General features: G+C 36.8%; 5 protein-coding genes and 1 long non-coding RNA gene across 9 annotated transcripts; 2 read left to right on the top strand and 4 right to left on the bottom strand.

Annotated features, from left to right (window-relative positions):
- Positions 1-7774: 7774 nt before the first annotated feature.
- LOC104120612 (uncharacterized) lies at positions 7775-11311 on the top strand. The gene is made up of 5 exons (XM_009632416.4): positions 7775-8197; positions 8291-8801; positions 8953-9154; positions 10128-10604; positions 10705-11311. The coding sequence occupies exons 1-5, from the start codon at positions 7852-7854 to the stop codon at positions 11137-11139; spliced, it is 1971 nt and encodes a 656-aa protein (XP_009630711.1). The 5' UTR covers positions 7775-7851; the 3' UTR covers positions 11140-11311.
- A 38264-nt stretch (positions 11312-49575) lies between these two features.
- On the top strand, positions 49576-61047 carry LOC104086208 (uncharacterized). Of its 2 annotated transcripts, none has more exons than XM_018767336.3 (6): positions 49576-49792; positions 50900-51162; positions 51260-51770; positions 57963-58164; positions 59807-60283; positions 60441-61047. In XM_018767336.3, exons 2-6 carry the CDS (start codon positions 50961-50963, stop codon positions 60867-60869), a joined length of 1821 nt encoding a protein of 606 aa, XP_018622852.1. In that variant the 5' UTR covers positions 49576-49792; positions 50900-50960; the 3' UTR covers positions 60870-61047. The 2 variants fall into 2 exon arrangements, with proteins under 2 accessions (XP_018622852.1, XP_033509295.1); XM_033653404.2 differs by having other exon boundaries at positions 50929-51162.
- A 172-nt stretch (positions 61048-61219) lies between these two features.
- LOC104086204 (O-fucosyltransferase 38) lies at positions 61220-76970 on the bottom strand. 3 transcript variants are annotated; one of them, XM_009590406.4, is made up of 11 exons: positions 76390-76900; positions 71157-71235; positions 70652-70719; positions 67958-68046; positions 67570-67747; positions 66551-66679; positions 65433-65569; positions 63721-63934; positions 63431-63615; positions 62876-62968; positions 61220-61697 (listed from the first exon to the last, which is right to left on the bottom strand). In XM_009590406.4, exons 1-11 carry the CDS (start codon positions 76564-76566, stop codon positions 61562-61564), a joined length of 1485 nt encoding a protein of 494 aa, XP_009588701.1. In that variant the 5' UTR covers positions 76567-76900; the 3' UTR covers positions 61220-61561. The 3 variants fall into 3 exon arrangements, with proteins under 3 accessions (XP_009588701.1, XP_009588702.1, XP_009588703.1); XM_009590407.4 differs by lacking the exons at positions 61220-61697; positions 62876-62968 and adding an exon at positions 62985-63266 and having other exon boundaries at positions 76390-76970; XM_009590408.4 differs by lacking the exons at positions 61220-61697; positions 62876-62968 and adding an exon at positions 63163-63256 and having other exon boundaries at positions 76390-76957.
- Positions 76971-79967: 2997 nt separating this feature from the next.
- LOC104086203 (NADH dehydrogenase [ubiquinone] iron-sulfur protein 5-B) lies at positions 79968-85451 on the bottom strand. The gene is made up of 2 exons (XM_009590405.4): positions 85233-85451; positions 79968-80309 (listed from the first exon to the last, which is right to left on the bottom strand). Exons 1-2 carry the CDS (start codon positions 85380-85382, stop codon positions 80208-80210), a joined length of 252 nt encoding a protein of 83 aa, XP_009588700.1. The 5' UTR covers positions 85383-85451; the 3' UTR covers positions 79968-80207.
- Positions 85452-106302: 20851 nt separating this feature from the next.
- On the bottom strand, positions 106303-107884 carry LOC138893040 (uncharacterized). The gene is made up of 2 exons (XM_070176808.1): positions 107659-107884; positions 106303-107426 (listed from the first exon to the last, which is right to left on the bottom strand). Exons 1-2 carry the CDS (start codon positions 107882-107884, stop codon positions 106303-106305), a joined length of 1350 nt encoding a protein of 449 aa, XP_070032909.1.
- Positions 107885-110674: 2790 nt separating this feature from the next.
- On the bottom strand, positions 110675-113564 carry LOC104086207 (uncharacterized). The gene is made up of 2 exons (XR_011408162.1): positions 113451-113564; positions 110675-111721 (listed from the first exon to the last, which is right to left on the bottom strand). It is a non-coding gene; the product is annotated as an uncharacterized lncRNA (long non-coding RNA).
- Between the last annotated feature and the right edge of the window lie 14698 nt (positions 113565-128262).

Below are 128262 nucleotides of genomic sequence, written 5' to 3' on the forward strand. Positions count from 1 at the left end.
TTTCTGTTGAATTAATTGTTCTAAAATATATATTTCACACTCAGTAATAATTTTCCATTGTGAGGATATTTATGGGATTGAGTTGCGCAATGCAACAGTCCATAATGGCTTTATACATTATTATTGTTTTGGATCGAGGCTGCCCGCCTGCAGCAGGCCTTACTGGTTTTATTATTAAATGGATGGGGGCTGCCCTCCTGCAGCAGGCCTTATTGACTTTATTATTTTACGGATCGGGACTGCCCACCTGCAGTAGGCCATATCGGCTTTATATAGCACTTGGGCTGAAGGAGCCCCTCCGAGAGTCCGCACACCCCCCCAGTAAGCGCTGTTGATTTATAGCAATTGGGTTGAATGAGCCCCTCCAGAGTCTGTACACATCCCTAGTGAGCGTCGATGATCATCGATATTCGGGATGGACTTCCCAGGGCATGAACTTGCCTTACTTACTTCTTATATATATATATTTGGGATGGATTTTCCCAGAGCATGGACTTGCCTTACTTATTTGTATTGTAATGAGTTTATCTGGACATGGATCTTGTCCATATCGGTTATATTTGGGGATAAAATTATCCTAGGGTTGGAATGGCCTTATACGGTACTTGGTGACTGACTGTCAGTCGATGTTTATTTATATACGGGTTGGAACACCCCTGGGTTGGATTGGCCATAAACAGTACCGAGTGACCGGATAATTTTTGACCAGTATTTACATGAGGTCTTTCTACTGAGATGTCATATTCTTCATATCATGCAGTATTGATCTATTTCACTTGTACTGTGTTTAACTGTTGAACTTGAAAGAATTCCTACATTTCTGTACCATTATTTTTACTGGACTGTACCTGCGGAGCTCATCATTTCTTTCAGCCCAGAGGTTAGTCTTGTTACTTATTGAGTTAGTTGTACTCAGACTATACTCTGCACCTCGTGTGCAGATGCTTTCAGATACGGAGACTGTTAGATTTCAGAGTACTATCAGTGGAGACTATCAAGGTAGCTGCTTGGCGTCTACTGACATTGTCTCTCTTTCCTGTTCAATTATTGTATTGTTCTATACTTTTGGACAGTGGTTTTTATCAGTCATATTAGATACTCATATACTCAATGACACCGGGTTTTGAGAGTGTGATATTTGAAATTGTTAGATTTCTTTCACTAAATTTAATTATTTTATTTTCAAATTTTAAAAAATATGGTGGTTTATTGAGATTTTCGGCTTGCCTAGTATTGAGATAGGCGTCATCACGACAGGTGAGATTTTGGGTCGTGACACCTTTCCCCGCGTTAACTGTTAGAGTAAGGAAAACGGAAGAAAATGAAGAAGAAAACTGAGAAAATCCTAGCCTCCATAGTTGGAGTGAGAGATACATCAATTCATAAATGCTTAAGAAGTTCATTTTTGGCCACTCAAACCATCAACATTAATATCCAACTACCTCATTCATACCATTACTTAGGGTTTTCCAATAGTCCAACAAATTCATAATTTTACTCATAAATATGCTCAATATACTTATTCAACCTCAATATACTATATGAAATGGAATTATGCAATTACATCGAGTGATTCACGCATAACAATGATTTTGCGAGTTCGAATACCTTTCCAATTTAATTTAATCATTTCATTAATTTGACCGTAGTAAATGGTTTACGGGTCTTTACAAGAGATCACTCATTATGGAAAGTACAACAACAACAACCCAGTATAATCTCATTAGTGGGGTCTGTGGAGGATAGTGTGTACGCATATCTTACCCCTATCCTGGAGTAGAGAGACTGTTTCCAATAGACCATCGGCTCCCTCCCTCCAAGAACTCCCCACCTAGCTCTTGGGGTGACTCGAACTCACAATCTCTTGATTGAAAATAGAGGGTGATCACTCATTATGCAGAGTCGTCATCATTAATCACATTCAAATAATTCCGAGCATATATGATAATCGTACTTAAGTTGGACAAACCATGTGTGTGTATATATATAAATCATTAATTGATGTATTAAACCAAAACACAAGTTCCTCTTTATATATCACTGATGTAAACACAAAGTTTTAATTTTCTGTTGATAGTCATGCCAAATAAAATGGTACAATAATTTCATACATGAGAAAAGAATATTAGTTCATTCTCATGAACTAGTCAATTCAGTTGGCATTCCATGTGTTTAGATTTATGTTCCAATTTGCCGAATTCTTTTTCACCTGACTTGCTAATGATCATACACATTATTGAACAAAAGCAGCCAGTGCAAATGTGAAATTTTACGTGAAATAGGTCTTAAACCAAAAGTCATATGAATAAGTATGTAAATTAGCAAAATTTTGAAATCGACTAGGGTAATTATTCTACGCAATGATTCGACGTACAAATAAATAAGGGCCTATTTTTTTTACTACGCGATCAGTAATACACTTATTTCTATGTTTATATGAACTTTGTTTTTTGTAACTTGTAATAATTTAATTAGTAAAATTTTGAAGTATCACTCATTTTCAAAGGACAAGTTAATCTAAGTCCTATTCTACCTAAGAAATAAACAAATAGATCATCGGTAAGTTATATAGGACTTAATTTAGAATTATGAAATTATATTTCATTCAATATGCTGATCAAAGCCGGCGGTAATAGAACTACCTCTGCTAAATAAAGTACTAACCATTTTAGGAATGTTTTTCGTTCCCAATTACGAAATTTTTTTAGGCAATGTAAACTAGGGGTTGACTGAAAATTTTCAGAAGTCGACAATATATTAGTTGGAGTTCCTAGTCATTGATCAATTTAAAGTTTATGAGTTGGAGATTCTTGTCAACTTAAATTACTGAAATTAATAATTTATACTTATTCATTAAATTTTCTAAGACAATTACAAGATTTGAACCAAAATTACTAAATCCGCACACTAACTCCGCCCCTGTTCCTAGCTACATTTCTAATGAACGTGAAACAAGCTTGAGTTGTGCGCAATTGTTGGGTGGAAATTGGAAATTCTTTGAGAAGAGAAAGAGTAAAAAAAAATAGAAAATGGTAACTGGTCAATACATATTTTGTTGGGAATTATACATAATTTCCCACTAGAGAAAAGATTTTATCTACATCCACTGTACTACTTCCTTAAAAAGAAAACAAATCTTCGGCCTATCTGATTGTATTTAATGGAGGTCTGAATTTTAATCATTCAAATCTTTCATATTAAGTGCGTTTATTTTTAAAATCTAAATCTTAATTATTCAGATCTTAATCATTAATTATATTTATTTTTTTTACTTTACAACCACTTGATGAGTCTTAATAGGTCTGTATGATTAAGATCTATAACAAAGACTTAATTTCATTAAGATGATATCATCCACATTCATTATTAATTGCCACCACCGCCTACCATTATCAACTATTACCATGCAACCCACCACCTCCTCCTCAATCATAGCCACCACCATTATCGACAACCACCACCCAGAATCCCCACTACCCCCACCACCATCATTATCAATCACAACCACAAGCTCATCCACCTCAACTACCACAACGAACCACCCCATCTCCATCAACAACCATAGACGACACCGCCCACCACTATAAACTACCACCATCTTCCTCAATCACAACCACAACCATCATCATCATCCACCATTATTAATTATTACCACATACCACAATCATTCTCAACCATAATTGTCATCACTACCAATTCAATTACCACTAGCTATAATTCAGAACCACCACCATCAACCAAAACCACCACCAAGCACTGACTCTAGTCGACATTCACAAGCACCATAGTTAGCCATCACCACCACTAACTACCATATTTAAAAAAAAATATATATATATATATATATATATATATATATATATATTATTGATAAAATATTAGATTAATTAGTATTTTATTTGAATTTTGTGTTTATTAATTTTTAAATAAAGATAAATTCTATACATTCAGATCATAAAAAACAAACAGTCTTAATTATTTAGTATTTAGATCTTAATACAAATCTTAATATTCATATGTGATTGAGATTCATATGTTTTAATCTTAATGCATATCTTGAATTCTTATATTCAGATGTGTATTCAGATTCAGACGTCTAAATCTTAAAAAAAAAAAAAAAAAGCCGGAATAATTTCTCAAATTGAAGAAATAGTAAATTTAACGTGGCCAATATGAACTTTCGTGCTAAATTTATTGAAGTGTCGGCATTGAATTGAAGTCGAATAAATTGAACCAAAAATCGTTCAATATGAATGATGATAACTCCTTCAACTTGTTCCGTTCCTTTTCCCAGTCAACAACGTCGTTAATTTTTCTGTAGACATGCTTTAGTTGGATTACGCGCAGAGGTAAAATTCTCTGAATTATACTTGTTAGTCAATGTTGACTTTGTTAGAAAATTTGATAGATATGCAAAATCCAAATATTAGCTTACGAGAGGATTGGCTTTAGGTTTTATTATTTTTGTCTGTTTGCTTAACGCTCAACCAATATTTGCTGTGTGCAAATAGAAGCGAATTTCCAACAGAAATAGAAGAGATTTGCAATACTAAATGTCTAAATCCCACAAGAAAATTAAATACTTTATTTGACTCTTCTGCCTTAATTAACATATGTTGAATTCCAACTTCTTAGCATGTTTACTATTTTTATCTATGCCTCCACCACTAAAAATCCCCACAAGAGCAAAATAGAAACATCATACAAGAAGATAATTTGCCCTATATGTGAGATCGAGTGGGAAAGAGAATACGGACCACATTTTTCACACAATATTTTACAACCAAAAGATTCTGGAAAGATCTACTTTCCCATGAAGAACTTGTTAAACTGGATCAATACAACTATGTTTAACAGAAATAACAATGTCTTCAATAAGAAAAATGATTACATTAATGTTAAACATGTACTTAATTCAAGCTATGGAGTTTCATACACTTGCAAATAAAAAGGCTATCATGAAAAAGAAAAGAAAAGAATGAAAAGAGCTTCAACACATCATGTATACGTAAAAAGTTTCAAGTACGAGCTATATATATATATATATATATATATATATATATATATATATCTTTCTTGGATGCAGTTAAGAAGCTTGACCTACATGAGTTTTCTATAAAGTAGTACTACATTTATTAGCAGAAACATCTACATTTAACCTATAAAAGCTTGCTCACGGTTGAGAATTTTGAAGAAAATGCTTCTAGAAGCATGATATTCTGAACTTAGGTATCATAGTCTATATTGTACGGACTCTTCAAAATATTATTATATCCGTATTAGATTCTTTAAATTAAAAATACACTATTTTTGAAGGATCTGACACATACCCCGTCGACATTTTCAGAAGATGCGACCAACATAGATCCTAGTACAGGTTTATAGTTAATGCTAGCATTTAGCGCGTGTGCACATCAGGTACGTGAGAAGAGGAGGACCTACTGAACAATAAAAGCCTTAATGGTGTTTTGAGCAGTTTGCTCAAATATTTTCACTTGCCTGTTGACCTGGATTTGATGTATAGTAATCAACTTAATTAGTTATGTTTAACATAAATCTATTAACATGTTTATGTCTTAAAAAATAATTTTTATTGTTTAAAAGGTGTAATATCTGTTCGTACTTGGTTCTTGCTTTTCTTTTGGTATCTTATATTTGTATAGTATTTTTCACCTTCAATTTTCATTATTGCAATTTTTAGAGGAATGTTTGAAAGAACTTATATAAGGTGTAGTGTGCACAAATTATGCCAATTTTAGAGGGAATGTCAGTGCAATTTAGTCAAAATGCATGCGAATTTAATTAATAAAACATGAATTATAAATATTTATAAAATATCTCTTTTTAAGAGAGAAAAGAAGTCTTCCAAGATATCTAAGAATGGGTAATAAGTAATAACCAAGAAAAGTTTGAGTGCTCAAGAAAGAAAATAGAAGCATGTAAAATGGGCATGATTGGTTCTATTGTTTCGCATTAATCAATGGTACAAATATGAAAATTAAGACCACTATCGAGCATATAATAAAATAATTAAACTTGTTTTTGAGTTAATTGATTTTTAATTTTATGTCTCTTTTTCACTAGAGATCTTTATATTTATACATGAGAGATTTATAAATAACATATAAAAAATCTGTGCAGAGTCATTTTTTTTTTCTATTCAAATACCATTTCTTCCATTAATCCTTGTACGCGGCATGATTCATGAACCAATCTAAGGAATCAGCAGCTAACAAATTAAAAACTACTTCCTCTATTTCAAAATACAATGTTTGACACTTTCCGTTTCATAAGGTTCAAATAAATTAAACTTTAGTTAATACTGAACATTTTCTTTTGGTCATATCAATATGAAAATATGATAAACACAATACTTTCGTGCAGTTTTTGTCCTTTCAAACTATCTTCTATTAGCTAGATTCCACTTGCTAATTGCTTACATGACTCTATTTTCTTTTTTCGGGTGGCTTCCTGTTTAATTTGTTTGCTTTTAAATCCCATTACAGGTTGCGGTTAATTTGAGGCGCCATCCATTTTGACCAAATCGTACATTGGAAAATGAAAAAGCAATTTCCTTCATCCCATAGATATACTCTCATTTAAATGTTTTTTAAACAGAACTGGATATACGATACAAACACAAGTGGTTAAAACTTATGAAACAAGATTACGTGTTTTCTTATTCTTATTTATTTTGAAACTTGTACGTAATATATTTGTATCATTCACTATATAAGCTTAATTTTTCTCAGAACCGATTTTTTATGTTATATTTTACTTCACTATAATAGTTTTCTACCTATAACAATAACAATCATCTTTATGACCGTACGCTCTTTGTAAAATTACCCCTCTATAACAGTCATATAGATTTACTAAGATTATTATTAATATTTATACATTTAGTTATGAATTTTTTTAATAATGTATTAGATTTCTTTAGCATTTAATTTGTGAAATATTCATATCTTTTGAGATTTTGAATTTAAATATTTTTTTACCTTTATATGTAATATTAAAAAAGAAAAAAAATTAATTTTTGGATAACTTTTGTCTATAACAGTCAAAATATATTCAAACATCAAATATTGTTATAGATGTATAACAGTCATTCACTATAAAAATCAAAAATTTCGTAATAAACGATTTTGTTATAGAAAGGTTTGACTGTACTCCATATATCCAATCTTGGATAAGTATTCGCTTGTGAAGGAGTAATTTGACCCATTCTTGAAGCTATATCGAACTATATTACTTTGTTTTTAATGAAAATTTTAGATATTCAAAATTACACAAAAATTAATATATAAGTTACTATTTTCCTTAAATGCAAATGGCTAAACAATATTTTCTTTGTGTCAACCAATTTGACCGGAAACTGAACATACGGTCTTAAACATGTAATGACATTCATGTGGCTGTTAAATTTCTAGATTTGTGATCTTAAGCATGTTATAACTGTGCTAAAATATGAAGGTTACATATAAATTGTTTCTACATATAAAAAGAGGTTACTCTTGGTCAAGTAAATTTAAAAAATGGAATAGACAGATATACGTTAAAATGTTGGTCAAATTCGTAGCTTCAATTTTTGAAAACGACAATTGGGAAATATTTGTAGACTGAGGTGGTATTAGTTATTACTCTACTTTAATACCAATTAAGTATTTCGGAAAATACAGTCACATCCCCTAGATTCATCATCATTAATTATCCTTCTAATTATTCTCTACTCGTTTCGCCTATAAATACCCCTTCTTTCCATCATCTCAAACACACTAAATTTTCTCATCACAACTCTAAAAATCTTCCTTTATTTTCTCTCCATTTTTATTCTCTTTGCTTTTCAACATGGATTACGAGCAACTCATGTTGAGAGAAACTCTAAGAGGGCAAAGCATAGAGCACAATAAGAAGAAGTATACTACTGTTTCTAGTACTGCTTCTTCTGTTGCTTCACATGAAGATTTGAGGAGCAGAATTGAGTCATTTCATATGCTAGAAAAGGGTAACATATCAAAGAGTGACTCTGCTGAAAAGAAACTTTCTTGGCTACGTTCTCAGATTATCGGTGAAGATGCCGATTTTGAGACTCCTTTTGGGAAACGTAGACTTACTTATGCTGATCACACTGCCTCTGGAAGATGCCTTCACTATATTGAAAATTATATCACTAATAGCGTCCTTCCTTTCTATGGTATATATGTTTCCTTTAGTTCAAGACATGAACCTCCTTAAGACCATGAAATAGGAACAGTTTAACATAAACTTTTGTTCTTTATTTTTACAGGCAACAGTCATACCAGTGACAGTTACGTGGGATACCAAACAACAAAAATAGTGCATGAAGCAGCAGCCTACGTGAAGAAATGCTTAGGGGGAGGAGAAGAAGATGCTATTATATTCTGTGGTTCTGGTTCTACTGCAGCCATTAAAAGGCTCCAAGAAGTTATGGGAATTACAGTCCCTTCAATTCTAAGAGAAAAAGTCCTCACAAAATGCTTCCGTAACGAAAGTAAAGAAAGATGGGTAATATTTGTTGGACCTTATGAGCATCACTCTAACATCCTTTCGTGGAGACAAAGTTTAGCAGAAGTTGTGGAGATTGGTTTGGACGAAAATGGACTTGTGGATATGGAAGCTTTGAGGGTTCAGCTTGAGTTCTACAAATCTACGAATAGACCATTGTTAGGTTCATTCTCAGCTTGTAGTAATGTCACTGGAACTTACTCTGATACAAGAGCCATCGCTCGTCTTCTTCACAAAAATGGAGCCTTTGCTTGCTTTGATTTCGCAGCAAGGTATGCTAGTTATTGAGTTTAACTTCTATATATACACCTAAAGTGTTTAAGACTATCATGTCACTTAGATTTAAACTAGAAAAATCTCTATAGTAGTGTCAGTACATATAACCTAAATCCTATATGTCATTATTTGTGTTTCATGGTGCAGTGCTCCATACGCAAAAATAGAGATGAGATCAGGAGAAATAGATGGGTACGATGCTGTTTTTCTTAGCCCTCATAAGTTTCTTGGAGGGCCAGGGACACCAGGAGTCCTTGTAATGAATAAAGCACTCTATCGATTGAGAACTTCACCTCCATCTACTTGTGGTGGTGGTACTGTTGATTTTGTCAACCCCTTTAATGAGAAGGCAAGTTTCTATCTTGTTCTTTTCTTTCTTTTTCATCTTAATGTCCTTTTCACCTTTGATTTCTTTGTGTCAATTATGAAATTTTGCATTATTTGTTTAATGTTTATTTGCTCAATTTATTCAAACAGCTTGATAGATGATTTTGACTGCTATTTGATGTGTAAACGGCACAATGGGGTTCTTGTCATTTTCCTTCTAAAAAAAATAGAAACTTGTGAAAGTTGATTTAGGTATTGAGCTTGACTAAATAAGTCAACAAAGAATTTCAGACGGCAATACTATTGCACTTTTAACAATTTTTATTGACTTGACTTAGATTTAGTGGTACCATGATATAAATTCCAATAACCAAAATCAAATTCTTATTAAATGCTCTCTTCTTCCATTACCAACCCACATATTTAAAGGATAAATCAGTTTCTCATCTATCTCCATCCCCTTACTATCTTAACTATTTGTTACTAGTTACTAGTTACTAGTAGTAGTTTGTATTTCTCTTCTACTTTATTCTAAAAAATTCATGTAAATATATTATCTCAGATTTAAGGTTAGTGATTTGTATTTATAGTGAATAAATAACTCTCTTGAATAGTATGCAACTGCGTCACTATTTCTCTTATTATGGTTTGCAGGAAATAATAATGAATCTTGCCTTGTGTTATTTCTTTTCTTTCAGTAACAAAAAATGGCAATATGCCTGAGGTAAAACCATTTGATCCTGACTAGTTAAAGGGAAAAATGAAACTATTTATAAAATTAAACTTCTTTGGTATTGTAAACTATTTGATACTACACATTTTTCTGGTCACTATAAGAAACCATTAAAGAAAGATATCATAAGACTTTAAGTTACAAATTTAACTGCTCCCTTTAAGTGTCTAACCTACTGTGTTTTAATTTTCTTTCCTTTTCTGCTTGGCTCTAACGATAATTCTGCGCTAAAACCACTCCTGATATAATATACAATTACCAGGACACACTCTACGTGGAGAACATCGAAGAAAGGGAGGATGCAGGAACACCACCAATCATACAGAAAGTGAGAACAGCTCTATCATTTTGGGTAAAAGAGTTCATAAGTCACAAAGTAATTGAAAGAATGGAGCACGGCTACATTGAGCTTGCACTAGAAAGGCTTCTTCCAAATCCTAACATATGGGTTTTGGGAAATGTAACAGCCAAGAGACAAGCTGTGCTTTCTTTTCTCATTTATACCACCACTTACTCCACATCAGGTGACATCAATGGCGAAGACAACGAGCTTTACCTATGGAGAGAGACAGGGAACAAGAAAGATAAGCCACTTCATGGCCCTTTTGTCGCTAAGCTACTTAACGACCTATTTGGTATTCAAGCTAGAGGAGGGTGTGCTTGTGCAGGACCCTACGGACATATCTTGCTCAAGGTTGACGAACCTCACTCTCTTGCCTTCAAAGAAGCAATTCAAATGGTGAGTCTTTCACATATTCACTAATTATGTTGTCTACATTATATTCCATCACTATAAGGATGCCATATTTCATATCTTATGAGTTTCTCTGTCTTAACAGGGCTATAGTGGAGTGAAGCCTGGCTGGACAAGGGTCAGTTTTCCCTACTACATGTCGAAGGAAGAATTTGAGTTCATTCTAGCAGCACTAGAATTCATATCTGTTTATGGACAAAGGTTCCTCCCTTTGTACCATTTCAATTGGAGGAGTGGTGCTTGGACTTTCAAGAAAAAGGCTTTCAAGGAAGCTCTCATAGGGAGAGACCACAATTGCAACTTTTGTGGCTCACAAATGATACACGGGTTGAACCTAGGTTGCCATGATACTAAAGAAAACAACCACAGAGGAGGAAGCTCTAGCAAAGAAGGTCTTATTTACAATTATGTAAAGTACCTTGAGACAGCTAAGCGTATTGCCAGTCTCCTTCCCAAGTTCCCACATCAACGGTCGATGCCTGAAGAAATCGACCCTAACCTTGTACCCTTTAGAGTCTGAAGATAAAAAAATCACATTGCTGTGAACTTATGCTATTGGAAAGAGAATGCTCGTTCTCATTCTACTAAATGATCGTGCAGTTGTCTAATCTTTGGTTGGGCAATACAAGGGTTATTATATGTAATAAATTAGAGGAATAAGATGACATGAATAAACAATATTTTTAAATATTCTCCTTTTTCTTGTGATTTTTATGAAATTTGTGTTTAATCAATTGGAAACACGTATGTTCATTCTCATTGTTAGGATTGATCATGCCATTGTCTAACATTTAGTTGGACAAATAAAAATAAGGAGAATATGTATTAAACTAGGATGAAGAGATGATTTTGAAGATTTAGGTACCCCAGAGGCAATATTGACAATTACGAACCCCTTTAGAAGCTCTTGTACAATCGATGTGAGAGGTTAAATGTCTCCAACATAGAACTAATTTTGCACCCAAATAACAGAAACAGAGAGAAAAAGCTTTCAACAGAAACAATTACATGAACAAGTGCGTAATGTGAGTATCCATTGCATATGTATAACATGTGTTCTTTTGCAAACTCCTGACAAGATGTGAAAATGCTGCTTCTTCAAGCTGACCAGCTTGCAGCTTATCAAATATTTCAACTAAGCCTTTCCTACATAATTTAGCAGATAATTACGTTTGCTTTTAATATGTAGATGAAGAGGCCAAGGCCACAAAACTTGATCCAACTTGCGCAATTTCAATGTTTTAAGGACTTCTATATGAGACTTCCCTGTAAGAATACTAATATTGATTGGTTTGTGTCCTAAGTGAGGGCAATGGTAACACCTCAATAAAGAAAAATGCCAGGCTTAGCAGTGGCAAAAGGCAAATTGAAAAATCACCCTTCTAAAATTGGTAAAATCAAGCCAAAAATTTTACTTACAAACCACACGCAGTGAAACTCTATACCAACCAGAAGCAACTGCGAAATTTTCATTAATTACTTGAGTACCTGTCAGGAGTGATTGTTTTTTGGTGTCCTAAGAATCTGCGGTGCCTCTCAACTGCTCTTACCATATTACCTGTGTGTGACGGAATAAAAACATCACTTTCGACAGAGATGAGATAATCGAGTGCTGCAGTTTGTCAGGCATTGTTAAAGTTGTACAACATCAGTTTTATTTAGTGTTGACCAAGTCTGTAGTATAACTAGTTTTTAGCTTTAAGTTGTTATTTTGTTATTGTTAGTTGCAGATATTTTTCCTAGTTTTTAGAGTTGCATATATCTTTTCCTAAAGTTTAGGAGAGTTTGTTTATTGGGATAACAAGTTCAAGCTAATTTGTAAGTCTATATAAGGCCATCAGTGAATTGAATAAACCATCCAACTATTTTCTTCCACAAAAATTTCAATTTTACTTCCAGTTATTCTTTCTAATATTGAGCTTGCAATTCTATTTTGATTCTTCATTTGGTATCAAGAGCCAGCACAATGACTGATCTTCAAGTAGTTGGCGGAATCAAAAAGCTCAATAATCAGAATTACAATACATGGGCAACATGTATGATGTCTTATATGGAGGGCCAAGATCTTTGGGAAGTGGTCAACGGAAGTGAAGTTACACAACCAGAGGCGGAGGGATGGGAATGGAACCTTGCGGAAGTGGAGGATCAAAGCAGGCAAAGCAATGTTTGCTCTCAAAACAACAATGGAAGATGTGTTGGAGCATGTCCGTGATGCTAAAACGCCAAAAGAAGCATGGGACACACTTGCTGCACTTTTCTCAAAGAAGAATGTCGCAAGGCTGCAGCTTTTAGAGAATGAGCTTTTATCAACAGCTCAACATGATATGACGATTGCCCAGTACTTCCATAAAGTAAAGGCGATGTGCCGTCAAATTTCAGATTTAGATTCAACGGCTCCAATTGGGAAAACCTGGATAAAAAGAATAATTATCCATGGGTTGAGGCCTGAATATAGAGGTTTTGTTACTGCAGTACAAGGATGGCCAAATCAACCATCACTTGTGGAGTTCGAAAATTTGCTCGCTGGTCAAGAAGCCATGGCGAAGCAAATGGTATGAGCTTCGGTGAAGAGTGAAGAGTGAAGAAGAAGCTCTCTACACCAACAAAACCAAGAACTTTAAGCAACATACTGCTGGTAGTTCTAAAAAGAGCAATTTTCATGGAGATGGAAATTCACGCTCAAGGGGAGCTTTGAAAAATTACGGGAACAATAAAAGATTTGAAGGGAAGTGTCACAATTGTGGAAAGAAGTGTCATATGGCAAAAGACTGCTGGTCCAATAAGAAGTCTGTGGAGAGTAATGTTGTTACATCAAATTCAAATGAGAAAAGCGAAGATGATTGGGATGCTGAAGCATTTTTTGCTATAAAAGAGGAAGATTTAGCACTCACAATAACAATATCTGAATCAATTGATCATGAGAACGACTGGATCGTTGATTCAGGTTGTACAAATCATATGACAGGTGATAAGCAAAAGTTGCAGAACCTGACAGCATACAATGGAAGTCGTGTTGTGGTGACGGCCAACAATTCAAGGTTACTGATTGCTCACATTGGTAAGACGATAGCTTCTCCTCAACAGAGTTCCAGCCATATCTCACTTGATCATGTTTATCATGTTCCGGGTATGAAGAAAAACTTGCTTTCAGTATCATAATTAACATCATCTGGCAACTATGTTTTGTTCGGTCCTCATGATGTGATGGTATATCGTGATCTCAAGAACTTAGAAAATCCAATTATGAAGGGGTGTAAATCAGAGTGAGTTTATGTAATGTCTGCAAAGGCAGCATATGTAGAAAAGACTAGAAAAAACGAGACTGCATATTTGTGGCACATGCGATTAGGTCACGTGAGTTATTCCAAGCTAAGTGTGATGATGAAAAAATCAATGATCAGGGGTCTTCCTCAACTTGAAGTAAGAACAGACACCGTTTGTGCGGGTTGCCAATACGGTAAAGCGCATCAGTTGTCCTTTGAAGAGTCCAAATTTAATGCTGAGGAACCGCTAGCATTAATTCATTCTGATGTATTCGGACCTGTCAAGCAAGTGTCTGTTGGTGGGATAAAATATATGGTGACCTTCATTGATGATGTTTCCAGGTATGTGTGGATTTATTTCTTAAAGGAAAAATCTGATTTGTTTTATAAAAGTTCAAAGAGTTCAAAAAGGATGTTGAAGCAGAAGTTGGTAAGAAAATTCTTTGTTTGCGAACTGACAACGGCGGGGAATATACCTCAAACGAGTTTGCTGACTTCCTTTGAGAGTGTCGAATACGTCATCATTTCACATGTGCAAACACGCCGCAACAAAATGGTATAGCGAAAAGGAAGAACAGACACTTAACAGAAATCTGTCGGAGTATGCTTCATGCGAAAAATGTTCCAGGACAGTTTTGGGCAGAAGCAATGAAGACTGCAGCTTTTGTGATCAATAGACTTCCTCAACAAAGGTTAAATTTTCTTTCACCTTTTGACAAGTTGTGGAATATGAAAGCTAATGTCAGTTATTTGCGAGTGTTTGGATGTGTGTGCTATGTTTTCATAGCAGATCATCTACGTAGCAAAATGGACAAGAAATATGTCAGGTGTATTTTTGTGGGCTATGACAGTCAAAGAAAAGGGTGGCGATGTTGTGATCCAACAACAGGAAAGTGTTACACTTCTCGAAATGTAGTATTTGATGAAACTTTTTCATGGTGGTCTTCAGATAAGGAAGTGTTGCCCGACTCAGATGTTTTCAAGGATGTGTTGGACTCGTCCCAGATTCAGTTGAGTGTAGATGAAGCTGAAGGTGCAACTTTTGAAGGTATTGTTGAAGAAGACGTGACTCAAAGTCCTTGGCAATCTAGTGTATACCAACAACCAGGTGAAGAAGGCGAGCCTAGTAGCGTAGCTGCACCACCCACACTCAGAAGATCAATAAGGACCAGAGAACCAAACCCAAAGTATGCCAATGCTGCCACAGTAGAAGAAGCAGATGCGATAGAACCTAAGACATTTGAAGAAGCATTTGAAGATCCAAAGTGGACTAATGCTATGGAAGAGGAAATTGCAGCATTAGAACAAAATCAAACTTGGGAGCTTGTGCCAAAGCCAAAAGATGTGAAGCCTATATCTTGCAGATGGATTTATAAAATAAATCGTCGCACAGATGGGTCGATCGAGAGGCATAAAGCTCGTTTGGTAGCTCGAGGATTTATTCAAGAATATGGTTTGAACTACGATGAAACTTTCAGTCGAGTGGCAAAGTTTACAACTGTGCGAGTCTTACTTGCACTTGCTGCTAACAAAGATTGGAATTTGTGGCAGATGGATGTAAAGAACACGTTTCTACATGGAGAACTGGATCGGAAAATTTACATGATTCAACCAATGGGCTTCCAGAACCAAGAACATCCTGAATATATTTGTAAGCTAAGGAAGGCGCTCTATAGATTAAAGCAATCACCAAAGGCATGGTATGGTAAAATTGCTGAAATTTTAACTCAAAGTGATTATTTTATTACATCTACAGATTCAAGGTTGTTTGTCAAAGTCAATGGAGGAAAGCTAGCTATCGTGCTAGTATATGTCGACGACTTGATCGTAACTGGTAATAATGAAGATGAAATTCTCCAAACAAAGAAGAATTTATCTGTTCGGTTTCACATGAAAGAACTTGGACAGCTCAAGCATTTTCTTGGCCTGGAGATTGATCGTACTCAAGGAGGAATTTTTCTTCATCAATAAAAGTATTCCAGAGATGTATTGAAGAAATTCGGAATGCCGGGGTGCAAGCCAATTGCAACACCAATTGAACCAAATGCCAAGATGTGTGCGCACGAAGGGAAGGATTTAGAAGATGTGACGATATATCAACAATTGGTAGGGAGTCTGATTTATTTAACTCAAACTCGACCTGATCTTTCTTTTGAAATTGGTGTAATGAGTCGTTACATGCACAATCCAAAGAAGCATCATATGGAGGCTATTTGGCGAATGCTAAGATATGTAAAAAGTACAATTGATTATGGTCTTTTGTATGAGAAAGGTGACGATTGCAAGGTAGTTGGGTACTGTGACGCGGTGTCACGACCTAATTTCACCTGTAGGTTATGATAGCGCCCAACACTACAGCTAGGCAAGCCAACTAATAAATTAAGCATACATTAATAAAATTTAAAACCAAGAAAATATAAACACAAACTCTACCAATGTGTGTGCCAAGACCTGGTGTCACAAGTGAATGACCATCTAGTATATTATACAAAACTCCAAATACTGTCTGAAATGAAATAGACAGAATGTAAATATAAGAAGAGACACTGGTAGGTGTAGAACGGCTCAGAAAGGCAGCTCACCACTATGCCTCGTGATGACGTGGGTATGTGATGATAGGTCCTCCTCTAGTACCTGTCTCAGGTCCTGCACAAAAAGTGCAGCAAGTGTAGTATGAGTACGTAAACAACGTGTACCCAGTAAGTGTCAAGCCTAATCTCGAAGTGGTAGAGACGAGATGGCCGACTTTGACACTCACTATGGGTCAATAATAATAACTGAAATAAAACTAGGATTTTTAAATCAGCATGATTTACAGAATTTACAAAAAAAATTATTTAATCAGCGAAAATAATCAAATTCCTTCAAATGTACAATTCTCAATATATTAATTAAATTCCTTCAATTCAAATAAATTCCAATTTATCAATAAAATCTCATTTACAGGAGTAACAATTAATTCATAAACAAGCAAGAATAATAATTCATTAAATTCCAAGGATTTTTCAATTTATTAATTAGCTTCACAAGCTGAAATAAATTATTAAAGTATCGTGCAATTATTATTATTAAGCACGATTTCTACCGAGGACGTACGGCCCGATCTAGAGTGTCGTGTACACTGCCGAGGGGCGTGCTGCGCGATCCATAGATGCATCTATCCTGTTGAGGCGTTCGGCCCGCTCCACAAGAAAGGAGGACATTTTCTTATGTACCTCCGGAAGTAGAGTGTATTTATTATAAGATAAATTCGGGAGGAGAATAATTTCTTTTAACAATTAATTGATTTAAACAGAAAATCAAGCTTATGAGATTTCCATCCTTTAATATCTTTATCTAACCATTCACTATATATTCATATATATCAATTAATATTAATTAACCAAAGAATACAATTTACACAAGTAAGGCATGCTTTGAGTCCTAAACTACCCAGACTTTAGCATTAATAGTAGCTACGCACGGACTCTCGTCACCTCGTGCGTACGTAGCCCCCACAATTAGCAACAATTATTTGATTTTAATCACCTATGAGGTAATTTCCCCCTCACAAGATTAGACAAGAGACTTACCTCGTTTTGTTCCAATTTAATCCACTATAAGGCCTTTTCGACGATTATCCAATTCTGTCTCGCTCGAATCTATCCAAAATAATTCGATACAATAACTAAAAATTATAGGAATCAATTCTATAAAACAAATACTACATTTTTAATAAAAATCCGGAAATTAATTAAAAATTCGTCCGTGTGGTCCACGTCTCGGAATCTGGCAAAAGTTACGAACTCCGATAACCCATTCAATTACGAGTCCAACCATACCAGTTTCACTCAAATCCGACTTTGAATCGATACCGAAATCTCAAAAATTCGTTTCTATGAGATTTCTAAAAATTTCCCAAATTTAAATCTCAAAACACTAATTTATGGTGAAAACAATGATATACTTGTATATGTAGACCAAATCCGAGTTAGAATCACTTACCCCAATATTTTTTCCTAGAAAATCTGCCAAAAGTCGTTGCTCAAGCTCAAGTTCGTCAAAAATGGCAAATGGGACGAATGTCCTCTGTTTTGTTTTTGTAACTTACAGCTCTGTCCAGTTCGATCAAGGAGCTCGATTAGGGGAGCTCGATCTCAGGAGCTCGATCTTGGCCTCGATCAGGCCTCGAGCCTGGGACATGGTCATGGCCTCAATCAAGTTCGATCTTGGGTCTAGATCCTGGCCCTCGAGCCTTGCCTTCGATCATAGCCCTCGAGCCTTGCCTTCGATCGTGGCTTCAATACTGAGCCTCGTCCCTGGCTTCGACTCAGGCCTCGATCGTGGGCTCGATACCTGGGTTCGATCTGGGGCTCGATCACAGCCCAGAATATACAGCAGAAGGAAAAATTGCAGCAGCTTTTTAAGTCCAACTTTTGATCCGTTAACCATCCGAAACTCACCCGAGGCCCTCGGGACCTCAACCAAATATACCAACAAGTCCTAAAACATCATACGAACTTATTCGAACCTCTAAATCACATCAAACAATGCTAAAACCATGAATCATACCCCAATTCAAATTTAATGAAACTAAGAGTTTTCAACTTCTACATTCGATGTCGGAACCTATCAAATCAACTCCGATTGACCTCAAATTTTACACACAAGTCATAAATTACATAATGGAGCTATAAAAAATTTCGGAATTGGATTCCAACTCTGGTGTCAAAAAGTCAACTCATCGGTCAAACTTCCAAACTTAAATTCTTGCTTTTAGCCATTTCAAGCCTAATTTAACTACGGACTGCCAAATAAAATTCTGAACACGCTCCTAAGTCCAAAATCACCATACGGAGCTGTTGGAATCATCAAAATTCTATTCCGAGGTCGTTTTCTCAAAATGTTGACCGAAGTCAAACTTAGCACTTTAAGGCCAACTTAAGGATCCAAGTGTTCCGGTTTCACCCCAAACACTTCCAAATCCCGAACCAATCATCCCCGCAAGTCATAAATCATTACAAGCACCTAAGAAAAGTTTTATTTTAGGTAACGGGGTTCTAAAAGTTAAAATGACCGGTTGGGTCATTACACGCGGACTATGCAGGAGACCATGATACCCGTCGCTCAACTACTGGATTTGTGTTTAAGCTTGGAGCTGGAGCAATTTCTTGGTGCAGCAAAAGGAAACCAACCGTATCTTTGTCAACAACAGAAGAAGAATAGCGGGCAGCAGCAGTTGTAGCTCAAGAAAGTACATGGCTTATGCAGTTGATAAAAGATGTACAACAACCAGTAGGCCACGCGATTCCATTGTACTGTGACAATCAGTCAGCAATTCGCTTGGCTGAAAATCCAGTTTTCCACGCAAGGACTAAACATGTGGATACATTATCACTTTATCAGGGAAAAAGTGTTGAAAGGAGAAATTGTTTTGGAGCATGTTAAAACCGAACATCAAATAGCACACATGTTCACAAAAGGTTTAAGTGTCAACAAGGTTTAAAGTTTCTGCTATCAACTAGGCATGATTAAGATAATGAGAGCTGATGTCGAGAGGGGGTGTTAAAGTTGTACAACATCAGTTCTATTTAGTGTTGACCAAGTCTGTAGTATAGCTAGTTTTTAGCTTTAAGTTGTTATTTTGTTATTGTTAGTTGCAGATATTTTTCCTAATTTTTAGAGTTGCAGATATCTTTTCCTAAAGTTTAGGAAAGTTTGTTTAGTGGGATAACACGTTCAAGCTAATTTGTAAGCCTATATAAGGCCATCAGTGAATTGAATAAACCATCCAACTATTTTCTTCCACAAAAATTTCAATTCTACTTCCAGTTATTCTTTCTAATATTGAGCTTGCAATTCAAATTTGATTCTTCAGGCATGACTTACAAACCTTCTCAGTTCTTCTGGCATTGCCAGCATTTCCTTCCATCAATAAGACATTTGTGGTTTGGTAGGTTAAACACACTATTAGTGAAAGAAATCAACTTCGAGCTACCTGAACAGCCAGAACGATTAGGTGCCGGTACAAACCTTGAAAATAACATGTGGAAAGAAAGATGTGAGCTCTGAGAGGCGAGCGTTACCACCATAAATTTCTCCAGCAGAAATATAAATCAATGTCGACGGAGGATAACCAAGAGCCTGAAGAAATAATCCTTTGGAGTGAGAGGCAGAAGCTGCCAATTCTCTATTGAGTTGATAGCCTTAATTTTCTCCTTATTTATGGATGAGTAACATTAGATATTACTCAACATAGTCAGTGTTACTCTAAACATCATTGCTACAACAGAAGAAAAGGGAAAAGATCTAAGCATAGTCTTCCCTATTACAGGAAACCATGATATCAAATGAAATTGGGGCAGTTGCTTTGATGTTAAATAGAATACATAGATGACATTTTGACACGCATAATATAGTATGTGTTTCACAGGTCTTCTGTGTGTGACTGTGTGAGTACATTATACGGAAGAAGGGATTTAGAAGTTTTAGAACTCAATTTGAAGGCTCTAAATATCAGCCTGTGTATAACTACTTGGCCGAGCCTAACAAACTACACACCACGAATGAGACAAAATAATTCTCATTGAGCTTAGAACATTAAATAAATCAAAAAGAAATAGTGGCTTAGCCCTCCTTTATGCAGATAAGCATAATTTTGTTTATAATGATAGTGTCAAAGGCAGCTTACATCATAGCCGGATCCAGGATTTAAAGCTAATGGGTTCCTACAACGATCTCAACTTAATATACAATAGTTTATGGGTTTACAATATGATATTTATAGATATTTAATTAATTTCTTAGTACATATACAAGGTATAAATGTCTACCCGAAAAATCGGATAATGTTAAATTTATATATGGTTTTAAGGATACGTAATACCTTTTGATATAAAGATAACGGCACGAGTATTTTGATTATGAGAATGACAATGATGAACAGAAAGAATGAATAAGATCCAGTAAAACGAGTACAAGGAGATATCTTTGTATAGGAGAAAAGATCTTTTTGTTCCAATCTATTCCATGTGTTTTCTTATTTTCTCTGTAGATAGCTTACAAGGATTCCCCTTTTATAGTAGAGGGTCATTACAAAAAATAATAAAATAAAATATATAGTGGAAGACCCATGATGATTTGTCTCTTCCTCGATTCCCGCCAAGATTTTCTCTTGGTGCGGTTGCAACGACTCTTGTTTGTGAGCTCGATACTGGCTCGAACTCGTTACTGGGTCGGTCCCTTCGGTCTTGGCTAGAGTTTGACCTTCGGGATGGGCGTCGCGCATTTTCGACCTCGAAGCAGTTCCTTGCGGATCGATTCGATCATGGGCTCGATAAGGTTATCGAGCCGACTCCTCGAGCGACCTTCGGACTCGAGGCTCGTTAGTACTGACTTCGGAGCTCACTCCCAAAATCTCACTCCGACTTTTGAACACTTGAACTCGATCGAATGTAGGAAGGCTGAAATCTATTTCGACCGTATACAGATAGTTCCCTCATTTCGCACGAAGGATGCGGTGAGAATCGATGTGATTTTTGGCGGTTCGATCGAGTCATAAGCTGACGTTTTCACAGGGATCGATTATGACGTATGTGATAGTTGTCCCATCGATTTAGCCTTTCAAGGTATTTAATGCTTGTCAGATGGCGGTCGGCCACCTGTGATATTGAACCGTCATGATGCGAGCCTATAAATAACTCTTCCATCTATCATTTATCACTTTTACGCATTCACTCCCCCAAATTTTCTCATCTTTTCTTTGTCTTTCTTCTTCTCATATCAATGGCCAAGACTTCGAAAATTGTACCTCAGAAGGAGAAAGCTTCTTCTTCACGGCCGTCCGGCGACAAGGCGCCGGTGGAGCCGTCCACCTTTGACTACGTTCCCGGCCCGTGTACTCTGAAGATTGATTTTAAGGCTGAGAATCCTTCATCCGTCCCGGGTCGATGCGATCACGTGTCGATGTATATGTGCTCTATAACGGAGGGTCATCTCAAGGCCATTAGAATTGACTGCAACTGGGGTTCTGAGGTTGTGTTGCAAATTTCATCCCCCGAAGAGAGCGTCATCACTCATGTGGAGGGATTTTTAAGTGTTTACACTTATCCCTTCACATTGGGTCCAGTCGACCCGGTGATCATTGATTTTTGCAAGATATATCAGGTCACCCTCGGTCAAATTCATCCCTCTCTATGGCGTATAGTAATCCTACTTCGCTTCTTCTTCATCAAAGCCGGGGGGCTGGATTTTTTGAAGTGTTCTTTGTGCCCCATTCGTTACCGATTTCCTTTCATGCAGGTATAACCAAGGACGCCGCTTTGAGGCCTTCGAGCGGTGAAGAAGGAACCAAGTCCCCGGTCCCAAAACCGGGCAAAGACAAGAAGCGAAAAGCTGCCTCTCTGTCAGAGGGCCCCAAGCCCAAAACTCGAAGGGTGAGGAGGAAGGCAATTACCCATTCGATTGACTCGGTCCAACGACTGATAGAAGAAGAAGAAGAAGATGAAGAAGAATAAGATGAAGAAGGAGCTGCCTTAGCTTTGGTGACCCGATATGTGAGAGCTATCGAGGTCACCGAAGCTCCTGAGACGAAGGCGGCTGTACCGGTCGGGGTTGACCCCGGGATCCCGAGTCTTGATCAGAACGCCCCGAGTGATTCGCTTGGGACTATGACAGTGGGTTATTTGCCTTCTCTTCATACCTTTTCTGAGGAGGCGTTAAAGGAAGCTCTAGAATTTAAGACCCCCAATATGGGCGGAGGCTCTAGTGTAGGGGATCCCTTTCGGGATTGCTTTACTGGAGTCGATGATGCTTCCGATATTGGGGACGCTTCTCTTCTACTATAAGAGGCCCAACGTTTCATTACTCGGGTAATGATTTTACTATACTTGGTTTCTTTGTTCTTTTTCGAATTTGAATCGTGTTCTTTCCCTACTGTGTAGGCCATTAGTAGGTTTCGAGTCGACCTTAACCAGTGTGAGGTCGAGCTTCAGAAGGTCTCGGGGGAAAGAGACACCATGCGGCTTCTTTATAGCCAAAAGGATGAGGCTATAAACGAACTCCAAGCGGATTTGGCTAAGGCTCTTGAAGAAGAGGCCGAACTTGATAAGCAGGTGAGCCTCGTTCTGTTAAAGTATGGGTTTGACTCGACTGTGGAAGTTAACCCTTCGTTGTCTCAGCTGCAGCAAAAGGTTGAAAAGATCGGGTCACTTCGGGAAGAAGTCGATCAAATCAAAGCTGAATGTAATCGGTGGAAGGAGACTATCGACGCCTGGATGCGGAAAAAGAGACAATTTTGACCAACTTATTATCGGCCGATGTTCAGCTTCGAAACGTTAAGAAAAAGGGTTCGGCTCAAGCGAAGATGATCGAGGAGCCTGAAGCCCAGCTTGTTAAAGCCAAGGCAGAGGTTGTGTCATCGAAAATCTTGGCGGATAAGTCCATTGCCGTGCATCGGGCTGATGCCGAGGCTGTTAAAATTGAAGGCACGAGAGGCGGCGGACACTGCCGACACTCGAGCATATTGGATTGCCGAACTTTCTAAATGTAGGTCTCGGAGGGAGACCCTCGAGGAGATACATGCTCGAGGTTTCGACCTTACTGAAGAAATAAAAAAGGCTAAAGAGCTCGAAGCTGAAGCTGAAGCCTTGGCTTTTGATGGCGATGATGATGATGGTAGAAAGAGCGGATCTGAGGATGGGGGAGAGCCTGACAGAGAAGCAAACGCCCCTGAGGATGATCAGGAAGCTTAGTTCATAATTTTTTATGTTTGTAATCAATCATGTAGAAATTTTTGTATTGGCCAATTTGTGAAGACTTTATGTGTGCCTTACAAATGTTTTCACAAGGATATTAACAATTCAATCAAATTTTGACTTCGTAGTCTCTATGATTGATTGTTCGAAGTGACGTAGCCCTTGGGCTTACTAGTTGAGTTAATGATTCGAACTTAAAGAAATATAATTCGTAGGCGTAATAGTCAAGTGAGTGCTTGCTCGAACTTGAAATAAAAGTAGCCCGTAGGCTTTAGTCGTCGAGTGAATGATTCGAACTCGATGCAATGCAGCCCGTAGGCGTAATGGTCGAAGTAGCCTATAGGCTTAGTGGTCGAGTGAATGCTTATTCGAACTCGAAATAAAAAGTAGCATGTAGGCCTATCAGTCGAGTGAATGATTCGAACACGATGCAATGTAGCCCGTAGACATAACGGTCGAAGTAGCTCGTAGGCTTAGCAGTCGAGTGAAAGATTCAAACTCGATGCAATGTAGCTCGTAGGCGTAATGGTCGAAGTAGCCCATAGGCTTAGTAGTCGAGTGACTCGAAATAAAAAGTAGATCGTAGGCTTATCAGTCGAGTGAATGATTTGAACTCGATGCAATGTAGACCGTAAGCATAACGGTCGAAGTAGCCTGTAGGCTTAGTGGTCGAGTGAGTGCTTGCTCGAACTCGAAAGAAAAAGTAGCCCGTAGGATTATCAGGCGAGTGAATGATTCGAACTCGATGCAATATAGCCCGTAGGCATAATGGTCTAAGTAGCCCGTAGGCTTAGCAGTCGAGTGAATGATTTGAACTCGATGCAATGTAGACCGTAGGGGTAATGGTCGAAGTAGCCCGTAGGCTTAGCAGTCGAGTGAATGATTCGAACTCAATGCAATATAGCGCATAGGCATAATGGTCGAAGTAGCCCGTAGGCTTAGCAGTCGAGTGAATGATTCAAACTTGATGCAATGTAGCCCGTAGGCTTAATTGGTCGAATTTAACTTGATTCTGTTTGTATAATAAATCTCCAAATAGAGGAATTTTCCTTGGATATAAGATGTCGATAAAGAAGAGAACTTTCTTCGCACGTCATTACACATGTGTTCATGTTTCGCGCCTAGGTTCGGGCCAATCTACATTAGCATGATTCGTTTCGACCATTTGGCTCTTACAATTTTTCCTATTGGAACCCTGTTGTGAAATAACTCTCTCACATCTGAACTCGATGTATTTGAGGGCCTAATGCCCCCTCAGTATTCGGGGTCGATTGTAAAGAGGCCTCGGATATTGTTGTAAAAACCTTTCCGAAAAACCTATTTGGGATAAAACCGGTCTAAGGGAAAAGGAGTGCTACGCGTGCTTTTAAGCGAAAGATCCATCTTAGCCCTTGTTCGGACTTCTGCAGGGGTCAGTTTTGAAATGTAAACGAATATGGAAATGTCGTACCTTAGCAGTAGTACCGTTTCAGATGTGATATATTCCAGCTGCTTGATAGTTGTTTGCCGTTTATAATGCCAAGCCTGTATGATCCCCTTCTGATGTTCTCGAGCACCTGATATGGTCCTTCCCAATTCGGTCCTAGTTTTCCTTCATTCGGATTTCGGGTATTGATGGTGACTTTTCTTAACACTAAGTCTTCGGGCTTGAAATAGCGAAGCTTGGTTCTTCGATTATAATATCTTTCGATTCGCTGCTTTTGGGCGGCCAATTGGACGAGAGCAACTTCTCGTCTTTCGTCCGATAATTCGAGGCTGGTATTCATAGCCTCGTTATTTGATTCTTCCATCACGAATCAAAATTTGGTACTGGGTTCACCAACTTCGATTAGTATCAATGCTTCGGACCCATATACTAAGGAGAATGGGGTCGCCCTCGTACTGAATTTTGACGTCGTCCGATATGCCCAAAGGAATTCGGGCAGGATTTCTCTCCATTTTCCTTTAGCGCCGTTCAACCTCTTCTTTAGGTTTAGGATGACAGTTTTGTTCGTTGATTCGGCCTGTCCATTCCCACTAAGTGGTATGGCGTCGATAGTATCCTTCTTATTTTGTGATCTTCGAGGAATCTTGTTACTTTGCTGCCAACGAATTATTTTCCATTGTCACATACTATTTCGGAGGGTATCCCGAATCGGCATATGATATGATCCCAAATAAAGTCTATAACTTCTTTCTCTATTATTTTCTTGAACGCCTGCACTTCAACCCATTTAGAAAAATAGTCAATCATAAATAAAATGAATTTGGCTTTACCTGGGGTCGATGGCAGAAGGCCGACGATATCCATTCCCCATTTCATGAACGGCCATGGGGACAAGACTGAGTGAAGTTGCTCTCCGGGTTGATGGATCATTGGCGCAAACCATTGACATTTGTCACATTTACGAACAAATTCCTTCACATATTCTTTGCCCATATCAATCCAATAATACCCTGCTCTGATTATTTTTCGAACAAATGTATCAGCACCGGAGTGATTCCCGCAAGTGCGCTCGTGCACTTCCTGTAGGATGTAATCGGTATCTCCCAGACCCAAGAATACTGCCAACGGTCCATCGAATGTCCTTCGGTACAGCGTTCCGTCCGAAGCCAACGTGAATCGAGCAACTTTAGTCCGTAGGGTCCTAGAATCTTTAGGGTCCGATGGGAGCTTTCCGCTCTTTAAGTATTCAATATACTTATTTCTCCAATCCCAGGTTAAGTTTGTATAATTTATCTCGGTGTGACCTTCTTCGATTACTGATCTCGAAAGTTGAACAACATTCCCCGAGCCCAAGTTTACCTCGACCGACGATCCCAAATTCGCAAGCATATCGGCCTCATTATTCTGTTCTCGTGGAACATTCCGTAAAGTCCATTGTTTGAAATGGTGCAAAGTGACAAGCAGTTTGTCTAAATACTTTTGCATTCTACCTTATCGAACTTCGAAGGTTTTGTTTACTTGACTCACCACCAGCAAAGAGTCACAATTGGCTTCAATGACTTCTGCTCCTAAGTTTCTAGCTAGCTCGAGACCTACAATCGTGGCTTCATACTCGGCCTCGTTGTTAGTCAACCTGATAGTTTTAATAAATTGCCTAATAGTGTTACCCGTGGGTGGTTTCAAAACTATGCCTAGCCCGAACCCTTTCACGTTCGAAACCCTGTCCGTAAAAAGGATTCATACCCCCCGATGATGTACCTGATTTCAACAGAAGTTCTTTTTCGACTTCGGGTACGAGGGTTGGCGTGAAATCGGCCACGAAGTCTGCTAAATTTGAGACTTGATGGCCGTACGGGATTGATATTCGATATTGTACCCACTGAGTTCGACGGCCCATTTGACCAGTCGACCTGATAGCTCGGGTTTGTGCAAAATATTACGAAGCGTGTAAGTGGTTAATACGCATATGGGATGACATTGAAAGTACGGCTTTAACTTTCTAGAGGCGCTTATCAGTGCAAGTGCCAATTTTTCTAGGAGCGGATATCTAGTTTCCGCTTCTCCTAAGGTTTGACTCATATAATAAACGTGGAATTGCGTACCTTGCTCTTCTCGAACTAGGACACCGCTTACGGCGATTTTCGATACTGCCAAGTACAAGCAAATTTTTTTGTCTGTTTTTCGAGTGTGAAGTAGTGGTGGGTTTGATAGATATCGTTTTAGTTCCTCTAATGCTTGTTGGCTCTCCGGGGTCCAAGAAAAATTGTTCTTCTTTTTGAGTAGAGAGAAAAATTTATGACTTCGATCAGATGATCTCGAGATGAACCGGCCTAAGGCTGCAATCCGACCCGTTAGCCTTTGTACGGCTTTCACGTTGTCCACAACGACGATGTCTTCGATGGCCTTGATTTTATCGGGGTTAATCTCGATTCCCCGATTTGACACCATGAAGCCAAGGAACTTTCCCGAACCGACCCCGAAAGCATATTTTTCGGGGTTGACCTTCATGTTGTATTTTCTCAAAATTTTGAATGTTTCCTGCAAATGGGTCAAATGGTCCTCTGCGCGCAGGGATTTAACTAGCATGTCATCAATATAAACTTCCATTGATTTTCCTATTTGTTCTTCGAACATTTTATTTACTAGGCATTAGTAAGTAACCCCTGCATTTTTTAGCCCGAAGGGCATCACATTATAACAATACGTTCCATATTTGGTGACAAATGAAGTCTTTTTCAAGTCCTCCGTGTTCATCTGGATTTGATTATACCCGGAATAGGCGTCGAGAAAAGTGAGGATCTCATGGTCGGCCGTGGCATCGATCATGCAATCGATGTTGGGCAGCGGAAAGGAATCTTTGGGGCATGCTTTGTTCAAATCCTTATAGTCTACACATATTCTAAGTTTGTTCCCTTTTTTAAGCTCTACAACTACGTTGGCTAACCATTCGGGATATTTCACCTCCCGAATGGACCTTATCTTGAGAAGCTTAGTTACCTCGTCCTTTATGAATGCGTGCTTTCCCTCGGACTAGGGTCTTCTCTTTTGCTTCACCGGTCTGAACCTAGGGTCCAAGCTTAGCCGATGCTTCATTATGTCCGGTGATATCCCTGTTATATCTAAATGGGACGAGGCAAAACAATCGATGTTATCAATAAGAAATTGAACAAGTTTCTTCCTGAGTTCGGGGCTCAACCCCGTTCCCAAATATACCTTTCGCTCGGGCCAGTACTCGACTAGTGTGACTTGCTCTAGTTCCTTGATTGTTGATTTGGTGGTGTCGGAGTCATCGGGAATCATGAAAGATCGAGGGACCCTTTGATCATCATCTTCTTCGATCTTCTGGTTATCTGGCTGGGTCGAAGCCGATGTCTGTGATTGCTATTTGGTGTCCCGCTCTCCTTCTGAGCCCGATCCCTTTATCGGCAAAGGCGAGGACATTGGTTTTGCTTCCTAGACGACGAACATTTCCTTTGCGGGTGGTTGTTCTCCTACACCATTTTAACACCTCTTGATGTCGGGAATTTGAGGGCCTGGTGTAGGGTCGAAGGTACTGCTCTCATGTTGTGGATCCATGGCCTTCCGAAAAGGGCGTTGTATCTCATATCGCCTTCGATCACGTGAAACTTTGTTTTCTGTATGGTTCCGGCCACGTTTATTGGTAGGATTATCTCGCCTTTGGTGGTTTCATATGCCATATTGAACCCATTTAGAACCAGAGTTGCGGGTACGATCTGGTCCTACAGGCCGAGCTGTTCTACGACCTTCAATCTGATGATGTTGGTCGAGCTACCTGGATCGATTAACGCACGCTTAATTTTAGTTTTATTCATGAGTACGGATATTACCAGTGCATCGTTATGACGTTGGATGACCCTTTCTACATCTTCATCATCGAAGGAAAAAGTCCCCATGGGTGCGTAATCTTGAGTCCGAGATCGTTTTTCCCTCACAATCGATGTTTTAGTGCGTTTAAGCACTGGTCCCTGAGGGGTATCGATGTCGCCGATGATCATGTGAATGACGTGCTGCAGTTCTTCTTGCTCATTTTTCTTGCCGAAATCCCTATTTTTAAAATGGTTCTTCGCCCTATCACTTAGAAATTGCCGAATGTGCCCTTTGTTAAATAAGCGGGCTATTTCCTCTCTTAGTTGCCTGCAATCTTCCGTTCTGTGGCCATGGGTGTCATGATATTCGCAAATTTGATAGGAATTCCTTTAGACAAGATCGATCTTCATGGGTCGATCCATTTAGTGTCTTTGATGCGTCCGTTAGCCGACACGATAACGGATGCACCAACGCTGAAGTTATATTCTGATAATCGAGGTGCTTCTATAGGATTGGCATATTTATCAAAGCCGCTCTTGCTCATAACTCCCCAAGAATTTTGCCCTCGATCAATCCTTTGATTGTTCTGAACTGCATTACATGCTGAACCGGTGTTCACCCGATCTGCGACGTATGGTTGATATCGGTCTTTGTTTGACCTTTGTTCTCTGTCGATCTCCTTTTGGTTTTTAGTAGCTGTCATGTTCTGATGCACGGGTCCATACGGAGCTCCCAGCTGATCATCCTCGACCCTAATTTTCGATTGGTATCGGTTGTGTACATCTACCCAAGTTATTGCCGGATACTCGATCAAATTTTGTTTCAGCTGATGTGATGTTGTCGAACTTAGCTCGTTCAACCCTTGGGTGAAAGCTTGTACGGCCCAATCGTCTATGACCAGTGGCAATTCCGTGCGTTCTATTTGAAATCGGGATACGAATTTCCTCAACATTTCATTACCTCTTTGCTTTACTTTGAAGAGGTCTGATTTCCTTGTTGCAACCTTTATGGCACCAGCATGTGCCTTCACGAACGAATCTGCTAACATGGCAAAAGAATTGATGAAATTTGGTGATAAATTGTGATACCAGATCATCGCTCCCTTCGAGAGGGTCTCCCCAAACGTTTTCAACAACACGAATTCGATCCCATCGTCCTCCAAATCGTTACCTTTGATGGCACATGTATAAGAGGTGATATGTTTGTTAGGATCGGTCGTACTGTTATATTTGGGAATTTCGGGCATACGGAATTTTTTGGGGATTGGTTTTGGTGACGCACTCGAGGGAAAAGGCTTTTGTATGAATTATTTTGAATCAAGCCCTTTTATCATTGGTGGAGCCCCCGGGATTTGATCGACCCTGGCATTGTATGTTTCCACTTTCTTGTCGTTGGCTTCGACTCGTTTTGTGAGTTCCTCGAGTAATTTAGTAATTTCAGGAGTGGTCCCCGATTCTTGCTCGTTTGATTTCACTATGGCGGGCTCCGTTCCGGGGGTGATTTCTCGAAGTGGATTGGAGTCCGGCCTGCTTTGTACACGAGTTTGGCTCTGTAACTGAGCTATAGCTACTTGTTGGGCTTGTAGCATCTCGAAGATCATACGTAAGCTGGCCCCGATTTCCCCCGCGTTATGGGTATCTCGGGCTATGGATCGAGTACCGCCCTGAATGCTTCTTTCCGGTTCGGAACGCTGATTCGCCTCTAAAGCTATTTGTTAATTGATATCCAATGGTACTTCGGCTCAAATTTTGGGTACTTCGATTCGAGCCTCAGTGCCATCGTTAAGTGGCCTTCCGACCCCGGGTGCCAAGTTGTTGGTTTCATCTTGAAGGCCGGCTTCGTGGTCGATAGGTAAAGTCATTGCTTATTTGAAGTTGCAAGCTGGCGTGTACTGTAGATTTATATCAAACGATCACTATTATCCTTAGCCTAATGGTGGGCGCCAAACTGTTTACCCAAAAAATCGGATAATGTTAAATTTATATATAGTTTTAAGGATACGTAATACCTTTTAATATAAAGATAACGACATGAGTATTTTGATTATGAGAATGACAATGATGAACAGAAAGAATAAATAAGATCCAGTAAAACGAGCACAGGGAAATATCTTAGTATAGGAGAAAAGATCTTTTTGTTCCAATCTATTCCATGTGTTTTCTTTTTTTCTCTATAGAAAGCTTACAAGGATTCCCCCTTTTATAGTAGAGGATCATTACAAAAAATAATAAAATAGCATATAGTGGAAGACCCACGATGATTTGTCTCTTCCTCGATTCCCGCCAAGATTCTCTCTCTTGGTGCGGATGCAACGGCTCTTGTCTGTGAGCTCGATACTGGGTCGGGTCTTTCGGTCTTGGCTCGAGTTCGACCTTCGGGATGGGCGTCGCACATTTCCAACCTCGAAGCAGTTCCTTGTGGATCGATTCGATCACGGGCTCGATAAGGTTATCGAGCCGAATCCTCGAGCGACCTTCGGACTCGAGACTCATTAGTACTAACTTCGGAGCTCACTCCCAAAGTCTCACTCCGACTTTTTAACACTTGAACTCGATCGAACTTAGGAAGGCCGAAATCTATTTCGACCGTATACAATAAACAAAAGCTACTGGGTACTGGTGAACTCGGTCTTTGTACTCTGGATCCGCCCCTGGCTTACATGCACTTCGACTATTCTACCACGTACCTGCTACATTCCAATAACACAGGTACGGGAAATGAAAAGAAATTACCTACTTAGTATTTATTATCTCTGCTGCGATTTGAACCCTGGTCTCCAAGATTAGCATCCACATCCATTTCATTGACCACCACACCCTTGGGTACTAATTGAAGGCATATATATATATATATATATATATATATATATATATATATATATATATGGTAATATTTTAAAGGCTTTTGAACAAATGTCTTAGCCATTCTAGAAGGCTATATTAAGTGGCAAAAGAAGTGTAAAAAGTGGCATATTGTGATGACCCAAAATGTTATCTTTAAATTTAATAAATAATTTCATGTTCTAAGACTTTGAAAAGCATCGTTTATCATTCCTCGACTTGTGTGCGCGGTCCGTAAAATTTTCCTGAAAGTTTTTATGTGAAAAATGGATTAAAATGTGAAATAGAGCCTTAAAACTCAATTGAGTTGACTTTGGTCAATATTTTGAGCAAACGGACCCGTATCAGTGTTTTGACAGTTTCCGTATCGTGATTTGGGACTTGGGCGTATGCCCAAAATTTAATTTGGAGGTCCCTAACTCAAGTTATGACCATTTAACAGAAACTAGTAATTTAAAGGCTAAAGATTTCCAAGTTTGACCACGGGGTTAACTTTTTGATATCGGGGTCGGAATCCGATTCGAAAAAATGGAATAGCTCCATTATGTAATTTATGACTTGTGTGCCAAATTTAAAGTCATTCTGGATTCATTTAACACGTTTTGGCACAAGATTTGTAAATTGAAAAGTTTGGAAACTCAAAAGATCGAATCGAGGTGTGAATTGTAATTTTAGCGTCGTTTGACATGATATGAGACCCCGAGTAAGTCCGTATAATATTTTAGGACTTGTTGGTATATTTGGTTGAGATCCCGAGGTCTCAGGTGGATTTCGGGTAGTCAACAGAATTTAATTTTGGCATTTCAAGAACGTTCGACGTCGTTTCTTCAAGATTAATTGGTACCCCATTAAGCAAATTACTTCCAAATTCCGTTTTGATGGAAGCAATAGATCCGTATTGAAATTTTGGAGCCATAGCTAAAAGAATCGTCGAATTCGTACATCGTATGAAAGAGTTATGCCCATTTTCGTGTCAGGAAAGATTTTCTATAGCCATCAGCGCCCAGGGTAGCGTGGGGCGCTAGCCCTGGCACTGGGAATTTTTGGTGTTCTGGAAAGTGTGCCACAGGCAGTGCCCCACGCTACCTGTGGCGCTCGAAAATGCCAGAAACCCCATAAAATGGGGAGTTTAGCCATTTTACTCATTTTTGAGTTTGGGGAGCTCGGTTTAGGCGATATTTGGGCGATTTTCACGAGAAAAAATTGGGGTCAGTGTTCTTTATCCTATATTGATTATATTTCATGATTTCATACTCATTTACATCATGAATCCATGAATTTATGGAAGAAAAAATTAAATTTTTACAAAACCTTCCAAAAATGTAAAACGAAGATTTGAAGGTCAATCCGATGTCGGAATTTGATAATTTTTGTATGGTTGGACTCATCTCGGAATGGATATTCGGATTTCGTAAGTTTTTCCGAGATTTGAGATGTGGTCCCCACTGTCAATTTTTAAATTGAATTTCGGATTTTTATCCGGAAAATTAGTAAATTCATATGGAATTAATTCCTACGATTTGTATTGAGTATATCGAATTATTTGTGAATAGATTTGAAGCTTTTGGAGACAAGTTTAAAAGGAAAAGCTATGGTCGAGTAATTTATTGGAATTTGCATAGCGAGGTAAGTGTCGTGGTTAACCTTGACTTGAGGAAATAGAACCCTTAAATTATTTGTTATGTGAAATGCGTGTGAACGACGTATAGGCGAGGTGACGAGTGTCTATACGTCGTCAAATTAATTATTTGCATAATTATTTAAAAATCATAAATTGTTCTAAGACACGAATTAATTGTTATAATAATTATTTCTTTCCTATTCCTTGACAAATATTAATTCTTGAATTTCTGCAATAATTGTTACATGCTATTTGATTTATGTGTATTGATTGCTACTTGATATTTAGCATATTAAATATTAAATTGTCTATTTTCTCCCCGATTTCCATAATAAATTGCTAATTGTCAATGCTTGTTTCATAATTAAATCATAACTATTGAATGCTTGTTGTTTTAAAATTTTATATTAATTGTTGCATTTATTAGGATAATTTATTCTATAAGAATTGGTAAATGAATATATTGGAGGAGCGGGTTGTGCACCGCAACAGAGTTGATTGAAATGAATATATTGGAGGATCGGGTTGCACGCCGCAACAGACTTGTTTAAAAGTCCATATTGGAGGATCGGGTTGTACGCCGCAATAGACTTGTTTGAAAGTCCATATTGGAGGATCGGGTTGCACGCCGCAACAGACTTGTTTGAAAGTACATATTGGAGGATCGGGTTGCACGCCGCAACAGACTTGTTTGAAAGTCCATATTGGAGGATCGGGTTGCACGCCGCAACAGACTTGTTTGAAAGTCCATATTGGAGGATCGGGTTGCACGCCGCCACAGACTTGTTTGAAAGTCCATATTGGAGGATCGGGTTGCACGTCGCAACAGACTTATTTGAAAGTCCATATTAGAGGATCGGGTTGCACGCCGCAACAGACTTGTTTAAAAGTTAATATTGGAGGATCGGGTTGCACGCCGCAACAGACTTATTTGAAAGTCCATATTGAAGGATCGGGTTGCACGCCACAACAGACTTATTTAAAAGTCTATATATATACTTGATTGAAATAAATATATGACATACTTGATTAAAAGGAAAATATTGGGAGAGCGGGTTGCACGCTGCAACAGAATTGAATGTGAATATATTGTGAGAGCGGGTTGCACGCTGCAACAGAATTTATGGAAATGATAATTGGTTATAACTGCTGAGTTGGCTTCAACCATTATAAATGAGTTACCTGATTTATTTCTATTATTAATGTTGTTACTAATATTGCGTACAGGTTAATGTAAGTTAACCGCCTTAGCCTCGTCACTACTTCGTCGAGGTTAGGCTCAGCACTTACCAGTACATGTGTCGGTTGTACTGATACTACACTCTGCACTTCTTGTGCAGATTTCGGAGTTGGTTCCAGCGGCGTACCATAGACTTGCTCGGATTTTAGCTACTCAGAGGAGACTTGAGGTATAACTGCACGGCGTTCGTAGTTCTGAAGTCCCCGTCTACTGTACCTTAGTTGTGTGTTTATTTTCAGACAGCTTTATTTTATTCAGGCCTTTATTTTTATTATTGTAGAAGCTCGTGCACTTGTGACACCAATTATGGGATGGTATTTAGACGCCGTTGGTTTTATGGATTATTCACTATATTTCAGACCTTACTTCTGCATTTGTTTCTTTATTATTAATAAATTTAAAAATTGTTTAAAAATGGCTAATATTATTTTTAACGTTGGCTTGCCTAGCAAGTGAAATGTTAGGAACCATCACGGTCTGAAGGTGGGAATTTCGAGTCGTGACAGTTGGTATTAGAGCACTAGGTTACATAGGTCTCACGAGTCACGAGCAAGCTTAGTAGAGTCTGAAGGATCGGTACGGAGACGTCTGTACTTATCTCTCAGAGGCTATGAAGTTTAGGAAAAATATCACCTCTTTCATTCCTTATCGTGTGACATCGATCTTGCTTGAAACCTATATGTCACATTCCTTTGTATCTACTCGTGTATGACATTGCGCTCTCGGTATCAGTTGTGCGTCGACGGTTCGTGATGTCGCAGATAAACTACGAGGGAGCCAGAGATGCTCAAATATTGCCTCAACGTGTGATTCCGACTGAAGATGCGGACGTATAAGGAGATCACCTAGTGAATAATGTGAGGGGTGCAACGTACCTTGGCATCTGGTTGATTTATGCGAGTTGTGAAGGTTAATATTGTGGACCATCAGACGAGGTGAACTATAACTTCGCGCTGAGTGGGGGAGTCCACTATCGATGAATGGATTGCGAGTCGTGTGTTACATCAGTTTTGGCCCGAAATGTATATATGTGGTATTAAAAGGTTCTCCCAAAATTTACATGTGTTTAAGGCCCGAGATCTTGTAGAGAAAAAGGTTGGGACTTGCGGTATATTTGCCTCCGAAATAATCTTATACTTCAGTACCAAAGGGGTTAGAGAAACACCATTAAATTTACAGAAGGTCTACTCAGTGTGGATGTCACGGTTACGGATTTTGGGGTACTTCGGAGGCAGTACAGTGGTTGATGAGATTCTTGACTAAGAATTGTCTGTATGGAGCTCTACTTTTGTGATCATTGTATATAAATAAGGGTAAAGTCTAGCCCAAAGAAGAATCGAAGAGTATGTTAAGAAATGGGTCAGCTCAACAGTGTTGAGTCAGCATAACAAAAGAAGAAATTGGCCTTGGGAGAGATAATTCTCCACAGGTGTCTCTGGCAAGCCTATGAAGAGGGCAGACTAGCCAATACAACACCGCCCACTTGGCTCGGTTCTCAGGAATACTTTTGAAAGAGTTTATTTCCCGGACTCTCCGTAATGCATGGCGCATAGGGTTTGAACGATTGCGTCAGGTTACCATGACGGTGTCATAATATGTCATCAGGTTCAATAAGTTAGCTTGTCATATTCCTACTTTACTTCCTACAGCCAGAGAGCGAGTACACATACTCATTAAAGGACTCAATTATGATCGTAAAATTTTATATGAATCGGGAGCTACAGGCTGATACTTTATTTCCACTAGTGGTAAAAATTGCCAAGATAATAAAACGTGTTCGGGGTAAGGAAAAATGAAACTAAGGAGACCAAGACGTCTCGAGGTTCTGGGGGATTCAGTGGATTCTACTCTGCGAGTATAAATCATTAAGGCGGGGGCTCGGGCAGTCAGCTAGCCCAGTTCGCACATAGGATTAATCGAGGTGCTCTAGTAAGTTCTTTTAATGCACCACTGACATAAGTGTCCTACAATGGTTATTCCAGTTATTTGGCACAAACTCAGTATGAGCAACCAAACTCGTAAATAGGTTGTTATGAATGCGGTGATACTAGGCACATCATGAGAAAATTGTCCCAGACTTGGGAGAGACATGTTTCATCAAAGCACTTAGGCTACGTGCCCCATTGCAGTTACTACACCACCCACACGACCAGTTAGGGGTGGAGTATAGGCGGGTAGAAGGCGTCCTAGAGGTGGAGACCCAGCCATTGTTATAATTATTTTATGGTAAGGCGGAGGTCGATACATCAGATGGTGTCGTTACACGTGCAACCTTGATTTAATATAAAGGAATAATTTTCTTAACTTGATTTGGTTCTGAGTATCGAGACGAATCCTCCTATTGTGTCCCACTTATGAGTGGGCTTCGTAATTCGATAATCTACTTAGGTGTCTACTTCTGTTGGGAAGTTTTATTGAGATAACTACACCTATCATTCCATGATGGACTCTAATAAGATCTGTGAGGATAAAGGTGCCTTTCTGGTACTTATTTCGGTATGTTCTGATGTATTTTTGGATAATTAATTACAAATTGTGAATTATATGCCCTACCGGTGTGGGGTTCATTATGTATTGTGATTTTGTTTAATGAAAGTTATTTAAAAGGAGAAAATGGAAATTTTCGATTGGTACGATGTGCATATTACTTGTGATTCAAAACTGAGAACGAAATCCTCACATTTTAATATAAAATGATATGTTTAAACCGGGCTACGAGCTGCGGTGGAAGTTATATAAGGACGAGATCCTTGTGATAAAAACCCTTGTGTTTAAATCCTCCCTTGTGAAATTAAATTTGTACTATAGTACTAATAGGGATTCATGCCTGCTAGGTTTATTTTAAAATATTTGTATGAAATTCTCTGTGCATACTTGCCAAATTCATGTTGTAATATTGAGTTGTAACCTACGAGGTAGGTGCCCGCCCAGGTGGCGTTAAATGTGACTCGTTAATTCGGGTAAATAATTATGATGTTTTCATGCCTCGCATCTCGTTATTAGTATTGTGAAGGTTTGAAACGAGATTTTTGTTAACATGAAGTTAATTGACGATTCTGTAATTGATTATGAACAACTATTAAGACCAGATTAACCCAAAAAGGTGTCCCATTCAGATGGTCAGACGAGTGTGAGTTGAGATTTCAAAAGCTCAAGATCGCTTTGACTGCGGCGCCAGTGTCGGTATTACCCACAGGTTCAGGATCATATACGGTATATTGTGACGCATCTCACATTGGGCTTGTTGCAGTATTAATGCAATATGGCAAGGTAATTACATGTGCGACGCGGCAATTGAAAGTTCATAAGAAGAATTATCTTGTCCATGACTTAGAATTGGCAGCCATTGTTCATACGCTGAAGATTTGGAGGCATTACCTCTACGATGTCTCATGTGAGGTATTTACTGATCATCACAGCCTTCAATATCTGTTCAAACAAAAAGATCTTAATTTGAGGCAGAGGAGATGGTTGGAGTTATTGAAAGACTATGATATCATCATTTTGTATCACCCCGGAAAGGCCAATGTGGTGGTCGATGCTTTGAGTAAAAAGGCTGTGAGTATGGGCAGTCTTGCGTATATTCCGGTTGGTGAGAGGCCATTATCTGTAGATGTTCAGACTTTGGCTAATCAGTTCGTGAGGTTAGATATTTTAGAACCCAGTCGGGTTCTAGCTTGTACAGTCGCCCGGTCTTCTTTATATAAGCGCATCAGAGAGAGGCAGTATGATGATCCTTACTTACTTGTCCTTAAGGACACGGTGCGACACGGTGATGCCAAATGGGTTGTTGTGGGGGAAGATGGAATTCTGTGAATGCAGGGTCGTATTTGTGTGCCTAATGTGGATGGGCTTCGTGAATTAATTCTTGAAGAAGCACATAGTTCCACGTATTCTATTCATCCAGGTACCGCCAAAATGTATCAAGATTTGCGGCAACATTATTGGTGGAGGAGAATGAAAAAGGATATAGTTGCATATGTAGCTCGGTGTCTGAATTGTCAGCAAGTTAAGTACGAGCATCAGAGACCTGGTGGTTTGCTTCAGAAGTTAGAAATTCCTGAGTAGAAGTGGGAGCATATCACTATGGATTTTGTTGTTGGGCTCCCACGAACTTAGAGAAAATTTGGCGCAGTTTGGGTCATTGTGGACAGGTTGACCAAGTCAGCACATTTCATTCCAGTGGCAGTTAACTATTCTTCAGAGAGGTCAGCCGAAATTTACATTCGTGAGATTGTACGCCTTCACGGGGTGCCTGTGTCTATTATTTCAGATCGAGGTACATAGTTTACCTCACATATCTGGAGGATTGTACAACGTGAGTTAGGCACGCGGGTGGAGTTGAGTACATCATTGCATACATAGACAGATGGACAGTCAGAGCACACTATTCAGATATTGGAAGATATGATATGCGCTTATGTTATAGACTTTGAAAGTTCTTGGGATCATTTCTTGCCACTTGCGGAGTTTGCTTATAATAATAGCTACCAGTCGAGCATTCAGATGAATCCATATGAGGTATTATACGGAAGGCGATGTCGATCGCCAGTTGGTTTGAACCGGGAGAGGATCGGTTGTTGGGTACCCGATTTGGTACAAGATGCCTTGGATAAGGTCAAGATTTTTCAGGATCGACTTCGCACAGCTTAGTCTAGGAAAAAGAGTTATCATAAAGTTCGTGATATTGCAATCATGGTTGGAGAAAGAATATTGCTCCGGGTTTCACCTATGAAAGGTGTAATGAGGTTCGGAAAAAAGGGCAAGTTGAGCTCTAGGTGTATCGGACCCTTTGAAATTCTTGAAAGGGTGGGTGAAGTAGCCTACAGGCTAGCATTACCACCTAGTTTATCATCGGTTCATCCGGTATTCTATGTGTCTATGCTCCAAAAATATCATGGTGATCCGTCCCATGTGTTAGATTTCAGCTCAGTCCAATTGGACAAAGATTTGACTTACGAGGAGGAGTCGATGGCTATTCTATACCGGCATGTCCGGTAGTTGAGGTCTAAGAGTTATCCTTTAGTTTGAGTGCAATGGAGAGGTCATCTGGTAGAGGCATCTACCTGGGAGTCCGAGTCGGACATGCTGAGTAAATATCAACACCTTTTCTCCAACTCAGGTACATTTTCTAACTCCGTTCGAGGACGAACGTTTGTTTTAGAGGTGGAGAATGTGATGACCCAAAATGTCATCTTTAAATTTAATAAGTAATTTCATGTTCTAAGACTTTGAAAAGCACCGTTTATCATTCCTCGACTTGTGTGCGCAGTCCGTAAAATTTTCCTGAAAGTTTTTATGTGAAAAATGGATTAAAATGTGAAATAGAGCCTTAAAACTCAATTGAGTTGACTTTGGTCAACATTTTGAGCAAACAGACCCGTATCAGTATTTTGACAGTTTTGGTAGGTCCGTATCGTGATTTGGGACTTGGGCGTATGCCCGAAATTTAATTTGGAGGTCCCTAGCTCAAGTTATGACCATTTAACGGAAACTAGTAATTTAAAGGCTAAAGATTTCTAAGTTTGACCACGGGGTTAACTTTTTAATATCGGGGTCGGAATCCGATTCGGAAAATTGGAATAGCTCTTTTATGTAATTTATGACTTGTGTGCCAAATTTAAAGTCATTCTGGATTCATTTAACATGTTTTGGCACAAGATTTGTAAATTGAAAAGTTTGGAAACTCAAAAGATCGAATCGAGGTGTGAATTATAATTTTAGCGTCGTTTGACATGATATGAGACCCCGAGTAAGTCCGTATAATATTTTAGGACTTGTTGATATATTTGGTTGAGATCCCGAGGGTCTCACGTGGATTTCGGGTGGTCAACAGAATTTAATTTTGGCATTTCAAGAACGTTCGATATCATTTCTTTAAGATTAATTGGTACCCCATTAAGAAAATGAATTCCAAATTCTGTTTTGATAGAAGCATTAGATCCGTATTAAAATTTTGGAGCCATAGCAAAAAGAATCATCGAATTCGGACATCGTATGAGAGAGTTATGCCCATTTTCGTGTCAGTAAAGATTATCTGTAGCCGCCAGCGCCCAGGGTAGCGTGGGGCGCTGGAAATTTTTGGTGTTCTGGAAAGTGCACCACAGGCAGCGCCCCACGCTACCTGTGGCGCTCGAAAATGCCAGAAACCCCATAAAACGGGGAGTTTAGCCATTTTACTCATTTTTGAGTTTGGGGAGCTCGGTTTAGACGATTTTTGGGCGATTTTTACGGGAAAAAATTGGGGTAAGTATTCTTTATCCTATATTGATTATATTTCATGATTTCATACTCATTTACATCATGAATCCATGAATTTATGGAAGAAAAATTAGATGTTTACAAAACCTTCCAAAAATGTAAAACGAAGATTTGAAGGTTAATCCGATGTCGGAATTTGATAATTTTTGTATGGTGTGACTCATCTCGGAATGGATGTTCGGATTTCGTAAGTTTTTCCGAGATTTGAGATGTGGGTTCCACTGTCAATTTTTAAACTGAATTTCGGATTTTTATCCGGAAAATTAGTAAATTCATATGGAATTAATTCCTACGATTTGTATTGAGTATATCGAATTATTTGTGAATAGATTTGAAACTTTTGGAGACAAATTTAAAAGGAAAAGCTGTGGTCGAGTAATTTATTAAAATTTGCATAGCGAGGTAAGTGTCGTGGTTAACCTTGACTTGAGGAAATAGAACCCTTAAATTATTTGTTATGTGAAATGCGTGTGAACGACGTATAGGCGAGGTGACGAGTGTCTATACGTCATCAAATTAATTATTTGCATAATTATTTGAAAATCATAAATTGTTCTAAGACACGAATTAATTGTTATAATAATTATTTCTTTCCTATTCCTTGACAAATATTAATTCTTGAATTTCTGCAATAATTGTTACATGCTATTTGATTTATGTGTATTAATTGCTACTTGATATTTAGCATATTAAATATTAAACTGTCTATTTTCTCCCCGATTTTCATAATAAATTACTAATTGTCATTGCTTGTTTCATAATTAAATCATAACTATTGAATGCTTGTTGTTTTAAAATTTTATATTAATTGTTGCATTTATTGGGATAATTTATTCTATAAGAATTGGTAAATGAATATATTGGAGGAGCGGGTTGCGCACCGCAACAGAGTTGATTGAAATGAATATATTGGAGGATCGGGTTGCACGCCGCAACAGACTTGTTTAAAAATCCATATTGGAGGATCGGGTTGCACACCACAACAGACTTGTTTGAAAGTCCATATTGGAGGATCGGGATGCATGCCGCAACAGACTTGTTTGAAAGTACATATTGGAGGATCGGGTTGCACGCCGCAACAGACTTGTTTGAAAGTCCATATTGGAGGATCGGGTTCACACCGCAACAGACTTGTTTAAAATTTAATATTGGAGGATCAGGTTGCACGCCGCAACAGACTTGTTTGAAAGTCCATATTGGAGGATCGGGTTGCACGCCGCAACAGACTTATTTGAAAGTCCATATTAGAGGATCGGGTTGCACGCCGCAACAGACTTGTTTAAAAGTTAATATTGGAGGATCGGGTTGCACGCCGCAACAGACTTATTTGAAAGTCCATATTGGAGGATCGGGTTGCACGCCGCAACAGACTTATTTAAAAGTCTATATATATACTTGATTGAAATAAATATATGACATACTTGATTAAAAGAAAAATATTGGGAGAGCGGGTTGCACGCTGCAACAGAATTGAATGTGAATATATTGTGAGAGCGGGTTGCACGCTGCAACAGAATTTATGGAAATGATAATTGGTTATAACTGCTGAGTTGGCTTCAACCATTATAAATGAGTTACCTGATTTATTTCTATTATTGATGTTGTTACTAATATTGCGTACAGGTTAATGTAAGTGAACCGCCTTAGCCTCGTCACTACTTCGTCGAGGTTAGGCTCAGCACTTACCAGTACACGGGGTCGGTTGTACTGATACTACCCTCTGCACTTCTTGTGCAGATTTCGGAGTTGGTCCCAGCGGCGTACCATAGACTTGCTCGGATTTTAGCTACTCAGAGGAGACTTGAGGTATAACTGCACGGCGTTCATAGTTCTGAAGTCCCCGTCTACTGTAGCTTAGCTGTGTGTTTATTTCCAGACAGCTTTATTTTATTCAGGCCTTTATTTTTATTATTGTAGAAGCTCGTGCACTTGTGACACCAATTCTGGGATGGTATTTAGACGCTGTTGGTTTTATAGATTATTCACTATATTTCAGACCTTACTTCCGCATTTGTTTCTTTATTATTAATAAATTTAAAAATTATTTTAAAATGGCTAATATTATTTTAACGTTGGCTTGCCTAGCAAGTGAAATGTTAGGTGTCATCACGGTCCGAAGGTGAAAATTTCGGGTCGTGACACAAATCCTCTACCACATTTTTGCTATGCAAAAACAAAGTTCCATGCAATTACAACTATAAATAGCCACCATTGGTTACACAATTCTGCATCATCAAAAACAATGGAGATAAAAAATCGACCCTCATAATATAGTTCCATGCAATTACAACTACAGACAAGAATGGGTTGCTCTAGTGGTAAGCATTCTCCACTTTCAATCAAGAGGTTGTGAGTTCGAGTCATCTCAAGAGCAATGTGGGGAGTTTTGGAGGGAGGGAGCCGAGTTTCTTTCGGAAACGAAATTTTGACACGCATAATATAGTATATATATATATATATATATATATATATATATATATATATATAGCAAAATCATGTATTAACAAACCCTAATTAATGAGGATTTCTAGTTGGGAGACCTTTCAAATGAGATCCAAAAGAAAACGGATGAAGATAAACTTGTACTGCGGGAATCCTACACCTAATACCACGATATATTCATTACACAATTTGAATGCCATTCTAAAATAAGGAAAATTGGGCGCGAAAACATTTAGTAAAAGTCCCATAGCCAACAAAATAACTCAGTGCAATGTGACTATCTAAAGGGGAAGCTCAAAACTACACAAGTGTAACTGGTGGTGTTACCAGAATTACAAGTCTGATCAATAGGAGGAGAGAAGCGGAGAGCCTTATACAGAGCACGACATCTTAATCTCTGAATATCAAGAGGCAGTTCATTGTTAGCCAGCCGAGAAGAATATTACCCGCAACTAAGACGCAAGAAGCCTTCTTTTCAGACATATAATCTGCTAGAAGATGAGAAAATTTCAAATCTCCCAAACAAAAGGAAATATATAGAGATTCTCTTTTTAATTATGGAAGATAGGCAGGATATGTCATTGCTTCAGCTTACCAAGGACATAACCCACTATAGGAAGGTATGTAGGTCGATGACTAGGATTGTTGACAGGTAGTCGGGAGTTTCTACTAGGCTTCCCGGTAGTACTAGTACTATATTCTTGTATTCTCTTATTTGTAATTCTCTATTACATGTTGTGTCATTCGGTTTCGTTATCCTATTTCATTGTTGTTGCTATTGTTTGTTGATTTACTTTTATTGTTCCTTGAGCCGAGGGTCTATCGGAAATAATCTCTTTACCTTTATAGGATATGGTTAAGATCTGCGTACACACTACCTTCCCAGACTCTACATATGTGATTAAACTGGATTTGTTATTGTTGTTGTTTACTTAATTTATGGTGAATACAGTAAATTACATTAAATTAGTCGAATATGTACATTTGTAGTTTATAAGAAAACACTTGCACCTTCAATAGTATCGAAATCCTATACAAATATAAGGCAGAATGGCCTAGTAGACCCCTAAACTTGTTCTGCTTTGACATCCCGGTCCTTCTACTTAACTTGTTTTTATCCAAACTCTTTTACTTAATTAAAATCTATATTTTAAACTCATCTGACCGTTGACCAATCATATGTGACAACATTATGACTGAGTTGGACAACAAGCATGTAATTCACGCATACAACGAGCGTGAACATAAAAACTTGGCCTAAGAAATGATTGAACTAACAAGAAAAAAATAATAAAAATGAAAAAAACAGTAAAATACAAAGGAAAAAACTAACCCAAACCCCCCTTCCCGTTCTTCCCCAAAACCCATCTCCCATTTCTATTTCTTTTTCTCTTTCTTCCCCTTCCCGTTCTCTCCCACCCGTCACCCCCCACCTGCACCCCCTTCCCGTTCTCCCTCCCAATTTTCACCCAAAAACTATTTTACCTTGACCCTATTCTCATCCAACAGATAAAAATCATTGTAATTTCTAGATAACATTTTTCTAAATTGAAAAGGATGAGTTGTTCGATTTTAATGGAGAAGTGAATCTACCTTTTTTAGGGGAAAATATCTATTCAGTTTATCTAGGAATAAAGTGTGTTGTTTGTTAATAATAAGAAACTAATAGAGAATAAAGAGTGATCACCAGATTTTAATGGAGAAGTAAAATTCTGAATATGATTAGGAAGTGAATTTATCTTTTCGGTTGTATTGGTGAAGGAATAAAGATGGAGGAGTGCGAAAGAGTTTTATTATGGCTAACTTGCGAAGGTTCATGGTGTTCTCCGGTGGCCGGAAGAATTTTTCGGCGATGGCAGTAGTGGAGTTGTTGATGCTAAGGAGAAGAGATGGTGGAGTAGGGGGGAAAATGAAGATAAAGTCGAAAAATAAAAGCAAAAAAGTCAAAAGGGTTTGTTTTTATTTTTTGAAAAATAAAAAATGACATGGAATATTTCATCACATGTGGATTCTGATATTGCGCGATTGTGAGACACACATCGTCACAAGGTTTCAAAACATAGATTTTTATCAAGTAGAAGGGTTTGGATAAAAAAAAAGTGAAATAGAAGGACCGGGATGTCAAACCGAAACAAGTACAAGTGTTTACTAGGCTTCAAAACATAGATTTTTATCAAGTAGAAGGGTTTGGATAAAAAAAAAAAGTGAAATGAAAAGATTGGGATGTCAAACCGAAACAAGTACAAGTGTTTACTATGCTATTCTGCCTAAATATAATGATGTTATCTCTTTTTCTAGAAACATGCTATCATATAATGGAAATCCACAAAAATTAAGTAAATTTAAAATAATTTGAAACAAAACAATAAATAAGCAAACTAAAACTGAAAAAATTCATATATAATAAAATAATATTAAAAATACAATAGCTTCCATGTTTAAAGTGCAACAAAATTATTACAAATATTTTAATTGATACGCTTATTAAGCTAGCGTTTGGACATAGATTTGGTTGAAACTTGAAAAATAAGTTTTTAAAGTTGTATTGAAAATAATTTTTGGAAGTTAAAGTTTTATTTGGACATTTATTTAACTTGAAAAGAATTTGAAATTTTGTGAGTAGACTGTTTTTGGGATTTAAAGATTTTGTTTTAAAAATATGCCAAAAACTTGTTAAAATCTATAAACAAATAGATATTTGAAAAAAAACTCCCAAATTTTACGACAGCGTGAATAAAAGTTTTCACTAAAAATGCTTATTCTCTTAAATTTCTTCACATTACTTACAAAGTAACGTTATACTTGTAATTTAAATTTGCCTATTATTAATTATATCTTATACTTGACATAGTTCTGATTGATGAGTCGCGAGCCGATTGTTAATGAGAGGCTAAATGTTTAGAGACATGCTCTTGAGTCTAAGGGTTTCAAGTTGAGTAGGACGAAGACGGAATATCTGGAGTGTAAATTCAGCGCTGAGCCAGAGGAAGTGTGCGTGGATGTGAGGCTTGAATCACAGGTCATCCCGAGTAGAGGCAACTTCAAGTACCTTGGTTCGGTTATCCAGGGGGGAGGGAAGATCGACGAGGATGTCACATACCGTATTGGGGTAGGATGGATGAAGTGGAGGTTAGCATCTGGAGTCCTGTGTGACAAGAGAGTGCCACCAATACTCAAAGGTAAGTTCTATAAAGCGGTGGTTAGACCAGCCATGTTGTATGAGGCTAAGTGTTAGCCCATTAAGAACTCACATATCGAGAAGATGAAAGTAGCAAAAATGAGGATGTTGAGGTGGATGTGCGGGCACACTAGGATAGATAAGATTAGGAATAATGTTATTCGGGCGAAGGTACACGTGGCTCCCATTGATGACAAGATGTGGGAAGCGAGGCTTAGATGGTTCAGTCATGTTCAAAGGAGAAGCCCAGATGCTCCAGTACAGAGGTGTGAGCGGCTGGTTGTGGAGGGCACGAGAAGAGGTAGAGGGCGGCCTAAGAAGTATTGGGGAGAGGTGATCAGACAGGATATGGCGAGGCTCCAGATTTTCGAGGCCATGACACTTGATAGGAAGATGTGGAGGTTGAGTATTAGAGTTGTAGGTTAGGATGTAGTTGAGTCTTGACTTACTTCGTACCATTGTGGGGCTGGCCACGTAGGATTTTTGTCTAGGGTAGCTAGTGACAATATTGTATTTACTACTTCGCTTTTCAGTACATGTCCTATTTACTACCTATCGTTTTTGCTTTGCATCTTTCTTCTGCATTTCATGGTGTTCCTATTTTTTTTATGATTGTTGTGGTGATACTAATGTTGTCTCCTCTTGTCGTTTTGTCTTTTTATTTTCTTGAGCTGAGGGTCTTTCGAAAACAGTCTCTCTACTCCTTTGGGGTAGGGATAAGGTCTGCGTACACACTACCCTCCCCAAACCCAATTAGTGAAATTCTATTGGGTTGTTGTTGTTGTTGTATCTTAATATACTTATTAGTTATATTTAGTTAAATTTACACCTCATGTTTTTTAAAACTAAACATCTATACCCTAGTAAAATGGAAATATTTTTCAAGCTAATATATTTGTATAGAATTTTCATAGTATTAGAATGTAAGTGTTTGATTTAAAAGTATATTAGGTATATTTATAATTGAATCATATTATAGGGTATATAGTACTTCCTCTATCCCAATTTAATGTGATACTCTTTCCTCTTTCGGTCCCAAAGAGAATTATATTTTTCTATTTAGTAACAATTCAATTTTTAAATTTTTCTTTTTATCTTAATGAGATGATTTCTAACTACACAAAGTTTCTATGGTTTGTTTAGATCACAAATTTCAAAAAAAAAAAAATTATTTCTTAAACTTTGTATCTAGACTTTTACATAAATTGGAATAGAAAATATTATCCTTGATATAGCAAAATCATAAACTTATAAAGCTAATAAAGTGATAAATTAAATCCTCTTCAAGACATGTTAGAGTAGCTAATAATTTTATAAGTTCTTTAATGGCTGACTAACAGAAAGTTAATTTTTTCCGTGGCCAGTAATTAAATGTCAATGGTCAATTATAGCCTTCCATGTACCACGAGGCTTCAAACTGAGATCTAAAAAGAGTTACCCCTTAACCTTTAAGTGTTGGGAAACTATATTTTCTTTATCTTTTGAATGGAAACAACAACCAACTTGGCCAATGGGAATTGAACCAACGACCTAATAAAGATTTTGAATCCTCTTGATCACTAGCTATGCCTTATATGTACAGTATAATTTTCTGACAAAGGGGATCGGGTGAACCCGTCCACCCCCTAAATCCGCCCATGACTATACCCCTTTATCTTTTGAATAGGAACAACAGCCCCCTTGTACTCAAAAAATGAAGTAAATTTCAAGGGCATTTCAGCTCTCGTTTAGGGCTCGTTTGGTATGAGAGGTAAGGGATAATTAATCATGAAATTAGGACAAAATCAAGATATACTTAATCCGAGGATTAGTTAATCCGAAATTATAGTGTTATTTTTATCCCTATAAAAAGGTGAAATAACAATACCGGAATAACTAATTCTGACATAACTTATCTCCCAACCAAACAACCTCCTTTTGTTCTTCTTGTCCCTGTAGCAAGGACACTTGTCTTTGAGCACCTAAGCGCACTTTGAATCACAAAAATCTTCTAAAAATGCAACCCCATCTCTTTGTTCCTCGCATTTATATCTAGTCAGTAGAATGTATCTGCCCCTACATACAGGCTACATAGCTTTAGACCATTCTATAAAGCACCACCTAACAGACAAAGAACATACCGGAATACTTATCATTCTCCTTCATTAAATAAATATAAGTACAAAAGAACTTCAATTGCTAAAGGAAAATAATGAACATATTGGAATAAACTCAATAACTCATTGAATATATTAGAAAAATATTATGACCATGCAAATTAGTTTTCTCTCAAATTCCTATACTAGTAAACCAAGCTTTCACTTAAAAGTTAAAAGTGAATGACTATGATTTATGCAAATAAAATTTTACCAGGAATACAGCGCAAAGATATTTCATAGTGCCAAAAATATTCCCTCCAAAATGAGGGGTTGTTCTGACTTTATATTTTTATAGATGATGACCTTTAAGTATAAGGGAATTGTCATTTCCATTCAAAAGGTTAAGAGAGTATAATTTTTTAACCCTTAAAGATTAAGAGGATAAATTAGATTTTACTCACACACACCAGAAAAAAAAGGCACCAGAATTTTAATATGGAAACCCCTTTTGCATTAGGAACGGAAAAAAATCATCAGCCGAGAACCAAAGTAATCTACTAAAAACAATTATACTTAATAGTACTAACTACTAAGTAACATACTTAAAAGACTACTACACGTTCAAAGAAAATTATACTTAGTAGTACTAAGTAAAATACTTAAAAAATCACTACACATTTAAAAGAAAAAACTTTATTTTAATTTTCTGGCATCACCGTAATATTCCTCACTCTCTTTTCCTCTAAGACTTTCCATTACTGTATATGTAATATTCTCAATCCTGTTTCTAATCATGTAATAAAAAACCTCCTCTGTTTATAGCAGTCGTGGCCTCCGAGTTGAGCAAAGAAGCCCCAACCACATACTTCATCCCTTGGCCAACAAAGATCAATTTTGTCCACACAACTTGATCAGCAAATATAGGCACATGCCATATTTATTTTGCTCTACAATGGATGGACCCCACATATTAATTTTAATTGTTAAAAGAAAAAAAAAGGTGCCCATGTCTAAAATCTCAATATATATCGTTTTCTTCTCTGTATTCATGGCAAGCTGTTGAAGCTGCAAATCTCCTCCTTTTTCTGAATTGAAAATTCAGTTGGTTTCTAAGTCAGTATTAGAAAGGCTGCTCTTAGAATACTTAGATATATCAAAAGTTAGATTTTGATCACTCTAATAAGAGTGGTCTCAATTCAAAGATTAAGTGCCGTCTTATCATTGGCGAAGTAATAATACAAAGTACAGCCACCAGATCAAAAGTAAGTACTAGTAAGAATATTCTTTTGTTTCTTTCCCTTTCAAGAATATAATTCATTGTCTTTTAGTTATAAAGGGAAAGTTGAGCAGAAATGGGGTGAGTGACCCATGAAAAGGAAAAAGGACGTAATTGTTCCTATTGTTTCGCATTAATCAATGGGTACAATACGAACAAAAGTGGTCTAAACTTAGGAAGCAAGATTTACGTACTTTTATCGTATTCCAAATTTGTTACAGATTTGTGTCCTATATATAATACTTAGATTGTTTTAAAATAGTAATTAAATAACATTTTTAAGATGTAGACATATATATATAGTTTAATAACTTTTTGATCACTCTCATGTTAGATTTAATTCTTGAAATTTTATCGATAAATAAAAGGTAAAATAAGAGTAATAGATAAAAGAACATTATTTCTTATGAAGATTAATTTTCTCAGCTATGTAAAACTATATTCTCTTCGTTTCAATTTATATGAATTTATTTCCTTTTTAGCTCGTGCCAAAAAAGAATGACCCCTTTTTTTATTTGAAAACAATTTACCTTTATGCAATGATTTATAGCCACACCTCATTTTACATCACAAGTTTAAAAGTTTTCTCTCTTTTTTTAAACTCTGTGTCCAGTCAAATGGGTTCACATAAATTGAAACAAAAAGAGTATTAAATAACTTTTTTTAGTTAAAATTTCACATATTCTAAAATTACACGAAGATTGTTGTAAGTTATAATATCCTTATTGTTAAGCAACACATGGTCAAAACTCAAATGTTTCGTACTTGAATCTAGAAAACACCATGTGGCAAATATAGTGAGACAAAGGTAGTATTAGTCTACTTTTTGGATAAAAAAGTGATAGTACGAATTTTTTGTTAACTCTCTATGTATATAAGTTAAAAATTTTTACTAAAAATTTATTTCAAAAGAGTTAAATTAATATTCATTATAGTATAAAGAATTTTTACATTATCACGTCACTTTTATTTATAGTAACAGATGATCTGCCTTATTTTCAACATTATAATTTATGAATTATTACTTTGTACATAGTTTTGAATGACCCAATAGCGTAAAAATATCTGACGTGATACCATTTAAATATTCTAGTACTAGTTCTTCGTCTGCTGCTTCTCCAGAGGACTTGAGGAGTAGAATTGAGTCATTTCATATGCTAGGGAAGGAAGGTGTATCCAAGAGTGATTCTGCAGAAAAGAAACTTTCATGGCTGCGTTCTCAGATAATTGGTGAAAATATCGATTTTGAGACACCCTTTGGAAAACGTAGGCTTACTTATGCTGATCACACTGCCTCTGGAAGATGCCTTCACTATATTGAAAATTATATCACTAATAACGTCCTTCCTTTCTATGGTAAGTTTCCCTTAGTTCTTCTTTCTATATATACCCCAAAAATTTTACACTATCAGTATCAGTAGTGTAATTTAACTTCTGATTTTACTTTGTGAAGGTAACAGTCATACCAGTGACAGTTACGTTGGATACCAAACCACGAAAATAGTGAATGAAGCAGCAGCCTACGTGAAGAAATGCTTAGGGGGAGGAGAAGAAGATGCTATCATATTCTGTGGTTCTGGTTCTACTGCAGCCATTAAAAGGCTCCAAGAAGTTATGGGAATTGCAGTCCCTTCAATCGTAAGAGAAGAAGTCCTCACAAAATGCTTCCGAAATGAGACAGAAGAGAGATGGGTAGTATTTGTTGGCCCTTATGAGCATCACTCTAACATCCTTTCGTGGAGACAAAGTTTAGCAGAGGTTGTGGAGATTGGTTTGGATGAAAATGGCCTTGTGGATATGGAAGCTTTGAGAGTTCAGCTTGAGTTCTACAAGTCTATGAATAGGCCATTATTGGGTTCATTCTCAGCCTGTAGTAATGTCACTGGAACTTACTCTGATACGAGAGCCATCGCTCGTCTTCTTCACAAAAATGGAGCTTATGCTTGCTTTGATTTCGCCACAAGGTAAGTAACACCGTCAGTGTAAATGCAATTATAATAAAATCTTTATGATAAAGCATTACTTCGCAACCTGATTAAAGAAAATCGAATACCAATTGAAGTAAAGGGTTTCTTCAAACAGCAAGGGGTAGGGTCAATCATTCAATCAAATGATATTGAACATGTTTCCCATATATTCAGAAAAAACAAGTAGATTATTTCTTTGCAAAACTATGCTCAATTTCATATGTAGCAATTCCGCCAAGATCTCTTCGTTAGTTGGGGGAAGTATCCGCTCGAATCGGATGCAAGCTCATTTGTTCGTTTGCCTGCTTGACTAGTCAAGCATAGGTTAATTCATAGATCTTTGGGCTATGATTGTCAAGGAATATAGACTTTATAAATAAAGCCCGAGGATTGTGCTGTAATTTTTTTATGTACATGGGTACAATTATCTCTGCTCCCAATGTGCCTATGATGTAGTGCATGACGGGCTGTTAACTAGTGTGAGTCATCTTACAAGAATAGAGGATGGTGTGGATCATGCAAAAGAAGTATGTATAAAAGTATTTGCCTCCGGGAGGAATCCTAGAATCTTTAGATTCATTGTTTCACTCTGATAGTAGTATTGACGGTGTCAATGCAAAGGAAATGAATACATTTACATATTATAAAATCCTATAAGTGAACTAGATAAAACAGAATCTTGTACCGGATCTTATGGAGCATGCTCATGTACAAACATGCTTATCATAGAAAAGTAATTTCGAAATGAAATGAGGACCTCGTATGGAACGGGCACAGTTCTGATTCTCTCGCAGGAGAGAAATCGAGAGTCTTAGATGAGGAACCCCTTATGATATGTGTATATGATGTACTTAATGTGTCCGAGCCTGCTCCATAGATGTATTAGAAATCATACATTGGGACGATTATAAGGCTAAACAAATTGCTTATGCTCCACGAATAGAGGACTGTGTTAGTTGTAAGAGGTGTGAATCCACCTGCTATCCAGAGGCGTATCCAGTTTGAGGGGTATGGGTTCACGTGAACCCATAGTCTTTTTCCTAAATCATGTATAATGTCATGGGCTGCTTTCCATCATCGACCCATGACCCCTTGGACGCGCCCCGTGGCGTCCCGGCAAGCCTCCCAACGCCTAGCGCCACGGTCGGCCCCGTGGTCTCGGCAGCGCCAAGTGACAAGCGAGCATGCGCCTCTGTCGCCCCACCGATAATCAATGCCAGCGCCCAGCGGCTGGCCAATGCCATCAGTGTCGCGCGCACCGACAATGCCGCGCGCACAAATCATCATGTTGCCATCAGCGCCGCACACCCAGACTGTGCCCTGCGCGCAGACCCAATGCCAAGCACCAGCGCCCAGCCGCTGGCAGATCCAAATAGTGCCGCGCGCGCCCACAGCAATGCGCGCGCAGACCCTGCTGCTCCAGACAAAGTTGCTGCCATCGGACTTGCTTCCATAGAAGACTAAGTCCTTTTCATTGTAATTATAGAGTAGTTTTACTTCATTCATTTTCAGTGTGCTTCTACAGCTTTCTTAGGTCAACTCATGTAACTTTGGTTTATTTTTTTAAGCATTATTAAGGGGGACCAAAGCATTCAAACATTCAAGCATTCAAACAATTCTCTGTACTGGTGTCTCTCCCCCCCTGACACCGCATAGCATCTTGTAATAGCTTTCATCATCATCATCAATACAATCATCAGCTTTCATCATCAGTTGCTCATTTTCCGCTGCTCAATTGAACACGACATTGGTTTTCCCGTACGGCACTGACAATCTAGTCTAGCGTACGGCGAGGACCTCAGTTGGCGCATAGCAACCGCACTGACATCGGTTGCTTAGCCTTACGTCGCCCTTCCAAAGAACATCAGGAAGGCGCTGCGTAACAGTTGGTATCAGAGCCTAGGCTCGACATCGGACGAGGGAACTCATTGGCATCATCATCACCATTTCTGACCATAGTGAATCATGGGGATCGACTCACGACCCTAGAAGAGACGGTTGACGCATTACGGCCCATCGTGGATACGTTGCCTGATCTAAAAACCAGCCTAGTGCAAAGGTTGGACGACCTGGACCGCAGAATGCGGCAGGCCGAAAATGACATTGCAAACATCAGTCAAGACTCTGAGGAAGACCGGGAAACGGCTGCCGTCGAGGCAACCAACATTCATGGCAAATTCGAGGACCTCCAACAGGAGCGTGCCGAGGATTTAGCCCATCGGGAACTAGAGGCAGACAGACTGACAGTCATGCAGCAAACCATAGACAACTTGACAGGCCAGCTCAATGTTGTCAATGCTGCACTACAAAGCCTGCTCAAAGGGGGCGAAAATCACATCAGGGGTGCCATGAACATTGGCCCCATTCCACAAAAGCTCAAAATTCCGGAGCCCAAGCCATACAACGGAGCCCGGGACGCTAAAGAAGTGGAAAACTTCATCTTTGACATCGAACAATACTTCGATGCCGTTGGACATTTGGAAGAATCCAAAAAGGTAGCAACTGCTGCCATGTATCTTCAAGGCGATGCAAAACTCTGGTGGCGAGTCAAATACGAAGCCATCAGGGCCGGTGAAGATACTCTCCAGACATGGGCAGAACTGAAGGCCGCCATACGCCTGCAGTTCTTCCCCGAAAATGTGGAATACAATGCACGGAGAAAGTTGCGTGAACTCCGCCACACCAGGTCGGTGCGGGACTACGTGCGTGAATTTTCCGCACTCATGCTAAACATACGGGATATGGGGGACAAAGACAAACTGTTCGCATTCATAGAAGGTTTGAAACCTCATGCTCGTATGGAACTGCAAAGACAACGGGTAGATACCCTACCCAAGGCCATTCAAGCTGCTGAGTGCCTTGGGGATTATCAGTTGGAAACTCAGAAGGATAGGACCCAGCCGCCTGTCCGAGGGGGATACAACGGGAGCCAACCTAGCAATGGTGGCCCCAACAGAAACGGAGGAGATCGAGGTGCATCCAGATCCAAGACTCCTACCTCAAGCAGTAACACTACTGCATCAGTCAACAACCATCAGGGGAGAAATCCCCCATCAGAATGCCGTCATTGCGGCGGGGAACATTGGAACAATCAATGCCCCAACATACAAGTCAATGCTCAACAAACTGTTGACGATGACGACACAGATGCCGACGACCCAGACAGCACCGATCAAGTAGGTGCCTTCAACGCATTTGTTGGCTCCATTCATGATACCTTGGCGGGAACCAGTACTGGCAACCCCAAGAAGAAGGCATTCCAAATCGACAAGAAAGGGAAAGGAAAGGCGGACGAGAGGCCTCCCACATCACAAAAGAGGACCTTAATGTTCGTTGACATGAAAGTTAACGGCCGACCTATTCGGGCATTGATAGACACGGGTGCTAGCCACAACTACCTGGCCTCAACTCAGGTGCAACGCCTCGGTCTTGCAGTGCAAAAATGCAAGGGTCGTGTCAAGGCTATCAACTCTCCATCTCAGCAAGTGAGTGGAATAGCCAAAGGAGCGCCAATCCAGCTTGGCCCATACAAGGGAATATTCGACCTACGCATAGCTATCATCGATGACTTCGAACTGATAGTAGGATTGGAATTCCTCAGGCAGACCAACACCATCCCGGTACCATTTGCCAACACACTCCTAATGATGGGAGACAACGGGGCCAAACCCCACACCATACCGTGCATATCCAAGAAGATGGCCGCTGGAAACATCACGGCCATGCAGTTTAAGGAGGGAACCAACAGACCTGAACCCACAGTTCCGGCTGCCCTCAACATCATCAAACAGGCATCACATCATCGGGGCCCAACAGCTCATGGCGCCCCTCATTGTGTGAAGACTGGCCAAGCATTCCCAAAGGCCAAGTCGGATCACCCAGCAAAAGCGGGACTCTTGGAGCCGCTACCAGTCCCACAGAGACCCTGGGAAAGCATTTCCCTGAATTTCATCACAGGGTTACCCAAGGTCGGAAATCATGCAACCATCATGGTAGTAGTAGACTTGTTTTCCAAGTATGCTACCTTCATCGCAGCCCCACAGAACATGTCGGCAGAAGCAATAGCTCGACTCTTCTTCTCCCATGTTGTCAAACATTGGGGTATGCCCAACAACATCATCAGTGACTGCGACCCACGCTTCACTAGCAAGTTTTGGACCCAACTCTTCAGTTGCCTCGGATCCAAATTGAGTTACAACTCAAACCATCATCATCAGCAGCAAACACATGATCAAACAGACCGGTTCAATGACATGCTGGAGGAATATCTCCGCCAATTTGCTACCGGGTCACAAACTCATTGGGTGAAGCTTCTGGACGCTGCTCAGCTGTGTTTCAATTCTCAAAAGTGCGCTCATACAAACAAAAGCGCTTTTGAAATTGTTACCGGACAGCAACCGCTTCTCCCACATAATGTGAATGCACCAACCATACCATCATCTCATCGAGCTGCCAGTTTCTCCACAGAATGGGAACACACTTTGAAGATAGTGCGGAGCTATCTTATCAGGGCCCAAGACAGGGCAACGAGGCATGCCGAACAAAACCTTCACTTTGCCCAACATCAAGCAGGGGACAAAGTGATGGTAAGAACCCCGAGGCGGAACTTGTTTGCAAAGAGGACCCAAGATCCTCGCCTATTGCCAAACCTCATCGGACCTTTCTCCATTGAAAGGCGCATCGGGAAATCCTCATACCAGCTGAACACACCAGCCTGGTGGAAAATCCATCCAGTCTTCCATGTCATCCGCCTCGAGCCAGCTCAGAAATGCATGGAAGATCATTCAGAAAGACATCCCACAGCACCGAGGGGAACAGACCTCCCAGCCGTCAAGAGCCTGACCAATCATCATCATCCTGCAGGTAAGGCTCCGAGGACGTCGCCAACTCAGGTGGGGGAGAATGTCATGGGCTGCTTTCCATCATCGACCCATGACCCCTTGGACGCGCCCCGTGGCGTCCCGGCAAGCCTCCCAACGCCTAGCGCCACGGTCGGCCCCGTGGTCTCGGCAGCGCCAAGTGACAAGCGAGCATGCGCCTCTGTCGCCCCACCGATAATCAATGCCAGCACCCAGCGGCTGGCCAATGCCATCAGTGTCGCGCGCACCGACAATGCCGCGCGCACAAATCATCATGTTGCCATCAGCGCCGCACACCCAGACTGTGCCCTGCGCGCAGACCCAATGCCAAGCACCAGCGCCCAGCCGCTGGCAGATCCAAATAGTGATGCGCGCGCCCACAGCAATGCGCGCGCAGACCCTGCTGCTCCAGACAAAGTTGCTGCCATCGGACTTGCTTCCATAGAAGACTAAGTCCTTTTCATTGTAATTATAGAGTAGTTTTACTTCATTCATTTTCAGTGTGCTTCTACAGCTTTTTTAGGTCAACTCATGTAACTTTGATTTATTTTTTTTAAGCATTATTAAGGGGGACCAAAGCATTCAAACATTCAAGCATTCAAACAATTCTCTGTACTGGTGTCTCTCCCCCCCTGACACCGCATAGCATCTTGTAATAGCTTTCATCATCATCATCAATACAATCATCAGCTTTCATCATCAGTTGCTCATTTACCGCTGCTCAATTGAACACGACATTGGTTTTCCCGTACGGCACTGACAATCTAGTCTAGCGTACGGCGAGGACCTCAGTTGGCGCATAGCAACCGCACTGACATCGGTTGCTTAGCCTTACGTCGCCCTTCCAAAGAACATCAGGAAGGTGCCGCGTAACAATAATAATGTTATATTTCTTCAAAATTACTTAAATATATGTGTGTGCACTCATGCTCAAAGACTCTTATGGTATAATTATTATTTGGTGCACCTTTACAAGTGATATTGTGGTTCAAATCTCACTCCGAACGGTCTTGTTTTCAGCATGGAGTATAAATATATGTAAAAATTACTAAAATTTCAAAAATAATATAATTTTGAACCTATAATTTCAAAATTACAATGGGTTCATGATAAAAGACAAAAGTTAAACCTGTCAAATATAAATTCTAGGTGCACCTCTTTACATCAGTGCACCCATCCTCTTGAAATCCTGGATCCGCCTCTGCTGCTATCATAGGTTAAACTACATTTCTGGTTTACTGTATGTAATTTAAATCCTATTTGTTGTCCTATTTCTACATATTTCCAGTTTTGGGTATATATTCTTTAACCATTTGTTCTCATCTTGCAGTGCTCCTTATGCAAAAATAGACATGAGATCAGGAGAAATAGACGGGTATGATGCTGTTTTCCTTAGTTCCCACAAGTTTCTTGGAGGGCCAGGGACACCAGGAATCCTTTTAATGAACAAGGCACTCTATCTGTTGAGAACTTCACCTCCGTCAACTTGTGGTGGTGGAACTGTTGATTTTGTCAACCCCTTTTACGAAAAGGTACGTCTTTTTAAAAGTGGATACATCTTAAATAGCGCTATAAAAACTATCTTCCCTGCGTAATTACTTCGTTCAAATTTTGATAAATAATGGATTGCCCATCTACCCTTCTCGAGAAAAAATCACGAATACCCACTTTTACGGGTGCCATCTGAAAATTAGCCACATTACCCAAACTAGTTGAAATTTAGCCATTTTTTCATGGGAAAATAATATTTGGACCAATAATTACCCTCAACTTAAAAAGCAGCAGAGACTCACTTCGTCATCTTTTCCCCTTTATTTGAACTTCAACACCCTGTCAAGGAGTTCAGTTTTTGTATCTTAAAACTCCAGGACATTGTCCTGGAGTTCGAAACTGAAGAACAAGCTAAAAAAGGACATTATCCTATAATTCAGTTTTGTAACTTAAAACTCAAGGAAACTTTCGAAGCCGAAGAAAAGCTTTCCCAGTTCACCAGAGTTGCTTTAGACTAAGATGTTAAGGGTGCGGATAGCACAAAAACGGAAGCTAAATGATGCTACTATAAAGTGAGGTAGCAGCAATGAGCAAAAGAAGCTGGGATGACAAAACCAAGTGGCTGCAGGTGAAATACTCAAATGGGTGCATTCTCATTTCTCGGTGTTGATTAATGGTGGCAAAATGGATAAAAAAAAAATAGGTTGGATAATGAACTTTTTAAATATGGATAAGATCCATATTATCCACTTAAAAATGAATAATCAATGGGTTTAACTTTTACATTTACAAAGTCTCAAACTGACGGTCCCTCAAGTTTGAAAGACTAGGAATTCTCCCAGAAATGATTATATCCAAGAAGCCATGGATATCCATATTATCCGTCGGTTAACCCATTTTCTATTTGTATTGAATATGGATCGGGGCGAATATTTTATCTGTTTTCAATCCGCCCATATCCGATCTGACCGCTCGTTTGTCACTCGTAGAGTTGATAATTGTTTCAGCATAATATACTTCACTAGACAGCAAAAACTAAAAGGAGAAAAAGAAAGGGAACAAACCATGAATCTGTGTAAAAATTGAGCAAACAAAATGAATTAAATGAAAGTCTTGTTGGAAAGGACCTGAAGGACTTGTTGTCATTGCTTTTTATCGATGCAATCAGAAAATATTCTGGAAAAATCTTGAGGACACTGTCCTGGAGCTTTAAGTTGCAAAAACTGAACTTCAGAACAATATTCTATAGTTTCACTTGCGCCCAAAAAGTGGCTAACCAGAGCTATTTTTACATACTTCTCCAATTAAATAAAAGACTTTATAGGGTTCGAACCCATGACATGCACCTAACCCACACGAACCCACACGAACCCACACTCTTACCCACTAGACCAAAGCCCAGAGGGCTGCTTTTGTTTTCTCTCTCAGTTACAAAAAGGCACTCTGCATGGGGCAACACCATATCATCCCGAATCTTTTAAGAACAAAAACTATGAACATCAAATTAGATTATGTAAACCAGACAACTTTTCTCCGGTTACTATAAAAAATGTTGGACAAGATAAATTATATAACTAAGTGACCCATCTAACTGTTTTTCTTCAGAAAATGTTTTCTGTTTATTTTCTTTTCTTTTCAGCTCAGCTCGAAGGATAGTTACTTGATTTATGATACAATTACCAGGATACAATCTATGTGGAGAACATTGAAGAAAGGGAGGAGGCTGGAACACCACCAATCATCCAGAAAGTGAGAACAGCTCTAGCATTTTGGGTGAAAGAGTTCATAAGTCACAAAGTAATTGAAAGAATGGAGCGCAGCTACATTGAACTTGCACTAGAAAGGCTTCTCCCAAATCCTAACATAAGGGTTTTGGGAAATGTAACAGCCAAGAGACAAGCTGTGGTTTCTTTTCTCATTTATACCACAACTTACTCTTCATCAAGTGATAAGAGTGGTGAAAACAACAAGCTTTACCTATGGAGAGAGACAGGGAACAAGAAAGGCAAGCCTCTTCATGGCCGTTTTGTCGCTAAACTGCTTAATGACTTATTTGGTATCCAGGCTAGAGGAGGGTGTGCTTGCGCAGGACCCTATGGACATACCTTACTCAAGATTGATGAGCCTCAGTCACTTGCCTTAAAAGCTGCAATCGAGTTGGTGAGTCTACACTTTACACATATGTATCTTAGGTAGTTCACTAAGTTTTCTAAATTCCATCTCTATATGGAGGGCACATTTGGTTAGTAGATTGTTGGGTACACTATAATTGAATTTCAAGGTTTTAGACATTCAGTATTTATTTGACATTTAACAGGGCTATACTGGAGTGAAGCCGGGATGGACAAGGGTCAGATTTCCCTACTACATGTCCAAGGAAGAATTTGAGTTCATTATAGAAGCAATAGAATTCATAGCGATTTATGGACAGAGGTACCTTCCAATTTATCATTTCAACTGGAAGAGTGGTGCTTGGACTTTCAAAAAAAAGGCTTTCGGGGAGACACTCATTGGGAAAGATCAAAATTGCCATTTTTGTGGCTCGCCAATGAAGGGATTGAACCTAGATTGCCACAACACAAAAAACCACAACCATGGAGAAGGCATCACAAAAGAAGGCCAAATTTGCAGGTATGCAAAGTACCTTGAGACAGCCAAGCGCATTGCTGGCCACCTTCCCAAGTTCCCGCCTCAACAGTCGATACCTGAAGAAATAAACCCTAATCTTGTACCATTTAGAGTCTGAACATTGTAAATCACATCGCTGAACTTATACTATTGGAAAGAGAATGTTTGTTCTCATTCTCCAATATGATCGTGCAGTTGTCTAATCTTTGGTAGGGTAAATACAAGTGTTATTATATGTAATAAACTAGAAGAATAAGATGAGCTAAACTATATTTTAAAGATTTTCTTTTTTCTTATGATTGTTATGAAATTCATGTTTAATCCATTAGAAACAGAATGTTCATTCTCATTGTTGGAAAAGATAGTGCCATTGTCTAACATTTAGTTGGACAAATAAACTAAGGAGAATGTGTATTAAACAGTTTGTTGGAAGAGATTATTTTGAAGATTTAAGTACCCCAGAAGCAATTTACCAAGACATTAAACAGTTTTTGCTCCTAATTCCAATATACCATTATTTGTTTACAAAGATAAATACTGAAAAACATTTGGTGCAAGAGGGATTGAGTGCTAGAGATGGACAAGAAAAGGCCATATTGCATATGTACCAAGATACTTAATCACTAGTCTAATGTACAAAAATTGAAAGTTTAGTTACCACCATCCCACCATAGATAAAATGGCCAACAAATAATCAGGAACAGAGAAACTGAAGTTGAATAAGATGGTTGAAAAAATATGATTTCAGGCATTTAGATGACTGAGAACAAGAGAGACCTGCTGGCTGGAAGCAGACAAGAAGTAACCCCTTTATTTTCTCACTCGGGTTTTAGAACTGCATATACACTCCGGATATGGATTTTGGTAAAACGGCTCTTCCAATCTTGATCTTGCTCGACCTTTGACTCCCGGGGGAGCACCAGCTCTTTTTCTTGGAGCGCCTTGCCTGTAATGTATTAATTATAAGTCCGGAATTTATCAGTTATCAAGCAAACTTTAACATGGTTGTAATTGTTGAAGGCTTTACAATTCCCTCCGAAACAGTTTAAAACCGGTTGTTGTTTACTAGTTACATAAGTTTCCTGGAAACAGGTTGAAAAGACTTTAAATCAAGAAAGTTTTTGAAATGATTAGTTGAAACATTTTTCTTTGGAAATACTTTGACAAGATTCCAGCTTTAAAGTAAGATTTCTGCTGCTTGAATCAAAATAATCTAATAACCCAGGGAAATAATCTTAAAGTATCAAAACCAAAATCAAAATCTTAAAACAATGGGTGAAATAATCCAAAACCGTTACAAATCCCTTGGAAAAACCATCTAAAACTGACATGGGATGGTATTTATCTGTAACATCATCTTGCATGTATAACCCAGATTTACGGGTTTAGACGTGTACTGAAGATAATTTATTTTTTTGGCTTTTCTTGTTTTTTTTCTTTTCCTGTTTTCTCTCGAGTCTCGACTATATTTTGAGGAGCTCACAGAGGTTCAACAGGAAAAAGAGTGGACTTGGGATGAGCGATAAGCTCAAGAATCTAAGAAAGGGGGTCTGAAAAAGAGAGAGAGAGAGAGAGAGAGAGAGAACAAGCTCAACGGAGTGAGATGCTGGCATAAAGCTGGAGTTAGTAGCTTGATCGATTGCATTGAGAAAGAAGTCCAAAGCAATAAAATAAAGAGAACAATAAACAACTGGTCAGAGTGCAAAGAAAATGATTATGAGAGAGGAGCTATACGTGAGAACGAACTTACCGAATTTTGGTGCTCATACAATGAAAATAACCTAAGTTTTCTAGGACCTATACGTGAGAGAACGAGCTTGCCAAATTTTGGTGCTCATATTATGTAAAAGAATCTAAGTTTTGACCATTATGAACACCTTAGAAGCTCTTGTACAATCGATGCGGGAGGTTATATATCTCCAACCTAAAATTATTCTTTAACAAGGAATCTAGTAGCAGCCAATGCCAGAGTAAAGTCCCTTGGTTCAATTTCTGAAGTTATTACTCCCAGGGCCCATTGTTGCATCCAAGTAACAGAAACAGAGAGAAAAAACTTTTGACAGAAACAATTACGTGAACAAGTGCAAGCGATAATGTGAGTATCCATTGCGTATGTATTATCACCTGTTCTTATGCAAATGCTTGACAAGATGTGAAAATGATGGTCCTTCAAGCTGACCAGCTTCCAGCTTATCAAATATTTCAACTAAGCCTTTCCTGCATAATTTAGCAGATAATTATGTTGCTTTTAATATGTAAATGAAGAGTCCAAGGCCACAAAACTTAATCCAACTTGCGCAATTTCAAAGTTTTAAGGATTTCTATACGACTCTTCCCTATAAGAATGCTAAGCTGTTTCCCCAACAGCACCTCCAACATGCCAGTCAAGATGAACTTTCATGTTACCATAGAACTCCCTGATTTGTAGGTGAACTTTTCAGCTATTTCTATCCCATGTACTCGTAGCCTCTTAAGAATGGTTGATTTGTGCCCTAAATGAAGGCACTGGTAACACCTCAATAAAGAAAAATTCCAAGCTTAGCAGTGCTAAAAGAAAACTTGAAAAATCACCCTTCTAAAATTGATAAAATCAAAAAAATAATTCACTTGCAAACCACACGAACTCAAACTCTATACCAACCAAAAGCAACAGAAAAATTTCATTAATTACTTGAGTACCTGTCAGGAGTGATTGTTTTTCGGTGGCCTAAGAATCTGCGGTGCCCCTCAACTGCTCTTGCCATATTACCTGAGTGTGATGGAATGAAAACATCACTCTCTACAGAGATGAGATAATCGAGTGCTGCAGTTTGTGAGGCATGATTGGCAAACCCTCTCAGTTCTTCTGGCGTTGCCAGCATTTCCTGCCATCAGCAAGACATTTGGTTTGGTAGGTAGAATACACTATTTGAGAAAGAAATTAACTTCGAGCCGCATGACTGCCAGAATGCTAAGGTGCAGGTACAAACCTTGAAAATAACATTAGGAAAGCGAGATGTGAGCTCTGAGAGGTGAGTGTTACCACCATAAATTTCTCCGGCAGCAATATAAATCAATGTTGACAGAGGATAACCAAGAGCCTGAAGAAATAATCCAACCTCCTTCGGAGTGAGAGGGCAGAAACCATCAATTCTCTGTTCAGTTGAGTTGATAACCTTAATCTTCCAATGATTTGTATTCTCTCTAGTCATGGATGAGTAACATTAGATATTACATAACACATTGGTTGTCATTCTAAAGATCATTGCTACAAGCCTACAACTGAAGAAAAGGGAAAAGATCTAAGCAGAGTCCACCCTCTTACAAGAATCCATGACACCAGATGAATTGGAGCAGTTGCTTTGATGTTAAATAAAATACATAGATGACATTTTGACATGCATAGTATAGTATGTGTCTCTCAGAGCCTCTGTGTCTGAGTAAGTTATACAGAAGAAGAGCTTCTGAAATTTCACAATTAAATCTGAAGGCTCTAAATATCCTGTGTTAGAGAATACACTTGTCCTCGTGGTTGTGTAAGGATTTCCAAAGGAAACATAAAGTCCTAGGCCACTTCACTCATTGCCTTAAGGATTTTGGTTGGATGCCCAGATTCCTTCAAAATAGTACCAGAGCAGGCACAGGTAGTTCAAGATTCACCGCTACCCATTATTGAAAAGAATTTTTACGTGCTTGCGCTATGAAAAAGAATCAGGCCTGCACGTAAGGGGATGTGTTGAAGACATATTTAAGTAAATTAAAAGTGTGCTCTCTCTCAAAGCCTAAGTTTTTAGATGAGATGGTCATACATTTCAACTTGATATTGGCGCCAAGCTCAATCCAATTATTTTGTGTCTCAATGTTGGACCCCCATATTATGTTGTCTACGCTCCAATTGGCAGACTTAGACATGTGGGCGTTTAAGTGTCTCATATTGGTGGAAGTATAGGTTGTTTGTCTCCTTATAAGGTTTTCGGAAATCCTACCTCATGAGCTATCTTTTTAGATTGAGTCAGGCCCAAGGTCGATTTGGTGAGCCCGTTTGCATAACCGCATTCTCTCTTCTAGTTCTATTGCTCTGGCCTTCTCTCCCTCAACTCAACCTATGGAGTTGCGTTGTGCTTCTCTCTCTTTATTCAGCCCATTGAGCTACAAATTTTGCCCGGCCCACTTCTTAGCCTGCTGAGCCTACTATCCTCTTAGTTGCAGCCCACTCTTTAGTCTGTTGAGCCTAATCTCTCTATATATATATACACATTGGGTCCACTCTTAAATCTTCTCAAGAAAAAGGACAAAATTCAGTGCACGGTTAAACGCAACAACGGGGTTACACATGCAAGAAGGTGTTAAAGAATACACTCAAAATACACTCCCCTCATCTGTTATGTAAGAGTTTCCAAAGGGGTTTATCAAGCCTTAGGCCACTCCATCCATTGCCTTAAGGTTTTGGGTTGGATACTCTTCTTTCACAGCCTGTATGTATAAACTTGTGATCAAGGAACTTGCCACTCCTAAATAACCTACAAGCCATGATTGAGACGCAATAATCTCATTGGGCTCAGAAAAATAAATAGATTGAAGAAAGGTGGTTTAGCCCTCCTTTATGCAGATAATCATTAATACAATGAGCTTAATATAAGGCATATATTATAGGAAAATCATGACAAAATATGATAGTGATAATGAGAGAGTTATAGATAACCTCATCATGCGAAGCTCCTCTGCTTCTACTTCAGTAAGACCGTAAGTACAGCCAGTAAAAGACAGCATGTCCTTCTCATATCTCAAATGGAGTGCAACATATCTATTTGCTCTTGTTCGGAGCCGGTCCACAAGCTTCTGTAGTATCATCATCATGTATTACCAAACCCTAATTAATGAGGAATTCTAGTTGGAGACCTTACAAATGAGATCCAAAACATAAAAGGATGTAGATAAACTTGTATTTAGGGGTGGCAAATGGGTGGATCGGGTCGGATATGGGCGGGTCGAAAACGGTTAATGCAAAAACGGATACATTATCCAACCAGACCCATATTTAATACGGATAAAAAAGGGTTAACTGACGGATAATATGGATATCCATATTATCCTTGCCTTCTTGAATATGATCACTTTTGGGAGAATTCTTAGTCTCACAAACTTGAGGAACCCCCAATTTGAGACTTTACAAATGTAAAAGTTAAACCCATTAGTTATACATTTTGTTCTTATCCATATATGACCCGTTTTTAAAAAGTTTATTATCCAACCAATTTTTAATGGATAATATGGGTGGATAACTGTTATCTTTTAACTATTTTGCCAGCATAAACAGGCATGAGAATCCTACACCTAATATTATAGCATATTTATTTCATAAGTTGAATGCCATTCTTAATCAAGGAGATCTGGACACCAAAATATTTAGTGGAAATACAATAACCAACAAAAAGATTCAGTGTAGTGTGACTATCCAAAAGGGAATCGCAAAACTACATACTCCCTCCGTTTCAGTTTATATATGACGCAGTTTGACTTGGCACGGAATTTAAGGGAGGGAAAGAAGATTTTTGAAACTTGTGGTCTTGAAGGTTGAAGGTTAAAGGGTAAAAGCTTTGTGGGACATAAACTATAAAAGCTTCTCGTAATGGGTGAAATGGGTAAAATTGAAAGTTTAAAGTTAGATTATCGCCAAATATATAAATGTGTCATTTTTTTTAAACGGAGTAATAAGGAAAGTCTATCATATAAATTGAAACAAAGGGAATAAGTATTTATGGTGTGACCAGAACATCTAGTCCAAAACTGTAAGCAAATTTCTCAAATGATTGTTCTAACCTTTCCAAGTCTCTCAATAGGAGGAGAGAAGCGGAGAGCATTATATAGAGCACGACATCTTAATCTCTGAATATCAAGAGGCAGTTCATTGTTTGCAAGGCGAGAATCAGATTTAGCAACATGAATTACCTGCAATTAAGATGCAATAAGCCAATTTTCAATTTCAGATATATGATTTGCTAGAGAAGACAAAAGAAAATTAGGATCAAGTCCCCCGAACAAAAGGAAATGGAAATAGAGACTCTTTGATTATGGATTATATTGATAATATCGACATAATAAACTGATAAAGTTAATAAAACGACAATTCAAATCCCCTCCAGGATTTGATGATTTTGGGATTAAATGCCATCTCTCTGACATCTCATAGTAGCTGATAATTTTAGAAGGGCTTTAATAACGGACTATTGAGAAGAAAGTTAATTTTTTCTTGCCTAATAAATTCCAATGGTCAATAATAGCCTTCCATGTACAACAAGGAATCGAACTCATAAATATTCGCAAGTTTTTGGTAGTAATGCATCCATATGTTAGCACCACCTTGAGTCAAGCATTGGCAGTGATATAATACACTTGAAGTTTTTTTATTTTCTGCTAATAATGGGTGAAGATGTCCCTTACTTCCCATTGAATTGAATAACATAATCGAAGGTTATTTCTCATATTGTTTAATATACTTTCATATAAAAATCAGAGGGTTTATTCTGTAAATGTTGTTTGAAAAGAGACACTATCTTACTTGGTGCAACAAGAAAAACTGAATCGCTACGACCACCATGAACACTACTAACATGTTGAGCATATAGATATATAATACAGTTCAACTAGAGAACACATTATCATAATAACTTCGCCAACGACATCATGTTCCATGGTCGTACATTTAAATATCAACAATTTCCTTTGACAGCAAGCAAGGGCAACAAGTAGCAACAATTTCTTGTTTTGGGTCCATTGCAAGAGAGAGGTTAAGAAAATCTACTTTTAAGAAGAAGGTGATAGGAATAAGATTTACATGCCTGATGCTCCTTCCACAATTGCGTCATTTCTTCATAGTAACCCATTCCTGACCATGACGTAAAGTGCTTCCTAGCTCGAGGTAATGATTCTATTTCTTTGGGAAGCTCTTTAAGAATCCTGAGGTCCCCTTGTAATGTTTCAATGAAATGGTTCTCATCAAATATATCTGAAAATGTACTGTACATTAGCCCATTAGAACAAACAAGAGTAAGTATGTTTAGATAAAGTGAAAATAAAAAAGAATTGCTAGAGATTAAAGCACTCATCAGCATTCTAGAAGAAACAAGAAAAGGCCACAAACAGTCTCAGGCAATGTATAAAAACATTTCTTAAAGAATGACAAGCAATGTAAAGTTGTGAGAGACACAGTAGAGAACAAAATATGACCTTGAATCTTGCCAGAACGATCGCTTGTCCAATTGAGGAATTACCAAAGTTGCATTCATTACGTGTGCCACTGCCACCATGTCAGCTATCTGTAAGTAAAAAGGAAAAAAAAAAAAAGCAAATTGACAAATTAAGACTGAAGGGAAAAATTCATCAACGTACAAATATGTGGACATATTTGCTTAAAAAATGGGTATGACCACAATGATATTTCAATAATGAGATGTGACTACATCCATAATCAACAACATGAAAGATCCGCGAGTAAGCTCTCTACAAGTCATGGCATAATCATCTTATCAACGAAACAGCAAACTAGCAAAACTTAGCTAGCGTTTGGCCATAGATTCCCAAATTTATTCTGAAAAATCTGATTTGGGTGAAGTTTGGTTTGGAAAAATATGAAACATGACTTATACCCACAAGTTCTAAAAACTATCACAAATACCCAACAGTACCATTATCAATAACATTCATTATATTATCGCAAACCATAGTCCTGAACATAAATAAATTTGATACAAAATTATCATTTTTATAATGAACTACATGATACACTATCAGATGACCGAGAAGACGAAGCAACATCGTTACAAAATAATAAATGGTGAGCTCTTTTATAAAATACAAAAGTTTGGGGCAATTTTAAAAAAATATAATAGTGATATTTTGGCCCAAAACTAGCTATTGAGCTGGTTTTGGGATTTGGCAATTGGGATTTGGCCAAAATGTAGGCAAAATCTATGGCCAAACATGTGTTTGCCAAATAAAACCCAAGTTTATTTTGGCAAAATCTATGGCCAAATGGGTCCTTAGAAGCTTACTGAACACTAGCTCTTAGAAATTCAGTTGAGACTATATCTTTCACCAAAGAGTAAATCTTATATCATTTTCCAGTTGTACTTCTCCAATAAAAATTAAATTCTTTTACCAATCATGCCAGGCTTTGTCTTATCTTCTATTCAGCTATTTTACCCAAAACCAATATAGAATTTATTCAGCTATTTTGCCCACGAACTTCGTATGAGACTGCTTTTCTTGTTAACTTCTCTTCTCCCTTTATCTAGGGATGTTACTTCCTAACATATAATTCACTCCAAAACTCTGAATAGACTTTAAGGAACCACATTTCCAAGCTGAAGGTTTCTAAATAGCCATCTTCAATCATGTCAACATGTTAAATGATACCCCAGGAATCTGCACAGAATCATATACAAGCTACCACATGTCCACTAGCATTTCCAAGTTGGGCTGATTCAAAACGTTTAGCTTGTTTAACAGTAGCTCGAATAGAACAAAAGCTATTCCGTTGAAATTTGTGGTTTAAAACAAGAATGATTATGCAACGTGTTGCACAGTTGGGTCTACAAGAGTGGGAAGAGAAGTCCAAGGGCGTCGAAGTTCGCACCTCTAGCCATTATGTGGGTGATATGGAAAGAGAGAAGAGTGTCTATTTGTATAGATGATTTGGTTTCCTTTGTTGAGAACCATATTTTGGTGTAGGTTCTCTTTATTCTTGTCAAATATAAGCTTTGGACCTAACTCACACCCCAAAATCCCCTTCATTGTCGATGTGGGACTCAACACCCCCTCTCACGCCCAGGACTGGACATCTGGAGCGTGCACAATTGTAAGGGCCCAACATCGTGTAACAGCCCAGCTCACTTGTGATATTGTCCACTTTGGGCCTAGGCCAGCACGGGTTTAAAACGCGTCACTAGAGTCTAAGGCATGTTTACTGATATACCTAGCATCTCTCCTATATTTTGTCGATGTGGGATTCGCCTAGGGTATCACATACACACCCTTAGGGACTCAGCGTCCTCGCTGAGGTTTGCCCCACCACCGTTCAGGGTTGCATGCGGAGTGGCTCTGATACCAGTTGTTGGGTTAAAACAACCCAAAGATACTCTTAACATGGTGTGATATTGTCCGCTTTGGGCCAAGCTCGCACGGTTTTTTCAAGAAGGCCCCACATCATTAAGAGATCCCTACACCTTATATGTAGGCTCCCAATCTTTTCAGCTACCAAAATGGGACTTTGTTCGCACACCCAACCATTGCCACGATCCACGGGTCAATTTCCGAGATTCACTGTGTGCCACCCACATTGTTAGAGTATTATGGCAACCGAAGCCCGCAACTAGATTCTTCTTGTGTGTGCACCGTCCCGCACCATCACTTTGCCATATCTATACGTCCCACCGAACCTGGGCTCTGATACCATATTGAAGTGTGTAACCATCTCATCTAAAAGCTTAAGTTGTTAGAGAGAGTACACTTTTATCTACTTAATTATGTCTTTAACAGTTTTGAATACATCTTGTATACGGGGTTCTCCCCTTTTTTTCATAAAATTATTTACCTTATCAGCCATTGTTACTGCTTAGTGTTATTACTTTTCTCTCTATTTTCTGGTTATTATGTTGTTGATGTTATCTTTCTGGATTCCTTTGTTGTTACTGCTACACTGTCTAGTTTTCATTTTATTATGCCGAGAGTCTATCGGAAACCCTCTCTACTCCTCCGGAATAGGGGTAAGGTTTGCGTACACACTACCCTCCCCAGACCCCACTTGTGGGTTCACTGGGCTATTGTTGTTGTTGCTATTTACCTTATCAGGAAAAAAAACAGGAATGATTATGTAACATACAGAAAATGGAAAATAGAAATCAAAAAGAAGATTGAACTTACACCCATCCTCATTTGATTTAATCCACCATTACTTTTTACAGTCAAGTAGCGATTCCATCCTAGAGCAGCTGGACAAGAAGGATAAATTCTGCATAAGACTTTCGAGCGGATAAAGTTGTGGCACATAAAAATTTCATATTGTGCCTGAGGTGGTACAGGTCAAGGAGATTGAGAGAGAGAGAAAGCAGAGGAAACAGCACAGGCATGATATTTTTCTTTTATGACCGAGAAATCTGCTGTTTCAGCTTTGAATCAGCACATGCATGAGCTGATAGCACCATAAGAAGAGTAGATAGAAAAGAAATTGTTTCCCAAAATAACTATGAACACCCCCTCCCCCAAAAAAGAAAAATCAGGAAAATCGAGATCTTGAGAAAATCCAGATGAGTATCTTCTTTATAGAACATAGAAAAGCATTAGTGCTCCCAAGAGGAAATGAAGATACTATTTCCAGTTTAAGTTGCAGGTAGCAGAAGAAACACAAGCTATTCTAATAGAGTTTAACCTTTATATCTCACAGTTGGCTTGACACATGGATGTAAACCATGGCTGTGTGAAGCTTCCCAGACAGAATTATCTGCATTCTGCAAAAGACAAAAGGAGACATTCTCACTAGCAGGAGTCTAACAGTTATCATTACGAGAGCTAGTCACTGATGCAAGCAAGACACCAAAACACTACACAGATACAACTCTAACATTTTCAAACTGGCCGGACAAGTTACACCAAGGACAAATGAAAAATATTCCTTAAGATTCTAATTTATCTGTTATACAAGTACATAATTTACATATTCACTCTTTGTATAAATTGGAGGAAATAAGTTGAATAGGGTTGACCCTAAAAGAAATAAAACTCGTAAGCATAGGAAAAGGACGAAACAATCCTAGTGCAAAATACATGTGGAAACTAAATAAAAACTCATTCCTTAGAACTACAAACATGTATACTTGAAATATCTAGCTACTATAATGCTGATGAATCCTGAAACGAAATTTCTCAGCAACTATCGCAGTACAAAGAAATATCATAGAAATGGAAGAGAGATATAAAAACCAATAGCATGACATAAACTTGTTATTTTCCTTTCTTTTCCAAAAGGCTCCTTATCATTCTTCAATTGCTTATTTTGCAGGAAGCACTTAAACAAGTACAATTAAGACAAGCCCCAAATATACAAAAGGTGAAATACATAAATGGCCCCTTTATGGCTATATGTTGTACACAACGACCAAATAGACACCTCAACTAACCGTATTACCAATTACACACTTCTTCACGACTAAAGTGCGACCTCGTGAACCCCCCACGCTGACATGGCAAAGTGTGTGCTTTATATTCACATTCGAGCGCGTAAAACCCTTAAAATTAAAGTTTTTTCTTTTTCTTTTTCTTTTTAAAATTAACCTGACTTTATGTGAACCCCACTTACCTTCATTTTCACACTTCTCCTTCTTCAATTTTTTCACCTTCGATTACAAGTTATGAAATCAATTTTTGTCCTTTATGAAATCAGGTTTTGTCATCTAATCATTCTCACAATGTCTGATTATAAGCTATAAAAAAAAGGAAAATAGATTTGAAAGAGGATTAATTAGGGTGGAAAATGGAGGTGGGAACGGAAGGTGACCGTGGGGGACTTGTTGGCGAGGAACAAAGCTGTTGTCGCCGGATCTGTTGTTGTAGTTGTCTGCTGCTGCTTTGATGCTTTAAATCTCTGACCTTTACGGGCTTGACCGTTGTTGATTTAATTTTGTTATTTCCAATTTGTTGTTATTTCTACTGGATATTTTAATTATTTGTGGGGATACTATTAGGGGTGGGCGTTCGGGCCATTCGAATTGGATATGAGAATTTCGGTTTGGATTTTCGATTTTCGGATTGAAGAAATGACAATCCAAATCCAATCCAAATAAGTTCGGATTGGATCGGATATTTTAAGTTCGGATTGGGATTAATCGCTTTGGATATTATGGATTTTCGGTTTTGAGCGTATAAGATGAGATGTTTCTACTTTTTACAAAAATGAATATCCAAATGAAGTTCTCATGTTAAATTGCCTGAAAAGTTCCTCATTCTTGCTGCAATCACCCAAATAAAGTATTCAAGTAATGAAATTATTATCAAAAAAATACAACAGAGACATTAATACGGCTGATAAGAAGTAGCAACAGTAAAATCATGTCCAAATAGAAAGTATTCTCACATTAGCTTAGTAATTAATATTGAATATATGAGATAATATCTAATGGATAGAGTATTGAACTTATTACTATTGGCATATGGATAATGGACTAAATATAAAGTACAAAAAATTTGAATTTTCGGATATCCAAAAATCCAAAGTACCAAATTCAATATCCAATCCGAAATCTAAAAATTTTTAAAATTATATCGAAAATCCAATCCGTAATCCAAAAATCCAAAAAATTTGGATTTCGGATTTGCCCAAATTTTGCCCACCCGTAGATACTATGATGTATTCATCTTAGCTCGCCTCATTTGTGTATGTAGTTGTTCTGTTAATGAGCATTCATATAAACACCAAGAAAATCTGACAATGACATATGGGCATTGACGAGATCAGAGCTTTTGCACGTGTAATCTCTTGTGTACTTGGGTTGTAGGAGCTCTGTCAATTCAAATTTTTGGTCAGTTCGGTGACTCCATTTTTGCCAGCCTGGAACTGCCCGGAAGTTTGGATTAATTTTTTGGTTGTTTTTGTTTTAATTATTACAAATTATATGTGTCGTTCTTTAATTGGTTCATTTGATATATCATTGGCAAGTGTAACTCACGCATATGTTTTGCTGCACCTGGGTGTTTACTTGATACACTTAAGGGCAAAGGTTCAAATATGCCCTTGTACTATACGAAATTGAGCACATTTGCCCTTCGTTAATACTTTAGCTCAAATATACCCTTACCGTCACATAGTTGGTCCATATATGCCCTTAGAATTACACAGTTGGCCCATATATGCTCTTTTCGAAACGGAATTCACCTAAACTAATTAGCTCTTTCTTTAATTGTATTAAAGTGTATTACAAACACTATTGTTTTTTTATTAGTACTTTTTTTCTTTACCTTTAATTTCTCTTTTCTTTCATCTTTTTTCTTTTCTTCTCTTTTTTATTTCCTTTTTCTTTCTCCCTTATCCGTTTCCTCCATTACTGATGTCTTTTCCATTTTCGTCACCAATTTCACTTGACAAAACTTATGAATTCCAATTACTAAGAAAATTCTCTCATAAGGTAATCAAGTTCCAATTTTATTGGCCTTCTAAATAAACGAAATTAAATTGTTCCAAAAATTATGGTTTAAACTTTAAAATAATAAAAACATCTCAACCTTTAACAATACTCAAAAGACCAAAATATTTAAATTGTTTCCAGAAAGATAATTTAATGATTAAAAGCCTAGAGTTCAAGTTGTAGTATTATAAATTTGAGTTGCTAGTCTTTTTTCAGCTGGACATTTTCTATTATTTTATTAACTATGTAGATTAGGGGTGTACAGGGAACGGGTTGATTCGATTTTTATAAAAATCAAACCAAACCAATTATATCGGTTTGGATTGTTCGATTTTGTTGGATTTTCGGATTTTTTATTACATAAATATTATTTCAATCTTACTTTGTTAAATTTTTTAGAACTAAATATATGTTCAGTAAAAATTAAAAAATTGACAAACATATGATCTATAAAAATATTCTTATGAGAGAATTTTCTTAGTAATTGGAATTCATGAGTTTTGTCAAGTGAAATTGGTGATGAAAATGGAGAAGACATCATTAATGGAGGAAATCGGATAAGGGAGAAAGAAAAAGGAAAAAAAAAAAAAGAAGAAAAGAAAAAAGAAGAAAGAAAAGAGAAAGGTAAAGAAAAAAAAGTACTAATAAAAAGGAAATAGTGTTTATAATACACTTTAATACAATTAACGAAAGAGCTAATTAGTTTGGGTGGATTCCGTTTCGAAAAGGGCATATATGTGCCAACTGTGTAACTCTAAGGGCATATATGGACCAACTATGTGACGGTAAGGGCATATTGAGCTAAAGTATTAATGAAGGACAAATGTGCTCAATTTCGTATAGTATAAGGGCAGATTTGGACCTTTTCCGTACACTTAATAGCCACTTGAAGTATTTAACTGATCTATCTGATCGTTGAGGACAACTTTTTTTTTGATAAGGTAAATAATTTTATTAACAATTAGGAACTAACCCCGTATACAAGCTGTATACCAAAAAAGAGAACCTACAAAATAAAGGGGCCGTTTATGTATTTCGCCTATACAAAATAAAGGATCACACACAAGGCACTTATTTTACCCTTTTAAGGTACCAAAACATGTTCACACTATTTCATAAAAATTTAAGGAATAAAGCTCATCCTATCATTTGAAAAATGTTAGGAACTAAAGCCCTTTTTTACTATCACTAATGCCGTCTCTTTTTCTTTCTTTTTTCTTAAAACAAATTGAAATTTCACTTCATATAACAAACAGAAATAAAACTTGAAATTTATCCAACATATTGTAGGATAAAAAAGAATTGTGATAGGTCGATGGCCAGCATAAAAGTAGTTTAATCATGATGAATTCTCTGAATACTGAACATAATGGATTAACACTATTGATCCAGCTCATCATAAAAAATTTGGAATTGAGGCGTAACTGATTGATTGAATATTCATTGCCTTTCTTGCCCCTACACTTTCTTGTTGATAATTCAAATTTCTTGTTGTGTTGTGCCAAGGAAAGCAAGCAAATACTGAATCAGAAAGCTCTTACCAAATTGAAATGTGAAGACAAAAGATAAGCATATTTGCCACAAGGCCTCTTTACATACTACCAATTTCAGTTCTATGTTAGGTTATCACCACTAGGCCACTTTCTTTAAGTTCACAATTTGCCGATTTTGCCTTACTTTTTTTTTTATACCGTTTACCCATGTTAATCCAAACTAGGAGGTCCAAGAACTATGTCAATCTACAAAAGCATTAAGTAGGATGATAGCAAACTTCCATTTTTTATGACGAATCGCAAGATAACAAACTCAGGAGAAAGCATTTCAAAAGTGTCCCATACAGCAAACCAACTGAGAAACTAAAGAATTCCCACAGAGACATGTACGGATTTCTAAGTCTTAAAGTTTCTGCAGCAATGTATACATGCATATATAACGTAATCCGAACAAAACAAATGAATTATAAAGTTAGCTTGCAACTTAATTAGAACTTGAACTAAGTTAGCTTGCTACATCACTTGCTACTTAGGGTAAGTTGACTGGCAGAAAGTTGGCTAGCAAACTTGATTCAATATTAAATAAGTTGATTTGCAACTTGATTACTACTAAGAGTAAATTGGTTCACAACTACTAGCTTGTTGTTTACAACTTGGACTTTATAAGAAATATTAGAGAATGAAGTGTTAAGATACACTTTGATTAAACATAATTGGCTGAACCACCTAAATCCTTGTGCCTCTATTTCTATTATTATTATTATCATTATCATATTTTGTTCTCCTGTTTCAACCAAATGTAAATTTAGCTCCAAAATTCTGACCACCAATTTCAATCCAAATAAGAAGCTAAAATTCTCGGAAATTTAATAAATTATCCAGATACTTTCTAGACCAAATTACAAAAAATCAGCACATATCACCCAATTCACAAATAAATAAATAAATAAATAAATAAATAAATAAATAAATAAATAAATAAATAACAGACCTCTTCGGATTCGGGCTCCTTCTTCTCCGATACTACGAGAGGATTTTGCTCATCTTCTGATATATCTTTAGAGTACAAAACGAAAACGAATATTGAGAAAACAAAGAGGAGGAAAATATAGAGAGTGATTGAGAAATGAGATGTTCTTCTTGTTGTCCTGTGGCCTCTGTTCGCCATTTTTTTCTATAAATATAATTCGAAAGAATTCTGCTACTATATTTCTACGCTGATTAATGGCTACAAATTTTAGGACTCTGTTGCTTAAACTTTAAAGTAGCAAATTGTGGGGAATTTATTGGTTTGGGTTGGAATTCAGATTCAGTGTTAACAGTTTGAAGACGAGATCAGAGGATGTTTAAGTTTGAGAAAATTGCACTTTTGCACCCCCTGCTTTATAGATAATTCTTAGATTGCCCGGATTTCTTACACCTGGTCCATCTCAGCTCCTTTTCTTTTTTTAATTAAGGCAATGTAACATGAAATATATATTGCATGTTTTAAAAATTAATATATTGATTTAAATGTATGTGAGAAAAAAATCAAAATAATTATTTAAAAAATGTTCAGCCAGTATAAATATTAGAAACAAAAATAAAGATCATTGACTGTCAAATTGGAAAACGGAATAGAATATATTGTAAATTGTAACTTATAACCAGTGTTTTAAAATGCAGGAGGTCAGAATATGGCGTTTACCCTATCACAAAGTATTGTCTTTGAAAAAACAGAATAATTAAGAAATAGATGAGAGCTGATAAATTACAAAATAACATTTAAAATTTTATGAATCCAGAAACAGAAAATGTTTCATCTACTGGGATGTAGTCTCATAAAACCTTTTTTTAGTGATTCTCGAGGACCGCAGCCAGAGGTAGTTAGTGATTTAGTTTGTTCAATTGATTGATTAAAATTGATGGTTAATACTATTTTTTTCCTCCAACTTTTTCTTTTCGTTATCATTTTAGGTTGTTAATGAGTATATAGTGACATTTGGCCTCCTAATAACCATATATTAAGTATCTAATATAAATAGATTTACTGATTAATTGGAACAACATTTGTTAAAGTCGCGACTCGTTCATCATGCATTGTCACCCATTCGATTTTCTTCTCTCATTTTGGTTCTCTCGTGCTTTGTTTTTTTTGTTGTTGAAATTCAAACATGTGACAGTATGATTAGAATTATGACCTCTTAATCATTAAATTATTCTACTGAAATTTGCATAGATAGTCCTTTACGGGAGTTATGAGTTTGTGTCATATTAGAGGTAGTGATTATTTTCGACCCCATAGGAGGAGGAATTAAGGAGAAGCAAAAAGTAGATGATATTGTTGGGATTAAAAGATTGGTGAATAGGAAATGGAGGGATGAAAATGAAGGGAAAGTGAGCTCCCTGCTTTGGAAAGAGAAGTGTCCATCATTGGTGGTAGAAAAAAAAAGTGAATGTGCTTATATTGAAAAAGCACTTCCCTTGGTGTTACATGGGTTGGAAAGAAAGTAAATCTCGCGTAGTCGTCGTTGCTCGTCTTCGGTCAACGATTGATTTATTAATCTTTTTGGATAAAACTTCTTTCAATTATTTAATTAATTAAAGAAAGGTCAACCTGGAATAACTCAGGACCCGCGACGCGACCTGATCCGTTTCTTTCACAGGGGGTTTTTAAATGGGAATCGTTCCCACTTGTTCCAACAGCTATAGCTGTTTCTGAAAGGTTGCAAACTTTTCAGAAAACAGTGCGAGAAATGGCTATAAATATGCCTTGATCCCAGAATATTTCCTTACGAAAATTTTCTAAACTTCTTCTGCACAATTAAATTCCAGTGTGGTTTACAGCCTTCAAGTGGTTCGCTGTTTCTCTAGCGTTTTTAGTACCGATACTCTGGTGAGTTAAATCATTCTATCTTGGGAGAATAATATTCCAACACATCGGGTACTTGAGGGGAATAATTTCCTTAAGGACACACTGTGCATTTAGTGGGCTCGATTTTATTCCGAAATATATTTACTGATTATGGTTTCTGATAATCTCTAGTTTCTGCTATTTTCTGTATTTCTTCTTTATGTTACAGAAATTTACTGTTTCATAATATTATATTATAGTATTACATATTACTAACAAATGTTTGTTCATATAGAACAGGATGATCACATAATCTCTTTCGCTTTCAGTGCCGTTACAACGGCAGGTCACCGGGAGTGAAGTAAACTTGGCTCGTGATCCTAATGTAGCATTGTGCACTTAAAAGTTAAAACCCCTCTATTAAAAGGTACGCTTTCTCTACACGGTGGATCCTTAGCTTTTTGTTGCTACTCGGTCAAATACTCAAATAATTTAGAATTCGTTTCACTTGTTAGGACAGGTTGAAAGTTAAATGTACCAAGCAATAAGTTGAAAATCAAGTTATAGTTAAACATTACATATGAAATTTTGTCTCAACATGGAAAGTAAAAAGGATAATATTTCAGCATATTACATAATGCGAAGGTGTTTTAATTTCTATATGTGGATTTAGATAGTTTTTTCGACCTTTGGATAAGATCAAGTATACGAGTATTTAGTATTTATAGGGACAAGGCACATAGCATCTGGCAATAAAAAGTCTTGGCCAAACCAATGTCAACTTGTAAACCTTAATACTAATCTTCCTTTTTGAAAATTCTTCAATAACTCCAAAATATACAGACATGGCCATCTTACCAACTCCTTTGAAGGACTTCTTAAACCAGTCCTTGAAACTGTATTTCCTTCTGGTAAAATGGTAGCTACTGAGAAATGCCCTTCTAGCCTGCCAATATTCATAATCTCCAATATTATAGTAGACTCCATTGATGGATCTAAAGCTTTCACTCTTTAAAACATCAGAAGGGAAGATTGGACAGACTTTTGTACTATGGATTGCACTGCAACTGTTCATCCAAGCCATAGTGGAGTATTCTGTGTGTGTGTGTGTGTGTTAATCTGTTTGTATTTTGTAGTTTATTTATATGGGTAAAGCTTACAACATCATGTGAAAGTTTCTTGAGTAGTTGAACAAAGCTAGCTAGTTGTTGTATACTAGGTTTGGTAGCTTTTGTTGCACCCATCAATTGTCCACCAATAACATGGAGTTTAGACTAATAAATACTAACCACTTACTAAGTTGAACTTAGTGTCAAAGCTCATTTTCTTAAGGTAAAGGTGTACATCATTCTATATATTAGGTTATTTACCTGATGATTTGTTGACCATATATAGGAATTTATGCGCACACGTAAAAATAAAAAGATTATCTAATGCGCATGCAAATTATGATTCCATTATTACGCGAGATAACATGTTATAAATGAAACTATATAGATCAACTTAATAAACAAATTAGTTTAAGTAAGAAGTGTTGTAAGAGACAAAATTAATGGAGAGGCAAAACGTTCGAGTTGAGTGATTTTGGTTCACAGACCATTTAGCAAAATCTTAGCTCTTTCCATTCTTGTTATTTCCTATATATTCATGACCCAGGCTCCAGATTGGTTCATTGTGAAATTGATAAACTACATAATAACTTAAAGAAACGATCATTCCATTTAATGAGTCCCAAATTTCCAAGAACTGATATCATATTCCAGTGCCAATGGTAGGACGCAAATGTGCCCTTAAACATATGTTGCATATCACCAACAAAACAAAGGCCACATTGAGAAAGAAACTGAACAGAGCCATTTCAATTATCCAGCTCACATCAAATGCAACTGATTTCAACTCTTTATTTCAAAGTTCAAAACGACATACAGTTACTTCCACGCCTTTTGATTGGTAAAACCATGTTTCCACAATCAACGTCAGTGATGACCACCACCACCATCGCCACCTTCTTTTTTCTTTTGTGAAGCAGCTCTTAACTGGCGCTGCTCCTCTTTGTAAATTCGGTTCCTACGTTGATACTGCAGTAAAGGAAACAACCCTGTAACTAAGAAGTATAGTGAAAAGTACCAGAATTTGTTACAAATATACATAATTCATCATTTTCTAAGTGTTTTTGAGCTAGAAAATTCCGGCTTTTGCCACATCAAAAATAAAAATAAGGATTAATACAATTCTTTATTACTTTAAAAAAAGGATTTAAAAAGGAGCCAGTAATTTACAGTTACAAGCAAGAGGAAAGCGAAGAGAGATGAATATATATCCTTTTATTTTAATAAGTGGGAGATAACCATTTCACTTCTTCTCGTTATTCCTGTGTGACTAGAGCAGGCTGGGCCGTAACTGAGTTCAGAGAAAACTACACTGTTTAAAACATTGACAGCCGCCAGCAGTAAAGAGTTCTCAGAGTCTCTGTCTGAAAATTAACTAGCGTAGGGTACTGACACACCACTTATGCTGTTTGATCAAGAACCTTACTAGCTCATGCACCTCCCAAGGTTTCAATTTCTCCTGATCTTGATTCGCTACATATAGAAAAGAATCTAAGCTCTGTACTTTGCTTTATTGTTTGATCTACCATAAAATACAGCTTAACATAAAAGTAAAAAGGAATAGAATTACTTCCATTTAGGAAAACTTAGGGATTTCCTGAATCTACAACTGGAAGCAGAAAGATTAAACTTTAAAGGGCTGACTTGGGGCTTATTTTTTTGTTAAATCAGAAGGAAAAATCAATCAAATTAAATAAATTCTAATAGCATGCACGGTTAACACTGAAGAACATTATGAGAGTTGAGAAGAAGCAATGTCCTGGACATGAACACATTAACTTTTAACATACACAGGACAGTAGACTAGTTTTTTTTAATAAGGCACAGGACAGTAGACTAGTATACTAGTAGTCTGGAAATCTAAGTAGAATTAAGAGCTGCAAAGGATCCAAAGAAACTGAAAGAAGGTTGACCTACAACACACGAAGAGTGAAGCTAAACTAACATATTGGAGTTTGACATGCGCCAGTAGATTAGTAGAGGGCTAGGGAGCACAGACACGATACCTAATTTAACATATTGGAGTCAGACACTAGAACTCTAGAAGTCACCAACACACCTCGAAAAATGACTGACACATTTGTTTCTTTTTTATATTTTATGCTTTCAACATGCAAGTGCTATTCTTGGACACCAACTGGACACTTTGCCTTCCAAATTCAACCTAATTGAAAGGAACATAGACAGATAGCAATGCATAAAATTTTCCCCAAAAATAATTTTCAAAATGCCACGATATGTAAGTCCATATATGTGGAGGGTTTGCTACTTGCATAATCTGATTCAGAATGCAAGTGCATTAGTACCAGAAACATCTTAACTAAGTCAAAAGAAGAGGACTCTGCAAAACTCATGTCTCCGAATGCCAAAGACAAGAGCAGAGGAGGAAGGTACAAACAGGGAAAAAGATGTCACTTTCAGTTGAGCAGAGTCATGACCGTTGAGATTATTAAATAATTTTATCACATTTCCTTATCCAGAAAATAATTAAATAAGTCCATCACTCTCTTTTCCCTTTTTTTGTTCTTTTGGGGGATGGGGGTTTCATGTTAGATGCAAAAGTTTTTCCACATACGATTGCTTAAGGCTCAGGGATTAACAAATATTGACCTTGAGCACAGATATTATAATCTATTTGGCACCATTAAAAGAATAAGGTACCTTCCCCATCCAACTAGTGCAATTGAGTCTAAGAAAGCATAGTTTCCTTGATGAAGATAATCTCTTGCAGTAGCTAAACTTGGAAAAGTGCTTCCACCACTTTATTCACCTATCAACATATTAGATACTTAAGCTTGTCTTAATACAATTAGAATTAGTAGATAAGCTGCAGAGTCTGAAATATGTACTCCCAGCATGGAAAATGGAAGGAGGGTTTGCTGCTTTATCGGACATCTATAAACAGTTGAAGCTTCTTTCCTATTAATTCCACCAATTCCTAATCTTTCTCAATCAATTAAGGAGGCTTATACATCTCCGCAGGATCATAAAACACCTAGCCTCAAACGCCCAACTTATGAAAAAAATATGGGGTGTAGCTTGAGGCACTCTCAAGAGACAAAACAACAATGATTCTAAGGAGAATAGACAAAAATGCAGAGAGCGACCAGGATATGAGTTAATGAAAGAGCCATAATGAGAAAAGAGGAGACAGTAGCTGAATAAATCAAGAATAAGCTCTTTCTGGGACTCAAACAATTAGCTTGTGTCATTGTGTATAATCTTTTCTACAGATAAAGGACAGAAGGTGATGCAAACAAATGCTTTACTACAGATGTTCCAGTTTAGTCCTTGTAAATCAGCTACCCCCAATTAGACCATTTCCAACTCATAGAACTAGAAGTGCCTTTGCATTCATGCCTTCTCTAACAAATCAGTCAAGAGAGCCTAAATAAGACTAATCAAAGAGATGCCATGTATAAATAGACAAAAAAGGGAAATCTGCAACTCTTTTACAAAGAATGAGAGACACACCAGTAGTCTAAAGAACTCTTGTCAAAGCCATTAAAGTAGATCAATCAATCATACAACTAAACCTCAATTACAAACTAGATGGACCGACAATACAAATCCTTCATATATGCTCTATCCGTGCCAATTTCATTTCAATACTAGCGAGTAATTCGGCTTTAGGCAAATCGGAGGTTATTTACATCTCGCACTTATCTCTGTCCGAACCTAATGTAGATGTTACACCAATCAACTAACTTTAATCCCACTTAGTTCATATCACTTGTATGGATCCTTTACTTCCATTCTATTCTATTTTTAGCTAAATTTGTATAGGTTTGGTTCTACGAATTTGCAGATCTTTTAAGATAATTTTCCACCATGTGATTTTAGGCCTATCGCATCTCATTTTAACACCCTTGTGGTGTAATTGAACTAATGTATTTGACGATCTACGGTATGCATGGAAAAACCATCCCAGCAATTTTTTTCTCATTTTATGTCTTTGTGTGCTACTTGAACTATCTTTAGTGTGTCGTTTTCTAATCCAGTTTTGTATGATCGCATATCCATCTTAACATCTACATTTCTATGTTACTTAGATTGTTAATTGTTGAGACTTAGAGTAGCAACATCACTACCATATATGAAACAATATTGTTGGTCTCACAACCATTCTATAAAAGCTAATATCTTCCTATAACATAGCAATCATGTAGCACCTCCTCCACTACAACCATCCTATTTTAATTATGTGTTACGTCTTCATCGATCATGTCATTTTCATGTAAGACTGGACTCAAATATCTGGATTTTTTCATTTAGGAACCACAGTCTTGTCCAACCCCACTTTACTTTTGTTCTTATGGGAGCTATACTTATAATTTTGCTAGCATCTATTATGTTTTACTTCTACAAATCTTGCTTTTCATAGTACTTTTCCATTGTTCTTGCTATTAATTAACACTTTCACTTGCTTTGTCATTAACAAAAAGTCATCTGCCAGTAGCATGCATTATGGAACTTCATCTTGTATACTATTAGCTAACTCATTCATAACTAGAGTAAACAAGTAAGATCTCAAGATCGATCTCTAGTGTAAAACACGGTTATGGAGAACTCCTTTGTATCTCCTCCTACAGTTCTCCCACTTGGGACTGCTCCCTCATACATGTCCTTTATGCATTCATTTATTAGATATCCCAAGCACCCCAATTCAGCTTAAAAGCACATGCCATCTAATGTTGTTGGAGGAAATGACAAAATTCATACTTCGATACGATACAAAGCTGAGAATCTTTTATCGGATATCAAATTCTACAAAATATTTATTCACCAATTCAGCTTATAACATATCAAGCTTCTAAAACCCTATCTTTCCTCATTTTGTCTATGAGTACCACTTAAACTATCTTTCTAATGTGTCGTTTCTAATGTTGACCAACTTTGTAACAGCACATCTATTTACCATATGCGGAAAAAGCGTCTTGCAAAAATGCAAGGTAAGATTGCGTACATAAGACCTAATGTGGTCCAGTGCAGCGGGGGCTTAGTACATTAGGCTGCCATTTTATATCTATCTTACCATATATGATGTAATATTTTTGGTCCCACAATCATTCTATAGAAGTATCCCTTGACCTTGTTAGGTGTCCTTTATCGTATAGCAATCATGCAGCATCTCCTCCACTTTAACCATCCTATTTTCACTATATGTCCTACATCTTCATCTATCATGTCATTCTTATGTAAGATTACACACAAGCATCTGATTGTTTGCACTTAGGAATCACAATCTCGTCTAATCCCACTATACTTTTGTTCTTCTTATGGAGGTTGAACTTTCAGTGTTGCCTGCATATATTCTTAAATTATGTATTACTTTTACAAACGTAATTTCCAGACTGCATCTCCATCGTTCTCGCTATTAATTAACTTTGTCGTTTGCTTCATCAATTAATGAAATGTCATATGAAAATAGATGGAACCTCGTCTTGTATACTATTGGCTAACTCACCCACCATGACTAGAGTAAACAAGTAAGATGTCAAGACAGAATTCTGACGGAAACACGCGGTTATGCATAACTCCTGTATCTCATCCTGCAGTTCTCACACTGGTAACCACTCCTTCATACATATCCTATACGGCATTTATTACTGTATTTGATATCTCAAGCACGTTGTCGGAGGAAATGACAAAATCCATACTTTGATGAGATTCAAACTCTCTCGGATATTTAGGCACCAATTCAGCTTATAAAATTTCAAAATTCTAAAACCCTAACTATCCTAAAAACAGAACAGGAAGAATTAACCACGGTACAAGGAACCACCAACTAATTCAAATCTTCAGGACTAGGGAGATTTAAGCAAAGGTGAAAGTACCTAAAAGATCGGAATCGAATCAAAAAATTAAAAATGGGAACAAATGGAAATGTACCTCTTTAGAATGATGAAGGCACTCGAAGTAGTCTTCTCTAAGAAGGGAACAATCTTTGGGTTCCCTGCATCGAGACATACACTCACTGAAGTCCATCCAGAAATCATAGCATCGGCCTTTGTTCCCTGTTATTCCCCATCCTGACGCCATTAGAGCAAACGCTTGTTCCTCTGAACTTTGAAGGTTCTGCTATGGTAATTGCGAATTTGCGATCAGAATCGGATGTTCTTAAGGGCTAATGTTGGGAGTAGTTGATGTACGGAGCGGATCTACATTTGGGCCAAGACCCGGCATCTTCTACAAATTGAGGCCCAAACTGTTGCCCATCTCAGGCATTTTCTTTTGAAAAAAATAAATTAATATAATAAGGGGTTTTCATTGATAGCTTGTTTAAATGGTTTTCACGTATTATATTGTATCAGTTACTTTAACTATAATATTTATTTTGATTATTACTTAAATTTTATTGTATCATATTATTAAATCTGTTATTATATAACGATAAAAGTGTCACTTTATGAAACGACTGATTTGGTGTGTTCGCGTTGTTACATTTTTTTTTTATCTTGCCCTTCTTTCTTATTAAATAATTCTATTTTATCATTTACCCTACCTTTTTATATAATAATTCTATCTCGTATCTTACCTTTTTTTTAAAATATATTGCAAGCTTATTTTTCATATTGTTGGTGGATGACGTCATGAGAAACGACGGCAACCACAATCTATCCAAACACTATATACATCAAAATGTTACAATACAATACAATATTATACGATACATTATAAAACCCAAATAATAAAAAAAATTCTTAAACAGTGTACGTTAAGTCAAATTATGTTACACAAATTAAAACAAATAGCGTACTTTATTTCGTAACTTCTATTTACATTATTGACACCTCGCTTCACTAGTTTTTGCGTAATTTTTTTTATTAAATGAGATATTGCATAATAATCAATTTCTTTTTCTTTGTTCATTTTCAAATCATATCATTTTTAGTTTCTCTCTAATTCCTACCATTAATATATTCTCATTTCGATACATAAAAATCATCCAAACAATCTGTGAGTGGAGTTAGGTAAGGGTTATCACTAGGGTTGTTTAAAATCAAACCGAAACCATTTACTGAATCGAATCGATGGCTTATTGACTTATTGGTATTGGGTTATTGGGGTAATGAATGAGGAACGGATTGAGATTTTATAATTAACGGCTTAACGGTTTGGGAGCAGATTACTCAGTTTTCTTATCAGGTAAACCGTTAACCCGTTAAGAAGTTTTATATTTACACTTTTACCCATATGTATATAAAGTACCATTGTTTATCCGTCTCGTTCTCATTGTTATTTGTATATTACTATTCTTTTTCCAACTTCTTGATTCAATTACATGTGGCTGCCTAGTTTTATATGAATATTGATTTTTCCCACATGTTGTACCTTTATCTATTTGCATATTACATAATCGAATTACAGCTTCTAGCTAAGTTAAGCGTCAGAGCTTTGAGGGCGAAGGCTGAAGCTTTTGCCTTTTGATTGATTATGAACGAATGTCCTTTTGAAAGTTTGACTTATTACTAAACGAATGTGTTTTACTGGTTTTACAAATTTGGTTAATATGTGTAATGACAGTATGTATAGTCTTGGTATTGATTGAATGATTGTTCAAAAAAAAAGTATTTGGTTTGGCCGATAAGCCTCCCGATAATTATTAATCTGATACCAATCTGCCCGTTATCTTATTAAATGGCTAGCGGATTACTACATTTATAATCCGATAACCGTTAAATCGAACCGTTTAATGTAATTATCCGTGTGATCCACCCGATAAGCACCCCTAGTTATCACCGAGACGTACAGTACTTTAGTCCAATAGTATTTGTCGGAGTCTCTCATAAAATAAGTTTGAGTTTAATTGTCTCTATCATTTGTCCTCTTTTCTTTTCCTGATCCTTCAATTGAAAAAAAATATTGTTTGAACAATCTAAAAATTTTATTCAAAAAATTGATCTATTAGTGACGCTTGACAGAAATTTCAACAATAATTGCTTGTTGACCAAAAAAAAAATAAAAAAAAATTGCAATTGAGTTCAGATCCAATTTGGTATTGGTGAATAAAATAATAGTACAATATTTTTTGACAAATGGTCTTAATTGGTAATAATGTAATATAGTGTAGCACTTTTATAAATTCACCGTGTCGTGGATATCCATTCAATGAGTGATTTACACGTGCATATCGCGTTGCGCGTGTGCCTGTGTCCATAAGTAAGAGTTTTTAAAAAAATCACATATAAAACCTATTAAAAATTATGTCTTGATTATAAAATAAAAGTTAAAAAAATATATTGTTTCTAAAATGACGAATAGTAGAAAAATATTTTTCCTCTAAGGTCCTCATAGCCTTAACTCCAATTATTTGCTTATTTATTATCTGAAGAAGTATTTTATTTATTCCAAGCGAACGCATGAAATTAAAATTAAAAATTATACCAATCATTCAGCTTTGCAGTGTTATTGTTCAATTTGTATTTAAAAATTCTATTAGTATTAGTTAACTTCAAATGCTAAATAAGCTTTCTCCACAAGTTTGGACTTTGAAGCTCAGTTTTGTAACCATTTCTAATAGTAGTACACTCTATCATTCCATATACATAAAAAAAAATAGTATGATAGGTATTTATGAAAATCTATATCAAAACATACAATGATTTTTTTTTTTTTGCAAAACAATTCTCTATTTACTTTTCAAGTATGGGTTTGGCAAAAAAGTATTATGAACATATTACATATTCAAACATGTAATAAAAAGCTTAACAATATGAATGAGAAAATAAAATTCAGGAAAAAAACATGCCTTTTAATCCAATTTTAATTGGCATAACGTCTCAATCACATGCTCCACATGAAATTTCCTTCACATGTATAAGAATATTGAAGAATCAATCAATAATTTTATAGATTTGTTAAATATATATTGTTTGAAGAAGGTAAGAAGTCTAATAACTTTACAAGACATCAAACATATTGATGACGAAAAGGTAGAAAAAGAACAGTAATATTTATGAAACATTAGAAATCTCGAAGAGTTATTTTTCTTTTAAGACTCATGTTGATACGAAAATAAAAAATGGATAAAATATTCCTAACAATTTCTAACAACTCCGAGTAAAAGAAAAGAAATTTAGCTCTTAAAAATTTATGGCCGTAAAAATACGTATTTTTCATTCATTCCTTAACTTAAAAGAAGTTGAAAGTGGTCAAATATTTGACTAATATTTAGAATTTTATGTTTTAATTTATAAATATATACTCATCATGGAATATTGATGCCTATTAAATTTACCATATCAATTTAAAAGTTAGTTTCAACTTTTTTGTTATATTTCCTTTACAAATATATTATATTATATAGTTTAAATAAGGAAGGATTTAATACACAAAATATAGTTGATTTCAAAGTCCCAAATGTTAGGAAAATAATTAAACAAGTATTCCTAAATATTAGGGAATAATTAAATGATTATTTTGTCCATTGTAAAATTTACTTTAAAAAGAATAAAATATGCGAACGATATTTCGCTAAGGGGCTCCATGCTTTTAATATAGTATAGATAATATTGTGACTCATAGATGATTTTTCATCTTATAAAAGGTGCTCTACCTTTTTTTATGACATACACTTGAAGAAATAATAAGGTTTGATCTCGTTCTCTCATATTTTTCTCATCTTTATTTAATTGTTTTTTTAATTATTCTATAACAAGTATATTATTGTATAAGATTTTTTAAAAAAAAGATGTATGATGGCTTTTGGACTACTTATTTAAGGTTTGTATAGAATATTAAGATTTTACTAGTATCATAGCCAAATAAATATTGACTAATATTTTATCCTTTCTTTTTTATTTGTGATGCCGGTATTGCTTTCGTTATTTGCTTGTCTAACTAGATGATTATGAACTAAGAGATTGTTTGTGTGTGTGTGTGACTGTGTGGTGTGTGTGTGTGTGTGGGGGGGGGGGGGGGATAGTGTCGCACCAATTTTGAGGGCGGAAAAATAGTCCACCTAGAACTAAGATAATTATGAGTTAATTTACGTGGGTACCAAATAAACATATATCTATTGGTATATGTTATCGAAGGCATGATCCCATTTTCTATAAATTTCCTATTTCGTTCGACCCAATTATGTGTAAAAATTGCACGGGGCGCCTTATTTGGTCGTCCCCATTTAACTTATACCCATATTTTTAAAATTCTTTAACCTATATCCTAATTTTGACAACTTCAGACGCCTCCTCTTCTTCCTCCTGACCTATGCGCTTCTTTCTTCCTCCTCTTCTTTTCCTCTTCTTCTTTTCTCTCTCAAACACATGAAACTTTGTATAAATATTATTGATTGGATCTGTAAAGTTTTTATTAAATCTTATTAACTACCATATTCTATGTTGAAGGGTGAGTAAATAAAACTCCACAAACTAGTTAAAGTAAGTATGATTTGTGTCTTTTCTTGATCTATCCTTCTTAAACATACAACAATAACTGACTACTACATGTCCTCTCTTCCAAGTTACTTGCCACAAGAATGGCACATGCATGTGAAATTTATTATACACAATAGTTGCTCTCGCGATCTCTTGAAATTAGCTTACCCCTTGCTTTATGATATCATCCGCAGGAAAAACGATAAAAAAGGCTGCAGAACTGAAAAATAAAAGATAGGAAAAATAAATTCCTGACATTATAAAAAAAATCAGTTAAAACTTCAGCACAATTTGGCTTAAGTTATATTTTAAAGCCGTCTAACTTCAAAGAAAGGCATAACACAACTTCAGCTCTAAGACTACTGAAGTTTAGCAAATATAAAACAAAAATTTCAGCTCCTAGAATGCTGAAATTCAACAAATACAAAATAAAACTTCAGCTCCTAGAATGCTGAAGTTCAGCAATTACAAAATAAAATTTCAGCTCCTAAAATGCTGAATTTCAGCAATTACAAAACAAAACTTCAGCTCCTAGAATGCTGAAGTTCAGCAATTACAAAACAAAAACTTCAACCAAAACATGCTGTAGTTTTATTGAACTGAAGTTTGCCATTGCACTATGAACTGAAGTTTGCGTGATTGCCTTCAAGTCAGGCCAAACTTCAGGCAAAAATATCTGAAGTTTTGCTTTGATAAGGCTACACTTCTAGCAAAACATTCTGAAATTCAAACTTCAGACATAAATTTTTGCTACTTCAGGCCCGTATGTCTGAAGTTACCCGAAAAGTGGGTACGCTTGTAATTTTTTTGCAAAACGGGTATAAGTTAAAATGTGACCCAAAAACTGCGTATAGATGCAAATCCTCCCAATTATGGGATACCATTTAGATTTCGAGATTCTAGAGAGTTTTTCATTAACCATAATATTTTTATTTCCTTTTTAAATATTTTAAATTATTAATTATTGTGACTTATAAGCTTATAGGAAAACTTCAACCAAATTTTTAATTTTTTATCCAACAAGATAATACAATTCCTATTGAAAAAATAAAAGCATATATATAAATCTAACCCAGCTCATGCACGAATTTATACAGTGTCAATAGAAGTTTCCAAGAATCCATAATTGCTATATTATGTAAATATAAAAACTAAAAACCTTGAGTCCTGAGAACAGTATCTATAAAAATCCAAAAAAGATAATAATTATAGAAGTTTTCGAAAATTAATTAGAACATCGAAAAAGTAAAATATAAACACAACCTAAATAGAGCATTAACGGTGAAATACACGAACCTCGTTGCTCTTGCTCAAATCCCTTGTATTCCTCCACCACCAGCTCAAATAGCTCATCACATGCCCAATAGTTGTTACACCCCATGTTTTCGTACGTAAAAGTATGTCATAAGTAAATTGATGGAAACTCGAAAATGAGATATTACATTCCGCATTTTCGTGTGTTAAAGTTTCGTCGTATGTTAATCGACGTAAGTTCAGGGATGAGATTTTCTTGAGATTATAATCATTATGCTATTTCAAACATATGGTGAGTAAATTCGTGAAGGAGAGAAGGTAAGCAAATAGAAGAAAATGAGTTTCATTAAAGGTTGTCGATTTGGGATAAAATACGGGCCAAGCGATAATACCCGATATTTATGGACTAGTACCATACAAGGTACCATATGGCTATGATAGTAAGGTGTATAAAGTGTATTAAAAGTGAGTAGTATTTTATGTAATTTAAGATAATTCTTAATTATGTGAATAATCGATTAATTATTGATTTTAGTGGGAGATTAATAATTAGTGAATACTTAATTAGGATCTTGGATTTGGATAAGCCTAAGAGGCAAAAACGTGGCAGCAAGTAAGGATTAAATAATGACTAGGCAAGTCTTGAAAGCTAGGTGGAAAGATTTGAGAATTGTTTGACCAAGTAATCCAAAAAGTGGGCCCCACTCATTTTGATAAGGATATAATCTCCTTACATCATTAGATGAAACATGGAAATGCTTGGCAAAGTGACGGATTGAGCTCAAAGAATTCATTTGAGACTTCATAAGGCAATAAAGCGTGAAATTTACAATTATAACGGAGTACGGTGCAATCTTTCTCAAGAATATCATACGGATTGTTTTCTACTTCGATCCGTCGTTACGTGTTGTTGCAATCAACGTATGTTAAAGGGATTGTCCAGAGAATCGGCTCAGGTATGTTAAGGCTAAGCCCTTCCTTCATTTTGCATAATCCAATAATTACATGTATTTGATAACGAGGCATAAAGAGAAGTTCATATTTCTGAATTTATATACATTATCCTAGTCTCATAAATTACAGTATTCTCTTTATCGGGACTTCATATTTAATTGAGTATTGTCTTCTTCCAGTCAAGAGAGCAGATAGCCTATATATACAATATTACGGTATTTTCACTACCATCGAGCTATAATTGATGGGCAAGCCCCTATTGGGCAACCTTTGATCAGATGGTAAGTTATATACCGAGCCTACTGTGGCCGAGCGCCTATGAGCGAGCCCAGCATAGCCGAGACACAGAGTCTAGTATGGTCGAGCGCCTATGAGCGAGCTTACTACGACAAAGTAGATATATATATATATATATATATATATATATATATATATATTTATTGAGCCTTATAAGGCCGGACAACTATTTTACTCACTATATTGAGAGAGTTGAGTCAGTATCAACATGTGAGCATATCTTCAGATTATCTTTGACTCCCAGTTACTTTCAGTTATTATATTATCAGTTCAGTTTCAGCTTTCAGTATAGTGCCTTACATACTCGGTACATTATTTGGTACTGACGTACTTTTTTGGGGGGTGCTGCATTTCATGCGTGCAGGTTCAGACAGACAGACGGGTAGACCTCCTCATTAGGTGTTGCCCGAGTTCAGTTTGATTGGTAAGCTCCATACCCTTCGGAGTTGCCGGGTCTAGAGCTTTATGTACATCTTATATATATATATATGCATATATGTTATGATAGGTCGAGGCCCTGTTCCGATCACAGTATATCCATCAATAGAGGCTTGTAGACATATCCTGTCAGTTAGTGCAATATGTTGGGCTTGTAGGCCTTATATGTATATTTTGATTGGTTTGCCAGCTGTAGTAGTTATGATGGGCTGGTCGGCCCAGCTTTATATTGATGTTTAGTCAGCGTTCGCAAAATTATCTTGCAATGTGGCCCATGGCCAAAGTATGACATTATATGTTCAGAGTCCCTTAGTCGCAAGTTGGTAGGCAAGGATAGGTGAGGCACCGGGTACCGGTCTCGCCCCCCCATATTTGGGGCGTGACAAGAGTGGTATCAGAGCAGTTCTGTCCTAGGGAGTCTACAAGCCGTGTCTAGTAGAATCTTGTTTATGGGTGTGCCGTGCACCACACTTATAAGCAGGAGGCTACATGGCATTTAGGACTGTCACTCTTCCTTCTTACTCTAGATCGTGTGACAGAGCCCAGTTGTAAGAACTCAATTTTTCAAACTCTATCTTATTCATAATACGACGATGCCTACATCCAGAAAGACGGCTGGTAAGGGATATAGCTCTGAAAGAGTTGAGTCAGAGGAACTCGATTTTTGCATCATGCTTATGATGGATAAAGATGAGGTATTCAGCAAATCATGTGTATACTAAGATGTGTAAGCTTCTTAAGAAGGATCCCTAAGGCAAGAATGCCTATCCACTCTTATGGTAAAAAGCAATGAAAGAATCAGAAGGTATAAGTTTCAACAAGTAAAAGAAGCAAGATGAAGAAGGGTACAAGGTGCCCAGTTAATGAAGAATAACAGTATTTACAACTTAGACAGAGAAATATAAGCCTTTTGAATTACCTTCAACAGTAACAGAGGTATGTACAATTGGCCACGCTGATCTCAATTATGCCCTATAGGAGCTAATATATATGGTATAAGAGAAGGACGGATATCAGGATCCGACTGGGGTTAGAGTGACCCAAAATGGTGGATGGATTGTTTGTGTTAGTTGACATTTCCGAAGGATAATATGCTGATAGATCTCCTTGTGAGACACTAGATGGTGCACTCCAAAATAGTACAACTAGATATGAGTATTACAAAGATAGGCACTGGAAGCCTAGAAAGGATAAATATTATCTTAATATGGCTCTCGTCCCTAGTAGGAAAATAATGTAAAGCAACCCGAAGAGCCAGTGGATGGAGAAAAGGGGATCTAAAAGCAAAAGAATATCTTGTCGAAATTTTCAGAATAAAGTGATTGACAGAAATGTTAGCAGGAAATAAGAAGAGAGTGCATTATGAGTAAGACGTGATACATGGATGATAACGGTAAAAAAAATGAAAAAAATGACAGTATTATAGAGTCTATAGTCGAGTGAAGGGAAAGATGAGAAGTGACAGGCCTTGAGACAACAAAAGAGTACATGCCAGAAAGTCATACCCTAATTTCGAGAAGCAAGTTCATGAACAAAAGAAAAAGTTAGACCCCCAAAGTAATACAAATTAGTATGGGCTGGTAAACAAGGTAAAGTAGACATGAATTAGGGATTGAGTGATTTGATAATAGTCGGCATTATGAGAATTTCAGAGATTGCGTTCCGGCAATAATAGAATGGACAACAGAATAAGATTCATGAGAAATTCAGAGAATGGTGATTCAGGAAAATGCTTCCCTAAAGTAAGCAATGAGAATTACCGCAAGACGAGTAAGGGTCATCGATAATGTGAGAAGACGCCAAAGATAAAGAGGTAAAACATCTATAGGTAGCTCGTCATAGCACTAAATCTTAGTACTTTCCCTAATTGGGGGGGGGGGTATATAGAGTGATGTAGCATTAAGTCAGAGACAAGTAGTTCTAGTAACTATGTAATGATAAAGGAATAAGCGGAAAAAAATGAAGAAGGGACGAGATTGCACTTATTCAAAGCCTACAGATATGCTACGAATCTAGAACATTATGCAAACACGGCGTCAAGGAAAGGAAGTAAGGGTCCTGCCCGAGATGTTTTTGATAAATAGTAAGCTAAGACAAAAGAAATAACACAAGAAAGATTATGCGAAATATGGATATGAGAATGGACCAACGAGTAGTTAGTAGTTAATTCAGGAAGAGCCTAGTTATGGCTAGACAAGGGGATACTGACAAATCAACAGATCGTTCAAGATAAATATAGTGAACCCAACATGGAGAATTCAGTCTCGCAGATATGACCTCGGACCCTTGAGAAATATTCAGATAGAAGTTAGGGTAGGTAAAGGTGACGCATAAGTGTTACGGAAGTGAAAGAGGATGCCACTGGAAACAGTCAAAATTTAAGTTCAAAAGCAACCCTACAAGCACAAGGGCATGGAGATAACTAACTACGGATAATTATAGGCGAGAAAGGAATCAAGATCATATGGGTTGTATGGAATTCCAATATGTGTGGGCACTAAGATAAACCAAGTATTCATGCAAAAGTGGCACAAAGACCAGGAAAGGTAATAGCTTACGTTTAAAGAAAGCTGAGAAGGAATGAAAGGACTTATTCGATCAATGATCCAGAGTTGGTTACGTTATGAACACACTTAAGCGTTCAGAGTATTTTCCATGCAGCATATCTGTCGACAATCATACAGCCGTAGAAGGTTCTGATATAAGTTAAATGAAAGAATTGATCCCAGGTCATAGACAAAGGATTGAGTTGTTAAAAGATTGTATCATGGATATTCCATAGCGCCCATGAAAGGCTAAAAGTATAATAACTAACACCATGAGCCGCAGATCGGAAGATAGCGTAAGCCTACATAAAGGTTGATCAGAGGAAAGAGGAAACTAAAGAATTGCATCACCCAAGTAAATCAAGAGTTTGATTATTGGACCGAGGAAATTATGGACATCGTGATTAAGATCATTGCAGAATCACTCTTAATATCAGAGGTGCAAGAGAGATAGTACAATAACCATATTCTATAACGGCCCTACGATAAAGCCGGTTAGAAAAGTACCAACCTCATAAGAAGTCAGTATGAAGCTCTTACCGGATTATGTATACACCATAGGTGTAAGTATTATAATAAAGCCTCAAGTTATGGATGTGAATTATACCTATGTGGAAGGAAGGTCATGAAAGAGATACAAGACGTGACGCAAGATTTTAAGGTAAGTAAGGTAAATGTGAACAACGTACGCGATACTCAAATGTAGGAGGTTGTGAATAGTCCATACTTGGGATAGAAGGCTAAAATCGCGGGGATTCAGTATCCAAGAATGATAGCGGCATCGTCAGTGACATGTCTTCCAGCCTATGATTTCTAGGTATCGAGGAGGCTAATTAAGAGAGTAAAGAAGAGTTAGAGACGATATGTTCCAGAATAACATAAGGAAATCTATGATGCAAGCAAGTTGAAGGAAGGTTGCGAGTAGTATAAATAGATATACGTAGGATGCAAGCTAGAGTATGGTAAAGCAACAAGGTTTTAGAAAGACAGGAATAAGGACAAGAAAAGTCGAATGAGGAGGTGACGAGAAATAGGTAAGTTCTCGAGATTAAGCCCATGAAAACAAGAGAGCTAATGATCTATCTAAGTTATAGCAAGTTCAGTATAGCTTGAATAAACTCAAGGGAGTCTAAGACTAATAGCATTTGAAAGAGATGGAATGTTGCCCTGATAGTACAATGAGGGTGTAATTGTGATGGATAAAGGATGGCGTTTAGGCCTTCAAGTAAGTAAAGATTTGAAGAGGATTTCATGGACTGTACGAGATTAAAATACCCACGCAAGTGAACCACATTGGGATACTATGAAATACGGTTATGAAAGTATAGTATCGCCCCTAGGTGGATCAATCTAATTACTCTAGATGTCCCCAATGAGACGTGAGCCCTAGCGGCAGTGTTCCATAAGAGATTAAGTTAGTAGTGGTAGATGATAGATCAATATTGAGGTGAATCAACAATGGATGGATACAAGTCACAAAGTATGAGATGAGATTAGGCCACCATTCTTAAGATGAACAATAATGAGGAAGCATTAAATGAATTAGATTTATACATACGGGATAAGCAACGAAAGTAACCTGGAGTTCGGTAACAACCCTCAGTAACGATAAATTGAGGTAAGGGTTATAGCATAGTATGACCTACCTAGATGCAGTAAAGCCATACGGATGGATAAACGGATCTATGAAATAAGATATAGCAATATTCGTAAGTTCAACAAAATATCGAGCAAAGAACTTCAGTATACCTATAGATGCCCAGATAGGCATTTTATCAAACTCTGTATATATGTACAAAGTGAGGCGTGGAGATTGGTTAAAAGCTGGAGGAAAAAGGAGAGAGGTGTCGCATAGGCACAATTACAAGGTCAGTATCGTACAGGTTGTATGATAGAAGGTAACAACAGTTATGAGATTGGAAGGATTTCGGTCACAAGCCATGGTGTGGGAAGGAGTCCTAAATGGGGGAATGCCCTGGCCTTTGGATTTATTCGCAAAACAGTTACCTAAATGGCAAGAAGACTATTAAAGTATTCACAAGAGCTATGGGTTATGAGAATGATAAGTGCATCAGTCAACATTCGAGGACGAATGTCCCAAAGGGGAGAATCATGTTACACACCATATTTTCATACGTGAAAGTACGTCATAAGTAAATTGACGAAAGCTCGAAAATGAGATATTACATCCCGTATTTTTGTGTATTAAAGTTTCATCGTAAGTTAATCGACGTAAGTTCGGGGATGAGATTTTCTTGAGATTATAAGCATTATGCTATTTAAAACACATGGTGAGTAAATTCGTGAAGGAGAGAAGGTAATCAAATAGAAGAAAATGAGTTTCATTGAAGGTTGTCGATTTAGGATAAAATATGGGCCGAGCGATAATACCCGATATTTATGGACTAGTACAATACAAGGTACCATATGACTATGATAGTAAAGTGTATAAAGTGTATTAAAAGTGAGTAGTATTTTATGTAATTTGAGATAATTTTTAATTATATGGATAATCGGATAATTATTAATTTTAGTGGAAGATTAATAATTAGTGAATACTTAATTAGGATCTTGGATTTGGATAAGCCTAAAAGGCAAAAACGTGGCAGCAAGTAAGGATTAAATAATGACTAAGCAAGTATTGAAAGCTAGGTGGAAAGATTTGAGAATTGTTTGGCCAAGTAATCCAAAAAGTGGGCCCCACTCATTGTGATAAAGATATAATCTCCCTACATCATTAGATGAAACATGGAAATACTTGGCAAAATGACGGATTGAACTCAAAGAATTCGTTTGAGACTTCATAACGCAATAAAGCGTGAAATTTGCAATTATAACGGATTACGGTGCAATCATTCTCAAGAACATCATACGGATTTTTCCTACTTCGATCCGTCGTTACGTGTTGTTGCAATAAACGTGTGTTAAAGGGATTGTCAAGAGAATCAGCTCAAGTATGTTAAGGCTAAGCCCTTCCTTCATTTTGCATGATCCAGTAATTACATATATTTGATAACGAGGCATAAAGAGAAGTTCATATTCCCAAATTTATATACATTATCCTTGTCTCATAAATTACAGCATTCTCCTTATCGGGACTTCATATTTAATTGAGTATTGTCTTCTTCCAGTCAAGAGAGCGGAGAGTCTATATATACAGTATTACAGTATTTTCATTACCATCGAGCTATAATCGATGGGCAGGCCCCTATTGGGCAACCTTTGATCAGATGGTAAGTTATATACCGAGTCTACTGTGGCCGAGCCTCTGAGTGAGCCCAGCATGGCCGAGACATAGATCCTAGTATGGCCGAGCGCCTATGAGCGAGCCTACTACGACAGAGCATATATATATATACCGAGCCTTATAAGGCCGGACAACTATTTTACTCACTATATTGAGAGAGTTGAATCAGTATCAGCAGGTGATCATATCTTTAGATTATCTTTGACCGCAGTTGCTTTCAGTTATTATATTATTAGTTTAGTTTCAGCTTCCAGTATAGTGCCTTACATAGTCGGTACATTATTTCGTACTGACGTCCCTTTTCTAGGGGCGCTGCATTTCATGCGTGCAGGTTCAGACATATAGACGGGTAGACCTCCTCATTAGGTGTTGCCCGAGTTCAGCTTGATTGGTAAGCTCCATAACCTTCGGAGTTGCTAGATCTAGAGCTTTATGTACATCTTATGTATATATGCATATATGTTATGAGTAGGTCGAGGCCCTGTTTCGTTCATAGTATATCCATCAGTAGAGGCTTGTAGACATATTCTGTCAGTTAGTGCAGTATGTTGGGCTTGTAGGCCTTGTATGTATATTTTGATTGGTTTGCCAACTGTAGTAGTTATGATGGGTTGGTCGGCCCAGCTTTATATTGATGTTTAGTCAGCGTTTGCAAAATTGTCTTGCAATGTGGCCCATGGCCAAAGTATGATATTATATGTTCAGAGTCCCTTAGTCGCAAGTTGGTAGGCAAGGATAGGTGAGGCACCGGGTGCCGGTCTTGCCCCCGGGTTCGGGGCATGACAATGGCGCTTAGCCATGTGTGCAGACCAAAATAGTCTCGCGAAGCCGGTCAACGGTAGCCTAAGAGTAAGTCAAAACTACGAGAAGGGCGCAATAAGTTTTCTAAAGGTATAGAGAGATTTTAAAATCAAACTTCAAGTTGGTGTGCCCGCAAAGGGAGGGAATTTGACCCCCTTAATGCTTTCAACAGTCACAACCAAGACAGTCATAAGGAAAGATTCTTTTAGTGTCCTATATGCCGTTTTGTTCTTCACTGGTCTCTTCACCTTGAAGAGCACCAGCTGGTTGGTGTCTATTGACGACCCACCCTGTCAATTTATGCATTTGGACAACCAATCTCATTCTCGATTAGAGACTCCATTGATGGACTCCAGAACCTTCGCATGAGCTAAGAGAGAAGAGGACTTGATTCTCAAAGATGAGAGAATGAATTATTATATTTATGATATCCCAAAGGGATGTATATATACACGTGGATACAAGGCCACTAACTAACTTCAACTACTTGACAGCTAAACTATAGCTAAGCTACTTTGTATCAAATAACTAATTAACAAACTAAACTGCTAAACTACTCGGAAGTATATACAAGAATGAAATTAAATACAGTGTTATCTCAATACCCCCCCCCCCCAAGTTGGAGGTGAAGTCTTCACACCCAACTTATTCAATATCGTAGAATGCTTGATACCAGTGAGAGCTTTAGTGAGAACATCCGCTAACTGAGCACCAGTATCAACATGATGGAGAGAAATCAACTTTTCTTTGAGTTTATCTCGCACAAAGTGGCAATCGACCTTGATATGCTTGGTTCGTTCATAGAAAACAGGATTACGAGCTATGTGCAAGGCAGATTGACTATCACAAAACATTGAGAATGGTTTAGGATAAGGAATAGTGAGCTCATTAAATAGTTTGCACAACCAAGTTAACTCTCCAACAACCTTTCTCAAGGACCTATACTCTGCTTCTGCTGAGGATAAAGACATTATTTCCTGTTTTTTGGATTTCTAATAGATTGGACTATTGCCTAGCAGGACTATGTATCCAGTGACTGACCTCCTAGAGTCTGGGCAAGCAGCCCAGTCTAAATCACAATAACCCTTCAGGCTATAATCAAAGTCATTTGATAGGAAAATTCCCAGAGTTATATCATTCTTCAGATACCTAAGCAAGTGGAAAACTGCTTTCAAATGTTGCTCCCTAGGATCTTGCATGAACTGGCTAAGATGTTGTATATTGAAGGCTATGTCCAGTCTGGTATTGGTGAGGAAATTCAATTTTCCCACCAATTTTCTGTAGTAGGTAGGATCTGGCAATGCTTCTCCTTCTTTGGCTCTCAACTTTTCATTTGGATCAAGGGGAGTGGAGAGGTTGCTGTAAGAAAGACAGTCATATTCTTTGAGTAAGTCTAGTGCAAACTTCCTTTCAGATATTATCATACCAACACCTGTGTAAAGAACCTACAAACCAAGAAAATAATGCAGCTTTCCTAGGTCTTTTATCTTAAATTGGTCATGTAAGAAACATTTGAGTTGAGTAATTTCTAAAAGATCTGCTCCAGTGATGATAACATCATCTACATATACATCTATATAAATGGTAGAATGCTCTGTTTTATTGTAAAAGAGTGAGTAGTCATTGAGAGAGTATACATAGCCCTTTGAACAAAGAGCCTCATTCAACTTAGAGTACCACTGTTTGCTTGCCTGTTTGAGGCCATATAAGGATTTGTTCAACTTGCACACTAAACCTGGAGAGTTGATCTCTAGTCCTGGTGGCATTTGCATAAATACTTCCTCATGGAGGTCTCCATGAAGGAGTGCATTGTTCACATCCAACTGAAAAATGTGCCATTGTTTCTTCACTGCAGTAGCTATAAGAGCTCTCACTGCTGTCATTTTCACCACATGACTGAAGGTTTCTGTGTAGTCTATGCCAGGCTGTTGAGTATACCCTTTTACTACTAGACTAGATTTGAACCTCTCTACTGTTCCATCAGCTTTGTGTTTGATCTTATATACCCACATACAACCAAAGGCCTGATTCCCACTTGCCAGGGGCACTACATCCCATGTATGGTTTGCATGTAGGGCTTCAAACTCCTGTGTCATTGCTGCTTGCCAAGCATGATTAATGGAAGCTTCCTCATATGAAGATGGTTCAAAATCATTGCAGACATTCATTACAAACAACTGACTATCATGGATAAAGAATCGGTAGAAATATGACTATTTAAGGAGAACAAAGCATTAAGGGAGGTGGAAGTGGCTGATGGATCAATGGGTAGAGAAGTAGAGGTTGGTTTCAACTGAGGTATGGAATAGACATAGTCCTACAAATGAGCAGGTAATTTGGGTTTTCTGCCAGACCTTCTGGGCTCTAAGACAGGTGAATCATTTTATGGAATGGGATCGAATAGATTTTGTGAAAGGATCTTATGAGAATAAGAGTGTAAAGTCTCTGGAAAAGAAGGTGTAGAGTGATCAGGTGAATGATGACCATGTGCAACTCTAGGATTGTATGGATTTGGTGAATTGGTTGTTGTGGGCTGAGATGTAACAATGTGTAAATCAGAGATGAAAGGTGGTAGAGTTGAGGGAAAAGAACCTGCAACAGGTGACACAACAAAGGGGAATACATTATCATGCAATGTTACATCTCTGAATATGTGAATTTTTCTAGTTTGCAAGTTCAGTACTTTGTATCCCTTGGTTTCAAAGGGATATCCAACAAAGACATGAGGCACAGTTCTGGGATCAAATTTGTCCCTGTGTATTCTTTTTATAGTGGGGAAACACAGACACCCAAAACTTTTCAAATGGGAATAGTTTGGTTTCTTTTTGTATAGGAGTTCAAAAGGGTATTTGTTCTTGAGGTATGTGGTAGGCAGTATGTTAATGAGGTAAGTAGCTGTTAAGATGCATTCACCCCAAAATTTTACAAGTAACTTTGATTGAAATAAAAGTGCCCTGGCTATCTCAAGAAGGTACCTATGTTTTCTCTCAACCACGCCATTTTGGTGTGGTGCGTATGGACAAGTTCTCTGATGAATAATGCCTTTGGGTCTGAAAGAAAGAATTTGCTTCTGTACTGGTGAATTTCAAACCGTTATCTGACCGTATTGACTTAATGGTCAGGTGAAATTGGGTCTTAACAAAGGAAATAAAGGCTTTAAGAATCTGCAAGGCATTGCTTTTACTAGACAAAAGATGAGTCCATGTGGACCTGCTGTGATCATCTACCATAGTTAAGAAGTACTTGTAGTTGTCATGTGTGGGGACATGATAGGGTCCCCACAGATCAACATGAAAAAGGTCAAAAACTTGTTTGGTGCTGCTGGCTTTGTGAGGAAAAGGTAGCCTAGTTTGTCTGGCCATGGGGCATATAGAGCATAGAAAAGGTTGTCTAGTAGAAAAGGTAGCATGGATAGTGGTAATGCTTCTCATTTTGTCAAAAGGAACATGGCCTAATCTATTGTGCCACAATACATTGACATCACTCTTATGAGACAAGAAGGAATCACAGTCAGGTGGTTTATTGCAGATGGAGTTATTTACACTTGAAAATAAATGACTATGTGAAGTATTATGATTACAAACACTAGATGAAGATTTTTGCAAGCTATGTACATCACAAGCATGACATGAGGCAAGAAACAAAGGTGGAACAAATGTAGAGTTAGTACTAGCATTATTCAAACAGAAGGAGCACAAGAGATACAATCCATCCCTGACCTTACATGTAACGACCCGACCGGTCGTTTTGAGCCCTAGCATGTCGTTTAGCAGTTTGCGGCCACAAGTAGCTTCACTTCAGGTATTATGACTTGCACGCGTGGTCGGAATTAAAACTTTTCAGAGTTGATCTGAAAAGAAAATTCTCATTTCAGAAGCTTTAAGTTGGAAGAATTAACTAAAGTTGGATTTTTGAGTAAACGATACCAGAATCGGGATTTGAAGGTTCTAACAGGTTCGTATGATTATTTCGGACTTGGGCGTATGTCCGTATCGGGTTTGGATAACCCGTGAGTGTTTCGGTACCTATTGTGGAAGTTAGCATTTTGGAAAATTCCATAAATTTGGGTTGAAGTGCATTTCAAGGTTATCAATGTCCGTTTGGGATTCCGAGTATGGGTATAGCGCCGTATGGTGATTCTGGAATTTGGAGCGCGTTCGGAAGTGGATTCGGAGGTTCGTAGGTCATTTTGAATTTATTTGGCTAAAGCTAGAAATTTGAAGGTTTTTGAGAAGTTTGACCAGAAGTGGACTTTTTGATATCGGGATCGAATTCCAATTCCGGAAGTTGGAGTAGGCTCGTAATGTCGAATGCGACTTGTGTGCAAAATTTGAGGTCAATCGGACGTGATTTGATAGGTCCTGAAATTGAATGTAGAAGTTTGAAGCTCTAAAGTTCATTAAGCTTGCATTGGCGTGCGATTCATGATTTTGATGTTGTTTGATGTGATTTGAGGCCTCGAGCAAGTTTGTGTTATGTTATGGGACTGGTTGGTATGATTGGACGGGGTCCCGGGGACCTCGGGTGTATTTCGGGGTAGTTTCAGATCATTTCGGGCTGTTTTGCAATAGGTGATGTTAGTGTTTGGTGTTGTTCTTCACGTTCGCGAGGATCTTCTCGCGTTCGTGATGAAGGATTTGGCTTCTGGGATTTTCTTCTTCGCGTTCGCGAAGAAGAAAAATGTTGTTCCGTAGGTCTGACTTCGGAGGCTCATATCTCACAATCTATAAGAAATTTAGAAATAATCCAAAAATAAAAATTGTAGCCCTTTGTGTCTAGTTTTCAGAAAAGTAAACCATTTAGAATTTGGATTTGTGTACAAAAAGGTATGGCTGGTACACTACAGGCTGTCCAGGAAGATGAAGAAATTTGTATTTCACAAGGCTAACTTTGACAGCTTATATCTCAAAATCTATAAGGAATTGGGAGATGATCAACATATGAAAGTTATATCCCTTGATGTTTAGTTTCCAGAAAGTCAAACCATTTATGATTTGGAATTTTGTACAAAAAGGTATGGCCATTATACTAGAGGATATCTGAGAAGAGTTTGAAAATGACTTCTGAGAATTTTGTTCATCGCGAACGCGATGGGGGTCTCGCGAATGCGATGAAGGGTCGCATGGGCAATGTATAAGTTTGAAAAAATAGGTTTGGCTCGTTTCATCTCATTTCCTCCACGGGAGCCGACCTAGGAGCGATTTTGGAGCTCCATTTTTATCATTTATGTCAAGGTAAGTGATTCCTACCTATTGCAAGTTAAATACTTAGTTTATATATGAATTTAGGCGTGAAAATTCATGGAAATTGGTAGAAATTTGGGGTTTTGAAGAAAAATCTAGAAATTGGTATTTTTGAATTTTAACCACGAAAATAGTTATGGAATTGGGTAGAAATTATATATTTAAATTCTTGAGATTATGGGTAACGTTTTCATCCAAAATTTTCCAGAATTCGAGCACGTGGGTACGGGGTGAATTTTAGAAATTTTACCATTTTTGGATAAGATAATTTATTTAATAGATAAATTTCGAATCATTTAACATATATTAATTATTTTGTATAATATTTGGATAGTTTTGGATTTTTGGCATCGAATCGAGAATTCAACGCGACGTGGTAATCGGAAAGTGGACTTTGAGACGAGGTAAGTCTCTTGTCTAATCTTGTGAGGGGAAAATTATCCCATAGGGATTAAATTGAATAATTGTTGCTAATTGCGGGGGATACATACGCACGAGGTGACGAGAGTCCGTGCGTAGCTACTATTAATACTAAAGTTCGGGTAGTTTAGGACTCAAAGCATGAACTACTTGTGTAAATTGTATTCTTTATTTAATTAATATTAATTAATTTGTATGAATATATTGTGAATTGTTAGATAAATATATTAAAGGATGGAAATCTCATATGTTTGATTTTCTGTTTAAATTAATTAATTGTTAAAAGAAATTATTCTTCCTCCCGAATTTATCTTATAATAAATATACTCTTCTTCCGGAGGTACATAATAAAATGTCCTCCTTTCTTGTGGAGCGGGCCGAACGCCTCGGCAGGATAGATGCATCTATGGATCATGCCGTATGTCCCTCGGCAGTGTACACGACACTCTGGATCAGGTCGTACGTCTTCGGCAGAAATCGTGCTTAATAATAATAATTACAAGATACTTTAATAATTTATTTAAGCTTGCGAAGCCAATTGATAAATTGGAAAATCCTTGAAATTTAATGAATTATTATTCTTGCTTGTTAAGGAATCAAATTGTTATTCCTGTAATTGAGATTTAATTGATAAATTAAAAATTTATTGAAATTGAATTGCATCTTGTAAATCTATTTGATAAATTAGAAGTTTTATTGAAATTGCATGATTTAAATAAATAAATTGAAAAATTGTTGCATTTGAAGGTTTTTTATTATTTCTGCTAATTGAATAAAACTATTATTAGCTCTGTGAGCTTTGATGATTTGAATAATTACAATTTATTTTAATTATTATTATTGACCCATAGTGAGTGTCAAAGTCGACTATCTCGTCTCTACCACTTCGAGATTATGCTTGATACTTACTGGGTATACGTTATTTTCGTACTCATACTGCACTTGCTGCATATTTTATTGTGTAGGTACATATATGTATAGCGGCCTTGTGGGCGCAGAGGTATGGTTAATAATTGTGGGGACATAGGTGAGCTGCATTCTAAATTACGATCCGCAGCTAACAGAGTCTCCTTCAGAGTTATTATATATTTTCCTGTCTAATTTGTATTCTGTACAGATGCTGTATTTTATTTTTAATTCCCTAGTAAATGCTCATGCACTTGTGACACCGGGTTTTGGGAATGGTTGTGAATTGTTTAGAAATTTAGCTGTAAAAATATTTATCATTTACTCTATGAGTTTTATCTCTACAATTTTATTAAAGAATTTTTTTTATTTCAAAACTACTAAAATAGGTAATTAAGTTAATTGATTATGGTTGGCTTGCTTGACAGTAGTGTCCGACGCCATCACGACCTTTTTGGATTTTGGGTCGTGACATTACCAATCTCCAGAGGCCTCTTCATTGAAGGGCAGTACACAACAGGTATCAGTAAAGGCGATCAAGGATTTAAGTTGTGCAGTTAAAGAAGATATAGAGATGAGATCAAATTTGAAGGAAGGAACAAACATGACTTTGTGTAGAGTGATCTGGGGAGCAAGGTACACACTACCAATATCTGTTACTTTCACTCTATAGCCATTTGGGAGAGTGACTAATAAGGGATAGGGTAAGATCCTAATATCAACTAATGAAGTCTTATTAAAAGTCATATGATTTGAAGCTCCTGAATCTAAAATCCACGTGTCAATCCAAGTTCTGAAACATCTACAAGATAATTTGTCAAAATCAATAGAGGATGTGCAAGTTATCATACCTGCAAAATTCATAGTTCCTGCAACAAGGTTTACTGATCCAGCTCTATGGTTTGTGTTTTGTGAACTCTCTCCTCCACTGCTGGTATTAAAATGCTGAAGAATATTGAGTAACTGGCCATATTGTTCCTTAGATAGATTTAGGTTCTGACTTTCATCCTTGGGTCCAAACTCCTCAGTTTTGGCAGATAACTCATCATGTAAATTGGAGTGTGCATTGGCCCCAACTCTTTTGTTCTTATTGTACTTGAGGTTTTGATAGTTTCTTGGGGTCTGAGAGTAACCATGGAGCTTGAAACACTTGTCCTTAGTATGTCTTGGGCGTTTACGATAGTCACAAAAGGGCCTTGACCTATTGGTATTTGGAAAATTAGCATTGGGAGTGTAATTGGCTCTGAAATTGTTGTTCCTGAAATTGTTGGCATTTTCCGAGGCATTGGCATGAAGGAAAACTGACTCTGCAACCATCTGATTTGGAGGTTTCATTTCTCGTTGCTTTTCATCCTGGATGAGTAAGAAAAAAGCTTGTGCCATCGAAGGAAGAGGATTCATCATGAGAATGCTACCTCTCACTGTTGTGTAAATCTCATTAAGCCCCATGAGGAACTGAATTAGTCTCCTATCCTGCTCAGCCTTATGCATACTTTCCTTAGCACCATAGGTGCACTGACAGCTGCACTGTGTTTTTGCACTCAGGATACTCAATTCTTCCCAGAGTTTCTTCAATTGAGTGTAGTAACCAGTGATGTCTAGAACTCATTGAGACAGGCCATTGATTTCTTTTTTGAATTTGATATAATCTCGCACCATTAGTTTGCTCATATCGATCTTCCAATTCTTTCCATAATTCAACAGCATCACTAGCGTATTCCACACTATTTTCTATCTCTTTTGAGAGTGAATTCAAAATTCACGAGGTCACCATATCATCACACCATTCCCATTGTCGAAATTTGGGTGATTGAGGATCAAGATGTTTACATTCTCCGCTAATAAAACAAGTTTTGTTTTTAACAGAAAGACCACGCAAATCTGCACATCTCCAAGACCTATATCCAATTCCACTGAAGGCTACACTAACTAGCATAGCTCTAGGATTGTCCGACGGGTGTAAGTAGAGAGGATCGTTGGGATCCAACATAGAATTGACAACAATTTCGACATTTGTGGTAGTACCAGTTGCATCGGTTTGATCGACAATAGCCATATTGCAATTCGAAGAGATACAAAGTAAAAAATAAGAGTAGAATTTGGGAAAATAAAATTGAAGATGAGATGAAGCTCACATCGTACAGATCGATCGAGAATTAGGGCAGATCGAAGAACACTGTTCAGATTATTTGAGCTAGGAGATGTTAGGAACGATTGAATCGGAAGTTCCTCTGCTCTGATACCATGTCAATTTATACATTTGGACAACCAATCTCATTCTCGATTAGAGACTCCATTGATGGACTCCAGAACCTTCGCATGAGCTAAGAGATAAGAGGACTTGATTCTCAAAGATGAGAGAATGAATTGCTGTATTTCTGATATCCCAAAGGGATGTATATATACATTTGGATACAAGGCCACTAACTAACTTCAACTACTTGACAGCTAAGCTACTGTGTATCAAATAACTAATTAACAAACTAAACTGGCTAAACTACTCGGAAGTATATACAAGAATGAAATTAAATACAGTGTTATCTCAATACACCCTCACACCAGTTGATTTTCCAGGTAAACAATAGCCAACAATGATGAAGGAGGTTCTACTGATTCTATGGTTAGATAATTCTGCCTTTAAGCATATTCTAGGCACTACAATCTACTCTCTCCGGTCCACAATAAGCGATTTTTTGATTGTTTTCACATGGATTAAGAAATTCAGCTTTTAACATTAATTATCAATGAAATTGACCATATTAACATTTATTATCTATTCACATAAACACTCCTAACACATACTCCAACACTATTTACTCCAAGGACAATATAGAAAAAAAATAATTAATTCAATTTTGAAATTTGAAAAAATCACTTATTTTGGACCACAAAAAAAAAGTTAAAAAATCACTTATTGTGGGTCGAAGAGTAATTTTTTTTGTATATTCTTACGAACTTATGACTTTTTGTCATACATTGTGTTCTCGCCGGAATGATTTTCGGATGAGCTTCTCTATATAGTATACTTCATCTGTTTGGTTGAATGTTAGCATTCTATGTTTTGATATCTGGTTTGAATGAATATTATATTCTGTTTGGATCTGTGCTATTGGATGGATATTATATTTAATAAATGAATAAATAAACACAACCTAGTCAACAGATTTGTCAAGTTCTTTTTCAAAAGCCCACTTAAATTTATGACAGTTTAATTTAAAAGAGCCGTGGAAAGGTTCTCATTCGTTGAAAACATTAAAAATAAAATAAAAAGACATAGAACAGCCAGAATAAATTAAAAACAGACATAATTTAAAGATAAATGACTCACTGTAGGGGCATTACAGGAAAAAATTACCAAATTAAACATAAAATTATATTTATACTAGTACTAAATTAAAAAAAAAAAGACAAACTAGCAGAAGTAGGGAAGAAGCATCATCAGTCTTAATATTGTTGGGATATTCTAATATCAAAGTGAAGACGATTTATGAGAACTTCAAATATGTTGATGTCTTCCTTTGAAGCTCACTGTACACACCCACTACTAGTTGTTACCACTTACCATTGCCACTCGCACAGTCATATTCACTTCATCCGTTTGTGCCTCACACAATTGATACTAATTGTATAAGGCATCTTTTTGGTCTTACAATTTTATAGTCCCGGACTTTTGTAGATTTAGATGTGTAAGATATGAGTCCACAAATATATGAGATAATTAAAAAGAAGCCTCACGTAAAATCACTCAGCGAGGTTCCTCCAAATTAGAAAATAACTTTACTTTTTTTTCTCTTTTTCTAGACAATGTAAATTTAGTATAAGTAACAGATTTGGAAAAAGTAATCTTTGGAGCTAAATATCATATCTTGAAAAATAACAAACCTTATGGGAGAAGCCCTCATGCTTGCAACATCTTGTTCTGTGCCTTTTATATTTGAAAATAAGTTAGGAGACTTATGCCAATTCTCACCCACTTTAACTTTAAATTTAAAAAGAGTAATGTGTTACTTGCCTAGATTTCTTGTTCGATAAAAGGGGATATCCAGAAAATTACTTAGGGTAAACTATCGTAAGCGATTTTTATACATGGCTGAGAAAGAAATAAGAAGAAGAAGATAGGAAATGAAGATAAGACGGTAAAAGTTAGGATATGTAGAGAACATTATCTCTGATTTGGATTTATGTAAAGGGAAAAAGACCGAAGGTTTATTTTAATATCTTTCTCTCATGTTCTTGTCAATCTCTTTGTGCTATTTTTTTTTGTCCTTATAACAAGTATATCATTGTATAAGATTTTAAAAAATGTATAGTGGCTTCGGACTACTTATTTAAGGTTTATGGTGGATATTTAAATTTTACAATTATTAGATCCATTGTATATTAACTAATATTTTGCTCTATCTATTTTCTTTGCCGAAGTTGCTTTTATTAGTGTTTGTAACAGATCAAAGACAAGAAGTAATTAACATTTATTTTGCCTCAACTAAACATGAGCTAAATAGGGTTAACATAAGTATTAAATTTAAACAGATTTTGCATAAAATTATCCCTCTCTTTGTGAATTTATTATTTATGCTTAAAATGGCCCCCTCTAGCAAAACAACAAAGGAACAAAGTTATGCAATCCATGGAAGAAATAGAAGACAAGAAAACTATTAAAAACATTAGACAAACTTAATTAAAAAAATCAAAGACTTGAAATTTCATCGCTGATCATATGATCGTTACAGTACTCGTAGAACAATCATGTACAAAATACAACTCTCCGGAAGACCTCTTGATATACATAAATAATATATACTATAATCTAAAGCGCTAATTTAACAATAATTGATAATTCAAAATGTAACATCAGAATCATATCAAGTATATATTACTCGTTTTATTTGCTATAACTTTTCTTTTTATTTCTCGTTTTGACCTTCTATCACATTTATTTTGCATGTAGACGATAAATAGTAGTAATCTACTTCATAGTTCATACACTAGTAGAATTGAGCAAGAATGCTTGTATTTTTCTTTCATAGTAGTAATTATCCTCAGCAGAAGCATCGGCTGAGAATATCATGGCACCATTGACATGAAATCCACTACTTTCCAACAATCTCAAAGCATCAAAAAATGCATTCCCTTGAATCCCTCTCCCATTCACTTCATAACTAGGAATTAATTTCTCCTTATCAAACTGTTGACTCCTTTGAATAAAAGCCTTCAAATAACCTCTTGGTGTTTTAACTTTATCTGTATAAAATTGATGGTTCACATAATCAATGAAATCTCCATAGTTCTTGTACAACTCTATGTATGGTAAAACCGTGCGATAATATGGTGCAATTGTTGCTACAGAAATAACACTTTGGTTCTTTAAGAGAGTTATTAACTCCCCTATGCAATACGTAAAAGTTTCACTGTGCTTTGGGAATCTTTCATAGTCAATGTCAATGCCATCAAGATGATAAGTGTTGACAATAGATTTGAGGGAAGTGAATGCATTCGATATCCATCGGTGAGTGTCGGCTGGTTTGTACCTGTTGAGACATAATATAATTAAGTAATTTAAAGTTCGTTCTTTCTAATAGTTAAGCTTTTAGATAATATGGTCAGACAATTCAACAGTATCAATTAAGGATTTTTTGACCTAAACTCCAACCCGAAAGGCTAGCCAAGGCTTTAACATTAGGGTATTTGGATTTGATTGATGCAACTGAGTCTGGGGTTAGGTTTGATGCCCAATATGGTGAGAAGTTACCATTTTGTGGGTTCCCTAAATGGTCTGCATCAATGGCAAAGCTGAGAATGAAATGAAAGTCAATGCCCTCATCTATTGGAACATCATCAAATGTTATTGGCTTGCCTGTTGCTCCAATATACTCCATCATTACCTTCTTTCCATCTGAAATAATTTTGAATTTAGCTAAAAATTGAGAAATAGGCTCCAAAAGGGAGCTATATATACATGAATAGTGTGAAAGAATTTCTACACTATATGATTAGCTAAAAGATAGTAATAATAAGTAACCGTTCTAATAAGTAAAACTCGTTACTTGAAAAAGCAGATTCTCACACACAAACGAAATTTAGGGGAGCTAGGAGGATTGCTTTACTATCAAGTATCAATGTATTTTATCTTGATTTACCATGTTATTTACATTATATTTCAAGGTCATTAACATTGGTTTACTATATCTATACAATTACTAGTTGTTATATGTCATGATCTTAGTATGATCATATAAAATATTTAACTATAAATTGTTAATGCGCATAAATTAAACTCTTTTAATAAAAATTTAAGTATTTAATTTATATACAGTAACGATATAAAGAAATTTTACTCTATCAATATATTTTACACTGATATCAATAGGTTTATTTTACGATATTCTACGTTATCAATAGATTTATTTTATTTTAACATGTACATTGTTACTAGCGCTCAGTCCAACAATCGCAATTGCTAAGAATTTCCGTCCGTTGAAAACATCAATCCAAAAAGTTTGTAGGAGGCTAAAATTCTTGCCGCGTCTATTTTTGTCGAAAACAAAGTTGTGACTAATTTTATTAGTGAAGAGTGTTATTATTGCTAAAGAAGTTCGTAATAAGGAATTACAAAAGTTTATACTTTATATAACTTCTTTTTCTTTTAACTTTCCCTATCTTACATAAATGTCTCGAACAAGTCCTAACTTACCAACCTCTAACCATTAATCATATTTGAAAATCCAAATAAATAAGGTTCTTTCTCTTCAAAAATCACATGCAAAGATCTTCTTCCATATTTTTAAGAGTGATTAGTAACATTAGATGCAAGACGACGGAAAGGAAATTCATGGATGAGGTAGCAAACAAGGTGATGAAATACAAAAAAATATACAAGATTCCAAAAATCTAAGCAAAAAATGACCTTTTTTATTAGTGGGTATGGTTGAAATTCTTTTAAAACATAAAGATAAGTCAATATACAAAACTTGAGGAAGATTGAAGGTGATTTGGACTGGTGTGGTATCAAAATTCATAGTTAAAATCGAGTTCAAAAATACTTCTGCGACACATGTATCACACATACATCACACATGGATATACATGTGATACACATTTAATACAGATATGACACATATGTGATACACAAATGATACACAGTGTGATACACATTATTTTTTTTATATTCATCTTTTACTTCGAATTTTCAATTCAAAACATCTCAAACTCCACCAATTCATCCCAAAATTGAGATTCAAACTCCTTAAGATGTACCCAATCTATTCTAATAACACCCACTCAAAAGAAAATAAAAATTTGACATTGTTTGGCTAGAAATAACTAATTGGCTAATATTGGTAACATTTGGCTAATATTAGTAATATTTTATGAATTGACCAATTTTTGTAATAAGCTACTTATAAATGGACATAGCTGGTACCGGTAGTTTCCCAATTTTAAATGGTAAGTTAATATTGAATATAATTATGAGGTAAAACGAGTGCAAACATTTATCCTAGAGGCTAGAACACCAACCTAGCAAATGATTTCTTTGTTTTTTCTTTCTTTTTTGTAAGTTTGACATAAATTTAGCTTAAAGAAAAATTAAAATAAAAAGAAAAAGGGCAACATCTATGACTTACCACCGAATTGCTGGACACTGAGCAACAGCGCAGTGATATGAAGGAGAACGAAGAAAAATTTCGCCATATTTCTGTTCATTCACAAAAATGAAGGAGAATTTAACCCTTCCTCTTTTTATATAAGACTGAAAATGCAAATAAATAAAATATAAGCCGGCAAAGATCTTTGTACATCCTTTTTGTCTAAACGTGTGAAGCTGAAAAAACTCCGTGTAATAAAGCATGACGGCAATTATGCCAATTGCCAGATTTGGAAATAACAAGAAGTCTTGGAAATTTTAATTACTTTTGGGATTGTCACGTTTAATTTATATACTATAACAAATAAAAAGAGAGTTGAAGATGTATATATATCATCTTATATTGATTCGTGGAATATGCTTCTATTGGAAAAATAGATAAGGAATGAAAATTAACTCAACGGCAAACGTTGAGGTTTGATAATATCGAGGTCACTGGTTTGTTATCTAGTTAAATTAGAACACATAATAATTTAATCTTAATTAAGAAATAAATGTTTACATGCAATACACATGTTTTGAATTTATTAATTTGGTGCAACATGAGTACTGTAAGTTTTTTTGTAGTTAATTTACTCTCTCCAGAAATAGAACCTATAAGTTTGTATAATATTGTATACTTTACCATACGTGGTTAGTCTTCGATTTATCATGAATATGTCATAAATTGACTTTGTAACTCTTCTCAAAACTGATTTATACTCACATTCGTTTTTGTTTTTTAAATAAAACAGAAAAGAAAAATAAATAGTAAGAACATCTATTTTGTGAATCAAGACTCAAGAGTATCCTATATTTATACCAATATCCATGAAAAATATATACAACATACGTAACATACCATAAGTGCTAAGGTAGTAGTTAAAATTTAGTCATTTATGTTAAATGTGAAAGGTAAACATGCAAGTTGATAAAGAGGATAAAAGAACTCGTAGTTAAGTAACTAAAGCAAAATCATTTACCTATCTATATATGTAATTTGTTTGCTCTGAACATATCAAGTACGCGACACAGAAGAAGAAGAAGAAGAACATATCAAGTACGCGACACCGAAGAAGAAGAAGAAGAAAATTTTAGAAGAATTGATCCGTTTATGCTTGAAGATGTAACAGAAGAAAAAGCATATCCTATCAGATAATTACTAGAGAGTGTAGAACTAGGAATAGCAATTACTGGCTAACGGGACCACATGCGGAACTAGCTTATTAGGTAAGGATTGGACAAAACCCAACCATTTTTACTTAGACGTTGTTAAAATATTAGATAAAGGCTGGATTATTTGGGCCATTCTTGTAACTTAGGTCCATGTCTATATTGAGTCCATTGTTTTGTATTAGTTGGGCCACCGAGTCAGGCCCACTATTTATAAGAGGAGTCTCTCATTTTTGTAACCAGATTGACATTTCTCAATATAGAAAATATCTGTTTTCTCTCGAACCTTCTCTCAACCTATGAACCCTAGTTTACATTTTGTCAATCTCTCTGTAAATCCCGATACTTAACATGGTATCAGAGCGTAGATTCTGGTAGATCATATCATTAGCTTCCCATCGATGTTAACCTATTCAGTTTTCATCGAGTTTTTCGTTTGAACTGCATTCACACTGGATTAGGGTTTTGTTTGGTTTTCGTTGGATGATTTCTTCTCATTATCGTCCGTTTCTGCTAGATTTTACTATTTCTCTGGATATTTGACTGTACCTAGCTGATTTGTTCATCTGATTCGAGCTAGGGTTTTCTCGTCGGTGTTTAGTTGAGCCGCCGGAAGTTTGTTCACAAGGCTTTTCTCTTTTCGGTTGCAAAAGAGGGGGGTAAACCAGTTCTCTCTTCATATTTTATAAGTTTGTTTGTTGAATCGCTGATTGTTTCTTATTGATATATTTCCTCTCAATGACGAATGATAATCCTGTAATTACACCTTCTTCTTCATCTACTGCATCTCGTATTGTGTTTCACGAAGATGATTTTACACATTCATGTCATTCATTATATGTGCATCCATCAGATGTGCTGGGAACCTCTTTGGTCTCTAGTCGATTTGATGGAAGCTGTTATGGCAGCTGGAGGAGAAACATCTTGGTTGCTCTCTCCATTCGTAATAAACTTAACTTTATCAATGGCACCTCTACAAAGCCACTTCCAGGATATCCTCTGGCACGTTAGTAGCAACGGTGTAATGATCTTGTGATGTCATGGTTGGTTAATTCCTTGTCAAAAGAAATATCTCGTAGCGTAGAATACTCTGAATATGCTAAAGATATTTGGTGTGAATTGGAGGAGAGATATGGTAAGGCTGATGGGGCCAGAGTTTTTGAGCTAAAGAAAGAATTAACACATATCTCTCAAGGGTCTTTAGACATAGCTTCTTATTTTAATAAAATCAAACAACTCTGGGATGAAATAACTTCTTATAAGGCCAGAGTTTGTACTTGTGGGGGTAAGGCTACTGAGGATGAAGAGTAGAAGGTTTATCAGTTCCTTATGGGTCTGAATGATACCTACATGCAAACTCGCAGCAACATTTTAATGATGAAATCACTTCTATCTATTGGAAATATGTACAACATCTTATTATCTGATGAGAAGCAGAGGCATGTGTCTTCTGCCTCCCAATTCTCCACACAGTCTGCTTCATTCAATGTTAGGACTTCTAAGCCATCATTTCCTTCCAAGGTTCCTTTTGAGGCTCCCAGGTCTTCTCTCATCTGAAAATATTGCAAGAAACCTAGGCATTCTATAGATAAATGCTATAAATTGCATAGATATCCTCCCAATTTCAAGTTCAACAAAGGACCTCCCCCTCGCAGAACTACTGCACATGTTGAGCATGAATCCTCTGGTGGTTCTTCTGTGCCTGGTGGTTCTGATGGTCCTGTTGAGAATCAGGAGTCTTCTGTGATACCTGGCCTTACCAAGGATCAATACTCTCAGCTAATAATCTTATTAAAACAATCCCAAATCTCTGCTTCCCCACACTTTCCACCTCTCTTGGCTTCTGCTAACTTTGCTGGTAAGTTTATGCCTTATGAGGGTGTTTCTTATGGAGCTTGTATGTTGTCTAGTATGAATGGCATTGTTTGGATAATAGACTTTGGAGCTACTGATCTTATGACTTCAATCAGGAGTTTACTTTTTGTTATAATCACTCTTCATATTCCTTATCTTGTGTCTCTTCCAAATGGGTATAAAGTAAAGGTTACCAATGTTGGTTCTTTAGCTTTATTTCCTGACTTAATCCTTCATAATGTTCTTTACATCCCTAGTTTTAAACATAATCTCATATCTGTCCACAAGCTTTTGTCTCATTGTGATGATGTTGTACAATTTACCAAGTCTGCTTGCACTTTCCAGGGCCCTTCAGTGAGGAAGCCAGTGGTGCTTGGTAGACTGCACAATGGACTTTACAAGTTGTTCCAACATGTCACTTTTCCTGTTGGATCTGTTAATGTCAATTCTTGTTCTTCTGTTACTTGTTCTCTACCTGTAATGTCTAATAATGTTGCTATTGATAATCTGTAAATACCATGGTTGATTCAAATAAAATCAATAAATCTGATATTGTTTGGCATTATAGACTTGGACATATTCCTTTTTCTAAAATGAAACTTATTTCTGGCCTTGATTGTGGACTATCCTCCAAACAGTCTTTCATATGTCCCATTTGCCCCTTAGCAAGACAAACTAGGCTCCCTTTTCCTGATAGTTCTATTCAGTCCACTCACCATTTTCAGCCTATACATATAGATACTTGGGGTCCCTACTCCACTCCCACCCATTCTAGTTCTAAATACTTTCTTACTATAGTAGATGACTATACTAGGGCTACTTGGACACATTTGATGGGAGAAAAGAGCAATGCTTTTGATTTGTTAAAAGCTTTCATCTTTATGGTTGAAACACAATTTCAAACTAAAATTCAGACTGTGAGAAGTGATAATGCTTTAAAGTTAGGCTCCAGTTCCTCTGCTTCTCTTTTCTTTTCTGAAAAGAGGATCATTCATCAAACTTCTTGTCCTCATACCCCTCAACAAAATGGTGTAGTTGAAAGGAAACATAGGCATTTGTTAGAGACTGTTAGGGCTCTTTTATTTCAATCTCACCTTCCTTAAATTTTGGGGGTGATTGTCTTCTTACTGCTACTTACCTAATAAATAGATTTCTTTCACCTCTTCTCAAACACAAGAGTCCTTATGAGTTACTATTTGGTAAGGCCCCTCTATATTCTCATCTCAGATCCTTTGGCTGCCTTTGCTACTCAATTGTGCCCACACCCCATAGAGACAAGTTTCATCCTAGGTCTATCCCATGTGTGTTCATTGGCTACCCTTTTGCCAAAAAGGGTTATAATGTTTACAAGTTTTTCATTAAATCTTGTTTTGTCTCCAAAGATGTGACTTTTCATGAGCACATCTTTCCTTTCTCAAAATCTTTTGTTCCCTCATCTCCTGGCATGCCTTCTTCTTTTGTTCCTATTCACTTTTCTGATGATTCACATTCTCCCATATCTCCTCTTGTTCCTATTTCTTCTCCCCAGTCCTCTCTCATCTCTAATCCTCCTTTTCCTTCCTCAGGTTCCCCTGATTTTATTTTTCTCCTCCCTCTAGCTCCTCTTCCCCTTCTGTTCCTCCTTCATCTCTTCCTCAAATTAGAAGATCTAGTAGGCCTCATACTATTCCTGAAGATACTGCTTATCTTCAGGATTATGTATGTCCTACCCTTCCTCCTTCTGCATCTCTCCCTGCTCCTTCAAGTTTCGAGTCTGTTTCCTTCAATGCAACCACTACACAACTCCACATCCCTGAGCCTTACACTTACTCTCAGGTTGTTGTTATTCCTAAGTAGCAGGATGCTATGAGAAAGGAGTTTGAGGCTTTGGAGGCTAATAGAACTTGGGAGATTGTTGAGTTACCCCTGGTAAAAAGCCTATAGGGTGCAAATGGGTATACAAAGTAAAATATAGAGTTGATGGGAGTCTGGAAAGGTATAAGGCCAGGTTGGTAGTTAGGGGTGATACTCAGGTTGAGGGGGTTGGTTTTCATGAAACCTTTTCTCCTGTTATTAAAATGTCCACTGTGAAATCTTAAATTGTTGTTGCTGTCAAGCAACACTGGCCTCTTTTTCAACTTGATGTTAATAATGCATTCTTACATGGGGATCTTGATGAGGAGGTTTTTATTAAGGTACCTCCTGGTTTATCTGTTCCTCCTTCTTGTTCTTCTTCTTCTCCTTTGGTTTGCAAGCTACTTAAGTCCCTCTATGGTTTGAGACAAGCTTCCAGATAATGGTATGCTAAATTGTCTCATACAATGGTATGCTAAATTGTCTCAGGCCCTTTGTTCTAGAGGATATTCTCATTCTTTAAATGATTACTCCCTATTTACTAGGGGTTCTGGGACTTCTTTAGTCATTTTAGTTGTGTATGTAGATGATATCATCCTTACTATGACTGATTTGTCTGAGATTTCTTCCTTAAAAAGCTTTCTGCATGAACAGTTCAGAATTAAGGATCTTGGTTCTCTTAATTATATTTTGGTGATTGAGGTTCTCTATTCTGATTCTGGGGTTCTTCTTCATCAAAAGAAGTTTGTTCATGACTTATTGGATTCTTTTGCTTCTTCTGTTGTCGTTTGTCCTCTTGTTTGTCACGACCCAAAAATTCTACAATAGGAGTCGTGATAGCACCTAGTCTCTAAGACTAGGTAAGCCAATTACCATTACATTTTTGAAGCCATTTTTTTTAAAACTAACAACGGAAATAATTACAATATACAACCTCCCAAGACTGGTAGTACTGAGTCACGAACTCTAACTGAATACATAGAATGATCACGAGGACCGAATATACAATATTATTTGATTATAATTTAACAATACAATGAAATGAAAAGACTCAAAGGGAATATGACGACCAAGCAGCTCTACCTTGAATTCTTACGATCCCTCTTTAACTCTGCTCAAGTCCGTTATCTTCAATACCTGGCTATGCACAAAAATGTGCAGAAGTGTAGTATGAGTATGCCACGGTCGGTACCCAATAAGTATCAAGACTAACCTCAATGGAGTAGAGACGAGGTACAGTCAAGAAACTCACTAGTCTAATAACCTATGCAATATAATATACAAAATAATAGGAAACAAATAATAATAGGGCAACATGAAACAACCAGTGATATGTACAGCAGACAACAAGGATACCATTAATATCCCTCAATAATTAATAAGTACAATTACACCCAATTAAATCAAGTCCTTCAAATAAATGTCTTCCACATATAATTCTTCCAAATAATTCTCTTTCAAACATAATTTTCTCAAATAATTATTTTTCAAATATAATTCTTTCAATAAATCTTTTCAAATATAATTTCTTCAAATAAATATCTTTCCAATACAATTCTTTCCTATAATACTTTCTATTTAAAAATCCTTCCAAATAAATATTTTGAATATAATTCTTTCAAATAAAAAGTCACCATGTGACACCTCATTTCATAATCATAAAAATACGGGTTTCAGCCCATTTTCATATTTTTCGTAAACACGGGTCTCAGCCCATTTTCATATTTTTACGGCACCTCGTGCCCATAATTAAATCATCATATTTTCCCGGCACCTCGTGCCCTCACTTCATATCACAATTGCACGTACAATTCACGTGCCAATTATCATTATCATTATCATTTCATCACAGTACCTCGTGCCCACATTTCATATCACAACTGCACGGACAATTCACGTGCTAAATATTCTCATTATTTACTCACGGCACCTCATGCCCACATTTTATTTTATAATTCACCTGGCAATAGCCACAGGCTCTCAATTTCAACATAAATCAGACTTTTATTAATTTACCAACAACAAGACAAGTTGCACAAGGTATAAAAATAAATACAAGAAAATCACAACATCACATGAAAATTATCAACACCACATCATCACTTATCGTCCCTGATAATAGCCACCCTTATCGCTCTTATTGCCACCCTTATCACTCCTATAGCCACCCTTATCGCTTCTATTGCCACCCTTATCACTCCTATAGCCACCCTTATCGCTCCGCCCGGACAATATCAATAGCCACCCTTATCGCTCATATTGCCACCCTTATCGCTCATATTGCCACCCTTATCGCTCCTATAGCCACCATTATCGCTCCGCCCAGACAATATTCCAACAAACATAACAATAGTGAAATGCCACCCTTATACCCACATAATATCAACGGTGAAATGCCACCCTTATCTCCCCAAAATAATAACTCACACAACACAACAATTTATACGGAAAATTAACACGACAATATAATAAAATCAATTCATATCATAATTTGCCGAATGGCCACAACCAAATTCCAAAGATATAACAAAATTAATTAATTTCATAACAAATAGCCCAAGGCTCCACACAATGTATATAACACCCAAAAACAAACAATAGAGATAGAAAAATAATCAACATAGGGCACACCTTCATTAATCTAAATTTAGATGATTATATTAACACATCTTCTTAAGTTCATTTAATTAATTATTTACAGAGGAAAAATCCATAATGAAATTAAATCCCACGAATATCAAACTCACGGAATTCACATAAATATACAGGTAACATGCACATCAAATTATCATATAAAAATAAATTCAATAAATGCGAATTGAAGAATGGCAAACAAATGACTAAATAAATGCCAACAATTATCCAATTTACTACACAATATGCCCAAGACTATAACTCAATAAAATTTGCACATATAAGCCCGAGTACATACTCGTCACCTCGCGTGCACGGCTTTTCACATTTCACAAATGGCACATAAGACTCGATGCCTAAGGGGTAATTCCCCCACTCGAGGTTAAGCAAGACACTTACCTCTTTGAAGTTATGCCGATATTTCAAAATCGTCTTCTTGCTTGAATTGACCTCCGGACCGCTTAAATCTATCCAAATTAATCGTACAACTTCATTAAAATTCATCGAAAATAATTTCGGATAATAATACGCCGACTTAAAATTTTATTCCAAAAAGTCAACAAAAGTCAACGCGGGACCCGCCTCTTGGAACCCGGCATAATTTTCATAAAATTCGAACACCCATTCCGATACGAGTTCAACCATACCAATTTTATCGAATTCCAATAACAAATCGACCTCAAAATCTTAAATTTAAACCAAGAGGGTTTTCTAAATTTTTCAACCCAATTCACTAATTTAGTGATAAAAACAACAATAGATTCATGTAATTTAACCAAAATCAAGTTAGGAATTCTTACCCAAATATTTTCCTTGAAAAACTCTAGAACAATCGCCTCATCCGAGCTTCCTTGGTCCAAAAATGGAAGAATGATACGAATTTGGACTTTATTATGCTGCCCAGGGGTTTGTTCTTCGCGTTCACGACACCCCTTCGCGTTTCCGATGAACAAATTCTTCAAAAGTCATTTTCAAACTCTTCTCAGACAGCCTCTAGTATAATGGTTATAACGTTTTGTACAAAACTTCAAATGATGAATGGTTTGACTTTCTGAAAACTAGACTCCAATGTCTATAACTTTCATTTGTTGCTCATCTCCCAATTCCTTATAGATTACGAGATATAAGCTTCCAAAGTCAACCCTATGCAACAGAGATTTCCAAACTCTTCCCGGACAACCTATAGTGTATAGAAACAAAGGGCTACAACTTTTATTTTTGGATCATCTCCAAATTCCTTATAGATTGCGAGATATGAGCCTCTAAAATTAGACGATGAACAACAAAATTTCCTTCTTCGCGAACATGAGAACCTCTTCGTGAACGCGAAGAACAAAGTCCCAACAACAAAGCGAGAGGCTCATCGCGAACGCGAAAAACAACACCAGAACCAGCAACCAGCAGCATCAAAACACCCAAACTTGGTCCGGAACCACCCCGAATCAAACCCGAGGCCCCCGGGACCCCGTCCAATCGTACCAACCAGTCCCAATACATAACACGAACCTCCTCGAGGCCTCAAATCACATCAAACAATATCAAAGCCACGAATCATACCCCAATTCAAGCCTAATGAACTTTGAAATTTTAATTTCTATATCTTGTGCCGAAATACATCAAATCAATCTTAAATGACTTCAAATTTTGCACACAAGTAATAATTGACATTACAAAACTATTCCAATTTCCAGAATTGGATTCCAGCCCCGGTATCAAAAAGTCAACCCCCCGGTCAAACTTCCCAAAAAATCATCTTTCGTCATTTCAAGCCAAATTTCTCTACAGACCTCCAAATAATTTTCCGGACACGATCCTAAATCCATAATCACCATACGAAGATATTGACATCATCAAAATTCCATTCCGGAGTCGTCTTCACATAGTTCCTACTATGGTAAAAATCCTAAGACTTAAACTTCCGTTTTGGGGACCAAGTGTCCCAAATCACTCCAAATCATCCAGTAACTGAATTCAACCATGTACGCAAGTCAATACATATAATAAGAAGCTGCTCAGTGCCTTATGCTGCCAGACAGGGCTTAAATTTTTAAAACGACAAGTCGGGTCGTTACATTACTCTTAATGAGAAACTAAAGGCTTCTGTTAGTGAGCCTTTGCCCAAGCCTGAAGAGTATAGGTGCGTGGTGGGTAAGTTGAACTTCTTGACCCATAAAAGGCCTGATATTAGCTTTGCAGTTCAGCATCTCAGCCAGTTCCTGCAGACTCCTTGTGTTCCCCATATGCAGGTTGCTTTACACTTGTTGAGGTGTTGGAAGGGCACTTCTGATTTTGGACTTTTCTTCAGTAATTCACCTGATCTTTCCTTGACGGTATACTGTGATAGTGATTGGTCTTATTGTGCTGATAGTAGAAGATCTGTGACTGGTTTCTGTGCTTTTCTTGGTGATTGTTTGGTGAGCTGGAAATCCAAGAAACAGTCTGTGATCTCTCTCTCTCTCTCCTCTGTTGAAGCTGAGTACAGAGCCACGAGTAAAGCTCCAGCTGAGGTCACTTGGCTTTCCAGGTTGTTGTCTGATTTTGGTCTTCCTTCTTCTTCTCCCATCCCTTTGTATTGTGACAACCAGGCAGCCTTGCACATTGCCCGCAACCTAGTATTTTATGAGCGGACTAAGTATATAGAGCTGGACTGTCATTTCGTCAGAGGCAAAATTGGTGATGGGCTGCTCAGCTTGGATCATGTCTCTAGTGATGCTCAAGTTGCTAATATTCTTAACAAGGCCATTCCGGAACCTGCTCATCATTTTCATCTTCGCAAGTTGGGGGTTTTATCACCTTCCAACTTGAGGGGGGCTATTAGAATATTAGATAAAGGCTGAACTATTTGGGTCATTCTTGTAACTTAGGTCCATATCTATATTGAGTCCATTGTTTTGTATTAGTTGGGCCACCGGGTCATGCCCACTATTTATAAGAGGAGTCTCTCATTTTTGTAACCAGATTGACATTTCTCAATATAAAAAATATATATTTTCTCTCAAACCTTCTCTCAACTTATGAACCCTAGTTTACATTTTGTCAATCTCTCTGTAAATCTCGATACTTAACAGACGTTGTATTGTATTAGGAAATTCACTAAATATACTAACTCAGTAACTAAGATAAGGTATGTGTTTCATGACAAGTTTACTAACTCATAAACTTCAAATCTTAGTTTCATCCCTAAACGTAAATGCGCTGGAAACTTCTCTATTGTTTCTTCTATAATGTTTTAGTTATTAAACTATTCAATACTAGAAGTTGCCGAAACAATGAAACCATGTCCCACATGTCAAGGCTGATCTAGCATAATTGCAAAATTAATTATGAGTTTATAGTTCATATGAGAAGTCAGAACTAACTAGAATTAATTGAATGTGGAAGGAGGTTGATAGGTCCAAATTAAAGCACGAGTAAGCAGCGATTATTCATAATTTCTCATCAAAGGGCCAATTTGTGTAGCTCTTTCCAAATGTGGATCCATGTAACTAGCATTTTAATGGGATTGTTCATTATTTTATTTCAAAGAAAACATTTGTTAGTCATAAAATTGATTACATACAAGAGAACAAAACTGGCTTGAGAGCTTATTAATATATATTTATAGAAATCGATGCAGTTATATAGCTAACAGCTCAATGTTCAACATGACACTAATTTAAGCAGCAGCTCCCAGTACGGTTCAGAATTTCGTGCTCGAAACCTGTGTGAGATGTTAAAATCGAATCAGAAAACTGTGCAAACCAAAAAGTCAAACCAAATCGATTGATTTGATTTGATTTGGTTTGGTGTTGAGTAAAAAAATTCGAACAAAACCGACATATAAATATATAATTTTTATATATACTTTTAAGACTTTATATAGAACTTTCTATAAAAAAAAAATATCTAGAAATATTTGGGATCCCCTCATGGGACGTAATATTTCATAGAAATATAAAGTGTATTTATTTTTATTTATTTTAAATAGTGGGTTGCATCACTTTTTTATCAAGTGTTATCGAAATGTTTCAATCATCTCTTTTGTTCTTCCATATTGGTATATAAAGATTTCTTTTTTCGAATTTGAAATGGTATTTCAATAATTTAGAATTAAAAAGAACATATTATTATTTTGATATCATATTGATTTTTATGTTTAATTATTAAATTACCTCGAAAGCATACATCAAAAAAAATTATTGTTAGACGACTAAAAAAATAACTATCATGTTTTAACTAAAAAGAATTCTCTCATATGAATAGTTTAATAAACCATATGTTTGTTAATTTTTTCATTTTTTAGTAAACATATGTCCACTTATCAAAACTTTATCCATAACTTTAACAAAGTAAGATTGAAATAATATTTATTTAATAAAAAAATCCGAAAAAAACAAAAAAAATCCGACAAAACCGAATCAATTCAAACTGATATAGTTAGTTTGGTTTAATTTTGATAAAAGTCGAACCAACCCGGTTCATGTACCCTACATCTGTGTATGTGTGTGTGAATAACTAGTATAAATTAAGTATATTTAGAATTCACTCAAAAACTTTCAAAATGTAGGGTACCATCTAATTCTAGATTTGTCGCTAATATTTTTACACATTAATAAGTATAAAGTTGACTTTTTTCCACAAAGAAGCTTCCCCCTACCAAGCATTATGGCTAACAACTAAAATATTTATTCGGCATGGTACATTGCCTACATTGGTATTAAACAACGCAAATAATAATTCCTTATCAGTTATCACACAGTTGACATTTCTTCCTGACGAAGCTTCCCCTTATCAAATATCAAACTTCTGGATTATAAAACAAACACTACTAATCTTATAGCCTGAGATAAGATTTTTTTCATTTTTAAAAGCCTTTCTTTCATAGATAATCAGTAGTATTCCTCTCGGCATAATAAAGTAGGAAAATTTATTACAGAAGTGCGGGAAATATTCTTAAAAGAGCTTCTTCGAAATTTCTTTCGTTCTTATCGCTCCGGATTCCGATCTATATGACCTCCGGACGGTACAAAGTAAACCAATTAGCTCTTCCCGATCGTATCTCTCAAAAGAACCAAATTCTTGTTAGCGATTATTTATGATAAAAAAAAATGAAATTATGAAAATTCCTTTAAGCTTCTTTTTGGCAGAATTTTTTTTTTTCCAAATTTAAAATGTTTGACCAAGCTTTTAAAAGGAAAAATATTTTGAATAGAAGCAATAGCAAAGTTTTTTTTAAAAGAAGAAGAAAGTAGCTTTTTCCCAAAGCACTTTTATGAAAAGCATTTTGAGAATAATACACTTTTAGAATCACTTTTTAAAATCTTGGTCAAACACTAATTGCTACTCAAAAATATTTTTCAAATTAATTAGCCAAACACAAATTACTTTTCAAGAAAGTACTTTTTTGAAAAGTAATTTTGAAAAAATACTTTTCAAAATAAACTGATTAGAAACTTGGTCAAACAAGCTACTATCAGTCTTCTTTATTACCCTTGTTAAAAAGAATAAAATACGATTCTTGTTCGAAAAAATGAATATCATTAAAAGGTAAAGGCTTTTTTCGGCATGAATTTGAAAATTTCTTTTATGCCAACAAAAGGCAACACAATGAATGGATTTTTAAATTCAATAATATACCTTTTTCATTGATTTGATCTTCAAAACGTAAAACGTGAGAATATACCATTTGTTTGATGTCACTCAAAGCATGACTCTACTAAATAATGACATCATAGTAGCAGCAGGGGGCATAGCAAGTTAGCAACATAGACAGCAAGAAACAATAGCACACGTTGAGTAAAGAATGGAATATCAATAAATTTACACATTAAAAAAAAAAGAAAAAAAAAAGGCAACCCGATGCACAAAGCATCCGAGAAAAGGCCGCACCCCAAGAGGGTGTGATGTAGGCAGCCTACCATGATGCAAGCATCAGTGGCTGATCCTACGGCTCGAACCCGTGACCTATAGGTCACACAACCGATATAAATTGAAATTATTCAACAACTATATAAGATCAGCAAGAATTCTTCTGATCATATAGCTCATATAAACTCTCTGGAACTTAGCTCCAATGGCACCAAACTCAGTAACAGATCTAGGAGAAAAGAGCACCATTGGGTTCTGTAGTGAAATTTTCAGAACTCTATGATTTTCTTTTCAACTAATACATAAAGGGGACCCAAACCTTTTGAATTTTTGTTTCTGATACATCGATCTTCTTTTGAATTATCAGACTTCTTATGTTAAAAAGATAATTTTTCTTTGAACCTGATTATTCTCTAGCTTAATTCTCCATCTTTCTTTCTAGTGCTAAATGATTCAACTATAACTCTTCCCATGGTGTCTGGAATAATGAGATAATTAGCCTTATTTTTCATCCCAAGCTGACAAGAATATGGAAAGAGAGTCTCATAAATACACAGCATGAGAATAAGATTATCTTTCCTTCCCAACAATTGCAGGAAAAGAGCAGATTAAACTTTTGATAGAATTGTTAGGGGTCGTTTGATTGCAAAGTGGGATATCTAGGGATTAACAATCCCAGGATTATAATCCTGGGATTATTATCCCACATCCTATATGGGATAAGTAATACCACCATTTTAGTATAAAATTTGTACTGGTATTAGGCTATTAGCTAATATTCATAATCGAACATGTGATAAATACAATCCCAAATTCTTTCCCAGGACTATAATCCTAATCCCGGTAACCAAATGATTAGGATTCAAATGAACAGCCAAAGAAAGAGGACCATCTTCTATCTTTATGCAGAATAATGAATGATAGGCTAACAGAATTGGTAAGATCATACTATACTACTCAAAATGAATATTGATGACAATTACATCAGAGTCCAGATGGAGCAATGGAACAGAGATGTGAACTGACAAAATTATTAACATATGCACGACTTGCCTTTTCTTCCTTTTCTTTTGTGGTGTCCGGGCCAGCTTGTATGCACTTGGACTATTCCATTGGATACTTGCTACCTACCAACAACATATGTACCAGGTAACTCTACCACCAAGGTTTAAGCAGATGAGAAAAAAATATCTTGCCTTTCTTTCATACATCATCTCAATCAAGACGGCAATATGCTAGGCTTAATAAGACAAAAGAAAAGTAACATCTAAATGCAACAAACTGCACCTTAAACGCCTTGTTTCCGGTTCACAGTAAGACAGTAGGTACAGTAATCATAGGAAAAGCTGATGATGCCAAAGAAAAACAAGGCAATGTTATAAAACTGCATAAGTAGTATGATGAAAACTAGGTATGGAGTGCCATCCATGTCGAGCCTAAACTTATGTGGGCTGTTCTATGCCAATCAAGAA

This window comes from Nicotiana tomentosiformis, chromosome 5 (genome assembly GCF_000390325.3).
Source record: "Nicotiana tomentosiformis chromosome 5, ASM39032v3, whole genome shotgun sequence".
In the NCBI taxonomy this organism is placed as follows: domain Eukaryota; kingdom Viridiplantae; phylum Streptophyta; class Magnoliopsida; order Solanales; family Solanaceae; genus Nicotiana; species Nicotiana tomentosiformis.

Bases quoted from the DNA above. Each gene is read 5' to 3' on its own strand.
- LOC104120612 (XM_009632416.4), top strand. From the start codon at position 7,852: ATGGATTACGAGCAACTCATGTTGAGAGAAACTCTAAGAGGGCAAAGC. The intron at 9,155-10,127 runs GCAAGTTTCTAT...TACAATTACCAG, and splicing joins TCAACCCCTTTAATGAGAAG to GACACACTCTACGTGGAGAA. The intron at 10,605-10,704 runs GTGAGTCTTTCA...CTGTCTTAACAG, and splicing joins TCAAAGAAGCAATTCAAATG to GGCTATAGTGGAGTGAAGCC.
- LOC104086208 (XM_018767336.3), top strand. From the start codon at position 50,961: ATGCTAGGGAAGGAAGGTGTATCCAAGAGTGATTCTGCAGAAAAGAAA. The intron at 51,163-51,259 runs GTAAGTTTCCCT...TACTTTGTGAAG, and splicing joins TAACGTCCTTCCTTTCTATG to GTAACAGTCATACCAGTGAC. The intron at 60,284-60,440 runs GTGAGTCTACAC...GACATTTAACAG, and splicing joins TAAAAGCTGCAATCGAGTTG to GGCTATACTGGAGTGAAGCC.
- LOC104086204 (XM_009590406.4), bottom strand. From the start codon at position 76,566: ATGGCGAACAGAGGCCACAGGACAACAAGAAGAACATCTCATTTCTCA. The intron at 71,236-76,389 runs GTCTGTTATTTA...TGTCTTTTGCAG, and splicing joins AGGAGCCCGAATCCGAAGAG to AATGCAGATAATTCTGTCTG. The intron at 70,720-71,156 runs GTTAAACTCTAT...CTTCTTGTCCAG, and splicing joins GCCAACTGTGAGATATAAAG to CTGCTCTAGGATGGAATCGC.
- LOC104086203 (XM_009590405.4), bottom strand. From the start codon at position 85,382: ATGGCGTCAGGATGGGGAATAACAGGGAACAAAGGCCGATGCTATGAT. The intron at 80,310-85,232 runs GTACATTTCCAT...CCTTTACTGCAG, and splicing joins GCCTTCATCATTCTAAAGAG to TATCAACGTAGGAACCGAAT.
- LOC138893040 (XM_070176808.1), bottom strand. From the start codon at position 107,884: ATGGCTATTGTCGATCAAACCGATGCAACTGGTACTACCACAAATGTC. The intron at 107,427-107,658 runs GTAAACATCTTG...AATGAGTTCTAG, and splicing joins TTGTTTTATTAGCGGAGAAT to ACATCACTGGTTACTACACT.